General features: G+C 38.3%; 3 protein-coding genes across 4 annotated transcripts in view; all 3 read right to left on the bottom strand.

Annotated features, from left to right (window-relative positions):
• Window positions 1-32,479: 32,479 nt before the first annotated feature.
• Window positions 32,480-53,606, bottom strand: LOC139132499 (probable methyltransferase-like protein 24). The gene is made up of 6 exons (XM_070698822.1): window positions 53,504-53,606; window positions 53,293-53,348; window positions 41,382-41,721; window positions 41,004-41,075; window positions 34,028-34,193; window positions 32,480-33,716 (listed from the first exon to the last, which is right to left on the bottom strand). The coding sequence occupies exons 3-6, from the start codon at window positions 41,546-41,548 to the stop codon at window positions 33,414-33,416; spliced, it is 708 nt and encodes a 235-aa protein (XP_070554923.1). The 5' UTR covers window positions 41,549-41,721; window positions 53,293-53,348; window positions 53,504-53,606; the 3' UTR covers window positions 32,480-33,413.
• A 12,368-nt stretch (window positions 53,607-65,974) lies between these two features.
• Window positions 65,975-102,484, bottom strand: LOC139132500 (probable methyltransferase-like protein 24). Its single transcript, XM_070698823.1, has 6 exons — window positions 102,377-102,484; window positions 102,166-102,221; window positions 68,952-69,292; window positions 68,573-68,644; window positions 66,811-66,976; window positions 65,975-66,499 (listed from the first exon to the last, which is right to left on the bottom strand). The coding sequence occupies exons 1-6, from the start codon at window positions 102,453-102,455 to the stop codon at window positions 66,197-66,199; spliced, it is 1,017 nt and encodes a 338-aa protein (XP_070554924.1). The 5' UTR covers window positions 102,456-102,484; the 3' UTR covers window positions 65,975-66,196.
• A 21,880-nt stretch (window positions 102,485-124,364) lies between these two features.
• The window catches only part of LOC139133080 (probable methyltransferase-like protein 24), an 18,854-nt gene continuing 11,437 nt past the window's right edge, over window positions 124,365-131,781 (bottom strand). The window contains exons 3-6 of one of the 2 annotated variants that reach the window (XM_070699493.1): window positions 129,896-130,209; window positions 129,452-129,523; window positions 128,563-128,725; window positions 124,365-128,029 (exon numbers count right to left, since the gene is read on the bottom strand). In XM_070699493.1, coding sequence (XP_070555594.1) covers window positions 127,712-128,029; window positions 128,563-128,725; window positions 129,452-129,523; window positions 129,896-130,209 — 867 coding nt within the window. In that variant the 3' untranslated portion in view covers window positions 124,365-127,711. The remainder of the gene's footprint in view (window positions 128,030-128,562; window positions 128,726-129,451; window positions 129,524-129,895; window positions 130,210-131,781) is intronic. The other variant, XM_070699494.1, reaches the window with a different exon arrangement.

Raw genomic sequence — 131,781 nt, forward strand, 5'->3', positions numbered from 1 at the left:
TTCGGCTACATTGTTGCCATTTTCCTAAAGTACAACTTGAATAAGGTTTAAGATCACCCTTTCTTTATGCAATCTTGAGCTTTTCATACATGATTTTTACCTCGGACCCCCCCAATACTGTATAGCGTGTAAAATGGCCACCAAGAGAGAAGCGCACTACACATACTGCATACATTATGCTGACACTGAACTGTCAGGTCTCAATGCACAAAGCGAGTAAACACAGAGAAAGAAAGAAGACAGGTGCAGCCATTGATAAAGCTATTCCGGAAGCAATTTTTGAGGGTAGGGGACATATTTTTAGGTGGCAGGGGAGCAAATTTTTGGTTTTTTTGTCGGGCAGGGCAGATATTGGTTGATTGTCCTGGGGACAGGGCTTGGCGAAAAACGAGGAGAGGGGAAGCTACTTTTAAAACGGGGACAGGGGAATTTGAGCCATGGTGTTTCCGGGGATGGGGACACAGTGCAAGTACTTATACCTTTTACCCAGACTACTTAGCCTATCGATTGACCCCACATCTCACTCTATGTTCTGCGAGTAGGGTGGCCAAAGTTTAGCTAAACTGTTGCGACATTATACGCAACTCACGCACACTGAAAGTGAAATTTGATTTTCGTGAAATTTTAAACGCCATTTTTTCTGAAAATAAGTAGCTCAGTTACCGAAAAAATGGATATTTCCAATTGAAATCGATGTATGAGGCAGGTTTCATTAAAAAACTGAAGAAAAAACGATAGAAAAATAGTGTTTTTCCTCTCCAAAAATGCCACTTCGTACTGACCGGCCACAGCGCTCGAGTGGTCGCCGCTCATGGCACGTACCTCTGAATCCAGTCAATACCTATTTCGCAAAGGAACTGCTTTCGGGCCCTGTGCACGCTGTCATAGAACTGTGAAACTTGGCCAGGAAGTGGTAGACCATCCCATTAACATGTAGTGGTGAGTTTTTGTTATATTCTGGGAATTTTAGCCAGCAAACACGAGGTAAAGTGAGTACGGTAAATTCGGTGTAGATTTTTCCCATTTTGATACATATTTTTGCCATAAAACTTGTAGCATGCTCTTTTTAAACATCATTCCAACATTTCTGTGAAATATGACGAAAATCTGTCCACGAGCACAAGTACGAATCATAAAAACAAAATCGTGTTCATTCATAGACCTCAGTACAGTGTGACTCAAGATGGCGGCGGATGCAGTCACACTGACACACCATTGACAGCCTGCCTGAGGCTGAAGTTAGGGACAGCTATTTCTTACAATTTCATGGCTGAAAATGAACTGCATTAAAAGACAATTGGCAGTTTAAAATTGATTTGTTAGAATTGAGTGTTATTAAATAACATTGTGACAAAATTGCATTGTATTGTGAGCTCTAGTTTTTAAGTTATGTGAATTCAAAATTCATAAAAACATAAAAATCCATCCATTTTTCGATGGTACGGTGCTGCCGCAATTTTGACTAAGTCAGACAAATATTTTCAATTTTCAACACTCACAGTTTCAAAATCCAAGACTGTGCATCAGTCAAATCTTGATTTTTCCGTAATATCGGGTAAATCTGTGCACAAGACACATAGTTTAATGATTCTATGTGAAGTAAATAAAAATTATGGGTTGCCAAACTTGAAGGAATAGGCATACTTTGAAGTAATTTTAAAATTTGCCGAAAATTGTCCGCGAAAAAATGGCATTTTTATTGCTTTAAAAATTCATAACTTTTGATTGGATACAGCTATTTGCATAATTTTTTTTTTATTTTTCTTCTTTTACCCCATTCTTGCTAAAAATCCATTTAAACTGTGTGTATAAACAAGAGAAAAAATGGCTTGGCCACCCTACTGCGAGATGGAAACCAAATACAAGGCCACTGCAGTATGTGTATGCATGGGAATGTTAATTTTCAGGGGAAATTTTTTCTCAGGGCAGGGGAATATCGACAGTTTTTTTCATCACAGGGTTGGGTAGCTTCATGTCTGCAGGGGAAATGGAATGACAAAATTTTGAGGGGAATTTTTTCCACGGCAGGGGAAATCGGCAAGTTTTTTTCACTACAGGGCAGGGGAGCTTCAAGCATTCACATTGGGGAGGGAAAACAGGCAAAATATATAGGGAGCAGGTAAAAATGAAGTTTGAGTGCGGCAGGGTGAGTCGAAAACTTTTCAGTGGGAGGGCAAATTATGAACAACTAATTAATTACCCTCTTGACTTAAAATTAGTCAGTTCACATTACTTGTAATGTACAATATATCTTATCATAGTAAGGACCCCTTTAAAAGTGCATTGTTCGTTGGCTACACCTGAGAAGAGAACAAGGAAAAAAGGCTCGTTATTCTCATATTTTAACGGCCATTCATGTGCCCCTGTGATCTATATTCGTCGCTGTACTTGCGAAACTGTTTTCTTGAATTTAGAAGCTGTTTTGCAGAATTTGTTGCCACTGATTTGCATGGATATAATAACCAGAGTGCGAGTACCTGACCAGTGTCAAACCCAGGGTGAATGTAACAACCCGCAACCACAAATGTAATAAACAAATTAACCATAAATGTAATAAAACTCAACCATAAATGTAATAATGTTGAGCTTGTATATGTGATCATTTGTTTATCAATACCCTGAGTAAATAATAACTTTAATAAGACTAGTGTAATGTTATTGCATACTTTCCTGAAACTAGGTTTCCTTTCCGAAACACTGAATAGAATACTTTGAGAACACTATCAGAAGACGGTGAGGTACCGATCAAACCGTTAGATAAAGAAAGTGGAACGCAATTCAAGACACTGATAATTACATAATAAGGAAGCGTCAATATAACTCGTCAACCAGTGATACCACACAAAGTTTATGACAGACGACTCAGAACAAATAACAGAGAAATATACAACCTTATTACAGAAACTTACGACATAAAACATGTTGACGAGAGCATATGTTACATTTCAATCTAGTAAAAACAATACGAACACTACCTTGAACACAGTAGAACAACAAATTAGACATCATAACATCTCCAGTGAGGAACAAACTTCAAGTGGGACAACATAGGAATACAGACAATCTATGGATTATTCCACACAATTTATCCCCTGAAGACGAATTTGAGGCGACTGATAAAGAATTAAAGAATTACCGCAAAGTTTCGAAAAAACGGCGATAAAGGATCGTTGTAGTTATGCAGTCTCTTCCACTCTGGAGTAGAGACTGCACTGACATTCAGATTGCAGCTGTGTCTCGCTGTGGCCAATCAGTTCTATACAAAAAACAGCGAAACGTCAAATACACTTTCAAATATACAAACACACTAAAACGCAAACAATCAAGATATGAATAATGTGTGTAGTTGCTTTCCTTAGTACATAGATAAATATTTAAGGGATAATTCCTCAATTGCAACGACAAAATAGATTTATTACATTTATGGTTGACAAGTATTACATTTATGGGTAATTTTTTATTACATTTATGGTTACCATCTATTACAATTGTGGTTGGTGTTTTATTACATTTATGGTTGATTTTTGTTACATTTATGGGTGATATTACATTTATGGGTGCATTTTATCACAATTATGGTTGATATTACATTTATGGAGATTATTACATTTGTGGAGTTACAAGTATCCACCTGTCCGGACAAGAGACCTTGGCAAGCGAAGATTGTATACTGTAACATAGCGCACCCATTTGTATAATATGCAAATACCGGACGTGTTCAACACAAAGCGAGCACATGCGTAATGTTTCGTTTTGTCGATGATCTTTGTCGAATGTAAGAATTCCAAGTCTTCATGTCCAAATGATCGCATTTTGCATCTACTTATGTCATGTCGTACTTACGAAAGGCATGTCGTAATTACAAATGGCATAGCTTATTTTGGCAGGCATTCGACGACATAATACACAGTAGAACAATATATCTGGTACCTTGAGTGCACTACACTGATGTTGCGCGTATTTTCAGGGCCTTCGGCATTGTAGTTCTACTGGTGAGCGAGGTCGCAAAATCCAATAATCACCGACCGCCTCACCGTAGAGCTATAAGTTTTCCGCTAAGTCACTCATATACTAGTCGAGTACGTGCAATTAGGTGACTTATTGCGAGTTCATGCTGACAATTAGTCGCATATGTTGGCAATTTAATCTGTCAAATCTGTGATCGATTCAAGTCAGCTGTATTGAGTGCTCTACTTACCTGATGTAATATTTATTTACTGTAAGGTTTGACGCTAAGTGACCTTGCTGTATCTTATAGTTTTGATATATGATACACTTAAGCAATAAAGCACACCAAGCGATGGTATTCCATGAGATTTTGATCAGTTCACGACATATATGCACAAGCGATAGCCATTGGACATATGAAGTGAACTTGTCAAAATCGAGTTGTATACCATCGCTGGGTATTATATCATAACAGTATATTGAAATTCTGGCGTGGAACGTAATAAACGGATATTTGCTCGAGCTGCGAGCTCGCGCGTATGCCAGCCGTGGTATATCGGTTCTTTTCGTGTCTCGACCAATCAGATCGCAGTATTTGAACCATGAATATACTGGTATGATATAACCGATTTTAAGTATTACACTGCTTTGTTTTTGTTCTGTCCCCCCTACCTGATTCTAGACACCCGTAACTTTCATATGCCCAGTAGATATCAACAATTGAATTCTAGACTAGATTGCCAGGAGAGTGAACAAATTCTTTTCATAATTCATGCTTGTTTCAAGTTAGTCTGGCAAGAAATTAGTTACTGCTATCAATGCCTTATTAAGAAATGTTAGAAAAATTTGCAGACCTTTCGGTAGAAGCATGGAGCTAAAACATAAAAACCCGGTCGTTTTAGCCAAATCAGAAAGCTCAGGAGCAGGATTGTAGTCCTGCAACTGGAGAGACTGTTGTCGGAGATACCATTGTTTTATCAATGATTTTTTAATGCAGCTCAATTCACTACATTTGTTCATATCATTATAAATATTGTTTTTTTCATAAATGTACATTCTTTGGTGTTGTAGCCTTCTTGGTAACACCTGCTGGCAGAAGATCACTAATTAATTTCCCATAGCCCACCGCAGTAGCTTTGAGCTCGATTTTCCTATTTTAAAACATTCCGCCGCACGAATCCTCTTAACAGGTGTTAGGTCAATGTCAGCTTGACGACTGATAAATTTTTCGTGTGGGCAAGTCCACGGAAATTTTGAGATAGCGATGAAAATAGCGCCCTCAATTGTGTTTGTGACAAAATTCAGGCTTCTTGTTATGATTTCTATTAGCCCTAGAACTCCTCATATTACCACCAAATGCTTCAGCCATTATTCACAACAGTCTGAATTTTGATTCAGGCAGAAAAATATCATTACAAAAATTCTTGACGTTAAAGTTCAAACTAAACAAGCATCCATGCAGATATCGAAACTTCAAGGTCTGCACTATTTTTCTTCCGAACTATCTTCCAGGGTAACGAACCCGGAAGTGAATTAGTGGTCTTGTGCCTGCTGTTCATTTTATTTGACTTTGAGGCCGTCCTTAAAAATCTTTCATGTAATATTTCGTACAATACACTATTAAGTGCCCCTATTTAAATAGCTTAATCGTTATAATTTTGTTTTTGGATATTGTTTTGTTTGCTTCATTCATTACTAGTGGCATGTGTTCTTATGTAGAATGGTGATTGTTAACTTTGTTACGCTAAGGCTCTATATTATATCAATGTTCATGCCATTACTTGTAGGGTTAGTTTTAGTTTGAAGGGACTGTTTCTGGACTGTTTCTTGTTCGTAACGTATCTAAGTCTGATGTTCTGATTTATCCTTCAAAAGATGTAGTCTGTTTGGACGTGGTATTTTTCATACTTTAACATGAATAAGCAAGGTTATCGATAACACGATCGGAACTAATTTTGGAGAATAGGAAATTGTAGTAATGTTGATTTAATCAGCAAATTTAAGCTCATCTGTTTTTCCTTTATTTTGCAATCCGCTTGTTTTTATGGGTAATTTGCAATATTGCAACTTTCAGCTATACAGAACCAATTAAAAGATCGCTGGATCCTATTGTTCCAAATTAGTTCCAATCGTGTTCAATGGAAAATTTTAGTACTGTTGTGACTGGTTGTTGGAGATGTCATTGCAAAAGGAAATTTGATTGGCATCCTATTTTCTATGATTTTAACAAAGGAGTAACCTTAAAATATTCACAGAACCTTTATGTATGGTTCTTTGTAGCCACATATCAGAAACACAGTTGCAGTTTAATGAAAGTGTACAAACAAGCACGCCATTTGGTAAAACAAACCGTATTTCACACACCTCTTGTTCTACACCGAACCTTCACTTTAAATTTTGTCAGTAGTTTGGCACTTTGACCCCTGTAACAGACTACAAAAATGATCTTGGACTATCAATGCCATGCTACAGGAGAAGCAATCTGGTATCAGCTCTACATTGCAAAAAAACCAAACCAAACCAAAACAACAAAAATACACAACCTGAGTAAACTTTAAGTCCTCGTTTATTCTGCAGTTTTTATTTTGGGACCTGTATTTAGATACTTCATACATCCCAGCTGATAATCTCATATTGCATAAGTTATGATCGAATTTTAGCTCTAAATCCCTAAAATCGTATCGTTGCTTTCTTGCAAGTATATCCACTCATACATCATCTGAAGAATAATATTCTCGTTGCTCACGTATACAGATTTTTTACTCAAATGTTGTATTAAAAGGTATCAAAGATGTGTTCAAAATCTACCTGAGTGCTCAATGCAGATTCTTGTTACCATCGGATACAAAATGTATGCAAACATGTGGTCTAACAGCGAAAGCGCATATCATTGAGGAAATGGTACAACCGATTCATGGGCTTCCTATTTGTCTTAACAAACAGAAACTTAGATCACACCACTGTTTTGTCAATTCACTGTTGACTCGTTACATATTAGGGTGATCACAATGTTGCTAATAGAAATATTTAATTACAGATGAAATGATGCTATAAATATTGCAAAATTAAGTAAATAAACGGATCAACATTATCAAAAATATAGATTTAGTTGTAAAGATAGTTTGAATAATGGTACATTTTGTCTAAATGTGAAACAGTGCAATGTCACAGGAGGGTAATCGGTAGCCATCTTGGAAAATTACCGTCAGAATGGAGTTATACGTGGATAACTTTTTTTACTAAAACGTTATCAAAATGGAGCCTACATGCTAATTTTCATGCTTCTATCACCATTCAAAATATTTTGTCACTGATTTGCTCCACTAAATCATTCGTTGAAGGGTTTTGGAACAAGCGTGTGGAATGAACTTTTTTATCTGTTATAAAGTGCATCGAGCTCTTTTAATGCAGCTTTTTCAATGTCACACAAGTCGCAAGTTTTGTGATTTTACGACCATTAGTATTTCACTAGAGGGTCCTCATCAATTATTCAATATTAAGACGACATAAAGATATGCCATCTGACACTCGCTTTTATGTGTACGATCAAACAACCAACAAAAATCCAACGCATTAAATGAAGAACCCTCTTCCTTTGAGTGTGATCACAAAAGATGTTACAGCTGCAACTGACACTCGTTTCATGCGTACGATTAAACAACCAAAAAATCCAACGCAATAATAAAGAACCCTCTTCGGTTGAGTGCGTTCACAAGAGATGTTACAGCTGCAACATACGAATCTTTCATTTTGATAACAATCTGTCGTAAATTATGTTCCATCATTTTACAACAGACACATATGTCAAAACCAGGACAGTAAATGCGTGATGGTATTTTGTACTATAATACTGTAACATTAAATATTTAAACAATACCGGGAAATACTTTGAGACTTTATTTTGTTTGTGTTTTTACGGAAAACGGAAAACAATGACATCTCCATCACTAATCGTTACAACCTGATCTTCGTCTTAAGCTCAAATGTTAAGCTAATGAGCTAATGTCACCCCGATGTCTGTCTGTCTGTCTGTCTGTCTGTCTGTCTGTCTTTTTGTCTATCTGTCTGTCTGTCTGTCTATCTGTCTGTTGGCTTGACATAGAACGGCTTATAGTATTGGAATTATATCTGGTACATAGATTCTGTTAAGGAATGACAAGAACTGACATATGTTCTGTCGCTAGGGCTTGCATGTTTTTACTCATTTGTAAAATTAATGATTTTAGAAAAAACGGATATACATCGAGAGTGGCTGTACAGACTTTTATGAGATTTGCTAATAATTTTATCACACTAGGATATATCAGCCGCACAAGGTATTGAGGGGTGACATGAAGTTAATTGCTAATTTGCATGTTGGCGAACTTTCATAATTAGGGATATATATCTTGATTGATTCAACCAAAGTTGACGAAACTTGCTATATATTGAGTGTCATTTAGCATTTTCAGATCAGCTAACAAATAATTACTAATTTGCATATTTAATATTTAATATTTTGTCCTGATTTTGAGAGTGATTTTACTGTAGTGATACACAAGAAAGTCACGGTTTACAGCCTATATGTGGAGGTCTTTGATTGCTTTGGTTAGCGCTGGGCTTATTACTGGTAAACACATGGAATGGATGGTATGAAATATTATTCCCGCAATAGTAGAAAATGAAGGCACTTTGAGTGAAAAGAACAGAAACCTGGTTCGATTACTGCCGGGAAGAGGTTGGCAGGTAGCAATATTGATTGAAATTACAGAAATTGCAGGAGCAACTCACAGAAGTGGAGCTGCCGCTCATGTTTGGGAGACAGGCAAGGCTTGCAGAGACTGCTGCGATAGAGACACATGTTACAATAATTGTGACTAGTTTTGGTGTCATGGACGTCGATTTAAGGTTCCAAGACAAGAAATGGACCTCTTTATTCTAACAATTCTCTGGTGATTAATAATCTCAGAACCCCCGTACATTATACAATTTCTGAAAGCCTAGATATAGGGGAACATTTTGGTAATCACAGTGTCACCATTGTTAACATAACTATCACGTGACAGGTAATTTGCATAACCTTTGAAAAATCAGTTTTCCCTATGGTTTGTCTCAATACTTAAAAATATCTGACTCAAACTTGCTGGAATGCAAGCTGTCACATGGCTCTTCAAAAGAGTGTCTCAGATTTTTTATATCTTGCTTAGTTTTGATTTGAGCACAATTTTAAAGAAATCAACTAGGGTTAAATTCACCGCTCTGGAAGTTTTTCTTGCATAAAAATTGTTTAAGAAAAGTTAAAAAAATTCTGAGACACACTGTGGAACAGCTTTAGAACAGCTTGCACTCACACAAAGTTCAGCCAAATATCTCATAGCATTGAAATAGAACATAGGGAAAACTGATTTTTGAAAGGTTATGCAAATTACCTGTCACGTGATAGTTATGTAACGAATGGTCACACTATGGTAACCAAAATGTTTCCCTATATCTAGGCTTTCCGCAGATATATAATTTACAGGGGTTCTGAGCTTATTAACCACTAGAAAATTGTTGGCTTAAAAAGGTCAATTTTTTGTCTTGGAACCTTAACTGCCTTTGGTTACATTGTTTCACATTAGTGTCCTGGCCCTCAACGTAGAATTGTAAAATCGTCGGGGACTCTGCAAGGTGTGCAGCTCGCTCAGCCGAAGGGCTGCAGAACCGTAGACGTGAAAGGCAAGCACGATCATGCAATTTATAAAATGTAATGGAGTGATATTCTGAGACTCCACGGAGGAAGTCCATGGGGACTTATTGTTTTGGTTCCGTTCTATGGCATACATATTCACGTCAATTGTTTTGGGTGTGGCATGCATGATTAGTGCCCATTAGCATAATTAGGGATTTCTGAAAAAGAGCTGTGTGTCTGGAGAGAATGCGCCGAAGTTGATGAAGCTGAGCTCTTATAGCACACAATGAATAATATGCCAGTATTGTATCAATTCACTGCTAATTTGAATATTTAATGAATTTTCATATTGCCGGTAATATGGCTAAAAATACTGACTAAAATTTAATGAAACTTGGTACTGATATTCATATACCAGAGCTGTTACTGTGTGCAAAGACATTTGGCAGGATCATGTCAGTTCATTGTAATTTGCATATTTGATGAATTTTTGTAATTAGGTAATGTCTAGAAATACCGCAGCAAATTTGATGTAATTTAGTACAGATCTTTAGCACACAGTTCCTATAATAGCGTAGAAAGACATTTAGCAGTATCGTGTTAATTAATTGCTAATTTGCATATGTAATGAACTTTCTCAATAAGTGTACTATAAAATGCCATGTGCAGGTCGTTAGCATCCTCATTTCTTGTTTCATGCGCATCATATCAACTTCAATACAGTTATCCACTGACATATTCCCAATTACAAGTGGGTACTATGTCATTGTCAATGCCTTGTTTTATGTATCTTTCCTTTCATATAAGACGATTGAAACAACAACAGTTGAAAACACTCGTTTAAAAATTATATTCGTTAATAGCATTGCTAAACAGGTTTCTGAAACTATCAATTGGAATATGAGAGGCGTTGCCACGAGAAGTTTTTTAGAGTAGAAAAATATTATTCCTAATGTATATTCTAGAGTTATAGTGTAACGATGGCAACATAATTTCATATGAAAGTTTCAGGGGCAGTGTCCTGTTCAACAGCATTTACATCTGGACGCGATTCATGCTCGAAAATCCATCGAGTCTAAGTGAAAGATTTAAAACAGGCAGTGGAAGGCCTGACCAAGCTCTAGAAAAATATCAAAGAAGACATTTGTGCATCCCGTGCATAACTGTAAGTGATTAAATGATTGGGAAATTGAGAGCATGTAAATACTATAGCAGCTGTGAAGGGAATTACGCCTGCCAGATGACGAGTTGCAATTCTATGGGGGCCAAACCGAAATTTCTGTAAGTAGACAAACCCCTTCTCCGAATCAAAAGAAACGGGAACTCATTTATATGTTAGGCTGTATTGCTACGGCTATTAATTGTTACATGTAAATATGGTGGATTATTTAAATACAGAATGTTATTGATGGCAAAGGCTAAGAATAGCAAACAGACCCAGAGGCAAATCCAGGGCAGTAATGCGTTATGATAACTGTACTTTAATACTGTTGGAATATTAACGAATGCTAGAAAATATTTTAAAGACTTGATTTTGTTTGTTTTTGTTCAGAATGTGAAAAAAGGATTAAGACCTCCGTGACTATTCGGTGCGTCAATGCAGTTCCAACACTAAAAAAGATTATTTTTAAGACAGATGGAATTAGTATTCATGTTGAGGTAGTACGCACCGTTTATTGAGCAGATTGTCGGTATCTCGCATTTACAGTGATTACAGCTACATTTCTTCACCTTAAGGTAGTATGGGCCTCTACAGCAAAAGACTTAAACATTTGCTCAAACTTTCCGCAAGGGGCCTATCAACATTCGCTTCAAAACTAATAAAAGTCAGGTGCCACTGCAAATGTTGATACCAGAGAAGCAGTTTTCTGAAAGTTTAAATTCAAAATGGCCGCCATTGAGAAAAATGAAAAAAAATCAATCGATTTTCACAAAACATTAGCCGATAATAACTGTAGTTACTCAGTAAACTGTAAAATGGGCACCAGCAAGTGATAGACGAAAACATTTTCTGAAAGTTTGAGAGTCCAAATATCTCTTCCCGGGGCATTTGGCCTTAAACGCCGCAGTTATTAGGCTCTCCCTTTTTAAAAAACCTATGGACATACCAAACGACCACATTACCAAGATCCCATGCAACACCATTACCCGATGACATGGGAAGGAGTATGATACAAAGTTGTTGAAGTGCACCCAAATCCAGTGTATTCTGAAGGAGTTTGCGGCATCATAGCCATTTACATGTAAGTATGGGGAACCGACCTTGCGAAATGTTCGACAGCCTTGTCGATATACCTCCTGTACCATAGGGCTCCTTACGTTGGCACTTAGGAACGGAATCAAATCTTCCTACCAAATTTCTCCAAGTTTACGGACAATAAGCGTCTCTGCTTTCATCGTGGTAACTTCCAAATTTCTATCAATGTCACCGTATTTTTCTCGTTTCCGACTTTAAGGTTTCATTCGTCCATGGTCAGTGAAAAATACTATTCTTGCATGTGTATATTTAACATTTAACCTACTATCAGAAAGTCTACTTCCCCCATCTTACGGTACCATTTCTAAGTATAAAAGAATTGCAAATTGTCAATTTTTTATCTCCTGAGTCAGCCTAGATTCGCAACAATGAGACTTTGTTGTCATGTTGTTGGTGAGCTCAATAGTGTCACACCGGTTTTAAGATATTTGTTAGATTTACATGTACAGTTATAAGCTCAAAAATATCACACAGGTTTTAAGATATATATTCGTATTGCATGTACAGTTAATACCTAAAACAATAATAACACAGAAGGAAAAATTACATTGTCTTACCATTGTTTGTTTGAACCCCGATATCACTCCTTGTAGTCTCCTATATTTCTTATCATCTGAAAAGAATATTTGTCGTAGATCATGTTCATGTAAATATGAAAACTAGTTTAAAAAGTACCGAATCTTATAAAATCAAACCATAAAATAAAAGGGAATATATGTGAGTGTTACTCTAATCATTCTTAATATGTAGAATTAGTTAGTGACTCACTTAGATATAGCAGAATGCTGAAAACAGCGCTTATCACAACCAGAGTAATAACCACGTTCTTGCATCGTACGGCCATCATAACGCTTTAGCTATTCTGTTCAACTGTTGAGATTTTCAGTCGATTACAGCAATTTAGCATGGCAGGTGCGGATTATATGCGTGTAATATGTTTGAGGTGGCCCACTTACAGCAATCGCAACTGTTACCGCCTTCATATACTAAATCTGCGTATGGAAGATAATTGAGCCCCAAAACCTGTAGTCTTTTTGTCTCATTTTCGGTGTCATAAAAAGGCTATGGGTTTTTTCATATTTTCATTTAAGACTTTTCGTTTGCTTGTTTTTATGTTCTTTGAGCTTACCACATCCAATCAACCATCTCTAAATATCAAGACGGAAATATATACACAAAGAGGGATAGCTCCGACACGCAGCAAGATAACGCACAACGATATATTCATTATTCGAATTTCAAATCCTACGTATAAACTTTTTCTACATTGCGAAGTAATCCGTGATATTTCGCAGCGAAACGATATGTGTATTTTAAAAAGGTCCGCCGGTATATTCGGTATTTCGTCAATAACCTTAGCGAGAACCTAGGCTAGAGAAAATTTTTAATGTAATTGTTAACCGTTTTGTTGTTATGTTATGAATGTGCCAGTGCTGGGATATCATGTTTAGCCTTTCAATTCGGATGGTTTTATTGTAAGTCTTATACATATTATTTTAAATCTGTTTTTGGCACTGTACTAGATCTGTAAAGTTCGTTTTCTTTTCATGGACCACAGAGAAATTAGATAATGAATTTTTCACCTCACGACTGGACTGTTGTAATAGCCTTATACATGGGATTCCTAATTACCAGAGTTCAGCATGCGATTCAATCAGTTCAGCATGCTGCTGCACGTCTCGTAACACGCAATAGGAAACGTGAACACATCTTGCGTGTTTTATTCCGACTTCATTTGTTGCCAGTGAAAGAGAGAAGTTAAAAATTGGTTCTGTTGTTCGAATTTCTAGCAGCGAATGTCCACAAAATATGCAAGCATTGATAACTATAAATGTGCCTGGGCGTGCTTTTTGCTCACCTAACAAAGCACTTCTTTCTGGGCGTGACACCAGGGGCACTAAAATTAATTATGGTTATTGAGAATTTTCAGTTGCTGCTCAATTGTAATGGAATGGGTTTTTTAATTCTCACTGTCTTGGTTGGCCTTGTGAGTCCTATAAACGTCGTCTTGAACCCCATCGTTTTAAGCAGTGTTATTACTTATCTGGAAATTTATCTCCATTTTTATTGTAATGTCATAAGCACTGAGACGCAGTGTTGTGCGCTATTTCAGAAAAAACTCGTTATGTCAGGTATAAATGGTGGCAGGAAAAGGTAAAACATGTATGTGTAATCAGATTTAAATTGATGTTTACGAGTGTTGAATAACAACATCGCGCATTCCAAAATAAAATTTCTTGTATACATATGCACTTGTAACAACCTAATTCTATTGAAGTATATTTATGTCAATTTTCCATTTTCTATATATGCACAAGTATAGCAAGTCTTATATTCGGAAAAAATATTCACAGTTTTGTGATAGACATCTATGTATAGTGGATGGACATGTTCAGTGAAATTCCAAAATCTACTTTCTTGTACACATGTGCACTTGTAACCACCCTATTCCAATAAGTACATTACATTAATCATCAGACGTCTACAATTGCACAGATATTGCTAGTTTTATATTCGAATAAATTATTCAAAGTTTTGTTATAGACTCCCTTGTATAGTGAATCAACATTTTCGGTGAAGTTCCAAAATTAAATTTCTTGTACACATGTGCACTGGTATTCATCCTATGCTAATCAAGTAATTCATACAAATTATCAAACATCTATAAATGCACTGATATTGCTAGTTTTGTATAGGAAAAAATGTTTATATTTTTCTCCTAGACTACCATGTATAGTGAATCATTTATCAAAGAAATCCAAAAATCAATTTTTTGTACATATATGCACTTTTACCTGCCACTGTCAGCAAAGTACATTTACACGAATGATCAAGCATATAAAAATGTACATACAACTTGTTTTTATGGGAAAATGTTAATAGTTTGCCCAAGATACTCCCATGTATTATGATTTGATATTTTTGGACGAAGGAGAAGGGTATATCGACCTGATTTTGCCCTCTCATAGTTGCACGAAAAATGATGACCCTCCCTAAAGGCATGCAACCCACATCTGGTGACGACGAAGAATTCTACTAGCACAGTCGCAAAATATAAGTCGATTATCCTTTCAAAGATTGCTGTTTGACATTCAGCATTGATTTTGTCTATAGCCCATATCATCAGAAATTAAAATAAGACTGCAAAAGGGAAAACGTTTTGTTCCTCATTGCTAACCTTTTATCTTTCACTTTTAAAAAATCTACAGTTAAAAAATAAGAGTGCGCTACGAATGACAGAAAATGTTGAGCAATACCTGCATCTCGCATTTACGTAACTAGACTGTCCCAGCTGTGGCATATACTCCCGATTGCTGTGCTTCCACGCGAATACTTTTGCGTGTAATCTGATGTGGACGAAGCACCACACTCTGGTCTGAAGAACGCTAAGGGAACGAGCACAATTAACGGCGGGGGGGGGGGCCTTGAAAGAGAAAATATGTGGTGCATATAATTTTTACAGCCCCCCTAACACCAGCAAAAATTTTAGTGGCCCCCCCATCACCGGCAACAAAATTTTTGTGGCCCCCCCTCCCCAAAAAAGAAAGATTACATAGGTACAAAGTTGTACACATATATATAATCCTTATAACTTTTAATATATGCTTTAGTGAAAACAACATTCTTGCATTCTTGAAATAAATAATAAACAAATAAATATATAAATAATAAACAAATAAAATAACTTTACTTCAACTGAGTATCTGTATGATGTTTTCAGATGTTGGGGAAAAATGTATAACATGACCGTTGTGATTTCAATGCACTTTCCACAACCCAGTGTCTGCCTTTCTATGACTACCCAAGATATTCAATGTTACTCCACTGTAATGACAGGCTGCCATTGGAATAGTCCTTCATGGGCTAACTATAAAAGACCCATTAATGCCATTTTTTCCTCCCTTTTTTTCAATATTTTTTTCCTGTGTGTCCACTACGTATTCTAGTTCTGAACTGCCTATTAGCCAGTCCACATTCCTGTGTGGAACAGGTTGAATGGTTATTTGAGGAAAAATAGGCAGTCCATAGCAGTCCAACCTGCCACATGCCAGTATTGGAAATATGACATGTTAAAATTTGAACATTCATCACTGGCTATGAATGTGAAATCAGACTCAGCCATGTGAAGTAACCATTCATTAGCAGTCCTATTGAATTCATGATAGAAGGGAAGATTGTCAATGGATTGAATGGTAGCTTACACATGTGGCGGTAAAAATTTAGACATGCATTAATTAATAAACTCCAAGGACTGACTTGTTGTCAATTCTCATGTTTTCACATCCCTATTGTCTATTTAATTTAAATAAATTAGGCGGCACTCATGTGTAGAGTTGATTGTACTTGGGTTAAGTTTTTCAGGTGAAATTACTCATGTTTGCACTATAGAAATGCCACATGGGTCACATTTACCAGTTAAATTGTTCTCAGACTTAAATATTTAGTGGCTACAGAAGCAACGGTTTGCCATTTTAAAGTGACAGTATAAAGCTGTAAGTTTTTGATTTTGTTAATATTTTTGTTATGTATCAACTGCACTTACTTCATTGGTTTACAAATTTAAGTTGAATTAGCTCGTTGATATTATCAATACAACCAACATACACTTTGTGTGCATGTATATTATAAAAGTTCACTGTTATTGTGTTCAATTGAAGTTTAGTCCAGACCAAATGTGTTTACCAACAATAACAATGCTGACTGTACATAATACAGGTTGTGAAGACTGGATATTTGAACGTGTTTTAGAAAATAGAATAACATTAGCAATACTGGCTAACATGATTTTGAAAAGAGAGAAAAACCTGTAGTCGATGTACGAAGAACACAATTTCTGCCAAAATTATGAAGTTACAGCCTATCCCTTAAATATAATTAGCATTAGTTTCATTCATCTCCATTCAAAAAACGAGACCAGGGATTTTCAGTATAAACCAATGAATATGACAAGAGGGAAGTCATGCAGATGGCTACAAACGTCTGTGAGCAGCCTCTAAATTAAATCAGCACAGATAAATTTTAAACATCGTTATTTTTATTTTCAAAATGTGCAATAATAAACACATGTTCACCGCTAAATATTCCATATGATCGGAACCTGCATTCTATTGATAGGTACTCACATTTCCAGACGTAATATGGTTGGATCTGTCATTAATTTTTTCTCATACGGTCCATGTTTTCGCGTACGTCCGTCAGCAACTGGCTATGATGTGCAGTCATGTACATGTACGTCAGATCATCACACAACGACGAACACACTTGCGACGGTTCTGCATCTGCCATTGTAAAACTTACATAAAACTTAATGGAAACGCAGTACAGGTACTGTTCATCCCCAAACCGTTCAAAAGTCGAGCCGGATGGACTAGCGGTTCTGACGATGTATGATGTCGTGACTTTGGAAAGAGTTGTGTTGGAAGAGTGGACGGGACGCAACAGGGTATGAACGTAAAGGTCCCGTAAATGAGTACGCTTGGATTTAACGAGGCTGATCAGAATTGCAACAGGGTTCACTTAGTGTGTTGGACGTCCGTATTTTAACTGATCTCTTCATATAAAGTCAATTTTTGCTTATTGGAAAAATCTAAAGGAACAGTTTACGCGTACTTGAAATGTCAAAATTTTGCGACGATCACGACCCTTGACCTTTCGAATTTGACCAATGCTTTGTGTTCCCACACGATCGTTGTCGGATATCACATTGCATCTCTCAAATGAGATTGCGCAGATTTTTTTGAAGTAATGGCTGTTCAGACCAGTTGAATCTCACGAATTATGGCTGATTTCTCGGTCATTTCTTCCCCCAGTGACGACACATTTTGAGTCAAAAACAGCAAGTGAGTTAGGTCTAAGTGGTAATGTTTCAGTTGGCATGAAGGTAAAGTGTATTTCCCCGCGACAGTGTTGGATGCAGTGGCGAGATAGCAAGTCGTCGGGACGATAATTTTCCATTCATCCGGTAAGTATTTGAAATGCATATTTATAAAGGGCAATTACGAAATTAGTATGCCTTATAGAGAGGCTTTCCTCTGCACATTGATGTTTTCCTGGGAAGCTTGGTTTTGTATATGGCCCGACATTTTTAACCTGAGCTTTAGGGGTGAAAAGAAAGTACGTATCTGTATACCTGGACAGGGCGGAGGGAGGTGTACAGTGTGGCCATTAACGCAAAACAAACTGGGCTTGAACAACGCCTAAGCTTAGTTTGCGTCCATGGTCTCACTCAGTGCAAAAACACTGCTATAAAAAAATAGGCGAAATGAAAAAACCCAAACTACCGGTAGATCGTAGGATGAACATGGCTATGTAAACTTATGATTGTTTGTACCACCCGGTCTTACTTGCATTTTTTACTTCTTTTGTACATGGTTACTTTTTAAATCCATTGTTAATATGATATTGCCAGGTAAGAAGCCTTGTATTGAAAGACAAAAAAAATGTTTAGAAATGTGATACGTCTTAATTTTCAAGGACAGCAGCTGTAATTTTTATTGAGTTCAATAACTTGTTTGCCTCATGTATTAACATACTTTCTTGTATTGATTCAAATTATGAATTGTGATGGCCTCACTTTGTAAAGATGTACATAAATTAATCGGTATAGTGGCTGTGGCAACTAGTCAAGTCAATACAACGTACACAAGCACATTTCTAGACATATATGTTACATTTTCAATGTATTAATTTTGCACTCGCAAAGATGTATGTAAAAAATTCCTCTATGTGTATGTAACAAATCACACACATGTTCTGAAACTTTATTGTAAAGTTGTCGTCTTAATACATGTTGCTAAGTTCATTCTCTCCTTTCTGTTTCATTTCAGTGTGCATGTCAGCCAAGGCCCAAGAGAAATTTGGCAAGAATAATCATGACTTACGTAAAGAAGTCTTCAATGTCAAATTTCAAAACAAAATAGGACATGAAAGACGAGACTTGGCCAGAGTTAAATGAACTCTTTTAAAAACTAATCTTTGACTAAATCACTTTTCACTGTGTCTATGAAATTTGTTGAAGCCAAAAATTTATTAAATTGGTCATCAGACTTACAGATATGTTTTGTGCTTTTTATTTTGAACGTTTGGAAAGGTGAGTCTGCTTGTGTTTGCTGTGTTCAGGTGAGTCAGAGTTGCTTTTAACTCTGTTTGGCCTGTCTTAGTTTTAGGCCAAATATGGTTAAATTACATATCCAACCAATTGTATCTTATAATTCACCGTAAGAGGCTGTGTAAAAGTACTTGATTTTACTGGAATTTGATTTCACTTATTTGATGTTTGCTTACACCTTGCAAACATGCAAATGTAACAATGTTTACCAAATTCATAACGGCAACATCAAAATAAGTGAAATCGGGTGTCAAATCAGTACTTTTCATGGTGCTCTTTTTCTGCCAGGATGACCCTGTCATTCATATGTGCATTCAAAATAACCATTGGTTCACATACATGTGAGTGGATTCAGAATAACCATTCATTCACATGTGTGTGAATGGCTAGCTCATTTAAATATTTCGGCCTATACACATGTTACCAACGTGCTTCTGAAATGAATGTGGACTGCCTGACTGCCTATTCCCTATGCACATGCATTAAGCCATGCCAACTAGCCATGTGAATGCTAATTTCACATGGTACTGACAGGCATTCCTGTTCTATAAGGGATTCCTATAGCATGATGAAATAACCAGTTTCAACCGAGCCTCTGTATCATTACCAACCATTATTACTGTGACAAATGAAGTCAATTTTCAATAATAATATTGCTCATTTTACACATAACAACTGCATTGTGAGGTTTAAGACTTGGTATTTCATCATGCTACAAGAAGTTTAACAAGGAACTCCAGCTTCAACAGGGAACAAAAATGCTGAAAATATTCTCTGTCTGTCATGTTGTAAAAAATTTTGGTGGCCCACCCCTTACTTTCCCTTGAATTTTCATGGCCCACCCCAAGAACACTCATTTTTTTTTCGTGGCCCCCCCATTTTCTCTTCCGCCCCCCCTGCCGTTAATTGTGCTCGGTCCCTAATTCTTTTGGTATTAAATAGTCATGAAATTACCTTTTCATCGACGGCGTTTTTATGTTATTTTTTACCATCACGAACTATCAGTATACCCTTTGCGCCCATCCAGAGAATGACATTTTTATCAATTTATTCAATATGTGCAATGGAGTCGACATGGATGGATGCGTTTGCCCTAATTATACCACCGTTGTTTTCTAAGTATTTGCATTTAAAATGTCCCCGGAAAATCAGTAACATTTTTACAAATAAGACTATTACAGGTTTTTTTCCTAATATCGCCTGTTCATGTATCACCTGTTAATGTATCATCACGAGTGTCATTTTTGCCTCTGAAGCAGCACAAATGGTGATTTAATGTTGTACGACGCAAGGAACTGGCGATATTGGGTTATGACCAATTTATCTTAAATGCATGTCCATAATTTCACAAATGATAGCAAAAACCTAAACATTTTAGGCTTTATTTTATTCTGCCATGTGCATAAATATGAAAATATTTGTGACAACATGCTTCATTCATAAACTATGCGCAGTACAATACACTTGAAGATGACAAATCCTCCATGTCTCAATGAATACCATAAAAATGATGCCGAGACTCAAATACTACTCGTACGTGCAGAACTTTTTTATGGTGACATATGTTATTACGACCGTAACCTCTAAAAAACTTTGCTCCGCTTTAAATCTCTCCCGATTTCGATCGTTCTTGATCGTTATACGGAGCGGAGATAGGCGACCATTTTGTGGTTACAACTAGAGTTGCCATGTCAACAGGTGTTGCGCACGCGACTTCGCTGTCAAGCCAAGCGTTCACTTACCTGTTCAGAGGTAGACCGTGCCGTGCAAAAGATTGTATTGTTTGCTAGAGCTTGTCTATAAAATAACAAGAATTGAATGGAATAACCACGGGGAAACATTGCATCATTTAATTTCATAATCGTATTTACCTACCTTAAATATCCTTGTTCCTCAAAGCCCTTCAAATTTTTATGTCGGCAACATCGCATCGTAGACGGAGAGCGGTAGCCATTTTGTTTGTTTACGTTTGGTACTATTTAATTGCAAATGTAGTTCGGGGACACTCCAAAACTGATGATGTTTACATAGGCATATCTCGGCGTTGACCGTAAAATATCACATCTGATATTTTACGGTAAACGTCACCATGATGGAGCGATATTGGCATGAGTATATGATAAGGCTGTGATATTTTGGATTGCATGTTCAGTGGCACAGGAAACGGGGGTGGGAACAGGAGGTTAGTGTTTTCATCTGCGCAAAATTTAGGGCCTAATTGAACATTTACGTCTTGTGAGCAAATTTTTGAATTGTAACCACGACTGAAAGACAAACAAATCTTATTTATAATGTCGAAAAAATATATGAGACCATTACCGCCTACAGCCCAATTAAAAGACTTAACGCCACAAACGAATAACATTATACCTAGGCCTACCATATATAAATCATAAAGGCACCGTAGGGGCAACACTTACTGTTACACCCGTGGCCACTTTAATGTTGACCAAGGCTACTTGATACAGACAGAAATTCTGCTTGTATAAAGACAAAACAGGCCCTGCCAGGGGTTGTAAATGAGAGCTAACGGTTGGCACCCAGTGTTAAAAATTAAGACACAAGATACCACTGGATAATTAGTTATTGAGGCAACACACTTTTATGACCTCAGAAGCTTCTACTGTATACGGGAAACTTGCCAAATCAGGTCCACAGTTACAATAGATCAGCAACCAACGGTAAATATACCTCTTTATAGTGATCCCATGATAAATTTGTGGAACAGGCGCTTCATTTTTAACTTTCATATGAACACTGCAATACCTATAGCTCTGGGGACCGCATGACTACGTCACCGAGTGAACACGCTCGCAAGTGAGCTCTGCAAAGAACGTTTGTGTTATGGGCCTTCTACATCTATGTTGAGGTAATTTTTCAATTCGACGCTTTAGTTTAGGCTTGTGAACAGGTATCCTGAAGATGAGCGTTGATATTGAGCAATACAGGGCAAAAATTGGGATATTTGCCGGCGGTGACCCAGCCCGCCAACGGAAGTTACCAAAGATGGCCACCCTGCGAATTCCATTGTTCAACTGCAAGGTGTTACTCTATACAGTAAGCTATGCTTATTGAGTTTACTTGTGCTAGGCGGGAATGTTGAAAGGAATCCAGGCCCACCAAAGCTACGCTCAGAGACACAGGAGGCGGCAACGAAAGAAGACGTGGCAGGCATTCTGGAAAAATTGAATTTGCTGATCCGTGACACTCAAGCCATAATGTTAAACTCGACTCTGTGCAAACTAGAATGAACAATATGAGGACGAAATGCATGAACTCAAAGAGTTTGCAAACCAGAACAGGGACAAACTAAATTCATTGGAAAGAAACAGAAATGTCTCGGCGATATTCAAGATTCCATAGAACAGTTGAAACGAGCAAATTAGAAACTTCGCAGACATGAGGACGATTTAGAAAACAAGAGTCGGAGAAACAACCTTGCATCATACGGAGTGAAACAGGACAGTCCAGACGAGACATGGGAGGAGTCAGAAAAAAAGATAAAATCTCTTCTAGAAAATGAGCTGAATATGACAGAAGACATTGAATTTGAAAGATGCCACCGACTCAAGAATGCACGTGCTACCAGAGGATCCTTGCCAATTATTGCAATGCTGTCCAAATTCAAAGACAAAGGTAAAGTCCTGAAAAGTGCTCATAAACTACGTGGCACAGATATCAGTACGGTGAAGATTTTTCAAAGAGAATTAGAAATGTACGTTCAAAACTAATCGCCTACCGCAAATCTCTAACAGATAGCAATAAATCTTTGAAAACCTTCTTTTGCTACTATAAACTGATTTGTATCGATGAAAGTGGAAGAAGATCTGAGTTTATAGTAAACGAATCAACGGGCCAAGTATTACAAGCTCATAACCAACACACAGTACAATAAATTACCCACAATTCTCTTTGATTTGTATCCATGAAGGTTACTTTTCTAAAAACTTTTTCAGTTCTGCATGTAAGCACTAATGTTCAGCATCAGAATAATTGTTTAATAATATCCGGTAAAAGTACGTTTAGAAATTTCAGCAAAAGTTTCAAAATAACCATTAAACAACCATGGAAGTCATGTTCTGTAGGTACTACAAATGCCATACTTTTTAGGCAGCAAGTTATGACGAACTGAAGGGGTCATTCTCTGAGAAAACTTAGAATGCAAATTTCTTTTGTCATTCCCATTGGAAAATATCAATATCCTTTTGTTCAAAAAACAGGTGCAACTGGTCTCCTTACTTTCCATCACATTATTCTATATGGCTGAAGACACAATCAGTGGAAAATTTTACAAAAATGCTACGATCTCCTCTCTCAATCTTGCATAATTTTTCAAATCACTTAAAATGACAATTGAGAAGAATGGTGTTCTTAAAAGTACGTGTTCAGAATTTTTAAAACTAGTCTATGAATTTGTCTACACATGGGAGACCTGGTAGACTTCTCTGGGGAATCTCTGAGGATACAAATCGCAATGGATTATGGGAAATTTACAGTACTGTGCAACAATTCTCTCCATAGGAGTGTGGCCGAAGCCCTGAGCTCGAGGAAAAAGAACTTTCATTGCTATTCTGGAACATTAGAGGTCTAAAGGCTAAGAGAAATGACAAGGATTTTATTTCTATTTGCAAAACCTACGACATTGTTGGTTTGTTAGAAACGTTCTGTACAGAACGTGATAATATTGAGTTTTTAGAAAATTACAAAGTGTTAAGTTACCATGATTCCAGACATAGCCATAGAGGACGCCCAAGTGGTGGTGTTGCTCTTTATATCATAATGAACTTGTAACGAAGGTTAAAAAATTGCCTTGTATTTTCGTTCAACTTGACAAATATCTTTTCAAACACCAAAGGGATGTGATCCTTGGATGCTGCTATTTCAGACCCGACAGTTTGTTAGATAAATTTGATGCCTTAGAGTCGTTATTAATCAATTTTTGTAATTTGTATCCAGAATCACTATTTATGTTGGATGGAGATTTTAATGCGCGTACAGGAACAAAAGATGACTACATTGCTGATGATTCTACGTGCTATCTGCCCTTTGATAACTTGCAATACATTTCAGATGATTTTAAAATCGATCGGAATTCGAAAGATGATGAGGTCAATGCAGCTGGGAACGCTCTTTTGCAGTTGTGTAAATGTTTGATATGCATATTGCTAATGGTAGACTGTTCAATGACACAGCTGGCAAGATTACAATTGTAACTGCTAACGGTTGCAGTATTGTTGATTATGTTATTTTGTCATCTGAGTTATTCAAGCACATGACGTATTTCAATATCATTCCCAGAGCTAAATCGGACCACTTTCCACTCGCCTGCAAACTGGTTTCGTCTTCTTCTAATTTGCATAAGAATCCACGTCAAATTCCGCTAAAACTGAAAGCGCTGCGCGTTTCCACTGGACAGACAGCTGTAAAGATTCATTTCATCAGAATTTGCTGTCAAGAACTCCTCAGATATTGATCTCTGAGGCAAAGGATGCATTGCCGAATGTCAGTCTTGCCATTTCCAGATTAAATGATGCCTTGAAACTAGCTGGATCTGACGGAATACAATTAAAGAGGTAGCCAACCTCCATGGTATGGGCAACGATGCGTGGACTTAAAACGTTGTATGTATGAGAAACTCAAGTGTTTCAGAAATGTTGGTACAGATGTGGCGTTACAGGAATATAAACAGAACAAGAAAGAATTTAGAAATACCTGTAGAGAAAGTAAGCTAAAGTATCAAACAAGTATTAGAGCCCTATTGAATGAAGCATCGTCTAAAGGGCCTAACGATTTCTGGTCAGTTCTTAAAAGAATTGTCCATAAACGTGAAAGTGTGAGTAACGAAATAGATATCCAAGACTGGTACAACCATTTTCGTAACTTATTTAATAGGTCCTGTGATTGTGCTTCGAATAGCCATGATGCAAGCTCAAAAGATGAGGAGGAGATTAGCACTTTCCTTGCCAATACTGACAGGCAAGTAGAAGAAGAAATCGCCGTCAGTGATCACAGTACACATATTAATTCTCCAATTACAGAACCGGAAATATTGTACAGTCTAAAAACTTGAAAGAAGGGAAATCTCAGGGAACGGATGGGATCCCAAATGAATTTTACAAATACTCAGGACGTATAATACTCCCACTCTTGGTTGAGATCTTCAATTATATTTTTGATTAGGTTACATTTCCAACAGAATGGACCAGCGCCATCATAACACCACTTTTTAAAAAGGGTTTAAGAAGTGATGTAAACAAATACAGTGGGATTTCTCTCTTATATTCATTAGGCAAAATTTTCACCACTGTTTTAAACAATCGTCTTACAAATTGGTCAGAGTCAAATAATGTACTTTCAGACTGTCAAGCTGGTTTCCGTAAAGGACATAGTACTTTTGATAACATTTTCGTACTTCATGCCATGATTCAAAAATATCCAAGCTGCAGTCGGGGAATTTTATGCTTCGTTCGTCGATTTCTCAAAGGCTTTCGACAAGGTGGATCATTCACTTTTACTGTACAAATTAAAATCACTTGGTATTGATGGAAAAATGTATCGTGTTCTGTACTCTGTTTATGGGAATGTTAAAGTATGTGTAAGGGCAAAAAATGTTACATCAGATTATTTTAACTGCCCTACAGGTGTACGAAAAGGCTGTATTTTAAGTCCTTTATTGTTTTCTTTTTTCATTGAAGAACTGAATTGCATGTTTTCTCAAATCCAGTCGTATAGGCATTAAATTAACACAGGATATTTTTGACTTATTTGTTCTGTTATATGCAGACGACATTGTAATTTTTGCGGATTCCATTGGAAACTTACAATTTCTAATAAATATATTGAAAACGTTTTGTGAAAGGTGGAAAATGGAAGTGAACTTAGATAAGACCAAGATTATGATATTTCGTAAAGGTGGGAGAAGAGCAAAGGGAGAAAACTGGTATTTTGGGAGCACTATTATAGAAGTGGTAACATATCATAAGTATTTGGGGTTAGTATTCTTATCAAGAAACATATAGTCCAAAGCTGTCTGTACTTTAGCTGGGCAAGCTAGCAAAGCTATGTATAGCTTAATTACGGCAAGCAGAACAATTGGTAATTTTTCATTCAAATCCCATTTTAAAGTATTTGATTCTATGATTTTACCATTCTACGTTATGGAGCAGAAATTGACGAAATTGAAAAGGTACAAAGAAAACGGTGCAGACATTTGCTTTCTGTATCTTCAAGTACTTGTAATGAGGCTGTCATTGGAGAATGAGGGCGTGTACCAATATTTGTTACCACCTTACACAGATGTATTTCGTACTGACTCAAACTAGTAGAAATGCCACCTACCAGACTACCTCGACAAGCTTACAACATGCTCTTCAATTTAGACAACTCTGGTAGACACAATTGGGCGACATCCGTCAAAAATATTCTTCTTTCGTACGGGTTTGGTCACGCTTGGTAATTTCAAGAAGTTGGCAACAAGAAAGTGTTTCTGTCAAATTTTACCGTTAGAGTAACAGATGTTTGCAAACAAATTTGGTATACCAACGTAACAAATAAACCAAAGTTACGCACTTATAACTTTTAAGCTGCCACTGTAATATATTCAGTAATTTGCTAGACTTAGAAGTTAATGTCATTCTTTAGCAATTGAGGAAGGGCGACATCTGGGATTTGACCCCATTCATAGACGATGCAGTATTTGTAAAACACAAGATATTGAAGATGAATACCATTTTTAACTAATATGTCCACTTTACGCACGATTGAGGAATGAATATTTACCATCTGAGAGTTATGTTGTCCCGAACCTTTATAAATTCAAAAGACTTATGGATTCATCAGATACAGAAATTCTAACAAATCTGTGCAAATTTGTCCACAAAGCAATGGCACTGAGAAACGCAACTCTTGCGAATTTATCGTAAGAGATTGTTACTGTTATATTTTTGTAATCTTAGTATTTACGACTAAAAATTTAAGAATTCTCTGTATATATATGTTAGTGTGGTTCTCCACTTGCATATGGGCCGGAGGCCTTTAAACGCCATAAACGCATTATTATTATATTATATTATTATATAGCAATGCCTAGCTCTGCGTGGCAGAGCCCATATAACGCTGGTAACACAAAGCCCTGCCACGCATGCATGCATGCATGGCAGTTGTATTTCTTTTGGTATTTAACTTCGCCATTGAACATATACTTTTTGTACCGTGGACTGTTTGTCCCTCCCTGTCGTTGTTGATCATTTCGAATATATTGCCATTGGGCTGTGTATGGCTTATAAATATGATGATGCATGGGGGTAGAAACTTCTTCCGCCATCGCCATGGTGAACGTACGTTGATGCTCCTATGGACGACTGCAGAGGTACGTCCAAGGTGTTCCTAAATTGCAGTCATCGTCAAAAACCTAAGCTTCTGCAATGACCTGGGGGGAGGGGGCTATGTCTTCCGTAACTAACGTAGGTTTCTAAAACTATATATCATTTCCCTTCCCCTCAGTCTTTTGCTACAACACCAAAGACGCCAAAGGAGTCTCGCCATAAAGAGGTTGGGAGTATCCGGACTAATGGCAGGAAACCAATTAAAGAGGAATTTTTTTAAACCTACGACACCAGGAGGATTAAATTTGCTTCATTTGCATTATAAAGTTTATATAGTCAAGCTTATAGGCTGATTTTCAGGTTGCTTTGATTTTGTTCTGGTTTTTGGGCAAACTATTTCCTCCAAAAACTAGTTTGTAAGAGGGTTTTGTTTCGTTTTTGTTCTTGTTTTAGCATCATTATTATATTTTGTGCACAGTGCAATGAAAGCATTTGTTCTTAGGTTCATATCAAAGACACATGTCACCAGCATATCACTGATAGTTACTCAACAGGACTGTCAATGCAGCTCTATAAAGTACTACAAAAACAAGACAGAGAAACATTTATTTACTGCAAGAGTATTTATTTGAAAATTTTAATTCATATTGTTGTATATGTTCATGGTGTTGTGAAATATAATAAAGATACTGCAATATGACTTAGTGTTTTTTTAATTCAGATCCTCAGGCATGAAAATCAGTACAGATTTACTGGAATGACAATACTGACTAAATTCAAGGTATCTCTTTCAGAAATATCCAAACTGCAGACCTTCAAGATGCATCACCAAATTGACTAATCACAGGACCAGGTTACTTTCCCATGTGACCCAAAACATGTATCACCTTCAAAAACTTATTATACATTCTTGGCAACCCTAGCCTCAAAATTCTTTTTCTCTCTAGAACACATTTGTTATTGTACTCTACAATATCTGATACATGCAACATTTACTTTAAAATGGGATCAAAATCCTAAATATTTTCATGGCCTAATTGACAACAGATGTTGCACAACCTCACCCAGTGGCTGTACTCAGGGGAACTAGGCGGTGTCGCTATGATCGCCCGCTCCAATTTGCGTATTACAGAAAACAATCTGGTTCATTCAGTTCTTTTGAATCTCTGGACATCAAACTTCAATCATCAAGTCAGACAGTGCGTATCACCATCTACCGCCCGCCGAAATCAAAGAAAAACAGTTCGCCACAAATGATTTTCTCACCGAGTTCTCCACTCTACTGGAATCTGTTGTACCGTCACGGGCTATCTTGTCATTGCTGGTGACTTCAACTTTCATCTTGATGACGGCAACTTGCCCGATACAGTGAAGTTTACCACCCTACTGCACTCTATGGGATTGCGTCAACACATTCTCTCGCCTACACATAACAAGGGACACAGGATGTACATCCTGGACCTAGTTATTACACGTTCAGCAGACCAGATTCTCCACTCCGTCAATATCACTAATTCAATGAACTCTGATCACAGTCTTGTACGGTTCAGCGTCCGGCAAACAGTAAGGTGAGGATCTCGCGGCGAAATTTCCGTAACATGAGCACCGATGTCTTGCGAGACGAAATCGCTGCTAAGTTCTACACCTATCCACGTGATATCGACATTGAACGTCTATCAAAATTCTACATCGACTCAGTCACGGACATATTAGACACTCTCGCCCCCATCAAGCATAAAGTGGTGACTGATAAAGTAAGGGCCCCATGGTATTGTGAAGAGCTACTATTGCTACGGAAAACTGTGCGACGACTTGAGACAAAATATCGCGCCACAAACCTTGAGATTGATCGTCAGATTTTCCTGACAAGACGGAATGAATACTTTCGCCGCTGTGATGATTTGAAGGCTGACTACCATAGGACTCGCATTGAAGAGGCAGATAATAAGAGGCTGTTCAAGATCATCGCTGAGTTGACTGATGCGAAGGCAATTCACGCCAAAGAGCTACCTTGGCAAATTCCATCGAAGGAAATTCCATCTGAATTCATGAACTACTTCAACACAAAAGTCTCTAAACTTCGTGAAGGTTTACCCAGTGTCCGTGTTGACAGTGACTGCGTTTTACCGTCCCATACATTTCCAGCTTTCAGTGTTGTGTCTGCAGACCAGGTTTATACCCTAATTAAACGATCAGCGCCGAAATCATGTGATCTTGATGTACTGCCAGCGAACTACGTCAAGAAATTTGCCAGTGTTCTATCTCCATTCGTGGCTCATCTCTTCAATGAATCGCTGTCATCTGGTAGTGTGCCCAGTCACTTTAAATCTGCCGTCATCCGACCACTGCTCAAAAAACCGGACCTCAACCCAAATATCCTGAAGAGTTATCGACCGATATCAAATCTACCATTCTTATCTAAAGTTCTTGAGCGCATTGTTGCATCGCAGTTGAGCAGTTACCTCAGTGATCACTCTCTGTTTTCCAAGTTCCAGAGCGCTTATCGCGCTCATCACAGTACAGAGACTGCCCTTCTGCGTGTTCATAATGACATCATGCTTGCTCTCAACGACAAAAATGACGTTCTCCTCATCATGCTGGACTTGTCGGCGGCTTTTGACACAGTTGATCATGAGATAGACTTCAATTTCGGTTTGGTGTCACTGGTACAGCTCCATCGTGGTTCAAGTCTTATCTCAGCCATCGCAATCAGTGCGTCAAAGTTGGCTCTGCAGCATCAGCTAGTACACATATGAAGTATGGTGTTCCTCAAGGCTCAGTTCTGGGTCCGATTCTTTTTACTCTCTACACATCACCACTTGAAGACATCATCGTCCAGCATGGTTTTAATCCTATGATGTATGCGGATGATACACAGATTTATGTTGTGTGTAGCAGACCTGATGAAGTTCGAGTTTCTGTCGAGGTATGCGCCAACGAAATCCGCTGCTGGATGAAATCCAATATGCTTATACTCAATGATGAGTAGACAGAGGTTGTTCAGTTTTCGTCTCGCCTCAGATCCGATGCAGTGAAACTCTCAAGTCTTAGGATTGGTGAGTCAGATATTGCCTCTTCTGCAACAGTTCGCAATCTCGGTGTGAAACTCACCCATGACGGCTCGATGTCAGACCATATCAGCCACATCTGTAGGAATGGATTTTATGCATTGCGTAGAATTGGCAAGATCCGTCAATTGTTGGACAAACCCACAACAGAAAAGATGGTCCATGCATTTGTCACTTCTCAGCTGGATTACTGCAACAGTCTTTTGTATGGTGTTGGGAAATTTCAGCTCGGACGCCTTCAGTCACTTCAGAATGCTGCAGCTCGCCTTGTCTCGCGTACTCGAAAATTTGATAATATCACACCTGTATTCATCGATCTACACTGGCTGCCGGTTGAAGCTAGAATTAAATTCAAAATCTTGTTGACAACCTTTAAAATAGTTCATCGTGTTGCTCCACTTTATCTCATGGATCTGATTGAGATATACACTCCTGCCAGAGATCTCAGATCGAGTGATTCGTTACGGTAGTGCCACCGCGGGGAATGTTCAACAAGGCATATGGGCAGAGAGCTTTCTCTGTCTGTGCACCGTCTCTGTGGAACTCATTGCCTCCAGAAATCCGTAATGCTAGTTCCATTGACTGTTTTAAGCGCATTTTAAAGACCCATCTTTTGTAAAGCACTATTACTAATGTTTCGGAAGGGTCACCAGTTTTTACCGTAACCGCTGATGCTTGTTTTTATTTTATTTATTTTATTTTAACGTTTTCTGCTACTTACTCAGTAGAATTTTTAATAATTTTCTTTTTTTTGTATTTTGACTGTTTTTTACTCTGCAGAAATTTTCATTATTTTTAACCATGTACGTTTTTAGCATAATTTTTTTAGCATAATTTGATTGTTTTTACATTTTAAGTTTGTCATGTTTTGCTGGTATTTTTATCAATTTTAAATGTGTAAAGCGCACTGAGACGTATGTGTAGTGCGCTTTAAAGAAATAAATATTATTATTATTACATCGGAAGTTGCATGTAAATTGGAAAGGAAAAGAGAACCCTAGTCATTCACAAACAACACTGTATAGTTGAATCACTGGAACTGTCTCTCGAATCCACAGACAATACAAGAATTAATCATACCACACTTGACTTGGCCTGTGCGACTACGATGTCATGATACGACTTGTAATAAGCATAATCTTTATTTCCCCTCATATCACTTAAAATCGAACCCAGTTTATAAATTAAGTTTGAACCCATCTAAAGTGCAATACGTACCCACTGACTGTTGATTTAATTCGTATACTGGCACTTGACTGAGTCATGCGTACGACGCTATGTGTTCCTGGCGTTATACAGATGGGAGGCTATATAACGCCGGGAACACACACCATCGTACGCGGGGCTACCACTTGACGCAGCTGAACGCTGTGATGAAACTGCGGAAAATTAAAGGCTGTATTTTTTTTTAACTGTAAGAATTCCTTCGCGGGCTGTTCTAAAAGTCGCCATGCATAAGCTCGTTATGTTCTTGGTGCGTATACAAAGCTAAGAAGTCGGAATTCCCCAATAGAAGTAGGCCGTCACGCATGTAAGGAAATGTCGAGTGTCCCCCAATGTCCCCATGGCGCATCGGCCATAAAATGTTGGCCTTTGTGTCCATCAATTATTCATCGACAGTGTTGTTCACGGAGAAAAAATCATTTTGGTGTTAAATGGGTCGCTTATGCAAATATGAATATGTGCATGCGCAGTGCTCCAAAACACATATCTAAATTAAGAGGGAACACGATGGATGGCAATCGTATAGTCTCATTTATAACCCCAGACAGAGCTAGTTTTGCCTTAAATTCTGTCTGTATCAAGTAGCCTTGATCAACACTAAAGTGGCTATGGGTGTATTTATTACCGTACCACTTCGTAAACACATCGCCAGTCTTTTAGAGGGAAGCCAAAATGAATTCCTTCTTCGGAATATTTAGGACAAACAAATCCAGTGAATTGCAGCATCTTCAAGCTTAACTGCATAAATTGCAACTGAGTGATGCTGGTCAACATTGCTACTGCTACAAGCAACAAAATAGTCTGAGACATACAAAAAGTTAATATTATTGTTAAATTTATTAAATCAGCCTGTAGGCTGTTTTGCACAAGAGCTCTTATTAGCTCAGGTTTAGCATGTGCTGGATACGCCGTCCGCTACTAAAATCAGATTAGCTGATTTGCTACCAATCCCGTTTCGACTAATAACCGCAATGTAATAACCAAACTTCAAGAACCGATTCCTGCGACAAAAGAGATAAAATCTTCAAAGAAAATTTTAAAAAGGCATCAAATCAGTTATTTGGACGACCTCCTGAGGACAACTCATTGCCTCACTTTTAGGGAATGAAAATCACAAACAAATGACGAAACATGTGATACTTGTACTTGTCTTCGCTTTTGTACAGACCCAACTCTCTTCCAAATATTGTATTTAATGCAAAACTGATTGTGTGCAATGATGTACCCCGTCCCGGCCCATAATGGACGAAAGCCAACTTTGCACAACATTATGTATGAAGCAAAGCCGAGTACATTATGTCCTGCAAAGATTGTTTGAGTAAATTATTAGCTGGGAGAGGGTATATTGTTGCTATTATTTTGTAGTTTTGGCAATGCAATTGAATTTGTAGACGTCGAAAACGTCTGGCCCACAACGCTAGATAATCGGATACATTATCAGTAGTAATCTTAGGGTATGAAGCCACGAAATTCACTTGTATTGACAAACTATAATTTCATGTTATCCATTTGAAAATGAAGGGCACATTAACACGGTAATGTCTTTTAGAGTGCAGGTGTTTTAACGATGCATTTGATCTGAACTTTGCAGTGAAGGAGAAATGTCTAGGATTTGTTTATAGAGATCAACCAAATATTGGCTTCGGTTGATTTATTTACGATTTCTTTTCATAAAATCAAGCTTAAACAGTATTTGCAATTGCATGCACAAAGCCATCACACGACCGTTTATAAAACAAGAATTGCTTTTGTTCTAGGATTGTTATGACGTTTCTTCCATAATTTCCATGCGACACTATCTTATATTTACAAAATACTAATCTTGATAATGTTGCTATTTTTTGTTTAGAAACTTTGTGTTGACCAATGCAAGTTCAAGTAGCTGGTGGTGGACACCAGCGCTCGGTCCATAGTCTTGCAACGGTGTGTATTTGTTTTCATCTACAAACCACAATTTAAACCCAAACTCTTGCTTTAGAGTCTTGAACATTTCAGAAATCGGTAAGTATGCCTTCCCGGGGGGATGGACTTCTAAATCCAGTTGTTTGATATTGCCGAGTACACCATTCTTCAGTAATTGGGGTACAACCTTCAGTTCGTCACCTTCGATATCCATTTTTAAAACGTCAATGTTTTTCTGTAAGTATATGACGGGGAAATTGTTCTTAAATTATTGCATTTTCCAATGTGGTAGTAGAATTACTTAATTTTCTAACCCCGTTAATAACTCTTATTGTAAAAAACATTTTTCCTGAGGCTGTCTGAAGTTCAGTTTAGGGACGTGTACGTTGCTTTGATTGACCTTTCGCGAGTTTCATTGCGTGTAGGCATGAGGGCGTCCTTCATTGCACTGGAGCTACACGAATAGGTAATAAAGAACCCATGACTTCACAAATTTGCTTAGCGACCTCAGTTCTTATAAGAAAAAATCGTTGCAGAAATTCTCACCTCTTCATGATGTAACATCTTCTTGATCGATGACAATGTTCTACATTTTACCGTCTTGTTCCCTCCTTTACGAAACTTTGGGGCCACGTGATCATCATCCTTGTCGAGAAGTCCAATGTCATAAAACCAGATGCGTGCTGAACGCTTATGCTTTTGAAGTCCATTACTGGCGAACATAAGAATAAGATTATTCTACGAAAGAGATCGTTTTGCTTACGAGTCACTATATATTGCACAGACCGATTTGATTGCGCAAAGTCAAGGCAGTATGACTCTACTAGCAGAAAGTTTCAGACTTTTTGCTCACAGTTTCCTCAAAGAATATTGAACCTTGCTCTTTCATAACCGAGAATAAAGGAGGGTTCACCGAGCAAGGGTTTGGATTAAGAGTTACAGGTTACCAACAAATTTACGGAATTTTAAAAATAGAAACAGCTGTGAGTGATATTTTTCCCTCATTCTCATACGTATTTTCATCATGAATGGTTGGAGAATGGACGGCAACTCGTTCTGTGTATTTTGGTGTTCCTGGCTCTGTTGGTACACTTTCATCGATGTGGCGGAGTTTAGACACAGAACAGCCATGGTCATGGTGCATTTCCCTTTGTTTACAGCCGGGAAATCTTGCTGAGCTTGCCTGACCAACAGGTGTCTGCTTATCTTTTGAATGCTAACTTTCCAGTTGATATTTTACATTCGATACACTCAGACGGGAACGACAATTTTACTGCAGGAACTCACAAGCGAAGGAAAAGAGGTAGGAAGGGTGGTGTAAGACAAAAACTGAGACAGCGAAAATCCAGACTGCCATTACCAACTGTACTTCTAGCAAACGTTCGTTCGTTACGTGCAAAGGTCGATGAACTGCAAGCTAATGTAAACTACATGAATGAATATAAAAATTCATGTCTGTTTGCTTTCACGGAAACTTGGTTGGATGAACAGGTTTGTGATCAAGATTTATTTGTTGATTGTTTTGGTACACCAATCCGTTTGGATAGAGACAAAGAGAAGACAGGAAAAGATCATGGCAACGGAGTGTGTTTTTATGTAAATGAGCGATGGTGTAAAACCGTAACTGTCCGTGATGTACGGTGGCCCAAAACTACCTGTTCTCCGCATTTAAAGTCTGCGTCGCAATCAAATGTTTTTCTCTCACATATGTCTCCGCATTCAAAGTCTGCGTCGCAATCAAATGTTTTTCTCTCACATATGTCTCCGCATTCAAAGTCTGCGTCGCAATCAAATGTTTTTCTCTCACATATGTCTCCGCATTCAAAGTCTGCGTCGCATTCAATTGTTTTTCTCTCACATATGTCTCCGCATTCAAAGTCTGCGTCGCATTCAATTTTTTTTCTCTCACATAAGCTTATGTCTCCGCATTCAAAGTCTGCGTCGCAATCAAATGTTTTTCTCTTACATATGTCTCCGCATTCAAAGTCTGCGTCGCAATCAATTGTTTTTCTCTCACATATGTCTCCGCATTCAAAGTCTGCGTCGCAATCAAATGTTTTTCTCTCACATATGTCTCCGCATTCAAAGTCTGCGTCGCAATCAATGTTTTTCTCTCACATATGTCTCCGCATTCAAAGTCTGCGTCGCAATCAAATGTTTTTCTCTCACATATGTCTCCGCATTCAAAGTCTGCGTCGCAATCAAATGTTTTTCTCTCACATATGTCTCCGCATTCAAAGTCTGCGTCGCAATCAAATGTTTTTCTCTCACATATGTCTCCGCATTCAAAGTCTGCGTCGCAATCAAATGTTTTTCTCTCACATATGTCTCCGCATTCAAAGTCTGCGTCGCAATCAAATGTTTTTCTCTCACATATGTCTCCGCATTCAAAGTCTGCATCGCATTCAATTGTTTCTCTCCTAGATGGCGTCGCAGTCAGTGATTTAGTCACCAACAAATGAGGGCGCTGGCAAGTTTCTGTGAGCGTGACCCTCGCTCCATGACCCATGAATTGCATCCGGAAAAAGTATAACTCTTTCAGTGTTTTTGATCGGGAAAAGCTCATTGATTTCGAAGGTAAGTGACAAAGTTATTCATTGTATTGTAAGCTTATGGGGTTAATGATCTAGCCACCGTCTAGCCCTGGATGTATTGGCAGTTGTGGGACGGGCTGCCGTTTTACATTCAGACGCTCACGTGGGACCAATTATGATGCGCCCATACTGGTGAGCAGCGTACCCCCTTGGCTAGATCATTAACCCCATAAGCTTACAATACAATAAATTACTTTGTCACTTACCTTCAAAAATGAGCTTTTCGCGATCACGAACACTAAAAGAGTGATACTTTTTCGGGATGCAATCATGGGTCATGGAGCGAGGGTCACGCTCACCAAAACTTGCCAACGCCTTCATGTGTTGGTGACAAAATCATTGACTGCGACGACATCCACAGGCGGCCCAATCACTATTAATAAAGCTTATTATTGAGTTTTTCTCAGTTTTCTCTGTCACTATCAGTCCCTCTCCTTTTCTTCATGCTCTGACTGATCGTAGTAAATAAAATAAATGACTATATAGCCTAACCTAGCCTCTTGACTCTTTATTTATTTTACACCCCATTACAAGGATGTTTATCTCTCATATACACATCTTGTAATTAATTAGTCAACACAACTAATTATGCTAATCCGTGGACTTATCAAGGGTTGGTCAACATTGGAAAGATAGAGATGGAAATGAAAAAGGAGTTTTAGTAACCTTTCCTATCTTTCGCGATGTTGACTAACCTATAAAATCCCTGATAAGTCCACGGATTAGCATAATTAGTCATGTTGACTAATTAATTACAAGATGTGTGTATATGAGAGATAAACGTCCTTGTAATGGGGTGTAATATAAATAAAGAGTCAAGAGGCTAGGTTAGGCTATAAAGTAATTTCCTTTTATTTCCTACGACCAGTCAGAGCGTGAAGAAAGGGAGAAGAACTGATAGAGAAAACTGAGAAAAACTCAATAATAAGCTTATCAATAGTGTTTGGGCCGCCTGTGGCCCATCTAGGAGAGGAACAATTAACTGCGACGCAGACTTTGAATGCGGACACATATGTGAGAGAGAAACAATTGAATGCGACGCAGACTTTGAATGCGGAGACATATGTGAGAGAAAAACATTTGATTGCGACGCAGACTTTGAATGCGGAGACATATGTGAGAGAAAAACATTTGATTGCGACGCAGACTTTGAATGCGGAGACATATGTGAGAGAAAAACATTTGATTGCGACGCAGACTTTGAATGCGGAGACATAAGCTTATTTGAGAGAAAACATTTGATTGCCACGCAGACTTTGAATGCGGAGACATATGTGAGAGAAAAACAATTGAATGCGACGCAGACTTTGAATGCGGAGAACAGGTAGTTTTGGGCCACCGTAGTGATGGAATGTGCACACCTGATATTGAGCTATTGTCCATTTCTCTTCGTCCGTTCTACATTCCCAGAGAATTTTCTCAATCGTTTTTTCACTTTAGTCTACGTACACCCACGAGCGAATGTTTCTACAGCAGTTGAACACATATCAAATAATTTACAGAAATTGGAATCAATTGCCCCGGATGCTCCGAAGTTTGTACTTTGTGACTTCAATCATTGCGAATTTAGTAAGAGTGCAAACAATATCCACCAATATGTTTCGTGTCCTACCCGTTTTGATAAAATACTTGATAGGTTTTATGGTACAGTTCCTTATGCATACAAATCTTTTGCGTTGCCTCCTCTTGGATCTTCAATCACAATGTTGTAATGCTTGCCCCTATCTATAACCAGTCATTAAGCGGATTCGTAGAGTAACAAAAACTGTGAAGAACTGGTCAGTAGACAGTATTTCTAGCTTACAGGCGTGTTTCGAATGTACTGACTGGGAGATGTTTTATCATTCTTGTATCGATTTAATCAACTTGCCGATGTCATTTCTTCCTATATTTCATTTTGTGCGGATTCTGTTATTTCCTACGAAAAATTTTAAATTTTCCCCAATATCAAGCCATGGGTGACTAAAACATTAAAAGTCTATTCTCAACCAGAAGAAGAGAATCTTTTTTCGGGGTACATCAGGCGAGAAGCAGTTGATAAACAAAGAAGTCAAAAGAGCGATTAGGCAGGCAAAGTTAGATTATAAAAATAAAATTCAATCAAAGTTTCTTTCTGGTAACTTTCGATCTACTTGGCAAGGTATCAAGCATATGGCAGCAGTAAATAAGGTTACTCCTTCAGAGTCAAAAGTTACACTAAATAACTTAGACTCAGCGGCGCTGCCAAAGGTCCTGAACACATTCTTCACTCGTTTTTAAACAAAGGATTTTGCATCTCAAATCTCAGATCTAAAACAGTCATTATCTTCTGAGTTAGGGATGTCTATTAGGACAGAGAAGTAGCTAAAACTTTAAAATCATTAAATGTGAACAAAAGTCCAGGTCCTGATTGTATTTGTGGTCGCACCCTGAAGTTCTGTGCTGATCAGCTTAGTGTAGTCTTACAACACCTTTTCCAAGTTTCTCTTGATACAGTTAGTATTCCTGCCATATGGAAAAATTCTATAGTAGTACCAGTCCAAAAGAAAGCTAGCCCTAAAGAACCCATGATTTTCGACCTGTTGCTCTTACTTCCCTGGTTATGAACACATTTGAGAAAATAATTAAGTCCATTATTCTGACAAAGGTTGGCAACAAACTAGACCACTCTACAATTTGCATATCTACCGGGAAAAGGTGTTGAAGATGCTAAGCTTTTCATTCTCAATACACTGTACAAACACTTAGAAAAAACAGGTGCTCATGCAAGAATCCTTTTCGCAGATTTCTCCAGTGCTTTCAACACAATCCAATCCCACATCCTTGCAGAAAACTCTTAAAATTTAATTTTAGCAATCAACTTGTTCTTTGGATTATTGACTTTCTTTCAAATAGATCACAAAGGGTGTTTGTCAATGGTCTTTTGTCAAGTTTCATTCAAACAAATACAGGTTCTCCTCAGGGTTGAGTTCTATCTCCTCTGTTGTACATTCTTTATACTGACGATTGTAAAAGTACACATGGAGGTAGCCATCTTGTTAAGTTTGCTGACGATAGTGCTCTGCTTTCACTTCTACAGGGATCAGAATGTCATCATGGTCCCGCTCTTAGCCAGTTTGTTGAGTGGTGTGATAATTCGTATCTAAACTTTAATGTTAAGAAAACTAAGGAAATGATAATTGATTTTAGGAGGCAAGAACGCAACCCTCCTACGTCCATTGTTCACGATCAAGAAGTCGAGATTGTTTCGAAGTATACATACCTTGGTTCAATATTTGACGACAAATTGAAATGGGATCATAACACCGATGCTATCTTGAAGAAGGGGCAGCTAAGATTGTACTTTTTAAGGAAACTGCGTTCATTCATTGTTGATAGACAAATTTTATCTGTTTTTTTATAAATCTTACATTGAAAGCGTTATTTCATTTTCATTCATTTGTTGGTATCAAAATCTGTCTGTAAAAAACAAAACTTCACTTGATAGAATTGTTTCACTTAGCTCAAAACTACTTGGTATACCCCAGAGAAGTCTTTCTACGTTTCATAATCAGCAAGTACTCAGGAGAGCCCGCTCAATTCTTTTGTCTAGTGATCATATTTTATCAGCAGAGTTCGACACACTTCCCCTTGGTCGGCGTTTTAGATACCCGGCTTGCAGGTCAAACCGGCGCAAGTTGTCATTTATTCCAACCGCTGTGCGGCTTTTAAATGATTCCTAAACTGTTTTTTATATAGTCCTGCGTCTCCTACCATTTTGTAAATGTTTATTATATATTTTTGATGTTGTATTTTAGCCACGCTTTTAATTCCCCGTGTTTGGGATAAATAAAGTTCTATTGAATTGAATTGAATTGATATACCGACAGGGCCAAAATAACTGCGAATCTCAGGCATTATTTTCATGAGTTTATTTTCAAATAAAAGTTGGTTCATGTAAATGTTCTAACTGAAGGCCATGTATAGAAGTATCAATGCTCACTAAGCCGGATTATGCGTACACGTTTTAACAGTATAAATAGTAAACGGGCGCTGCAACCATAAAATTGCGTTCCATAGAAAAGTACAAAAAATGTAGTATTTCCTGCAGATACACATCGTGATCATACAAGAAACAAGCATGATGTCATGAACTTGAATGTTCAACACACGATGGCCAACATTCTTTTGTACAATCTTTATTTTCTCTGTCACATGATTAGTTTTTGATAATGGCGGCAAATCTAAAATTATGTTGTTAAAACGTTTGAATTTACATGCCGCTTTCGACACTGTTATACTGTGTTATACACTTGGAAAACTGAGGATATTTTGAGACCGCATTATTACTCATTTGCAGGTCTGTGGCTCTAACTAGTAAAAAACCCTTCATTATCGATTTTCACAATTCAATAAGACAATAAACACTTCATTCACTTCAAACATCAACCGATTCAACTATGTATGTATGTATGTATGTATGTATGTATGTATGTATGTATGTATGTATGTATGTATGTATGTATGTATGTATGTATGTATGTATGTATGTATGTATGTATGTATGTTTGTATGTATGTATGTATGTATGTATGTATGTATGTGTGTATGTGTGTGTGTATGTATGTATGTATGTATGTATGTATGTATGTATGTATGTATGAATGTATGTATGTATGTATGTTTGTATGTGTGCATGCGTACTTATAGGATGGGAGGGTGGGTGGATGGATGGATTATTAAGTAGGTAGGTAGGAAGATGGGAGGTAGGTATGTAGGCAAGTATATACGTATGAATCTGTGTATATGTATGTACTTAGGCATGACGTACGTGCTCACTTACGTTGCCAACGTATGTTCGAAGGCATAATGTTTGATTCTATGCAAACATAAAAAGGATGCAAGCCTAATCCTTGGTGTTGACTTGTTACAAACCTTATATTGCCTATTTATAGTAAATACATACTTACAAAGGGTCAAAGCTGTACACATCGCATCCATACTCAGCCATGTCATCATCAAAAGACCAGTCGCCGGCAATGCTTAAAGTTCAAAATAAGCCAGTAAAGGATAAGTCCCAGCATTAATACGGCCTACATTGGTACATGCAATAGATCTCATACGTTGATTTTGCAACAATGGAGCTTCTTGATGCTAACGTATGCCATGGTTTCACCTGACACTTATTGTATCAACACATTAAAATGAACTATATAACTTCGACTCTTCAGAGCGTAACGAGTGAATTTATGAAATATTGTTTCCACTGCAATATTACACTTTCAATGTTACTTGATGTTTAAAACGTTGGAAGCCATTCATATTTATAAAGTATACGAATGACTTACCCGAAAGAATACACGATGCATGCATTTGGTTTCACCCCGACATCAAGACAGACATTCCAACCACCGTCTAATGGTATAGGATGGCCCATCCGTCGACCCTCCTGACATTGATACGTTATATTTGTCATGGAGTTAAAGTAAAGGGCAGATATTTCTTCACGAGTCATTGTTCTGTTGCTCTTCCCATTTGCCTCGTTCTCGTCTTTTCCTTTTCCTTTCCTTGAATTTTCTGGTCGTCAGACTTCATTTGATCATACTCATGTTTGTCATGGTTGCTGGAGTTAGTAATCTCTGGCTCTAGCATTTGATGAGACAGTTTGTATTCTTGCCTTTGGCGTTCCTAGTACGAGAGAGAGAGAGAGAGAGAGAGAGAGAGAGAGAGAGAGAGAGAGAGAGAGAGAGAGAGAGAGAGAGAGTCGGTCATACACATAGACACTTGTTCATTCAAATTTATACAGCCAGACTTCTGAAAGGCAGTCAGAGAGATAGAATGACAGAAGAGAGAGGGATAGAAAGACATCTTTAGATGGTATCGGAAAAACAGGCAGACAGATAAGTCGAGGGCGAAAATAGAGATAGACAGAGAAATACTATAGACACAAACAGATAGCCCCATATATTGACGAACACACCAAAAGATGAAAATAACATAGAGATAGACAGTCCCAGACAGACACGCAGGTAGATAGACCGAGAGATGGGGCATGTGTATTTGACAATAATCGAATATCTCATACACCGATACTGTACCATCCTAGAAACGTTTATTGTAAAGTTTGAATATGCATGTCAAACTTCATCAGTTTCAGGTTGTTCCCGAACTATACTTGCAAGTTCTACGGCAAACTCGTAGAATGGCAGCTGCTTTTCGGCTACATTGTTGCCATTTTCCTAAAGTACAGCTTTTAATGGTTTAGGATCACCCTTTTTTATGCAATCTTGAGCTTTTCATACATGATTTCTACCTCGACCCCCAATACTGTATAGCGTGGCAAATGGTCACTAAGTGAGGGCGCACTAGACATACTGCATACATTATGCTGACACTGAACTGTCAGGTCTCAATGCACAAAGCGAGGAAACACAGAGAAAGAAAGAAGACAAGTGCAGCCAACGGAGCTATTCATTGATAAAGCTATTCCGGAAGCAATTTTTGAGGGCAGGGGACATATTTTTAGGTGGCAGGGGAGCAAATTTTCAGTTTTTTTGTCGGGCAGGGCAGATATTGGTTGATTGTCCTGGGGACAGGGCTTGGCGAAAAACGAGGAGAGGGGAAGCTACTTTTAAAACGGGGACAGGGGAATTTGAGCCATGGTGTTTCCGGGGATGGGGACACAGTGCAAGTACTTATACCTTTTAAAGCTTACCCAGACTACTTAGCCTATCGATTGACCCCACATCTCACTCTATGTTCTGCGAGATGGAAACCAAATACAAGGCCACTGCAGTATGTGTATGCATGGGAATGTTAATTTTCAGGGGAAATTTTTTCTCAGGGCAGGGGAATATCGACAGTTTTTTTCATCACAGGGTTGGGTAGCTTCATGTCTGCAGGGGAAATGGAATGACAAAATTTTGAGGGGAATTTTTTCCACGGCAGGGGAAATCGGCAAGTTTTTTTCACTACAGGGCAGGGGAGCTTCAAGCATTCACATTGGGGAGGGAAAACAGGCAAAATATATGGGGAGCAGGTAAAAATGAAGTTTGAGTGCGGCAGGGTGAGTCGAAAACTTTTCAGTGGGAGGGCAAATTATGAACAACTAATTAATTACCCTCTTGACTTAAAATTAGTCAGTTCACATTACTTGTAATGTACAATATATCTTATCATAGTAAGGACCCCTTTAAAAGTGCATTGTTCGTTGGCTACACCTGAGAAGAGAACAAGGAAAAAAGGCTCGTTATTCTCATATTTTAACGGCCATTCATGTGCCCCTGTGATCTATATTCGTCGCTGTACTTGCGAAACTGTTTTCTTGAATTTAGAAGCTGTTTTGCAGAATTTGTTGCCACTGATTTGCATGGATATAATAACCAGAGTGCGAGTACCTGACCAGTGTCAAACCCAGGGTGAATGTAACAACCCGCAACCACAAATGTAATAAACAAATTAACCATAAATGTAATAAAACTCAACCATAAATGTAATAATGTTGAACTTGTATATGTGATCATTTGTTTATCAATACCCTGAGTAAATAATAACTTTAATAAGACTAGTGTAATGTTATTGCATACTTTCCTGAAACTAGGTTTCCTTTCCGAAACACTGAATAGAATACTTTGAGAACACTATCAGAAGACGGCGAGGTACCGATCAAACCGTTAGATAAAGAAAGTGGAACGCAATTCAAGACACTGATAATTACATAATAAGGAAGCGTCAATATAACTCGTCAACCAGTGATACCACACAAAGTTTATGACAGACGACTCAGAACAAATAACAGAGAAATATACAACCTTATTACAGAAACTTACGACATAAAACATGTTGACGAGAACATATGTTACATTTCAATCTAGTAAAAACAATACGAACACTACCTTGAACACAGTAGAACAACAAATTAGACATCATAACATCTCCAGTGAGGAACAAACTTCAAGTGGGACAACATAGGAATACAGACAATCTATGGATTATTCCACACAATTTATCCCCTGAAGACGAATTTGAGGCGACTGATAAAGAAATTACCGCAAAGTTTCGAAAAAACGGCGATAAAGGATCGTTGTGTTATGCAGTCTCTTCCACTCTGGAGTAGAGACTGCACTGACATTCAGATTGCAGCTGTGTCTCGCTGTGGCCAATCAGTTCTATACAAAAAACAGCGAAACGTAAATACACTTTCAAATATACAAACACACTAAAACGCAAACAATCAAGATATGAATAATGTGTGTAGTTGCTTTCCTTAGTACATAGATAAATATTTAAGGGATAATTCCTCAATTGCAACGACAAAATAGATTTATTACATTTATGGTTGACAAGTATTACATTTATGGGTAATTTTTTATTACATTTATGGTTACCATCTATTACAATTGTGGTTGGTGTTTTATTACATTTATGGTTGATTTTTGTTACATTTATGGGTGATATTACATTTATGGGTGCATTTTATCACAATTATGGTTGATATTACATTTATGGAGATTATTACATTTGTGGAGGTTACAAGTATCCACCTGTCCGGACAAGAGACCTTGGCAAGCGAAGATTTGTATACTGTAACATAGCGCACCCATTTGTATAATATGCAAATACCGGACGTGTTCAACACAAAGCGAGCACATGCGTAATGTTTCGTTTTGTCGATGATCTTTGTCGAATGTAAGAATTCCAAGTCTTCATGTCCAAATGATCGCATTTTGCACCTACTTATGTCATGTCGTACTTACGAAAGGCATGTCGTAATTACAAATGGCATAGCTTAATTTTGGCAGGCATTCGACGACATAATACACAGTAGAACGAATATATCTGGTACCTTGAGTGCACTACACTGATGTTGCGCGTATTTTCAGGGCCTTCGGCATTGTAGTTCTACCGGTGAGCGAGGTCGCAAAATCCAATAATCACCGACCGCCTCACCGTAGAGCTATAAGTTTTCCGCTAAGTCACTCATATACTAGTCGAGTACGTGCAATTAGGTGACTTATTGCGAGTTCATGCTGACAATTAGTCGCATATGTTGGCAATTTAATCTGTCAAATCTGTGTTCGATTCAAGTCAGCTGTATTGAGTGCTCTACTTACCTGATGTAATATTTATTTACTGTAAGGTTTGACGCTAAGTGACCTTGCTGTATCTTATAGTTTTGATATATGATACACTTAAGCAATAAAGCACACCAAGCGATGGTATTCCAGGAGATTTTGATCAGTTCACGACATATATGCACAAGCGATAGCCATTGGATATATGAAGTGAACTTGTCAAAATCGAGTTGTATACCATCGCTGGGTATTATATCATAACAGTATATTGAAATTCTGGCGTGGAACGTAATAAACGGATATTTGCTCGAGCTGCGAGCTCGCGCGTATGCCAGCCGTGGTATATCGGTTCTTTTCGTGTCTCGACCAATCAGATCGCAGTATTTGAACCATCAATATACTGGTATGAGATAACCGATTTTAAGTATTACACTGCTTTGTTTTTGTTCTGTCTCCCCTACCTGATTCTAGACACCCGTAACTTTCATATGCCCAGTACATATCAACAATTGAATACTAGACTAGATTGCCAGGAGAGTGAACAAATTCTTTTCATAATTCATGCTTGTTTCAAGTTAGTCTGGCAAGAAATTAGTTACTGCTATCAATGCCTTATTAAGAAATGTTAGAAAAATTTGCAGACCTTTCGGTAGAAGCATGGAGCTAAAACATAAAAACCCGGTCGTTTTAGCCAAATCAGAAAGCTCAGGAGCAGGATTGTAGTCCTGCAACTGGAGAGACTGTTGTCGGAGATACCATTGTTTTATCAATGCTTTTTTAATGCAGCTCAATTCACTACATTTGTTCATATCATTATAAATGTTATTTCTTTCATAAATGTACATTCTTTGGTGTTGTAGCCTTATTGGTAACACCTGCTGGCAGAAGATCACTAATTAATTTCCCATAGCCCACCACAGTAGCGTTGAGCTCGAATTTCCTATTTTAAAACATTCAGCGGCACAAATCCTCTTAACAGGTGTTAGGTCAATGTCAGCTTGACGACTGATAAATTTTTCGTGTGGGCAAGTCCACGGAAATTTTGAGATAGCGATGAAAATAGCGCCCTCAATTGTGTTTGTGACAAAATTCAGGCTTCTTGTTATGATTTCTATTAGCCCTAGAACTCATCATATTACCACCAAATGCTTCAGCCATTATTCACTACAGTCTGAATTTTGATTCAGGCAGAAAAATATCATTACAAAAATTCTTGACGTTAAAGTTCAAACTAAACAAGCATCCATGCAGATATCGAAACTTCAAGGTCTGCACTATTTTTCTTCCGAACTATCTTCCAGGGTAACGAACCCGGAAGTGAATTAGTGGTCTTGTGCCTGCTGTTCATTTTATTTGACTTTGAGGCCGTCCTTCAAACTCTTTCATGTAATATTTCGTACAATACACTATTAATTGCCCCTATTTAAATAGCTTAATCGTTATTAATTTGTTTTTGGATAATGTTTTCTTTGCTACACTCATTGCTATTGGCATGTGTTCTTATGTAGAATGGTGATTTTTAACTTTGTTATGCTAAGGTTCTATATTTTATCAATGTTCATGCCATTACTTGTAGGGTTGGTTTTAGTTTGAAGTGATTGTTTCTGGACTGTTTCTTGTTCGTAACGTATCTAAGTCTGATGTTCTGATTTATCCTTCAAAAGATGTAGTCTGTTTGGACGTGGTATTTTTCATACTTTAACATGAATAAGCAAGGTTATCGATAACACGATCGGAACTAATTTTGGAGAATAGGAAATTGTAGTAATGTTGATTTAATCAGCAAATTTAAGCTCATCTGTTTTTCCTTTATTTTGCAATCCGCTTGTTTTTATAGGTAATTTGCAATATTGCAACTTTCAGCTATACAGAACCTATTAAAAGATTGCTGGATCCTATTGTTCCAAATTAGTTCCAATCGTGTTCAATCGACAATTTTAGTACTGTTGTGACTGGTTGTTGGAGATGTCATTGCAAAAGGAAATTTGATTGGCATTCTATTTTCTATGATTTTAACAAAGGAGTAACCTTAAAATATTCACAGAACCTTTATGTATGGTTCTTTGTAGCCACATATCAGAAACACAGTTGCAGTTTAATGAAAGTGTACAAAACAAGCACGCCATTTGGTAAAACAAACCGTATTTCACACACCTCTTGTTCTACACCGAACCTTCACTTTAAATTTTGTCAGTAGTTTGGCACTTTGACCCCTGTAACAGACTACAAAAATGATCTTGGACTATCAATGCCATGCTACAGGAGAATTAATCTGGTATCAGCTCTACATTGCAAAAAAACCAAACCAAACCAAAACAACAAAAATACACAACCTGAGTAAACTTTAAGTCCTCGTTTATTCTGTAGTTTTTATTTTGGGACCTGTATTTAGATACTTCATACATCCCAGCTGATAATCTCATATTGCATAAGTTATGATCGAATTTTAGCTCTAAATCCCTAAAATCGTATCGTTGCTTTCTTGCAAGTATATCCACTCATGCATCATCTGAAGAATAATATTCTCGTTGCTCACATATACAGATTTTTTACTCAAATGTTGTATTAAAAGGTATCAAAGATGTGTTCAAAATCTACCTGAGTGCTCAATGCAGATTCTTGTTACCATCGGATACAAAATGTATGCAAATATGTGGTCTAAGAGCGAAAGCGCATATCACTGAGGAAATGGTGCAACAGATTCATGGCTTCCTATTTGTCTTAACAAACAGAAACTGAGATCACACCACTGTGTTGTCACTTTAGGTGTTGACTCATTACATATTACGATGGTCACATTATTGCTATCGAAATATTTAATTACAGATGAAATGATGCTATAAATATTGCAAAATTAAGTAAATAAATGGGATCAACATTATCAAAAACATAGATTTAGTTGTAAAGATAGTTTGAATAATGGTACATTTTGTCTAAATGTGAAACAGTGCAATTTCATAGGAGGGTAATCGGTAGCCATCTTGGAAAATTACCGTTATAATGGAGTTATACGTGGATAACTTTTTTTACTAAAACGTTATCAAAATGGAGTCTACGTGCTAATTTTCATGCGTGTATCACCATTCAAAATATTTTGTCACCAATCTGCACCACTAAATCAATCGTTGAAGGGTTTTGGAACAGGCGTGCGGAATGAACTTTTTTATCCGTTATAAAGTGCATCGAGCTCTTTTAATGCAGCTTTTTCATACAAGTCGCAAGTTTTGTGATTTTACGACCATTAGTATTTCACGAGAGGGTCCTCAATTATTCGATATTAAGACGACATAAAGATATGCCATCTGAGACTCGCTTTTATGTGTACGATCAAACAACCAACAAAAATCCAACGCGTTAAATGAAGAACCATCTTCCGTTGAGGGTGATCACAAGAGATGTTACAGCTGCAACTGACACTCGTTTCATGCGTACGATTAAACAACCAAACATATCCAACGCAATAAATAAAGAACCCTCTTCGGCTTGAGTGCGTTCACAAGATTTTTACAGCTGCAACATACGAATCTTTCATTTTGATAATAATCTGTCATAAATTATGTTCCATCATTTTACAACAGATACATATGTCAAAACCAGGACAGTAAATGCGTGATGGTATTTTTGTACTATAATACTGTAACATTAAATATTTAAACAATGCCGGAAATACTTTGAGACTTTATTTTGTTTGTGTTTTTTCGGAAAACGGAACACAGCGACATCTCCATCACTTATCGTTGCAACCTGATCTTCGTCTTAAATTCAAATGTTAAGCTAATGAGCTAATGTCACCCCGATGTCTGTCTGTCTGTCTGTCTGTCTTTCTGTCTTTCTGTCTTTCTGTCTATCTGTCTGTCTGTATGTCTGTCTGTCTGTCTGTCTGTTGGCTTGACATAGAACGGCTGATGGTATTTGAATTAAATCTGGTACATAGATTCTGTTAAAGAATGACAAGAGCTGACATATGTTCTGTCGGTAAGGCTAGCATAATTTTACTCATTTGTGAAATTAATGATTTAGAAAAAAACGGATATACATCGAGAGTGGCTGTACAAACTTTCATGAGATTTGCTTATAATTTCATCATACTAGGATATATCAGTCGCGCAAGGCATTGAGGGGTGACATGAAAGTTAATTGCTAATTTGCATATTTTATGAACTTTCATAATTAGGGATTAATATCTTGATTGATTCAACCACAGTTGACGAAACTTGCTATATTGAGTGTCATTTAGCATTTTCAGATCAGCTAACTACTAATTACTAATTTGCATATTTAATATTTAATATTTTGTCCTGATTTTGAGAGTGATTTTACTGTAGTGATACACGAGAAAGTCACGGTTTACAGCCTATATGTGGAGGTCTTTGATTGCTTTGGTTAGCGCTGGGCTTATTACTGGTAAACACATAGAATGGATGGTATGAAATATTATTCCCGCAATAGTAGAAAATGAAGGCACTTTGAGTGAAAAGAACAGAACCCTGGCCTGATTACTGCTCGGAAGAGGTTGGCAGGTAGCACTATTGATTAGAAATTACAAAAATTGCAGGACGAACTCACAAAAGTGGAGCTTCCGCTCCTGTTTGGGAGACAGGCACGGCTTGCAGAGACTGCTGCGATAGAGACACATGTTACAATAATTGTGACTAGTTTTGGTGTTATGGACGTCGATTTAAGGTTCTAAGACAAGAAATGAACCTCTTTATTCTAACAATTCTCTGGTGGTTAATAAGCTCAGAACCCCCGTACATGACCTTTCAAAAATCAGTTTTCCCTATGTTTGTCTCAATACTTAAAAATATCTTACCCAAACTTGCTGGAATGCAAGCTGTCACATTGCTCTTTAAAAGTGTGTCTCAGATTTTTATATCTTGCTGACTATAGTTTTTATTTGAGCACAATTTTAAAGAAATCAACTAGGGTTAAATTCACCGCTCTGGAAGTTTTTCTGGCATAAAAATTGTTTAAGAAAGTTTTAAAAAATTCTGAGACACACTGTGGAACAACTTTAGAACAGCTTGCACTCACACAAATTTCAGCCAAATATCTCATAGCATTGAAACAGAACATAGGGAAAACTGATTTTTGAAAGGTTATGCAAATTACCTGTCACGTGATAGATATGTAAACAATGGTCACACTATGGTAACCAAAATGTTTCCTATATCTAGGCTTTCCGAAAATATGTAATTTACAGGGGTTTTGAGCTTATTAACCACTAGAAAATTATCGGCTTAAAAAGGTCAATTTTTTGTCTTGGAACCTTAACTGCCTTTGGTTACATTGTTCCACATCAGTGTTCTGGCCCTCAACGTAGAATTGTAAAGTCGCCGGGGACTCTGCAAGGTGTGCAGCTTGCTTAGCAGAAGGGCTGCAGAACCGTAGACGTGAAAGCCAAGCCCGATCATGCAATTTATAAAATGGAATGGAGTGATATTCTGAGACTCCACGGAGGAAGACCATGGGGACTTATTGTTTGGGTTCCATTATATGGCATACATATGCACGTCAATTGTTTTGGATGTGGCATGTATGATTAGTGCCCATTCGTATAATTAGGGATTTCTGAAAAAGAGCTGTGTCTGGAGAGAATGCGCCGAAGTTGATAAAACATTGTCAACATATGTTGGTCAAACTGAGCTCTTATAGCACACAATGAATAATATTACAGTATTGTATCAATTCACTGCTAATTTGAATATTTAATGAATTTTCATATTGCCGGTAATATGGCTAAAATACTGACTCAAATTTTATGAAACTTAGTACTGATATTCATATACCAGAGCTGTTACTGTGTGCAAAGACATTCGGCAGGATCATGTCAGTTCATTGTAATTTGCATATTTGATGAATTTTTGTAATTAGGTAATGTCTAGAAAGACCGCAGCAAATTTGATGTAATTTAGTACAGATCTTTAGCACACAGTCCTACAATAGCGTAGAAAGACATTTAGCAGTATCGTGTTAATTAATTTCTAATTTGCATATCTAATGAACTTTTTTAATAAGTGTACTATGCCCTGTCCAGGTCGTTAGCACTCTCATTTCTTGTTTCATTCGCATCATATCGACTTCAATACAGTTACTTCCACTGACATATTCCCGATTACAAGTGGGGACAATGTCATTGTCAATGCCTAGTTTTAAGTATTTTTCCTTTCATATAAAACGATTGAAACAACAACGGTTGAAAACACTCGTTTAGAAATTATATTCGTAAATAGCATTGCTAAACAGGTCTCTTTAAACTATCAATTGTAATATAAGAGGTGTTGCTACAGGAGATTTTCTAATGTAGAAAAGTATTATTCCAAAATATATTCCAGAGTAATGGTGTGACTATGGCAACATCATTTGGTATGACAGTTTCAGGGGCAATACCCTGTTCAACAGCATTTACATCCTGGCGCGATTCATGCTCAAAATCCATCGAGTCAACGTGAAAATTTTAAAACAGGCAGTGGAAGGCCTGACCGAGCTCTAGAAAAATATTAAAGAAGACACTTTGGCATCCCATGCATAACTGAAAGTGATTAAATGATTGGGAAATGGGGCATGTCAATACTAGCATCTGAAAGGGGATTTACGCCTGCCAGATGATAGGCTCCAATTCTATGTTGGTCAAACCGAAATTTACAGCTGTAAGTACACACACCTCTTCTCCGAATCAAAAGAAACGGGGACTCATTTATATGTTAGGAGGGATTGCCATGGGCATTAATTGTTATATGTAAATTTGGATAAATAAATTTATAAATATGTAAATTTGGATAAATTTGGATAAATTTAACTTTTAGTGTAATGAATGGCAAATGCTTAGAATAGCAAACAGACCAAGAGGCAAATCCAGGGCAGTAATGCGTTATGATAACTGTACTTTAATACTGTTAGAATGTTAACGAATGCTAGAAAATATTTTACAGACTTGATTTTGTTCGTTTTTGTTCAGAATGTGAACAAAAGTTGAGACCTACGTCAGTATTCGGTGCTTCGATTCAGTTTCAACACTAAAAGAAGTTTATTTTCAAGACAGAGGGCATAATTATTCATGGTAAGGTAGTAGGCACTGTTTAATGAGGAGATTGTCGGTATCTCGTATTTACAGGGATTAGAGCTACATTTCTTTACCTTAAGGTAGTATGGGCCTCTAAAGCGAAAGTCTTAAACTTTTGCTCAAACTTCCCGCAGGGGGCCTATCAACATTCTCTTCAAAAGGAATAAAAATCAGGTGCCACTGCAAATGTTGATACAAGAGAAGCAGTTTACTGAAATTTTACAATTCAAAATGGCCGCCATTCCTGTGGTAACTCTATGAGAAAAATTTGTAAAAACAATCGATTTTCACAAAAAAATAGCCGATGACAACAGCAGTTATTCAGTGAGCTCTAAATGGGCACCAGCAAGTGAGAGAAGAATAAAATATTCTGAAAGTTTGATAGTGCAATACCTCTTCCTGGGGCATTTTGCCTTAAACGCCGCTGTTATCAGCCCCCACTCTTTGTAGAATATATGCACATACCAAACGACCACATTACCAAGATCCCATGCAACACCATTACCCGATGACACGGGAAGGAGTGTGATACAAAGTCGTTGAAGTGCATCTACATCGGGTGTATTCTGAAGTAGTTTGCGGCAACATAGCCATTAAGTATGGGAAACTGACGTGCGAAATGTTAACTGAAGAACAGAACCAAATCTTCCTACTGAATTTTTCCAAGTTTACGGACAGTAAGCGTCTCTGCTTGCATCGTTATAACATCCAAATTTCTAACAATGTCACCGTATTTTCCTCGTTTCACAATTTTAATGTTTAATTCGTCCTGGATTAGTGAAAAAATACTATTGTTGCATGTGTATATCGAACATTACTATCGAACTTACTATCTTAAAGTCTACTACCCCCAATTTACGGTACCATTTCTAAGTATAATAGAATTGCATATTGTCAAGTTTTTATCTCAAGAGTTAGCTTAGATTCACAACATTGAGACTTTGTCGTCATGTTGTTAGTGAGCTCAATAGTGTCACACCGGTTTTAAGATATTTGTTAGATTTAAATGTACAGTTATAAGCTCAAAAATATCACACAGGTTTTAAGATATATATTCGTATTGCATGTACAGTTAATACCTAAAACAATAATAACACAGAAGGAAAAATTACATTGTCTTACCATTGTTTGTTTGAACCCCGATATCACTCCTTGTAGTCTTCTATATTGCTTATCATCTAAAAAGAATATTTGTCGTAGATCATGTTGATGTAAATATGAAAACTAGTTTAAAAAGTACCGAATCTTATAAAATCAAACCATAAAATAAAAGGGAATATATGTGAATGTTACTCTAATCATTCTTAATATGTAGAATTAGTTAGTGACTCACTTAGATATAGCAGAATGCTGAAAACAGCGCTTATCACAACCAGAGTAATAACCACGTTCTTGCATCGTACGGCCATTATAACGATTTAGCTATTCTGTTCAACTGTTCAGATTTTCAGTCGATTACAGCAATTTAGCATGGCAGGTGCGGATTATATGCGCGTAATATGTTTGAGGTGGCCCACTTACAGCAATCGCAACTGTTACCGCCTCCATATACTAAATCTGCGTATGGAAGATAATTGAGCCCCAAAAGCTGTAGTCTTTTTGTCTCATTTTCGGTATCATAAAAAGGCTATGAGTTTTTTTCATTTTCATTTCAGACTTTTCGTTTACTTGTTATTATGTTCTTTGAGCTCACCATATCCAATCAGCCATCTCAAAATATCAAGACGGAAATATATACACGAGGAGGGGTAGCTCCGACACGCAGCAAGATAACGCACAACGATGTATTCATTATTCGAATTTCAAATCCTATGTATAAACTTTTTCTACATTGCGAAGTAATCCGTGATATTTCGCAGCGATACGATATGTGTATTTTAAAAAGGTCCGCCGGTATATTCGGTATTTCGTCAATAACCTTAACGAGAACCTAGGCTAGAGAAAATTTTAATGTAATTGTTAACCGTTTTGTTGTTATGTTATGAATGTGCCAGTGCTGGGATATCATGTTTAGCCTTTCGATTCGGATGGTTTTATTGTAAGTATTATACATATTAAATTTAAATCTTTTTTGGCACTGTACTAGATCTGTAAAGTTCGTTATATTTTCATGGACCACAGAGAAATTAGATAACGAATTTTTCATCTTACGACTGGACTGTTGTAATAGCCTTATACATGGGATTCCTAATTACCAGAGTTCAGCATGCGGTTCAATCAGTTAATCATGCGGCTGCACGTCTCGTAACACGCAATAGGAAACGTGAACACATCTTGCGTGTTTTATTCTGACTTCATTTGTTGCCAGTGAAAGAGAGAAGTTAAAAATTGGTTCTGTTGTTCGAATTTCTAGCAGCGAATGTCCACAAAATATGCAAGCATTGATAACTATAAATATGCCTGGGCGTGCTTTTTGCTCGCCTAACAAAACACTTCTTTCTGGGCGTGACACCAGGGAACTAAAATTAATTATGGTTATTGAGAATTTTCAGTTGCTGCTCAATTGTAATGGAATGGGGTTTTTAATTCTCACTGTCTTGGTTGGCCTTGAGAGTCCTATAAACGTCGTCTTGAACCCCATCGTTTTAAGCAGTGTTATTACCAATCTGGAAATTTATCTCCATTTTTATTGTAATGTCATAAGCACTGAGACGCAGTATTGTGCGCTATCAGGTATAAATGGTGGCACGAAAAGGTAAAACATGTATGTGTAATCAGGTTTAAATTGATGTTTACGAGTGTTGAATAACAATATCACGCATTCCAAAATAAAATTTCTTGTTTACATATGCACTTGTAACAACCTAATACTATTGAAGTATATTATTTCAATTTTCCAACTTCTATATATGCACAAGTATTCACAGTTTTGTAATAAACATCCACGTATAGTGGATAGACATGTTCAGTGAAATTCCAAAATCTACCTTCTTGTACACATGTGCACTTGTAACCACCCTATTCCAATATATACATTACATTAATCATCAGACGTCTACAATTGCACAGATATTGCTAGTTTTATATTCGAATAAATTATTCAAAGTTTTGTTATAGACTCCCTTACTCCCTTGTATAGTGAATCAACATTTTCGGTGAAGTTCCAAAATTAAGTTTATTGTACACATGTGCACTGTAGTCATCCTATGCTAATCAAGCAATTCATACAAATTGCCAAACATCTATAAATGCACTGATATTGCTAGTTTTGTATAGGAAATAATTGTTTATATTTTTCTCCTAGACTACCATGTATAGTGAATCATTTATCAAAGAAATCCAAAAATCAATTTTTTGTACATATATGCACTTTTACCTGCCACTGTCAGCAAAGTACATTTACACGAATTATCAAGCATATAGAAATGTACATACAACTTGTTTTTATGGGAAAATGTTAATAGTTTGCCCACTAGACTCCCATGTATTATGATTTGATATTTTTGGACGAAGGAGGGGGTATGTCGGCCTCATTTTGCCCTCTAATAGTTGCACGAAAATTGGTGACCCTCCTTAAAGGCATGCAACCCACATCTGGTGACGACGAAGAATTCTACGAGCACAGTCGCAAAATATAAGTCGATTATCCTTTCAAAGATTGCTGTTTGACATTCAGCATTGACTTTGTCTGTAGCTAATCAGAAATTAAAATAAGACTGCAAAAGGGAAAACGTTTTGTTCCTCATTGCTAACCTTTTATCTTTCACTTTTAAAAAATCTCTACAGTAAAAAATAACAGTGCGCTACGAATGACAGAAAATGTTGAGCAATACCTGCATCTCGCATTTACGTAACTAGACTGTCCCAGCTGTGGCATTTACTCCCGATTGCTGTGCTTCCACGCGAATACTTTTGCGTGTAATCTGATGTGGACGAAGCACCACACTCTGGTCTGAAGAACGCTAATTCTTTTAGATTAAATAGTCATGAAATTACCTTTTCATCGACGGCGTTTTATGTAATTTTTTACCATCACGAACTATCAGTATACCTTTGCGCCCATCCAGAGAATGACATCTTTATCAATTTATTCAATATGTGCAATGGAGTCGACATGGATGGATGCGTTTGCCCTAATTATACCACCATTGTTTTCTACGCATTTGCATTTAAAGTGTCTCCGGAAAAACAGTAACATTTATATAAATAAGACTATTACAGGTTATTTCCAAATATCGCCTGTCCATGTATCACCTGTTAATGTATCATCACGAGTGTCATTTTTGCCTCAGAAGCAGCACAAATGGTGATTTAATGTTGTACGACGCAAGGAACTGGCGATATTGGGTAATGACCAATATATCTTAAATGCATGCCCATAATTTCACAAACGATAGCAAAAACATAAACATTTTAGGCTTTATTTTATTCTGCAATGTGCATAAATATGAAAATATTTGTGACAACATGCTTTATTCGTAAACTATGCGCAGATAAAATACACTTGAAGATGACAAATCCTCCATGTCTCAATGAATACCATAAAAATGATGCCGAGACTCAAATACTACTCGTACGTGCAGAACTTTATGGTGACATATGTTATTACGACCGTAACCTCGAAAAAAATTTGCTTCGCTTTAAATCTCTCCTGATTTCGATCGTTCTTGATGGTTATACGGAGCGGAGAGAGGCGACCATTTTGTGGTTACACCTAGAGTTGCCATGTCAACAGGTGTTGCGCACGCGACTTCGCTGTCAAGCCAAGCGTTCACTACCTGTTCAGAGTTAGACCGTGCCGTGCAAAAGGTAGTATCGTTTGCTAGAGCTTGTCTAAAAACTAACAAGAATTTGAATGGAATAACCACGGGGAAACATTGCATCATTCAATGTCATTACCGTATTTAGTTACCTTAAATATCCTTGTTCCTCAAAGCTCTTCAATTTTTTTATGTCGGCAACATCGCATCGTAGACGGAGAGCGGTAGCCATTTTGTTTGTTTACGTTTGGTACTTTTGAATTGAAAATGTAGTTCGGAGACACTCCAAAACTGATGAAGTTTACATAGGCATATCCCGGTGTTTACTGTAAAATATCACGGCTGATGTTTTACGGTAAACGTCACCATGATGGAGCGATATTGGCATGAGTATATGATAAGGCTGTGATATTTTGGATTGCATGTTCAGTGGCGCAGGAAACGGGGGTGGGAACAGGAGGTTAATGTGCGAAACCAACTCGAAATCACTACTGGTGGAGCAGGAAAGTACCTTTAAAAGTCACTGGCCCGAAAGGAACAGACTCGCTGAAATCTATTCGACTCGCTGAAAAAGTTTAGGGCCTTGTGATCAAATTTCTGAATTGTTACCACAACTGAAAGACAAACAAATCTTATTTTTAATGTCGAAAAAATATATGAGACCCATTACCGCCTTCAGCCCAATTGAAAGAGTTAACTTATTCAAGTTGCAACACAGTCACTCCAAAATACGTTTTTACAAGGTTGCAAGAGGTAGCGCTTCTTGGCCTTATTAAAAATTGGTACGGCCACAAACGAATAACATTATACCTACCATATAAAAATCATAAAGGCCCCGTAGGGGCAACACTTTCTGTTACACCCGTGGCCACTTTAGTGTTGAGCAAGGCTACTTGATACAGACAGAAATTCTGCTTGTATAAAGACAAAACAGGCCCTGCCAAGGGTTGTAAATGAGAGCTAACGGTTGGCACCAAGTGTTAAAAATTAGGACACAAGATACCACTCGATAATTAGTTTATTGTGGCAACACACTTTTATGACCTCACTGCTATAGCATAAAGTAAAATTGTATGTCCCATGCACAGTTCGTATTCTCTCCTAATTTAGAGATATATTGTGCGCACTCGCAGTATCGTTTGACCCGTTGACCCTTTTTTGCGCATGCGTACAGCAGCAAGTTGATCGTACCTAAATGTCAGAGGTCAGAGCTAACTACGATCGCCCAAAGTTTTCTGCCTGACTGTCTACACCGTGTGTACTCCTTCAGAAGCTTCTACTGTATACGGGAAACTTGACGAATCAGGTCCACAGTTACAATAGATCAGCAACCAACGGTAAATATACCTCTTTACAGCGATCCCATGATAAATTTGTGGAACAAGCGCTTCATTTTAAACTTTGCAATGAACACTGCAATGCCTAGCTCTGCGTGGCAGGGCTGTGTGTTACCAGCGTTGAGGCCATATAACGCCGGTAACACAAAACCCTGCCACTCATGCATGCATGCATGGTAGCTGCAGTACAGTAGCTCGAGGTTTTGCCTGGGTAATTGGGTGTGGAATCTGGCCTTCTTCTCCCTACCGGTTGACCTTCTAATACTATTTTGCACCTACCCGCTCAACGATGTCTCGCTATTAATCCAAACTACTGCCGTTCACCAGGTTTTTGTGTGCCAATCATGGGTTACTCACTGAATGGGACGCCATGTTTGAAAGGGAGACGTCACATTCTCGCACATCCACGTTCCTACTATTAGCATAACAATGCACACATTTACGTTGTACGTGAATATTGCGCTGGTTCTTTCAGTTTTTCTAACTACTGACCTGCTAAACTTCGAAATAATTGAGGTGTAAAATGAAGACGATTGACATAATATGATTTTTTTTATGAAAAAAATTACAGAGAAATGTTATGATGTGTAAATACGTATTTGAATGTTATTAAAGTGATTGTAAATGATTACTCTATCAAGTTATCAAAGCTACAATACAAACGTCAGCATCGACGAAACAGCCAAAGCAGGCGGAAAACGGAAAGCAAACAAGGTTTTTTTAAAAGTGAGAGAAGTTGCCAAGATCAAGGTAAGCTACCTTTCAAAGGCAAGAAAAAATAAAGCCTCTGTTGTTTCATAAGTGGTGTTGTGGTGTGATATTTCTTATCGATGTTAGGAGGCAAGAACGCAACCCTCCATTAAACTTTGTACGCGATCAAGAAATCGAAATTGTCTCTAAGTGTACCCACTTTGGTTCAATAATTTATAAACACTGATGCTATCTTGAAGAAAAGGCGACAGCCATTGTATTTTTAAGGAAACTGCTTTCCTTCAGGTTTGATAGATAATTTTAAGCTGATATTTGGTTTTATAAATAAATACCAAAAAGAGCTTATATGATGAGTCGGTGGCGTCTGTATGTCTGTATGTATGTATGTGGGTATGTATGTGCGGATGTATGTCCGTCACACACAAAGGCTCCCATGCCGCCAAAGCTACCGTCACAGTATTTGGTGTACAGGTAGATGTAGGGGTTGAGATGTGAATTTGCTCAAATGAACACGTCAGTGTCAAAAAATATGCAAATGAAGTAAGAAAAAGGTAAATCCTGCAAATGTGCAGGAGTGGTGGCAGTAACTGAATCAGCCCACACATCTGAATAAGAGGATTTTGACCTTTAACCTATTTGTATGCAGGGTACCTATTATGTTTGGGAGTGGTAGCAGTAACTGAAACAGCTAATTGGTCATTTCCTGTCATTGCTTATGAACTGTGACATATGAACAGACCTGCTGAAAGATTCTCTGCTATGCACGTTGCTAAAGTTGACCTTCAGTACCTAAAGTTTCAGACCTTATTTACTTTTTTTATCATTCTTGTTATTCTGGTTTAAATATTTCTTGTTGTTTTTCTGGTTGTACTGTGCAGAAATTGTCATAACATCAACGTATAATTTTCCTGCATTGAACAGATAGAAATAACACTTATTGTTGATCTTTGGTATGTACCAATTCTGATCAAATTTGAGCGACACCGTATAATTGCGGTATTTTTATGAAACTTACAGTGAAAGCGTTGTTTCATTCTCGCTCATCTGTTGACTTCATCTGACAATCAATTAGTAAACTGTTTCCTGTGTCACCGTTCTGTATCTATCTACATTTTGTATATTTAATATTTTGATGTATTGTGTTTTAACCACACTTTTTAATTGCCCATGTTTAGGATGAATAAAGCTGTAATGAGTTGAATTGACTGAATAAAACCCAAACCGACGGCCTTTTTCGAAGGCCACCACATCATCCATTAAGCGAACTACGGTTGAACAAAACCATTGTCCATCACCGCACACACGGCGACATAAAGAACAACACAAAAAGAAAATTTCAAGAAACGAAAAAAAGTTTCTCAAACGAAGAAATCAAATAAACTAAGCAACGTATAAAACGACAAGGAACGCGTAAAAGCTAATGGAAGATTAAACAAAAACAAGAAAAAACAATAAACCCCTTTAGTATAGGAAGAGGCATAGCAATTATAATTACGAAAGATTACATTCTAAGAAAATAATAGACCGCTGAAAATTCAAACTATTACTGTAAAGCAATGCAGCGCGACATTAAATACACGATGGGTATGGAGACAAAATTATAGACGTAACTTACAGTTTTCCAAATCCCGTAACGGAAATAATACGTCCATGCGCTTGTATAAAAATAATGGAATGAACAATCTTTATCGGACACCCTATTATCAAAAAGTTACTGGTTGTTCCAGTCAAACAAATAAACTCCTAGGATTTGCGGACTATTTTTTTTAATCCAACGGCGTATACAGTATAAACAATTCAATGGATGGAACATCGGCTCACCAGCCTCAACAAAAATAGCTGACAGAACATTCCATGAAATGATGAATATAATGTTAAATCTCCACTCCGGTTAAATATTCCGATGGAAACGTTTCAGACTCGACATTTCCATGGTTTACTCTGGAATGGACCTTGTACCTTCCTTCAAATTCACATTTATACGTTCTATCGACAAAATCTCGTACCCTGACTCAGTGGTCAGAGATACAACCGAGACAGAAGGCCGACATTAATTTTCGCTTTTTTAATTGAATTTTGCCTCAGTGTATTTCATTTGTTTAACTTCGTTTTATTGATACGCGTACACGCAGTTTTATTTCCCGAAAATGAAGTCAATCTCGCGTAACTTTCCTTGGCACAAAATAAATGCTTGTCCGCATTTTCCGCAAAATCGACGAAAATAAAATCTACAGTGTTACAATGGATACTACGAAAAGTTACACGAATTTATAGCCGAGACTACAAACTGCAACAGCAGCCACGCGAGCAAGCATCAATAAAAATTGTAATAATTTCAGGCAGCAGGGTCCGATATCGCGTGTGCAGCTATAGTTAGTAAACATTAAGTTGCATTTATTTCCTTTCTGTTATGTACATAAAAGCAACTATGTAAGAGACGCACTACCAATCCGTCCAGTCTTTTATTTCGCTTTATTTTTACTTTAATTTTGTTTAATTGTATTTTATTCGTTTAGCTTCGTTTTACTTATACACGTACGAAGATTTTTAATTCCCGAACATGAAGTCAATCTGGCGTAACTTTTTTACGTAGCCCAGTAAATATCCGATATCCACTGGCGTTTTGTTGACATCGCTACAATTATGTAAGTAGTAGGAACGTGGATGTGCGAGAATGTGACGTCATCCCTTTCAAACATGGCGTCCAATTTAGTGAGTAACCCGACTCCCGAGATCGGCACACAAAAACCTGCCAAACGGCAGTAGTTTGGATAAATTGCGGGACATCCTTGAGCGGGTAGGTGCAAAATAGTATATTATTTTAGAAGGTAAACCGGTTGGAGAAGAAGGACAGATTCACCGAATAACGTTCCTATTGTTGTCGTGCCGATTTGCGTCGTGGGACCACAGTGGACCACAGTGGAAATAAGTTTTTAACTTATATGTGTTATCCAAGCACTTTAGTCTTTGTTATTTTGCTTGTTTGTATTGTATGGTTATATTTTTAAGTGCTAAATAAATCTAAATCTAAATCTACTCTAAATCTAGGCGCGCCGAACCGTCTGCCGTTCGGCACCTGCCCACTTTCACGACGGTTGGATCTGTAGCTCTGGTTTTGCCGTCCGACCCAAATACCAAGGCAAAACCTCGAGTTACTGTACTGCAGCTAGCATGCATGGCAGTTGTATTTCTTTTGGTCTTAAACTTTGTCATTAAACATATACCTTTTGTACCGTGAACTGTTTGTCCCTCCATGTCGTTGTTGATCATTTCGAATATATTGCCATGGGGCTGTGTATGGCTTATAAATATGATGATGCATGGAGGTAGAAACGTCTTCCGCCATCGCCATAGTGAACGTACGTTGATGCTCACATAGACGACTGCAGAGGTACGTCCAAGATGTTCCTAAATTGCCGTCATCGTCAAAAACCTAAGCTTCCGTAATGACCCTCGGGGGCCTATGTCTTCAGTAAGTGACGTCGGTTTCTAAAACTATATATCATTTCCCTTCCCCTCAGTCTTTTGCTACACAACAAAGACGCCAAATGAGTCTCGCCATAAAGAGGTTGGGAGTATCTCTATAAAGTGCTAAAAAAACAAGAAAGAGAAACATTTACTGCAAGAGTATTTATTTGAAAATGTTAATACATATTGTTGTACATGTTCATGGTGTTGTGAAATACAATAAAAATACTGCAATATGACTTAGTAGTGTTTTTTAATTCAGATCCTCAGTCATGAAAATCAATACAGAATTACTGGAATAACAATACTGACTAAATTCAAGGTATCTCTTTTAGAAATATCCAAACTGCAGACCTTCAAGATGCATCACCAAATTGAGTAATCACAGGACCAGGTTACTTCCTCATGTGACCCAAAACATGTATCATCTAAAAAAGAAATTTTTTTTATAAATGCTTGGCAACCCCTAACCTCAAAAGTCTTTTTCTCTCTAGAACACATTTGTTATTGTACTCTACAATATTTGATACATGCAACATTTATTTTAAAATGGGATCAAAATCCTTAATATTTTCATGACCTAATTGACAACAGATGTTGCACAACCTCACCCAGTGGCTGTACTCAGGGGAACTACATCGGAAGTTGCATGTAATTTGTAAAGGAAAAGAGAAACCCTAGTCATTCACAAACAACACTGTATAGTTGAATCACTGGAACTCTCTCTTGAATCCACAGACAATACAAGAATTAATCATACCACACTTGACTTGGCCTGGGCAACTACAATGTCATAATACGACTTATAGTTAGCATCGTCTTTATTCCCCTCTTATCACTGAACATCGAACCCAGTTTAAGTTTGAACCCATCTAAAGTGCGGTACGTACCCACTGACTGTTGATTTAATTCGTATACTGCCACTTGACGTAGCCGGCCCTGCGTACGACGCTGTGTGTTCCTGGCGTTACACGGATGGGAGGCCGTATAACGCCGGGAACACACACCATCGTACGCAGGGCTACCACTTGACGCAGCTGAACACTGTGATGAAACTGTGGAAAATTAAAGGCTGTTTTTTTTCACTATAAGAATTCCTTCGCGGGCTGTTCTAAAAGTCGCCATGCATAAGATCGTTATATTCTTGGTACGTATACAAAGCTAAAACGTCGGAATTTCCCAAAATAGAAGTAGGCCGTCATGCATGTAAGAAATTGTCGAGTGTCCCCCGATGTCCCCATGGCGCAACGGCCATAAAATGCTGGCCTTTGTGTCCACCAATTGTTCATCGAGAGTGTTGTTCACGTTGGATGCAAAAAATCGGCCAAAAAGACACTGCACGATGGATTTGAATATAGCTGAATGAAATCATGTATATTCTGACAGAAACAGTATGGCGGAAACCGTGAGAGGACCGCTGAAAGTATTGCGTAAAATCTACCGGAATTTCGAACTTTGCACCCTCGCTGGTAGCCATGACGTTGACTGAAAGTCCAAGCTATTTCTGCTTCCAAGCTTTACCCGAAAATGACTCGCCATCGCCTTTATACAAGAGCCTAAAGCACCCGGTGTGGGACGCGTGGCCTGAGAAAAATCCATTTTCGTATGCAAATATGAATATGCGCATACGCAGTGCTCCACAATACATATCTAAATTAGGAGAGAACACGAACTGATGCAGACAGAGTGTCTCGGTAAATTGAAATAAACAAGACATGTACATGAACCAGTGCATGGTAATGTTACATTGTATCTCAATGTTGAACACAGGGTGCCAATCGTAAACTCTCATTTATAACCAGACAGAGCTAGTTTTGCCTTTGTACAAGCAGAAATTCTGTCTGTATCAAGTAGCCTTGATCAACACTAAAGTGGCTATGCGTGTATTTATTACCGTACCACTTCGTAAACACATCGCCAGTTTCTTAGAGGGTAGCTAAAATGAATTCTTTCTTCGGAATATTTAGGACAGAAGCAAATCCATTGAATTGCACATCTTGAAGCTTAACAATATGAATTACAACTGAATGATGCTGGTCAACATTGCTACTGCTACAAGCAACAAAATAGTCTGAGACATACAAAAAGTTAATATTATTGTTAAATTTATTAAATCAGCCTGTAGGCTGTTTTGCACAAGAGCTCTTATTCATATCTGTATTTAGCTCAGGTTTAGCATGTGCTGGATACGCCGTTCACCACTGAAAATCAGATTAGCTGATTTGTTACCAAACACGTTCCGACTAATAACCGCAATGTAATAACCAACCTTCTAACAATTCCTGCGACAAAAGAGATAAAATCTTCAAAGAATATTTTAAAAAGGGATCAAATCAGTTATTTGGACGACCTCCTGAGACAACTCATTGCCTCACTTTTAGGGAATGAAAGTCACAAACAAATGACGAAACATGTGATACTTGTACTTGTCTTCGCTTTTGTACAGACCCAACTCTCTTCCAAATATTGTATTTAATGCAAAACTGATTGTGTGCAATGATGTACCCCGTCCCGGCCCATAATGGACGAAAGCCAACTTTGCACGACATTATGTATGAAGCAAAGCCGAGTACATTATGTCCTGCAAGGATTGTTTGAGTAAATTATTAGCTGGGAGAGGGTTTATTGTTGCTATTATTTTATAGTTTTGGCGATGCAATTGAATTTGTAGACGTCGAAAACGTCTGGCCCACAACGCTGGATAATCGGAACACGATTGGAACTATTTTGGGAAAATTGGATGAGAGTAATTATTAGGAAAATGTAACGAAATCGAAATTTTTACAGCCGAAATTTTACAAAATGATAGAATAGTGTAAAATTTGAAATATTGTTCTCATCTAAAAAAACAACGAAAACACAATGATTATTGCATACCTCTTTCATCGGATTCATTTTTATGAAAACATGTTGATTTTTGTGTAAATGTACCGAAGAAACGAGGCAAAATGCTTAAAATTTCTCTAATTGACGACTTTTGAGTCAGGGCACTTTTGAAATGCCCCTGACTTTTTCGTGAATTTAAGGCTTCATAAACATTAAATTGAGTCAGGGCACATTTTAAATGACCCTGACTGACTTAACTGTAAAGCAATCAAAAGACTTCACTTTGGTCGAGGCAAAGTGACAAACTGAGATTAGTACTAGTATTTCAGTAATGAAGAAACCATAGACTAGCTCGCACATTTTCATTCAAATATAAATATTGTTCCTATGTTTTGAACAATATTGCATTAGATACTATCATGCGCTGATTCTTACCCATAACATTTCAACAGCATCATAAATTTTGAATAAAATTTTAAAGATGATAAGCAAATATGGGGTAATATTAGACAAATTTCTAAAATTCTTGAGAAATTGCGCCTATCCAATTATCCCAAATTAGTTCCAATCGTGTTTCGGATACTTTATGAGTGGTAGTCTTAGGGTATGAAGCCACAAAATTCACTTGTATTGACAGAACTATAATTTCATGTTGTTTAATTGAAAATGAAGGGAACATTAACACGGTAATGTATTTTAGAGTGCAGGTGTTTCAACGATGCATTTGATCTGAACTTTGTAGTGAAGGAGAAATGTCTATGATTTGTTTATAGAGATCAACCAAAAATTGGCTTCGGTTGATTTATTTACGATTTCTTTTCATAAAATCAAGCTTAAAAAGTATTGCAATTGCATGCACAAAGCCTTCTCACGACCATATATAAAACAAGATTTGTTTTTGTACTAGGATTGTTATGACGTTTCTTCCATAATTTCCATGCGACACTATCTTATATAAACGAAATACTAATCTTGATAATGTTGCTATTTTTTGTTCAGAAACTTTGTGTTGACCAGTGCAAGTTCAAGTAGCTGGTGGTGGATACCAGCGCTCGGTCCATAGTCTTGCAACGGTGAGTATTTATTTTCATTTACAAACCACAATTTAAACCCAAACTCTTGCTTAAGTGTCTTGAACATTTCATTAATCCGTAAGTATGCCTTCCCGGGGGGATGGACTTCTAAATCCAGTTGTTTGATATTGCCGAGTACACCATTCTTCAGTAATTGGGGTAAAACCTTCAGTTCGTCACTCTCGATATCCATTTTTAAAACGTCAATGTTTTTCTGTAAGTATATAACGGGGAAATTGTTCTTAAATTATTGCATTTTCCAATGTGGTAGTAGAATTACTTAATTTTCTAACCCCGTTAATAACTCTGATTGTTAAAAGCATTGTTTCTGAGGCTGTCTGAAGTTCAGTTTAGGGACGTATACGTTGCTTTGATTGACCTTTTGCGAGTTTCATAGCGTGTAGGCATGAGGGCGTCCTTCATTGAACTGGAGCTGCACGAATAGGTAATAGGGAACCCATGACTTCACAAATTTGCTCAGCGACGACAGTTCTTTTAACAAAAAATCGTTGCAGAATTTCTCACCTCTTCATGATGTAACATCTTCTTGATCGATGACAATGTTCTACATTTTACCGTCTTGTTCCCTTCTCTACGAAACTTTGGGGCCACGTGATCATCATCCTTGTCGAGAAGTCCAATGTCATAAAACCAGATGCGTGCTGAACGCTTATGCTTTTGAAGTCCATTACTGGCGAACATAAGAATAAGATAATTCTTCGACAGAGATCGTTTTGCTTACGAAGTCACTATATATTGCACAGTCCGATTTGATTGCGCTAAGTCAAGGCAGTATGACTCTACTAGCAGAAAGGTTCAGACTTTTTGCTCACAGTTTCCTCAAAGAATATTGAACCTTGCTCTTTCATAACCAAGAATAAAGGAGGGTTCACCAAGCAAGGTTACCAGTTACCAACAAATTTACGGATTTTTCAAAATAGAAAAAGCTGATATACCTACAGGGCCACAATAACTGCGAATCTTAGGCATTATTTTCATGATTATATTTTTAAACAAAAGTTGGTTCATGTAAATGTGCTAACTGAAGACAGTGTATATACGTATCACTGCTCACTAAGCCGGATTATGCCTACACGTTTAAACAGTATAAATAGTAAACGCGCGCTGCACTCATAAAATGGCGTTCCATAGAGAATTACAAAAAATGCAGTATTTCCTGCACATACATATAGTGATCATACGAGAAAGAAGCATGATGTCATGAACTTGAATGCACAACACACGTTGGCCAACATTTTAATAATAATAATAATAATCATTTATTCTTTTAAAGCGTAAAACATAGAAATACACCATCGCTATACGCTGTACAGTTAAAATCTGAATAAATAGTTACACAACACAATAAAATACATACAATGCATTGGTTCACTAGTCTAAAAATATACACAAAGGTAAAACAATTTAAAATTTTAAAAAACATTTTGTCAATAAAAGGTCTAAAAAGTTGTTTTAAAAAGGTAAGTTTTGACCTGCGATTTAAAATTATTAAAAATATTGGTTCATCGAATGGCCTCTGGTAGCTTATTCCACAGCTTAGGAGCACACACTGAGAAAGCTCTATCGCCATAACTCTTATTCGTCTTAATTTTCGGCTGAACTACTGATACACTGGAATTGCTCCTCATGTTGTTGTACAATCTTTATTTTCTCTGTTACATGATTAGTTTTTGATAATGGCGGGAAATCTAAAATGATGTTGTTAAAACGTTTGAATTTACATGCCGCTTTCGACACTATTATACACTTGGAAAACTGAGGATATTTTGAGACCTTATATACTCATTTGCAGCTCTGTGGCTTTAACCTTTCATTATCGATTTTCACAATTCGATAAGACAATAAACACTTCATTCACTTCAAACATCAACCGAGCCAACTATGTATGTATGTATGTATGTATGTATGTATGTATGTATGTATGTATGTATGTATGTATGTATGTATGTATGTATGTATGTATGTATGTATGTATGTATGTATGTATGTATGTATGTATGCGTGCGTATGGATGGGTGGGTGGATGGATGGATGGATTATTTAGGTAGGTAGGAAGGAAGGTGGGAGGTAGGTATGTAGGCAAGTACATACGTACGAATCTGTGTGTATGTATGTACTTAAGCATGACGTACGTGCTCACGTTGTCAACGTATGTTCGAAGGCATAATGTTTGATTGTATGCAAAATAAAAATGATGCAAGCGTAATCCTTTGTGTTGACTTGTTACAAAACTTATATTGCCTATTTACAGTAAATACATACTTACAAAGGGTCAAAGCTGTACACATCACATCCATACTCAGCCATGTCATCATCAAAAGACCAGTCGCCGGCAATGCTTAAAGTTAAAAGTATAAATAAGCCAGTAAAGTGTAAGTCCCAGCATTGATTCGGACTACATTAATACATGCAAGAGATTTCATACGTTGATTTTTCAACAATGGGGCTTCGTGATGATAACGTATGCCATGGTTTCACTTGACACTTATTGTATCAACACGATAAAATAACTTCGACTCTTCAGAGCGTTACGAGTGAATTTATGAAATATTGTTTCCACTGCAATATTACACAGTCTATCATTGTTACTTTATGTTTAAAACTTTGGAAGCCATTCATATTTGTAAAATATACGAATGACTTACCCGAAAGAATACACGATGCATGCATTGGGTTTGACCCCGACATCAAGACAGATATTCCAACCACCGTCAAATGGTAAAGGATTGCCCATCCGTCGACCTTCCATACATTGATACGTTATATTTGTCATGGAGTTGAAGTAAAGAGCAGATATTTCTTCAGGAGTCATTGTTCTGTTGCTCTTCCCATTTGCCTCGTTATCGTCTTTTCCTTTTCCTTTCCCGTGTACTTTCTTGTGGTTAGACTTCATTTGATCCGACTCATGTTTGTCATTGTTGTTGGAGTTAGTAATCTCTTGCTCTAGCATTCGATGAGACAGTTTGTATTCTTGCCTTTTGCGTTCCTAGTACATGAGAGCGAGAGAGAGAGAGAGAGAGAGAGAGAGAGAGAGAGAGAGAGAGTCGGTCATACATATTAGACACTTGTTCATTCAAATTTATACAGCCAGACTTCTGAAAGGCAGTCAGAGAGATAGAGTGACAGTAGAGAGAGGGATAGAAAGACATAGAAAGATGGTATCGGAAAAACAGGCAGACAGATAAGTCGAGGGCGAAAAATGGAGACAGACAGAGAAATACTATAGACACAAACAGATAGCCCCATATATTGACGGACACACCGAAAGATGAAAATAACATAGAACTAGACAGTCCCAGACAGACACGCAGGTTGATAGACCGAGATGTGCGGCATGTGTACTTGACAATAATCGAATATCTCATACACCGATATTGTACCATCCTAGAAACGTTAACTGTAAAGTTTGAATATGCGTGTCAAATGGCCCCCAAGAGAGAGCGCAATACATACTGCATACATTGTGCTGACACTGAACTCTCAGGTTTCAATGCACAAAGCAAGGAAACACAGGACAAGAAAGAAGAGAACAAGGAAAAAAGGCTCGTCAACAAAACAAGGTTTATAATAGCAGTTTTCTTTATTTATTCTCATATTTTAATTGCCATTCATGTGCCCCTGTGATCCAGATTTGTCGCTGTACTTGAGAAGCTGTTTTCGTGAATTTAGAAGCCATTTTGCAGAATATGTTGCCATTGATTTATGTATGCTGGAGAACTCTGAACAGTGAGTACTGTTGCAGTTACTGTTCAAGACAAATAAACAACATGCTGTATGGATGTTATAACCAATGTGTGAGTACCTGACCAGCGTCAAACCGAGGGTAAATAGTCTGTGTTTAAAATCTGTGTATTATGAGTTACCTGACAGCAGAGTGATTCAGTCACTCATTAGCTGCAAACTTGTCGCTCTACGATGAGGTGGTCGGTGATTTTTGGTTTTTGCTACAAGGCCCTGCAGATTGCATCGTCCGCTTGCACGGGTCCGTTACTTACTACCCCGTGCGGGATGCATCTACTACATCGTTTGAGTGAAGTGGGTTGCAACTTCGAAATTCGCGAGTCACAGATGTTACAAACACAGACGGCACTAAGTGGGCGCCGGCAAAATGCCGAATGTGCAACTGCGAAAATAGGTCCAAGCACAGTTACTTATTTGCTGAAAAATTCATACCTGATACTTCAGGCCAAAAAAAAATCGTGCTGTTCCGGATAACATGGTTTTCAAAATTAGGGTAGGTAGGTCGGCAGGATTGTTTCCAAAATACTTTTAGTTTTAAATATACATTTTTCAGGGGTTCAGGGCGGTCAAACACTGGCCACAGCATTTCCAGAAAAATGTATCATACATATAAAAGGAAAACAAACATAAAAGAAATCCTTGTTCAAGCAAAAATCAAATGCTAAGTAACAAACGCGTATTTTTAAGGGTTTTATAGTTTCTTTTTTTTTATTCCGTGTTTACGTAGCTCTAAAAAGTTAAGGGTCGGCAGGTAAAAAATAGGGTAGGTCGGGTTGTCAGAACAGCACAATTTTTTGCTCGGCCTCATCTGTTCATATCGTGTGATTTTCGACCTAGTTCGAAAGACTCGTCACCAAAATATAGGGTGAACAACATTCCAGTCACCCGCATGGATAAGCTGCGCCCAACGTTCAGTGTGAGGTGACTGGAAAATTGCTTACCGTGATGCTTATCATGGTTTTGGCGAGGTATATAATAGCAATTTGGGAGTTTCACATGCATATACAAAGCCGCGTTTGGCGCAGAGCAGTCAGTAAGTAACTTTTGGTGCAAGAGGTCGATGAGCTCATCGTCTTCGAGACTCTTTCCGATGTACGTTGCTGACAAGGAAACGCGATGTATTTGGGCAACTTGTTCCTGCATAATGTTAGCAAGTAGGGATAGCACTATGCACTATGAGACTGCATTGTTTCCATGTTTGGATTGGTACGGTAACGCGAAGTGTTTGTTAGTACAAAGATCTGGCACTTCCAGTCGTACTTGTTACAAAGACGTCGTTGCCATTTGAAATTCAGCTTACTACTTTCTTTTGACTGTCAGTCAACTCTTACATTTAACAGATAAGACGCTTATGATGTGTTCTCCGAGGTCACTCATGAACCTCGTGTGTCCATAAGAGCTGAAGTACATGTTCTGAGCGATTACATGATAGGCTATTCACCGGTCACATAAAACCGCGTGGTGGCGTTAACGTTTTTAATCAAACGATCTAACGACTCGTTCGGCCAAGGTCTGATTTCGGAGAGTATCAAGCTATCCGGACAAGAGACCTTGGCTAGCGAAGATTTGTAGACTGCAGCGCAGCGCACCCATTCGAATTGTAACGCCTTCCTTTTCGCTTCCTTTTCCCTTTCCAGGATTTCATACTTTTAAACTTGTAGTAATTAACTTGACCTATAGTAACCTCACAGTGATCTCCAAGACTACACTGAGTTTATATGCTTATTCACTTGACGATTGTAGTTTCCTATTACTCACTAAGACTGTTTACGTTCACAACCTTAAAGTAACCGTCATTGTCTTGTGTTGAGTGGTGTACTGTTTTAACAGATGCTAAACTCATGAGAAATGACCGGAGGTTGACGTTGACTCAAACTTCGGGTTGAAAGAACACTTCATCCTGTTTTGACAATATTTCCTGTCCTTTAATATTTTCCGACATGATCTGTATTTAATTAAATTTGTAGATTAAGTCATTCATTATAATATGTAGATTTGGAAACTATTTAAGTTGTACACTTTCTAGAAGTAGATATGAACGGACAACGGGGCTGAGAACGAAGCTGGGCTTAGAGAACGTAGCTGAGAGCGGAGCTGTGCTGTTTAGTAAGGGAGCCTTCAGTAATTACAGGGGGGTGGGCCGGGGAATTTCGGGAACACCTGTACCGTAAAATGTGACCCTCCCCCAATCCTCCCGTCTAAAATGTGACCCTCCCCCTTGTCCGACATTCTAAAACTTGACCCTCCCCCCCCCCCAACCACTGCGGTATTCTCCCGGGAATAACTAAAACAGTATCAGCTAATTTACATAACAATTGGTTCAATTGTTATGTTAGGGACAAATTACAGAGGGGAGGGCTGGTGTTTTTTGGAGGGACAGTCGCAATTTATCACGCAAGAATTTTTGAAGAGATATGGTATTTCATACATTTTAGGGAGGGTCAGCATATTTTGTGCAACTATAAGAAGGCAAGATGTAGCTGATTTAGTGCTTCATCCAAAAATATCAAATCATAATACATGGAGTCTATCAGGCAAATTATTGACAATTTACCTCCACAAAACATGCTATATCTGTATTTTATATATGTTTGATAATGTATTTAAATGTACTTTGCTTGAATAGGGAAGTAAAATGAACATTTGTGTACAAGAAATTGATTTCTGAATTTCATCTAAAAAGTTGGTTCACTATCCATGGTGTTTATGATGAAATTATGAAGTTTTTTCCAATAAAAGAATAGGTAAATCTTTGCATTTGTGTACTCTTGATTATTGATATTAATTTTCTTGATTAGACTAGAGTGGTTACAAGTCCATGGTTGTGCAAGAAATTTGATTTTGGAATTTGACCAAAATGTCAATTCACTATGCATTGGGGTCTATGATGAAACTATGAATAATTTTTTTTCAGTACAAAATTAGATAAATCTGTGCATTTATGTATGCTTGATTATTCACATTATTGTTCTTGATAAGACTAGAATGGTTACAAGTCCATGGTTGTGCAAGAAATTTGATTTTGGAATTTCACCAAAATGTCGATTCACTATGCATTGGAGTCTATGATGAAACTATGAATAATTTTTTTTCAGTACAAAATTAGATAAATCTGTGCATTTATGTATGCTTGATTATTCACATTATTGTTCTTGATAAGACTAGAATGGTTACAAGTCCATGGTTGTGCAAGAAATTTGATTTTGGAATTTCACCAAAATGTCGATTCACTATGCATTGGAGTCTATGATGAAACTATGAATAATTTTTTTTCAGTACAAAATTAGATAAATCTGTGCATTTATGTATGCTTGATTATTCACATTATTGTTCTTGATAAGACTAAAATGGTTACAAGTCCATGGTTGTGCAAGAAATTTGATTTTGGAATTTCACCAAAATGTCGATTCACTATGCATTGGGGTCTATGATGAAACTATGAATAATTTTTTTGTTACAAAATTAGATAAATCTGTGCATTTATTTATGCTTGATTATCACATTATTGTTCTTGATTAGACTAGAGTGGTTACAAGTCCATGGTTGTGTAAGAAATTTGATTTTGGAATCTCACCAAATGTCAATTCACTATGCATGGCGGTCTATAAGTGTGTGCGTATTTTGTTGGTGATTTCCTATTTAGGAAATATCACACGGACAATCAAAGTTTTGGCCATAAAATCAGCTTCTGTCCAAAGTGACCCTCCCCCCAAGATAGGTTTATAAAAAGTGACCCTCCCCCTTGAACTGTTTTCTAAAAAGTGACCCTCCCCCAATTCCCCGGCCCACCCCACCCTGTAATTACTGAAGGCTAGTAATACGGATTGAAGTTGTGCTTACAACCGACAACTTCGGTGTCAGCTTCAGTTACTGAAAGCATTACGATCCCAGACGGTACCTCAACCCAGAGATAGTGAAAGTACAGCCGTGACAAATTGGTGTGAGAATCCGGAGTAAACTGAAGTAGCTTTATGATACTGAGATCTGGTAGCAGAATCAATCGAACACAAAAACAAGAGATGAACGAACCAACAGAAGAACCATTGAACCAGCAGCACGATCAACTCCATGTTGACATGTAGCCGCGCTTCGAAGATGAACTTGAACGGATGGAGGTGAACCATGACCGAGAGAGACGAGGGCGGGTTGCAGACATGGACGTCCGAGGTAGGCAATTTGACATTATTAGAGTTTGGTGCGAATATCATGCCTCGAAGACACACTGGACGGGAGTGTGGCCTGATTAGAAATGGCTGAAGAAGTTGAAATGTGTGTAACCCTAGAACAAATACACTCAGTCAACGTCAACGATGCTTGTGGTTTACCTTCCAACTGGCTTGATAATACACGGAATAATGACGAATGGACTTACAATGAAACTAATCAGTATTTCGGAATCGAGAAAATCGAAAAATGTCGATATCGAAATGGAAAGCGTGAATTTTTGATAAAATGGCATGGGTATGATGCAAAACATAATACATGGGAACCGGAAGAAAATCTTAATGAAGGAGCTTTCCAAAGTTTGAAGACAAATCCAGTACCGATCATAGGTTCACCCACGCATAGAATCAGACCCGGACAGAAACGCAAGTAAGAATGTATAATTTTCTGTTTTGGTGGATTTATTTTCTGGTACTTCGAAATCGCCCATTTTTATAGGCTAATACTTTGGACTTGTATGCAAACGAGGCATCTCTCTCTTTGAAGTTTTGTCTTGATGATGTGTTGTATTTTGTTGTTATTATGAAGACGTACGCGTACAGAAGTGAGGATTGTTTGTTGTTTCTCTCCTCAGTTGGCTAATTATACCAGAGCTAGTGATCCGTGTGTGATACAATGGTCCTGTTTGACCGAATGTAATTACCTCTTTAAGGTGAAGTACTACGAATTACGAATTACGAATTAGGTTGTGGTGTCATTTTCTTGAAACTTTGCACAAATATTCTTGGAAGTTGTGCAAGTGCAAAAATGAAAAAAAAAACGGGGTTACCACGCTCGTTTCCATGGAAACGGACGTTAAAATGGCGTCGTTAGAAATAAATAAAAATGATATAATTCACTTAAACTAAAGAAAGCAATTATAAAACGCATAGTAAATGAGATAATTTTAATAAATACCAATAATTAAGATCCATATCTATCGAATGTATAGTTTTCATGATGTTTGTAAAGAAATTTTAACATAAGTATCGATTACAAAATGACGATATCGAAATTATATCACTACATAATTTTCGAACTTTCTTCCTGTCGCTTTGAATGGTGTCATTTTGACCAAACTTGGCGAATAAAATCCTGACATAATACCATTTAGTTTACACTTTTAATAAAAGGGTGTCACCACGCTACTTTTTACAATATCTCCAGGTGAATGGGTAATATGCGCCATGTAAATGGGAGAGAAATGTTAATTTTGCGCTAATATTGAATATAAACAAGCTTCCTAGGGGGTTAAAATATGACAAGGTTAAACGTCACATGTATTTCTAAGAGACTGGGTCAAAAAATTAGGTAAAAGCGCAGTTTTAACAATGCCAGGTGATGTTAAATACATGCGCTACAAAATAACCCATTTGCGGCAGGCTGGAGTTAAATCTGCGCAGAAATGTTCTAAAGCGTGTGCGCGTCCGAATTCGTCGCCCTTTACCTTAAACAGCGTTCTCTTCTATAAAAATTGATAAAAGCGATAATGATCGTAATTATCTAAACTTCAGCTAATTTATAAATTTAGAACGCCATTTAAAAAGTGATAATTATTGTAAATACCCGATATATCGTTGGAAACCTTTTTCACCCTCAGCCCGACTGTCTGAACTTCAGCTAATCTATAAATTTAGGACAATATTTAGAAAGCGATAATTATTGTAACTATCCGTTATATCCTTGGAAAAACTTTTTTATTTCAAGCCCAACTTTCTTAAATTCAGATAATTTATAAATTTAGAAAGCCACAATTATTGGGTTTTGTCGTGTTTATCGTTGTTAGCAACTTTAACTCCCATACACGGGAACACACGTGGTTCAGAAAAGGTTTTAGGGGAAAGACACAATTCCACACCTTACTCTGTAACTTTAAATTGCGCCAGCAAAGATACTAGTGCATTTTGTTGAAATCGTTTTACTACACGTAGAACGTGAATGTGTGAAAGTGTAATGTCATCCCGTCAAACATGGCGTCGCTTGTGGTGACTCAAAAACTCATTAAACAGTAGTAATTTAGATAAATAGCAAATCATCCCTGAATGGTTAGGTGCCAAATGGTATTTGAAAGTAAACCGGCAAGGGAAGGAATGTCAGATTCGCCGAATAACCTTCTCAGACGCCCGAACGGAATCCCGTTCGGCCACCATGTGCACATTCTGTACGGTTGGACCTTTAGCTCTGATTTTGTCGTCCGACCCAAATACCCAGGCAAAACCTCGAGCTACAGTACTGCAGCTAAGTCCCGGATTACTCTCATTCGAGGCCGTATTTGCAAATACACCGGTGCATTGTGGATATAAGGCACTCCCTAGTTTGCTGGAAAAGGTAGCCTAATTCAAAGCTTTGACGACTATCCTGCACCGCTTAACCTAATGTCCGCATTCTGCATGGCATAATGGCATGTCCACATGTTGCGTATGATCAAACAGAATTTCGCATTGATTCTTCTTATAGTCAAATTCTCGCATTCTTCATGTAAGAATGCCAAGTCTTCATGTCAAAATGATCGCACTTTGCATCTCATTATGTTATGTCATAATTACGAAAGGCCTGTCGTAATTACACATGGTATAGCTTAATTTTGGCAGGCATTCAACGCCATAATACACAGTAGAACGGTTATATCTGGTACCTTGAGTGCGCAACACTGATGTTGCGCGTATTTTCCAGTCTACAGGGCCTTCGGCTTTGTAGCTCTACGTCTGAGCGAGGCCGCAAAAACAAAAATCACCGACCGCCTAGCTATTAGTTTGCAGCTAAGTCACTGATTTACTAGTCGAGTACATGCAATTAGGTGACTTATTGCGAGTTCATGCTGAAAGTCAGTTGCGTATGTTGGTAATTGAATCTGTAAAATACATGTAAGCTTATGTGTACGATTCAAGTCAGCTTATTAAGTGCTTAAATATTTATTTACTGGAAGGTTTAACTTGAAGTGACTTTGCTGTATTTTATAGTTTTGATATATGATATATTTAAGCAATGAAGCACACCATGCATTTGCAGACCTTTCGATATAAGCATGGAGCTAAAACACAAAAACCCGGTCGTTTCAGCCAAGTCAGAAAGCTCAGGAGCAGGATTGTAGTCCTGCAACTGGAGAGACTGTCGTTAGAGATACCATTGTTTTATCAATGCTTTTTATGTGCGGCTCAATTCACAACATTTGTTCATATCATTATAAATGTACTTCTTTCGTAAATGTACATTCTTTGGTGTTGTAGCATTCTTGGTAACGCCTGCTGTTCATTTTATTTGACTTTGAGGCCGTCCTTCAAACTCATTCATGTAATAATTCGTATTGAAGACACTATTTATTGCCACTATTTAAATAGCTTAATCGTTATTAATTTGTTTTTGGATAATGTTTTGTTTGCTTCACTCATTGCTAGTGGCATGTGTTCTTATGTAGAATGGTGATTTTTAACTTTGTTACGCTAAGGTTCTATAATTTATCAATGTTCATGCCATTACTTGTAGGGTTGGTTTTAGTTTGAAGGGATTGTTTCTGGACTGTTTCTTGTTAGTAACATATCTAGGTCTGATTTTCTGATTTATCCTTCAAAAGATGTAGTCTGTTTCGACGTCGTATTTTCCATACTTTTACATGTATAAGTCAAGGTTAACAATAACATGAGTGGAACTAATTTTGGAGAATAGGACGTTGTAGTAATGTTTATTTAATCAGCAAATTTAAGCTCACCTGAGTAAACTTGGAGTCCTCGTTTATTATTACGATTACATTTTTCCTAGCTATGTAACCAGTGTTAATGAAGGAAGAGACGCTGTACACTTGCCATGTTTCTGTAGCTTCACCAGCATCTTTTTCCCGTGTTTCTGTTTGCGCTTTGCATTTTTACAGTGAACATTCATAGTCGCTAATCCCTTGCATTTAATACATGCGAATGTATTCAACCGTGACCTTTACCGAGTTTTCCTGTTGCTGTTCATTCAAAAATTGAGCATTCACTTGCTAGCTGCCGCACTGAGCTTTGCTTTGTGAGCTCGCTCCAAGTCCCGCACTACCAGTGTCTTTGTTTTGCTGCATTCCTCACCTTCAAAGGAAGCATGGGCAAAACTAAACCCGTTCGCCGTCCGTCCTCATGCGCTAGGCGTGCACCCGCTTTGATACAACCCCGAAGGCTAAGAAGAATCAGTCTTTACGACAGTCTCAACGTCGATCAACTCCGAATAAGAACGATGGTGCAACCCTTCCCGAAAACATCAGTCAACTCATCCAGTCTGAAATCGCCGCCGCGGTAGTGTCACTACAGGCTGCAAAGGGGTCAACTGACCAGGACGTCATCTGCGTCGGATCTGGTAACACCGCTTCAGCTCAAAGTATTATCACCAGCACTAATCGGCACATCTGACCAGCTTGACGTAACCAATCACTTTCGGCAGCATATCCAACCAATGATGACTCCTCGCCGCCGGATTAATTACGACGTCATTGCTGCACACTACCAGGCTACAGCCGATTCAACTTCTGCCATGTTTCATCGACAGGAAGTACCCCGGCGAAAGTGTCAGTGGTCTAACATGGACTACCATGTTAGTTCATGGTCATATGACCATGGTCAACCTTGGTAGTTCATGGTCGCCATGTTTGTTAAATGGCACAAATTACCATGGTTGTCCATAGTCACCAACCATGGTCAACCATGGTAAGCCAAGGTAGTTAACCATGGTTAACAACCATGGGCATCAAACGTGGTTGACCATGTTATTAACCTTGGTCAACCATGATCACCGACCAATGGTATTTGATGGTTTTTGAATCAAAACCTTGGGTTGAAAATTGTCAGAACGGAAAAAATCTTGGTATAAACCTCACCAAAACTCTGCAAAACACCAGTGATCCCTGACTGGTGTCATTATAACTTGACAGACTCGCTTAAGGATCAGCAAACTTAGCCTCCATTATAGTGTCCACTGCAATGACAGCCAAGCCCTTCAGATTCCATCAAAGATCATCCTCCAACATCTTCTGAGTGTTTCCCTGAATGTTCGATGAGCAAAAATATCCAAAAATTCTCCCAAAATCGATGTTAAAGACACAGCTACTTTTCCAGTTGTTCACTGAACAGACAATCCGTTTGAAGTGAATTTTGAAGATGGCTGCTTCAAATGAGCCAATCAAATGCATTGCTTTATGACATGTGACATCATGGTAAAGGGTCAAAGGTCCAATGACAATGGACCTATGACCTTGTCTATGTTGATATCATGTTTCGAGGCAAACATTGAGTGAGACTGAGATAGTCTTAACTTCCTGCCATTGCAGCAGTGCTTTCATGCCCTCCATGTCATTAATTCCAAGAAATTCAGCTCGATATTTGTCCACAGTCTTCTGACATGAACAAGAATACAGCACATTGGTCTAACCTTCCCGGGCAACGACATTAATTCTCTTTAACAACTGTGAATGATGTCAAGAGACTCAACTATGTAAATATAGGAGTGTATATACATACAGCCTATTATCAATATGATCATCAAGAAAATTTGGCATCAAAATTAAACTACCATGAGTCATCAAATATCATGGTCAACCATACTTGACCATCGGTAACCACGGTCATAAATACAATCAGTCATCAAATACCATGGTCAACCATGGTAGCCGATATCCATAAACAGGTCAGCCATGATTGACCGTGGTTAACTGTGGTAGACCATAATATCGGAATGCTTCTGTGGTCTCATATCATGGCCAACCATGGTAGTTCATGGTCAAACATCAAAAACCATCAAATACCTTGTTGACCATGGTACACCACAGTTGACATTTTGCCGGGGTAAGCCACCAGGCGTTCGCGGCGCCAGCACAAACATGGCGGCCCCCATGGTCAACAACGTTCCAAGAGAGCTCAAAGTCGTCACCGCCAATGTACAACCATTGCCAGTTCAAAAGTCACACCAATTCCCCCATTACACTTGAACCTTCCGTACGTCGACAAGTCAATGCTATCAGCACTCGCTAACCCTGGTAAGTTTATCGAACTAGCTGATTTACACCCAGACACCCTCCTCCCATCCTCTGCTTAGTCTCCTTCGACCCGGACACTCCTGGTGTGGTCAACTTCACAACTCATATAAAATGGAAGAATATCTACAGTTGTGAGACATGGTCACAGTGCTTTGCGACATTCCTAGCCTACCGTCCATACTTCTTCCCCCACGAAGCAGTCCACCTAATATGCAGTTACTACAAATTCATACAATCCAAGGCTGAGATCTATAAGCCAAAGGCATGGTTAGGGTACGACAAAGCCTTCCGTCTTAACAATTCCAGATATCCCGAACAGCACATTTGGAGTGTACCAGACCATAAACTTGACTTTACATGCTTCCAGCAGCATCCATATCTGCTGATTCCAGAATGCTTCGCGGCCAAAGAGGTCATTTAAAATCTGAATGTCACACCCATGCTGCCCTTACGCAACCCATATTACTTGGACCACTCCATGCCAAGCCTACAGTTACACAACAGCGTCGAACTAACAGCAAGCACCAAGGTATGTTGATAGGTCAACCGAGGGAACTGCAAAAGTCCATTTGCACATGGTCGCATTCACACATATTCCATCTGCTCTGCCTCTGGCCATGGAGCATCATTCCACCAAAACTCTGGTTCAAAACAACAGCAAGACCAGCCCTTTTGCACCACAGGCCTTTCGAGGGCATAATATGCAAGCCAGAGCTGACCATGTCACTCCAACCAACAACCCCACTGCAGCTTCATGTATTTGCAGCAGGACCTCCTCACACTGATAAATGCCAGCAATGGTATCAGTCTGTCACGACCTTGGCGTCCCAACCGCCCGCGAGAAGATTAAAGGCCCATCACCATTCATCATTTTCCTCGGCATCGAACTCGACACAATCAAAATGGTCATGTGACTCCCAAATGACAAGCTCAGAGATCTGATGCAAGCCTTGCCAACATGAATACAGGAACAAAGCTGCACGAAACGCCAACTTCTATCTTTAATAGCAACTCTCTCCTTTGCTTGCAAATGTATTCAAGGTGACAGAATCTTCTTACGCCCTATGATCGATCTCAGCACAACCGTCAGATGCACCAATGACATCATCACCCTGTCAGAAGACTTTCGCCTCGACGTCCAATGGTGGCTCGATTTTCTTCCCACTTTGAACGGCTCAGCATCCTTCCTTGATACAGAGTGGTCTGCATTCTCCGACCTTGAACTGTTTACAGATGCCGCTGGGTCAATCGGCTGTGGTGCATACTACAAAGGTTATTGGTTTCATCTCACCTGGCCGAACGACGTGCATGCTTCAATCGAGTGGCAAGAGATGTACCCAATCATGCTGGCCTGTTCAATTTGGGCACTCGTGGCATGGACCGAGAATTCTCTTCCATTGCGATAATACATCGGTGGTCAGCATCTGGAAAAAATGGTCATCGCGCTGTCCACGAATAATGCGTTTGGTCAGAGCTATTTTCTTAGCAGCTGCCAAAGGGAAATTTCATGTCATGCTTGCTCACATACGAGGCACAGATAACACAATAGCTGATTCACTTTCTCATTTGCAGATGACGAAATTCAGGCAGCTTGCACCGATGGCAGACCAAGACCCATGCAGCATTCAAAGTCGCCTCCAACCGGAAATCCTGCTGTCCTCCAACTAGAGTCACATGCTTAGGCTTTTATATACAACAGCATAGCAGACTCCACAAGGAAAACATACCAGGTCTGTCAGTCAAACTATTTCGCGTTCTGCCACACACACGGTCTAACGTGTCCCACCCCAGTGACACTGCAGTCGGCAACTCTCCTCATCGCGAACCTGGCACGCAATGGTCTCAAGTTTACCTCAATCAAGGTCTACCTCGCAGCTATAATTCGCCTGCACACGGAAATGGGCTTCGAAGATGAAATCAGCAACCACATACAGCTACAACGTACAATGCAAGGCATACACCGAAGCTAGGAGGCCAAAAACGCACGAGACTACCCATTACCATTGACATACTTATGAGACTTAAGGAAGCCATGCGAGCGCAAATGTCTTTATGTAACCATGACAAGCTAATGCTGTGGTCAGCCTTTACCATGCCTTTCTTCGGCTTCCTCCGTGTCAGTGAATTCACAGCACCAGGGAGCCACGACTTCGATAAAGCACGCACACTACTGGCTCGCGATGAGACAATATCTGAAGACCTAGAAATCTCACTCCAGGCATCAAAAACTGACCCATACAGTCGGGGCAGCATATCAGGATTGCGCCCACAAACACAGGAATTTGTGCCGTGTGGACTTATACTAAATATAGACGTTTTCATGCCGCTGAAGCGGAGACGCCAGTCTTCCAATTTAACAATGGAGCGTGGCTCACACAACACGCCCTGACTATCCATCTTCGTGACCTGCTCAGCATAGCTGAGATAGACAACGCTCATCACTTTGCCACCCACAGCTTCAGGAGTGGTGCTGGAAGCCAAACTACCAGAGTGGCTCATCAAGACACTAGGAAGATGGAGAAGCGGTGCCTACCAGGTTTACATCTCAACGCCAACTGCATACCTACGAGCTGTCCCTTCAATATTGGTCGCATTGCCAATGCGTCAGGACATTGACATTAATGTACCCTTCGATCGCAGCGCACTATTGGCACTCAATTGTTCCCCATTTGCCCTGCACTATTCATGTGCTGCATTCTGTTAGAGTTACTTTTGACCACAGTCCATAGAGGGACTGTGTTTTGACATTTGTGTGTTTTGGCCATTCTTTTCACTTATTCAGCTCCCTCGGATTGCGTAGTTTTTCCTTCATGCACACTACAGTTCACATATTTGCTGCTCCGCGTTGGACCGTAGTCAGGGACGTGAAGTCAGGGCATGAACATTGACCTCGTGAACACTTCTTGTGCATTAGGGACATCAGAGCATTAATGTCATAAAGTTTACTTGCATTGGCTACTTGCATAGTTAACATAGTTCATGCTGTTTATTTCCATTCATTCTTGTTGTTTAACAGCTCGTCTCTCTCATCGTTTATGGGTCCATGCATAGAATGCCCAGACCGCCTGTTGCTACGCCAATTTGGGGGTTGCCATCACAGAGCCTGTAGGGTTTGTCATGGTACAACGCGGTCTGTCACGTGACTTGAGCCAGTGAATTTCAGGCCCTCCTCATGTGCCAGGCTGGTAGCGACGCCGGACAAACTCACTGTGTTGGCAGGCTTCACTCCGACACCACGTCAGCCCCCCCCCCCCCTCGATGCCACTCAAATCTGCGATTGCCACCGCAGGGGAGGTGCACTACGACGTCTGTGTGGAGTCCATCCCCAGATTTCAGCAACGCCACTCTTGTGTCACTGAGTCTTCTTTCATTAATATTACGATTACATTTTTCCTAGCTATGTAATCTGTGTTAATGAAGGAAGGGACGCTGTACACGTGTCATGTTTCTGTAGCTTCACCAGCGTCTTTTTGCCGTGTTTATGTTTGCGCTTTGCATTTTTACAGTGGACATTCATAGTCGCTAATCCTTTGCATTTTATTACATGCAAATGTATTCAACTGTGAGCTTTGCCGAGGTTTCCTGTCGCTGTTCATTCAAAAATTGAGCATTCACTTGCTAGCTGCCGCACTTAGCTTTGAGCACTGAGCATGTGGTGTGTTATAAAACACCTATAGCCTGGACTTTATTCGGGCTATAGCGCCCGTCTTTTACCCCTCGTAGGCGTGTGTTACCAGAAACACATCGTGAATAGCCATGTGTTTCTGGTAACACACGGCCCCTCGGGGTAATAGACGGGCGCTATAGCCCTCATGACCAGGCAATAGGTGTTTATTAATTACAGATGAAATATTGCAAAATTAAGTAGATAAACGGGATCAACATTATCAAAAACATAGATTTAGTTTGTTATATGTACATTTAGTCTAAATGTGAAACAGTGCAATTTCACAGGAGGGTAATCGGTAGCCATCTTGGAAAATTACCGTCATGATGGAGTTATGCGTGGATAACTTTTTTCACTAAAATGTTATCAAAAGGAGCTTACATACTAATTTTCATGCTTGTATCACCATTCAAAATATTTTGTCACTAATCTGCACCATTAAGGTAGAGACACACGTTAGATAATACTTATTTTAAACTCACTTTAACTCAATAAATTTCACTTTTGGACCCTACACATATATTTTCTGTTAGCCCTATATCTCAACATTATGAAAAATATGTTTATTTTCCAAAATCATTGTGTCTGTGTCCATTTCTGTCAAAAATCTGCGTTTTTGAGTTTTTTTACCTAAAAAAATTTAGGTGTTCAAGGACTATGGCGACTTGAGATCTTTTAACAGAAATCAGCAATTGAGTACTCTGGGGGAAAAAAGGTGTCCCAGAGTTTTTCTATTCCCTTTTGTTTCAGCACAATAAGGTGTGAAAGTAACAACTCTGGGTTTTGAATAAATTACCGGGTTTCGTTCACTTCAGCAAGACTTTCTCTTGTTCCATGAATTTTACCGAAAATCTGAGACACCTTTTTTCAGATATGTATTGCTACTGTGACCCAGTAAAAAATCAGACCGATCTGTGCACCCTACTCCAACCTAAAGTTACGCTTGTCAGGCCAAAATCGGAAGACAGATAATCAAAGAATTGTGTAAACACCCCTATACGTACAAAAATCGATCGTTAATATAACTTTCCGGGCGATTTTTATTCATGTTCACGAACTTGCATCAAGCAGGACACTAGATTTTTTGTATTTTACATCAAATACCCTTCGGGAGATCATAAATGGCGAGAAAATCGGGAGAAACACACAAAAATTGCTGAGATGTACGAGTACTGTAATGAGGGCGGTTTATTTACATAACAAACACTGCCACGGCTAATCTGTTTTTGCTCAAATTAGAGTCTAAGCTTGTTACCGTAATTGTAAACGGTTGTCAAGATCTATCAATCCGTTTCTCTTCAGTTTAGAAGTGTCTTTACGCCCGTCGGAGGCGAATTACGATATTTTACTTTTGCGAGAGCCTCAGTGGACCACATCACATCGGGGCGTCACAGAAGCCATGGCGGTGACTATTCAAGTTCGTCATTCGGCCCATGCGCTTGTTGAACTTCCCCTGGAAGATGAAAATTTATGCATATCGCTTGACACGTCCACCAGTTTCATTCACAAATTTGTTCACTTATCGCCGACCTTCGCATCGCCATCGGAATGAGCATACTGTGGTAGACAGACTCTGTCGCTGACTTTCACGTTGGAGAACTTACTTTGATGGAGAGAATCTGATAATCAACCAGCTTCCTCGTCGGAAGAAAGACTCGTGTCCGACATCTCATCATCTGCCACGTTGCTATAGTACGACCCTAAGTCAGACAATCTGAGTTTTGTTCTGGTCGCCTGGTCCATGATCTTACTTACTCTCTTCTTACGACCACGCTTACGTTTTACGTGTCTCTGCCTTCCGCTTGTCAGCGCGCCGGACAAGATCAGAAAAATTAACATAATCTGTTGACCTTGCGTCCCTATCCTAACTAATCCCTACACAGTTAAGACAACCGAATATAACAGTACGCGTAGTTCGCAAAAAGTCTATTTTTATTAGTATTTTAAGCATTTCTTTATACAGTATTGTCTCGACATTTTTCCTCATGTAAAGGTCAAACAGTGCGGACTCCAATTTTGAAATAAAACTAAAATCTCTGTAAAAATGCATTAAACGTGTGTCTATACCTTAAATCATTCAATGAAGGGTTTTGGAACAAGTGTGCGGAATGAAATTTTTTTATCCGTTATAAAGTGCATCGAGCTCTTTTAATGCAACTTTTTCAATATCACACAAGTCGCAAGTTTTGTGATTTTACGACTATTAGTATTTCACGAGAGGGTCCTCAATTATTCGATATTAAGACGACATAAAGATATGCCATCTCACACTTGTTTTCATGTGTACGATAAAACAACCAAAAATCCAACGCAATAAATAAAGAACCCTCTTCGGTTGAGTGCGTTCACAAGAGATGTTACAGCTGCAACATACAAATCTTGATAAATTATGTTCCATTATTTCCGTTATGTCCCGTTATAAAGTGCATCAAGCTCTTTTAATGCAACTTTTTCAATATCACACAAGTCGCAATTTTTGTGATTTTACGACTTTCAGTATTTCACGAGAGGGTCATCAATTATTCGATATTAAGATGGGGCACCGGTATCTTTGTTTTTGTGTTTGCTATGGGTGTGTTTACGATCTTTCTCTTGACTTTTGAGGAAAACGCTCGGCACGCATTTCCCAAATGGGGAGAGACGTCAAAAACAAGTCGCGCTATCAGCGCGCGCCCGGATGACGATATGCAAATTAGGTAGCCGAAAGTTCAAAACCCTAAGACTTTTTAACTCGTTACATTTGAACCAAAATATTTACCCAGGGTGTTATTTAGTGAATACGGCTAGGGCTTGACTCATTCCTTTTTCGATCGGAATGATTTGATGTTTGTTTTTCACTGGGGGTACTACACCCCTGCAAAAATCACTGATTTTGTGCGTTTCGGGACCTACATTTTTCTTGTTTATCCTCGTTAGAGAAGTGCTAGTCCAAAATACGATCCGTCAACATGTAGATAAATCGACCGACCGTCTTTACTGCTCGTAAAATGCAGTAACATTCGTTGGCTATGCGAAAAGTCTTAGGGATTTTACTGTCGACCACCTAATGTCGGTGAACGAAATCACCAAATATCTGGCGTTCGGTAGAGTTTCCTTGGTTATTGAGCGCGATGGACGTCGTGGAATCGCAGAAGGACAAGCCGAACATACGGACGACGCCATCTTGATAGAAGTACTCGAAGCCGGGCGACGTTGGACACGCTGACATTGACTACAAGTCAAATATTGAACGACATTATTCAGTTTCACTTGTCAAGGCAAGGAAAGTTTGATGATGTTGCTACTTTAGAGGGACAAAGTCGGCCATTTTTCGTAAATTTTGTTTGATATAAGATCTACTACTTATTGTTTGACATGTTGACAGATACTGACTAAATTGGTGACCATGCGTATATTTGACCCCGGTTTTAGACACGATACATGAAACTATGGTGAAATGATCATTTAGCGATCGTTTCATTGATCGTGTATAAAACCGAGGTCAAATATATGCATGGTCACCCATTCTTTCAGTATCTTTCAACATGTCGAATAATTTAAGTAGTATCTTGTATCAAACAAATTCATGAAAAATGGCCGACTTCATCCCTTTAAATTAATAAATGAGTGTTTTCGATGTGCCTACTAGAAGTCCGGAACACGTACGAATTTCATATCCGAAGTTGTCCAGTGTTTTTACTTCATTTTACTATAGACATAGAATTGCTCCAAGTCTGTGGGCATATAAATATAAAAACAGAATAAATTTGGAATGAACCTCAGCAGACTGAAAGGCTATGTGCAAGACTGGTGCTTAGATCGTGGAGTGAACACCTTGGCCGGACAGTAACTGTTATGGGGAGACAAGCCGAGCGACTGGGGGCCAGTGTACCACAGACAGTCTTCCCCCTCTACTGTCTTTGATTTTACTTGTGTGCTGTTGTGTGGTATGATATAACTCCGTTGCCGCGTTGAGGTCAACTCGGTGACCAGACTCAATATCTGATGATAATCCGAATCACCTGGGGATGGCTGATATTGTGCCATGGCTGTGACACGTTATGCTGATGAGCATTGCTATGAGGATGTCTTGGTCGTAAGCGGGGATAAATTGCCGTATATAACCAAATCTGACAGAATATATATGTACTTTTCGATATCGAATTGTAAAGTAAAACATTTGAATCAACCTCAGTTTAGATTTTAATTTGCACTACTACACACATGTTGATATGGAAACACAAATGAGTACACAAGTCAAAGTTTGGATGCATCATTGTCCCAATTTGCAATTACTTTTCCTATGCAGATAAAACTGTGCAGAAGGAATCAATTTCTTGCTTTAGACTCTTTATATCAAAATGTTAATGTAATGGATGATGTGTTTTCCAAGTCATATTCAGCAATATTGTTGTTTTTTTACAAATTTCAGATGCAGCTGGCTTATTATAATTATTTCTGATGATCAAGATCATTTCATCACAGCTGCAGAAGAAAATGATACCAGTAAGTTGCACACATTTTATATTTCTTGCTATAAACATGAAATTTATTTTCTACACTATACAAATGATTGCTGGCTTTTCTTCTTTTATGCTCTAAGCTTATTATAATATGATATAATGATTTGATTGTATTCAACATGTTCTAGATCCTAAAGTTCCCACTTTAAATTGAATCAACCACAAAAAGACAAAATTTTAAAATTCAAGTCTAGATATTCTGAGTTATCTGATCTAAAATTACTTTTTCACAGACACTAATACTACAATGGATTATGAAGTATATAATTATGTGAATATCTACTCATGGAGAGAGATGTACATAAATTTGTAAGTATTTGAAGTTGTTCAGACAAGGATAGCATATATTACTATAAAACTGTAAGGAGTCAGTAAAATACGGAAACATGGACAAAGGATGTGGATGTTGTCCTCATTTTCTGATCAACAAAATCAAGAATTTCTGTCATTATTTTGCAGATATATGATGCATAGTGGAGTTAACCTTGAAATCTACAGGAGTATCAAAATTATCTGCCTTATCAGGAAGCTTCAGATCTTGTTCAAACCGGACAGCCTACCAAATGCCCCATAAGATATTTATGTCATTGATGCTTTGAAACATAGACCCTAGGGTCTATGTTTGAAATTATAATTTTGTTTTATTTTGTAATTACAAAAGAACACACTATCTGAATGTATGAGAGGCATGTGAATAAACAAGTAAGGTATTATTTACAAAAGAGCAATATATATTGTGACAGAGCCTTTTGTTGCCATAAGCTTACAATGTAGATTTCACTCATTGCTACTACACTACACACAGGTAAACTTGTTTGAAGTCTGCTAGTATTATGATGTGAATAAAGCATTCTCAATTCAAAATATTCACTTTTCTCAGTTCTATACAATCTGAAGTAATATGTAGAAGTGAGTTTTGTTAATCTTCATTCTGAAACATGCCACTCTTTTTCTGAAGATAGAATTCTACAGAATGAAAGGTTTTGTAGATAGTTATGATATAAAACACGAATGATAAGACTAGGTGACCAGCAAACACATTAGTAAATACTATCACCAAAAAAAACAACAAAGAAAATGTTTTCACCTTTATTGCGTTTTACTAAGATAGTTGACTCGTTCATAGGTATAGACTGAATTTCAGGATTCATAAAAATTGAAATAGAGGGAAAGAAAAAAATTGAATGTGAAAGTAACTTTGAATGGCTATTAGAGGGAGAAAGGACATCTCATGAAATAAAGTGTGAAATGAATCTGAAAATTGACCTCTGGATCATAAAACATGTAAGTTTTAGAGAGAGAGAGAGAGAGAGAGAGAGAGAGAGAGAGAGAGAGAGAGAGAGATTTCAAACAATTCTTGTATGCCAGCATGTCAGATAATGTGCTGCATAGCTGTTGTTTTCTGGTTTCGAAGAAAACCTCACCCCTGTCAAAAAGCTGCTACAATGTCTATATGTTACAAAAGATCAGTTTATTTTTAGGTGCCCTGGTATGTGACCATGATCAGGGGAGCTGAAACAAATGCTACTGCCTGTGTACAGGCCGAGGTCTCTGTGTTCCCGGCGTTATAGTACGGCCTCCACCACAGACCGTACGCAGGGCTACAACCAAAGTCGGGAAATACTAGTAAAAATGTGTCACAGCCGCGGTGATGAGGGAAATGTGGTAGGTAAATTGACTCCATGTTCATCTCAAATTTTCGTAAATGAAACATCAAAATACATTTTACATTGTGGCAAAAAAAGAGAAAAAATACCATGGTATAATCACGAAACTACAGTCGACACTCGCTGGACGGTCCTCTCACCGTGCATGCACTACCAAGTGTAATGGCAGGGTGATGATCCACTGATCGCGAAGCTGGGCCTGTAAACTTCACTGTGAATTAACCAATGTAAGTACCAAAAAAGGGCATGCCATAAAATTTTCACTAAAGTCCCATAGCAACGGGGAGGCTTCGATGAAGGCGATTTGTAGAGTTATGTACTGTACAGTTTGTCGTATCTCGTAAGTAATTGCGTATCTCGCTGTGGGTCCATAGCAGTGGTGTTTTAAGACGGGATTCCCGTCTGAAAACACCACAGCTACGGACCCACAGGTATTGCATATCCTGCTCTCCACCGCCGACGTATACGACCAGAATAGGGGAGTACTCAAAATAAGCCTTCTGTTTAAAGTCAGGTTTCGAGGAAAATCTGTACCGACATCACTCTTTCTAACTCTCTAGTCGACTCTGGATCCATGCATTTATCGCTAACCTGTACTATACGGCATAGATTTCCACACGCGTTCGCGGTCCCGTTTGGAATGTTTACAGTGGTGCGCGCCGGGCATGCACATGTTGTTTGGGAGCATTCGTTTTTTACAGGGAGGGGGGGGGGGTCGGTGGAAATCAAGGGGGGTTGACTTTTACAAAACCGCTTTTTAAGGGGGGGTCAAATGTTACAATCAATGATTGAAGGGGGGGGGGTCCAATTCTTAAAAAGTTTGTATTGAGTTATGGAAATTTGGAATTTCAACGAAATGTTGCTTGTGTAACCGAAATAATGTTCTCATGATAATCTCAGACATCTGACTGAACTCATAAACGGAATAAAGTTCGCAGTTAAAACACAATTTGCTGCAGAAAGATCAGCTTTCAACTTGTGGTGATACCATCTCAGCGTGCAGTGCGCATATTGCATATATACGGCACGGCTTTCAAAGTTTCACTTGAGTGAGCAATGTTCGTTCGATCGACTAAAGTAGAGGATGGCGTAGGGTTTAAATAAGCAGTCCGATCCGCATAAAGTTCGATCTCTGCCACTCACCGGTTTCTTTACATATCTGCTGATTTGAGTAAAACTCAAAATAGAGAAATATCTGACTTAAAAAGCACACGCTGACACTCAAACCTTCCAGTGCAGCATGCAACGGAAAACACTCTCTGGAAAGTTCCCGTCTTGGACTCCCTAGGTATACAGTGATAACACACAAGAACTCCCAGGCAAAATAGAAAATACACAGGTCCTCCATACATAATCTATGAGAAGCTATGCATTATTTCTTTTAAATACAAAACTAGCTAAATCTGTGTATTTATAGACTCTTGATTATTGATATTAATGTACTTGATAAGACTAGGGTAGTTACCACTGCATGTGTGAGCAAGAAATTTGATTTTGGAATTTCACCGAATTGTTAATTCACTATCTTGTCAGAGGAAACTATGAATAATTTTTTTCCAATACAAAAGTAGTTAAATCTGTGTATTTATGTTCGCTTGATTATTGATATTAGGGTGGTTACAAGTGGATGTTTGTGCAAGAAATTTGATTTTGGAATTTCACCGAAATGTTGATTCACTATCTTGTCTATGAGGAAACTATGAATAAGTTTTTTCCAATATAAAACTGGGTAAATCTGTGTATTTATGTACTCTTAATTATTGATATTAGTGTACTTGATTAGACTAGAGTAGAGATTGTGTACAAAAAATTTGATTTTGGAATTTCACCAAAAATGTTGATGATTCTCTAGTATGTGAGGAAACTTTTTCAGCTCGGGGCCACAGGGTGCGAAGGGTTGATGAATCAAATCTGATGATTTTTTTTTTTATGGGGGGGGGGGGGGTCACATTTTACAATTGATGAATTGAGGGGGGTTAAATTTAGAAATTTCATTTGGAGGGGGGTCGCTTTTTACATTTCATTTGTCGCTCAAATTCCACCGACCCCCCGTAAAAAAACGAATGCTCCCTTAGAACGCCTTTCTCGCGAATGACGTGATATTTTAGTTCACGTTGCAAACGTGATTATGCAAATTTTATGCTAATATCACTGATGCAGAGATACCGGTGCCCAGTCTGGTTCCCTGACCCATTTCCCCGGTAGAGGGCGTGGGGAAATATAGGGTCAGGTACCGGCTAATGTAAACATGGACGCTATTGGGTTAAAATAAAACAAGCTGTGATTGGATGAAAGTAACACTTTTAACTTTTTCTCATCTTTCTTGGGTTTCGCACTTTCAGGCTCACTTGACACCAACTTCTTGTTTGTACCACAAAGATTGGAGGTAGAAAGAAAGACTTCTACCTCCATGATTTAGCCACTGTGATTTAGCACACCTAGTCTTAATACTTTTAGAACGTCGACATGATGCCTGGAATTTTTCACGAAATTCGGACACCATTCTATCCATCGAAATCAATCGTCGTTCACAGTTCCAACAAAGTTTGCTTTCAATTAGCTGTGATATCGCAGCAGTACTTGCGGCGTGTATCGAACGTGCTAGGGTCATTGGGGTCACGCCACAGTCTGCGATGACCTCAATGACCCTAGCGCGTTCGATACACGCAACAAGTACTGCTGCGATATAACAGCCAGCCCTCAATCACCTCTATTTCCCCGTACTTCTGGATTAATCCTTTCAGTTTATGTTTCCCGTCTCGTGTGCCAATGTTTTTGGTTCGGATACCAGTGTTCGAACACAATTCTGATCCAGTCGAATTTTGACCGGCGTTTTCATGGTAGCAGCCATATTTGTTGTAGCATGTTCTGTCAGGTGACTAACCTCCGCCATCTTGAACAAAATTCTGTTCAAGATGGCTACCCGGTACCTGACCCTATATTTCCCCTCGCCCTCTACCGGGAAATGGGTCAGGGAACCAGACTAAGATACCGGTGCCCAATCTTAAGCGATAATAAGATATTATTGCGTTCACAAGAGATGTTAAAGCTGCAACATACAAATCTTTCTTTTTGATAATAATCTGTGATAAAGTATGTTCCATCATTTTACAACAGACACATATGGCAAAACAAGAACAGTAAATGCGTGATGGTATTTTGTACTATAATACTGTTAAATATTTAAAGAATACCGGGAAATTCTTTGAGACTTTATTTTGTTTGTGTTTTGGTTTTTTTTGGATGCGGAAAACGACGACATCTCCATCACTAATCGTTCCGACCTCATTTTCGTCTTTAGCTCACGTGTTAAGCTAATGAGCTAATGTCGCCCCTCTGTCTGTCTGTCTGTCTGTTGGCTTGACATAGAACGGCTGATAGTGTTGGAATTAAATCTGGTGCATAGATTCTGTTGAGGAATGACAGGAACTGACATATGTTCTGTCGGTAAGGCTTGCATGTTTTTACTCATCTGTAAAATTAATGATTTCAGAAAAAAACGGATATACATCGAGAGTGGCTGTACAGAATTTGATGAGATTTGCTAATAATTTTGATCACACTAGCATATGTCAGCCTCGCAAGGTATTGAGGGGTGACATGAAAGTTAATTGCTAATTTGCATATTTGATGAACTGTCATAATTAGGGATTTATATCTTGATTGATTAAACCAATGTTGACGAAACTTGCTATATTGAGTGTCATTTTGCATTTTCAGATCAGCTAACTACTAATTCATAATTTGCATATTTAATATTTAATATTTTGTCCTGATTTTGTGGGGCAGGATGCGCTTACTATTTCGAAACACCTGACATCACTTCTTGGTCTTTTGGCCAGAGGTCCATATATCTTTCTTTCATGAATTTGACTTTGTTTGTACCGTCTATTTACTGTCTGTTCTGTGCTGTTTTGTGTGTATGTTTACAACTATTGTCTTACAAATTTGACCTAGTGTTATTGGATTATGGATTGGTATGATTGCGATTATTTGAGAGTAATTTTACTGTAATAATACACAAGAAAGTCAACGTTTACAGCCTATATGTGGTCTTTGATTGCTTTGGTTAGCGCTGGTCTTATTACTGGTAAACACATGGAATGGATGGTATGAAATATTGTTCCTGCAATAGTAGAAAATGAAGGCTCTTTGAGTGAAAAGAACAGAGCCCTGGTCCGATTACTGCTGGAAAGAGGTTGGCAGGTAGCACAATTGTCAAAAGAAATATAAGAAATTGCAGGAGCAACTCATGGAAGTGGAGCTGCCGCTCGTGCTTGGGAGACAGGCACGGCTTACAGAGACTGCTGTGATAGAGACACATGTTACAATAATTGTGACTAGTTTTGGTGTTATGGACGTCGATTTAATTGCTTTTCGTTTACATTATTCCACATCAGTGTCTTGGTCCTAAACGTAGAATTGAAAAGTCGCCGGGGACTCTGCAAGGGGTGCAGCTCGCTTGGCAAAAGGGCTGCAGAACCGTGGACGTGAAAGCCAAGCCCGATCGTGCAATTTATAAAATGGAATGGATGAATATTCTGAGACTCCACGGAGGAAGTCCATGGGAACTGATTTTTTAGGTTCCGTTCTTTGGCATACATATTTACGTCAATTGTTTTGGTTGTGGCATTCATGATTAGTGCTAATTCGCATAATTAGGTGATTTCTGTAAAAGAGCTGTGTGTCTGGAGGGAATGCGCCAAATTTGATGAAAGTGTATCAAGTAGTATATGAATTGACTGCTAATTTGAATATTTAATGAATTTTCATATTGCCGGTGATATGGTCAAATATTGACTCAAATTCAATGAAACTTGGTACAGATATTCATATACCAGAGCTGTTACTGTGCGCAAAGACATTCGACATGATCATGTCAGTTCATTGTAATTTGCATATAGTAATATAAATTATACTATAACCCAAACGGGATTCGAACCCCCACACACTGTAATAATACTGCAGCAAATTTGATGTCATTTAGTACAGATCTTTAGCACACAGTCCTAACATTGCGTAGAAAGACATTTAGCAGTATCATGTTAATAAATTGCTAATTTGCATATCTAATGAACTTTCCTAGTAAGTATACTATGCCCTGTCCAGGCCGTTAGCAACCTCATTTCTTGTTTCATGCGCATCATATCAACTTCAATACAGTTACTTCAACTGACTTATTCCCGATTACAAGTGGGGACCATGTCATTGTTTAAGTATTTTTCCTTTCATATAAAACGATTGAAACAACAACAGTTGAAAACACTCGTTTAGAAATTATATTCGTAAATATCATTGCTAAACAGGTTTCTTTAAACTATCAATTGTAATATAAGAGGTTCTACAGTAGAAAAGTATTATTCCAAAATATATTCTAGAGTAATGGTGTAACTATGGTAACATAATTTAATATGACAGTTTCAGGGGCAATGCCCTGTTCAATAGCATTTACATTCGTGCGCGATTCATGCTCAAAGTCTATCGAGTCAAAATGAAGAGTTTAAAACAGGCAGCGGAAGGCCTGATCGAGCTCTAGAAAAGTATCAAAGAAGACACTTTGCCATCAGGTCCATAACTGAAATGATTAAATGAGTGGAAATGGAGGGCATGTAAATACTAGCAGCTGAAAGAGGATTTACGCCTGCGAGATGACGAGCTCCAATTCTATGTTGGCCAAACCGAAATTTACAGCTGTAAGTAGACAAACCCCTTCTCCGGATCAACAGAAACGGGAACTCATTTATATGTTAGGCGGGATTGGCATAGGCATTTTTTGTTATGTGTCAATTTGGATTATTCAAATACAGAATGTTATTGATGGCAAAGGCAGGCTAAGAATAGCAAGAGGACTCAGAGGCAAATCCAGGGCAGTAATGCGTTATGATAACTGTACTATAATACTGTTGGAATATTAACGAATGCTAGAAAATATTTTAAAGACTTGATTTTGTTTGTTTTTCTTCAGAATGTGCAAAAGGGATTAACACCTCTGTCACTATTCGGTGCTTCAACACTAAAAACAGTTTATTTTCAAGACAGATGGCATGAATATTCATTTTAAGGTAGTACACACCGTTTAAATGAGCAGATTGTCGGTATCTCGTATTTACAGGGATTACAGCTACATTTCTTCACCTTAAAGTAGTATGGAAATCGATCCCAGGGCCTAGGAGTGGCACATGTAAAACAGTGTGTATCTTTGCGTCAGAGGCGGAATAAATCTATTTATCCAGGAAATCTTAATCCCGACTGCTATGTTTGTACGCACATAGAGCCAGTCGACGTTAGGGACACAAAAAACAATACGAGGAACAAACAGGCAGTGGTTTTGAACAAAATCAATGTACCCGGTACTTCACCGATGTCTGTAACTCAGTACATGAAAATATTCGTAGCTTGACGCACTTTGAACATAGCTCATAACAAGGGACAGTGGAAAGCCCACAGAACTACGTGTACAACTATAACAGCCACTCATGTAGTTTGTGAACAGTGAAGATTTTTCCGATCAACAACTTTGACGGATGATGGACTGACCTTTTCTACCGCAATTGTTATCTCTCTCGATTCAGCACAAAATTTTCGTATGGACTGTTGATGCGGTGTTTACAGTTGTTACGTGGTGGTAAATCCTAGTCGTATTTACGACTGCTGCGTAAACAGTCACTGAATAAATTTTGCACGCATTTACGAGCACTGGATATTACTACATACCGTTTTTAATCGAAAACCGTCCGTATACGCGTATGACGGTTGTGACAAAACAACACAAAGAATCTGGAGTACATTGTTACTGCATTACTTTGACCAAAAAATCATCCAAATGCCGAACGGTGATCATACAGAACTCTGCTGCAGGTTTCTGGACTAAACGACCCCAAACCGACCGGGTCCCAGTCAACTGTGCCGGGCTCGACGTCTACTCTATCAGCGTCAACTCAAACTTTCACTCCAGAAAACTTTACCCCACAAACTGGGAATATACTAAATTTACCTTGAAAAAATTTCAAACTGTGTATCGTATTGAAAAAATCTTACCGGGGCCACGGAGCAAATTAAAAAACCAACAAACCCCAATAGAAACAGTGGAATGATCATTAGTGTGCAAGGTCGCTGTATTATATGTCAGGGTGAAAAAATCTAGCTTTGAAATTTCTGGACGGTACAAACGGCAGGGCAGAATTAGACAAGATTACGACCAATGTGTTACCGCCGATGGTACATAACGTACTGTTGATAGCAGATAGTTCGGTGTCCAGTGAGAACACGATTCCGAATATATCACGGCTGTTGATTTGAGCTGCCTCCGATCGAAAATTTTTTAACACAAAGACATGATATCAATAATTTTGCGAGAATATAAGTACCCGCTGTCTTCTCGCCAAATAGCTGCGATCAAGATCATTATGATAGAAGCAATAGACCGCCGAACACCTGCTTGCTGTTCTTATACACACTTGTAAAAATGCAAATATTGCAATGTGAATTTCTTACTATCTTCCTCGCAATGGTTTTGCATCTGTGTTTATTTTATCACGGTCACTGGACCATTTCTGACGATTTTTACTACCAAAGAATCAGTTCACACTCATCGTGGGAACACATTGCAAAGACGTTCACAAAATTTTCATCACATTCATCACATTACCGTAATCCCCGTTTCAAAGACGTAGGAAATGTATAATGATTTGTTTATCTTGAAAAATCCCGAACTGAAGCCTCTAAATACAAAATGATTTTTCTTCTGAACAACTTCCCGACAACTTTACAATCACACTCTGGTCATCACATGGCGGTTGTAACCGTACATGTGCTGCTGCCAATGGAGAATCAAAAGACTTCAAATCAACAGTCAAAACGTACGGAAAAATATCAATATCCAAGCAATGTAAAACAGAGTAATTTTGATAAGGTCAATTTATTGTATATTATAAAAAATCTCCAGACCACTCGGAACAGCGTAAGATTATGATCTCACTCATTCGAATATACTACACTCGCACGGTAGGGTAAAAATATGGGAACTCAGATCGTTATATACTGTTTCCGTCAAACGAGTCCGCTTATCTAAAGACGGCAAAAATGGTAAAAAAGACGGTAAAATGACCATAATTATTATTGCTTGTCTCTGTAAATTTTGCCGACTATTCGTTAGTAGTTGTCGAATTTCTTGAGTTTGTCCGAAAACTATTTCAGTGAATGACGTAAGTTTCAAGACACCCGAGTGCGAACGCAATATCGATATTGGGATAGCAAAATCAGTCACAGACAATCGAGGAAGAACATAAGAGTCTATTAATCTGCGATTTAATTCATCATAGGTTACCATGAAAGTAAAAAAGGTAATGTTGTGCCCTGGTTAGGAAAGAAAAGTTGATTAAGTTTTCAAAAAAACGTCAGCTAATACTCGAACAATTTAGTAAAAAACTAGCTCAGAAAAACGTATAGAGAAGAACGACATCACCGATCACGGCGATCTTCAGACCTTTTATCATGTTTCAGTCTGAACGGTCAACATTTGATGCTATAATCTATGATAAGAGTCTCTTTTTGGTCAAATCCGACAGAGATGAATCAATCACGATTTAGTTTCATCGCCCCGACCCGACAGGAAATAATGAAGCTCATGGGCACCTGTATACATGTAATCGTGACATGAACGTATCCAATGCATATTCCCGTCCACTGCATGAGCCATTGACCGTGCATCGCGAGCAAACAACGGTTTTGGACGTCACGAGAGCATTTTTTCGCAGTCTGTGAGCGGTTGAGTGGTTTGGGTAGGCTGCATACATGTAGATCGGAATCGAGTTGATTTCGGCCGAATACAGTTAGAAAATAGTTTTTCGTGCTCCGTCCAAATTGGATCCGCATGTTGCCGGTTTTGTCCATGGTAATCAGCAGAGCTGTGGTGGGGGGCCGTATAACGCCGGGAACACACGGCATCGTACGCAGGTCTAGGCCACAACATACTTCCAAAAGCGATCTATCGTAAAATATCGTACTGCAGGTCAACACACACATCACCCATTCATAGGCCTACAGGTACACATATCAACGAACAAAAAGGGAGAGGCAATCTGCTTGAAACCATGAAGTAGTCCGTTTGTGTCTGAATTCATTGAGGCGCGTGTTCAGTAACCGTTGGTCAAGCTTTTTCGTTCAGTAGTAAGAATCGTTTATTCATTGTTGACATCGTAATCGATCCGATGTACACACAAATGTTTGATCGTTTGCACCTTTGCGCGTCCCCTCGTGATTGGCAGCTGTTTGAATGCTTTCATCTATTGTTTGTTGGACGCTTCGAACACAGCATCGAAGCAGTTTTGGCATAAAAAATCAACTTAAAATGGAAAAAATGAGAGAATTTCGCCAACAGGGTGATGCCACAAGTATTCACAAAACGTAATATGTTGGAACAGTGCTTTAATTTACACCATGGTTGTTGAAAGATCCAGATTTTCGGGAGCATTCGTTGACGTTGTTACAATGTGCCACTCATGTTGGATTATGAATCCCCAGGGAGATAGGGGGTATTTATAGGCTCCCCCTGCCTTTAAGGTAGTATGGGCCTCTAGAGCGAAAAACTTAAAGCGCAGTGGTCGTCGCGCTGCGCATGCTCCTAAAGGGGTCCCCCTTGTTGACAACATTTCCGAGAATGCCGCATTAAGTTATGGGTTGATTATTATGTTTGCGATATTGCCGCTAATCTAACACGCAATAAAAGGTCAATTAATCTAAGTTAAATATCTGCTGAATATTGAACAGTAATTACACGCTGGATTGAGATCACATTTGATCATGATTTTCTTGAATCAGTTGAATGGGCTCGCTCGAGCCATGGAGCTAAACACTTACCCGTACGCGTGTATATGCCAACAGAATATCAATGACCGGGCTCTGGTCTACGACATCGCTAGCAAGGACGAGAACTTTCATTTCAAGAGGCCCAACAGGAGTACAATTGACAAAAATGCAAGCTACAGAAATCTACAGCTCGCAGAGCAATGCCCGCTGCAGCAAGAAGCATCTGTTCCGTGGTCTGCATGAACGTCGGTGTCAAGAGAACCGGGTATATGGCGCGCTACACTCGGCTGTGGAGAATCCAACTCCACTACGAAGTTTACCCCGTTGGGGGGTGCAAACGAGAATTCCGAGTACAGGTATCACGTCAAGCGAAGGACCTTTCATAGGTCTTCTTGTTATGTGGGATTATCTCATTTGAAAGAGGATTCAGGCCTACCCGGCAAAGGGAGGTACAACAACAAAGTTTGCGTAGCACCGGTAGGCCTACACTAGCTAGCCGTTGGATCTCTGCCATGACCACAGGCGACCCAAGTATTACTGAGTTTTTCACACTGTTTTCTCTATCATTTTCTCTTCTTTCTTCATGCTCTGAATGATCGAATAAATAAAGTAAATGGTTTATATAACCTAACCTAACCTAACCTGTGACTCTTTATTTATTTTACACTCCATTACAAGGACGTATATATCTCTCATACACACATGCTGTAATTAATAAGTCAACACAACTAATTATGCTAATCCGTGGACTTATCAGGGATTTTACGGGTTGGTCAACATCGCGAAAGATAGGAATGCATCACTATCTTTCCGATGTTGACCAACCTCTGATAAGTCCACGGATTAGCATAATTAGTTGTGTTGACTAATTAATTACAGCATGTGTGTATGAGAGATATACGTCCTTGTAATGGAGTGTAAAATAAATAAAGAGTCACAGGTTAGGTTAGGTTAGGTTATATAAACCATTTATTTTATTTATTCCGATCATTCAGAGCATGAAGAAAGAAGAGAAAACAGTGTGAAAAACTCAGTAATACTTGGGTCGCCTGTGGCCTTACATGAGTTTACAGACAGAAATACACCACTGAAGTTCGTTTCCGATCTTAATATTTAACTATTGCGTGATGTTGAGTCTTACAAAGGCGTTAGCAAAGTGAGGGACCGCTCCCATCTCACTCCGATTGAAGTTGAAGAGAGTTATGTTTACAAACATTTATGTTTATCAACAAAAAAATCGCGCACGCGCAGCGCGACGACCACTGCGCTTTAAGCTTTTGCTTAAACTTTCCGCAAGTTGCCTATCAACATTCTCTTAAAAAGGAATAAAAATCATGTGCCACTGTAAATGTTGATACCAGAGAAGCAGTTTACTGAAATATTCAATTCAAAATGGCCGCCATTCCTGTGGTAACTCTATTAGAAAAATTCGAGAAAACAATCGATTTTCACAAAAAATTAGCCGATGACAACTGTAGTTATTCAGTGAGCTCTAAATAAATTGGCACCAGCAAGTGATAGACGAATAAAATATTCCGAAAGTTTGATAGTGCAATATCTCTTCCTGAGGCATTTTGCCTTAAACGCCGCTGTTTTCAGCCCCTTCTTTCTAGAGTCTATGCACATACCAAACGACCACATTATCAAGATCCCATGCAACACCATTACCCGATTACATAGGAAGGAGTTTGATACAAAATTGTTGAAGTGCATCTACAACGGGTGTATTCTGAAGGAGTTTGCGGCAACATAGCCATTAAGTACGGGGGAACCGACCTTGCAAAATGTTCTACAACCTTGTCGATATATCTCCCGTACCAAATTTTTACAAGTTTACGGACAATAAGCGTCTCTGCTTTCATCGCGGTAACTTCAAAACTTCTATCAATGTCACCGTATTTTCCTCGTTTCACAATTTTAATGTTTCATTCGTCCTGGGTTAGTATAAAATACTATTGTTGCATGTGTATATCGAACATTTAACTTACTATCAGAAAGTCTACTTCCCCAAATTTACGGTACCATTTCTAAGTATAATAGAAGTGCAAATTGTCAAGTTTTTAATCTCAAGAGTTACCTTAGATTCGCAACATTGAGACTTTGTTGTCATGTTGCTGGTTAGCTCAATAGTGTCACTGCTTTTAAGATATTTGTTAGACTTACATTTACAGTTATAAGCTCAAAAATATCACACAGGTTTTTAGATAAAAGTCCGTATTGCATGTACAGTTAATACAAAAAAATAATGACACAGAAGGAAAATTTACATTGTCTTACCATTGCTTGTTTGAACCCCGATATCACACCTTGTAGTCTCCTATATTCCTTATCATCTGAAAAGAATATTTGTCGTAGATCATGTTGATGCAAATATGAAAACTAGTTTAAAAAGTACCGAATCTTATAAAATCAAACCATAAAATAAAAAGGAATATATGGGAATGTTATACTAATCATTCTAAATATGTAGAATTAGTTAGTTACTCACTTAGATATAGCAGAATGCTGAAAACAGCGCTTATCACAACCAGAGTAATAACCACGTTCTTGCATCGTCCGACCATCATAATGATTTAGCTATTCTGTTCAACTGTTGAGGTTTTCAGTCGATTACAACAATTTGGCATTGCACGTGCGGATTATATGTGTGTAATATGTTTGGGTTGGCCCACTTGCAGCAATCGCATCTGTTACCGCCTTTGAATATTAAATCTGCTTATGGAAGATCATTGAGACCCCAAACCTGTAGGCTTTTTGTCTCATTTTCTGACTCATTAAAAAGCTATAGGTTTTTATTTCATCTTTTTATTTTAGGCCTTTCGTTTGCTTGTTTTTATGTTCTTTGGACTCACCACATCCAATCAACCATCTCTAAATATCAAGACGGAAATATATACACGAGTAGCGAGAGCTCCGACACATAGCAAGATAACGCACAACGATGTATTCATTATTCGAATTTCAAATCCTACATACATAAACATTTTCTACATTTCGTAGTAATCCGTGACATTTGGCAGCCAAAAGATATGTCTACGTTAAAAAGATCCGTCGATATATCGGTATTTCGTCAGTAAGGTTGGCGAAAACCTAGGCTAGCGAAAGTTTTTTTAATGTAATTGTTAACTGTTCTGTTGTTATGTTATAAATGCGCCAGTGCTGGAATATCATGTTCAGCCTTACAGTGGTTTTGTTTGTATGTGACAGGCCTCGTATATTCAATAACATCGCAAGATGCTGCTGTATGATTTAGTGCCCCACAAGGTTCTGTCCCAGGACATATACTTTCCACTCTTTACACACCTTTTCTTGATGAAATTATTTCTTCCCAAAGCCTTGCTTATGCTATATGCCGACGATTCTCAGAATTGTAATAGTCAAGACGATGGCAAGTTGGAACATGAACTATACATACATAATCTTCGTCAGTGGATTAGGTCAAACATGCTCATCCCGAATGATGAAAAGGCTGATTCGAGGTAGTTCACCTTTTCATTGTGTTTCAAAAGACATGTGACTTAACTTGACAGTCACAAGATTGGTAGGTTCGATTTCAGCCCGTCCACAAAAGTAAAAGATCTTCAAGTTGGTGTTCTGCTCAATTTGGATGGTTTTATTGTAACTCTTATACATATTATTTGTCAATCTGTATTTTTTCAAACTGTACGAGATCTGTAATGTTCGTTTTATTTTCATGGACCACAGAAAATTTAGCAAATGCCTTTTTTCACCTAACGGCTGGACTGTTGTAATAGCCTTATGCATAGGATTCCTCGTTACCAGCCAGTTTTATTCCGACTTCATTTGTTACCAGTGAAAGAGAGAAGTAAATTAAAATTTGGTTCTGTTTTTTTTGCAGCGAATGTCCACAAAATATGCAATCATTAATAACTACAAATATTCTTGGGCGTGCTTTCCGCTCACCTAACAAAGCTTTTCTTACTACGTGTGACACCAGGGGTACTAAAATTAACAATGGTTATTGAGAATTTTCAGTTGCTGCTAAATTGTGTAGTGGAATGACTTTTTAAATTCTCACTGTCTTGCCTGGCCTTATGAGTCTTATAAGGGCCGTCTTAATCCCCAACTTTTTAAGCAGTGTTATAGTACTTATCTGGAATTTTATCACTATAATTGAAATGTCAAGAGCACTGAGACGCAGTGTGGTGGGCTATTTCAGAAAATAAATATCTTTATGTCAGGAATAGATGATGGTGACTGGGAAAAGGAAAACATTTGTGTGTAATCCAGTTGCTTTCTAATGCAACTGTAGTGTCGATGCTGAGACACTGTTTACACGGCCACAGGCTGATCTGAAAGTCTGCACAAGGACAGATATGGATCTAGAATGGCTATCAGTCGACGATAGTTACATCACTCCATCATGGTGACGTTTACCGTAAAATATCAGCGGGGATATTTTACGGCAGATGCCGAGATAAGCGATAACAGTCATCCGTTTTAGAGTGTTTTCGAACTACATTTGATAGTACAAAAAGTATACAAACAAAATATCTATCACTCACTGCCTACGATGCGATTCTGCCTCTCGCACGGTACGATCTACCTCCTTACAAGTAGTGGGCGCGTGGCTTGACAGCGATGTCGCCTGCGCAACACCTACATGACAACTCAGTGTAAACAAACAAAATGGCTGCCTCTGTCCGCTCCGTACGACGATCAAGCGCAAAGAAATCGGGAGAAATTTAAAGCAGACCAAAGTTTTTAAGAGGTTACTATCGTAAAAACAAATTTCGCCATAAAAAGTTCTTCGCGTGCGATTTTTTTTAGTCTCGGTATCATTTTTATGGCATTCATTGAGATGTGGAGGATTTATCATCTTCAGGTGTGTAAAGTTGACTTTTGCGTATAGTTTATGAATGAAGCCTGTTTACACAAAAGTTTTCATATTCATGCACATGTAAGGCTTTTGCTATATTATAGACATTGGGTTTGAAATTAATCTGTTATTTAAGCAATAATGCCAGTTCCTTGCGTCGCATATAATCACTTATACTGCTTCAGACGTACAAATGACACTCATGCTGATACCACACTGGAACAGGCGATATTGCGTAATAACCTTATATGTACAAATTTCACTGATTCTCCGGGGACACTTTAAATGCAAATACGTACTATACAATGGTGGTATAGCTAAAGCAAACGCCTCCATCCGTGTCGACCCTATCGCACGTATTGAATAAATTGAAAAATGTCTCGCTCTCTGGATGTCCTCAAAGATATACTGATAGTTCGTGATAGTAAAAAAATAAGATAAAACGCCATCGACGGAAAGGTAATTTCACGACTACATAATATCAAAAGAATTCGTGTTCTTCAGACTAGAGTGTGGTGCTTCGCCCACATCACATTACAGGCAAGAGTACATCCATGGAAGCACAACAACCGGGAGTAAATACCACAGCTGTGACAGTCTTGCTACGTACATGAGAGATGCAGGTATTTGTGAAATATTTTTTGTCATTCGTAGTGCATTGTTAGCTTTTACATTTCAGAATTTTAAAAATTGAAACATAAAAGGTTAGGAATGAGGAAAAAACGGTTTCCCTTATGTAGTCTTATCTTATTTAATTTTTGAAGAGACAAATCGAAGTCAAAGCTGCATTTCAAGCGGTTGTTTGAAGGGCTGATGGACTTAAATTTAGCAACCATACTTACAGAACTCTTCCTCATCACCATCAGTATACCAGATGTGCTCACTATTGACTCTAAAAATGTTAATGAGTATAGCACAAATATATCACCGGGTACTAAGCTGACAAAACGACCGCTGTAAGAGACTTAGTCAAAATTTATTAAGATGAAATGAGCATCAGTGACAGATATAGAGATTATCAATTTTTTACCATTCGTTTTTGATTGACCACTTGTAGGAGCCTATTTTGAAGTTCTTGGAGTGAGAAAAAATATTTTTCGTTTTAGGTTTTCGAAAATCCAAAATTTTTACTTTCTCCTTAGAGTGAATACAGGGATGGGGCCTTTTGAATTTCAAATATCGGTAGTTATATTATAGCTTTGTCAATACCAGTGAATTTTGTGACGTCATATCCATACATTATTACTGATAATGTATTCCATTATTCAGCATTGCGGTCCCACAGCGAGCAAGTTTTTTTTTTGGAAAACGAAAATAGGACTGCGCATTTAAAAGGAGGGAAAATATCGGACACACAATAATAATACACAGAACTATAAATCTTGATAATGGTGCACAATATTGATAATAATGTCTTACTGTACGATTTATCACATTTTTTTGAGTCCTCATGCACGCACTTGCCATCTGTCTGGCTGCTGGCGCTCAGCATGCAGTCCCCGTCCGATACGCTGGTTGTACTACTACGTTTGTTTACAACATGGTTCGCTTCGTTGCCGTATAGGTGAAACAGAACTCAGTACGTTTGCAAACTCCTAGACGATACTGGGTTTGACACATGGCATATTATGTATGTCGGTGGCCATGTAAACGATTCAAGCGTGAAAGGCTACTCGAACCAGCCGTAAACGGGCCAACAACGGCAGCGTGCTGTCATCAACCTTGACCGGAAGTGTCTACGGATATACTACGGAGCCATTCAAAGTCTCGGGCCAAGGTCAGCTACTACCAACAATCATGACGACCGTGAACTCTCCGTTGATCTAACATCTCGGCCACCTAATTCTGATGCACTGACTGTAATCGGAGACAATTTTCATTCATCGTTTTTTTTCTCCATGTCTGTGATTTTACATTGCCTTGTTCTCGATATCGCGAAGGTACCGAAACCCTTCAGTATGTTTATCAACTGTACCTTTCAAGCACCCGTTTACGTCAAGTTCTGTCGTTTGCCGAAATAAAATAGCTCTTCTCAAGAAGCCATCAAAAATTAAATTTATAGACACAATTATTATTGAAATATAAACATTTGAATAACAATGTTGAACTCTGCTGATATCGTTTGCAATGAATGCTGTACTACTAGCGACGTAATAATGATCGTATTGATCAGCTGATACTATGGCATGCAGCTCGCTGATCATACTGATGTCGATGCATGAACATTCTGTTTTCTTCATCTCTGGCATTTCACCGTGTCGACATTTTGAATGGCATGATATTTAAAGGTAATGTTTCAAGCTTGATATAGACGGTAGAGATGCATTTACTTTTCATTTCCTTCGAAAATACATCGTTTTTCAAGTCATAACAAACGGTGAAAGTGCTGGTCATTTTTTGTCCTGAACGTGCGTGTTCAGTGCAGTGCACTGTGCAGTGTGGAGTGCATGTAATGTGCACAGAGTTAGGGCCGATCATGCTGGACGACGCTCACTGGCTTCAAACTCAGTTTAAATTTCCTTTTTTATTCGTTTTATACAACTACAAATTCACTGGCATTGCCAAAACTACAAAATAATAGCAATAATGCACCCCCTCCCGGCCCATAATGGACTCAAGCAAACTTTGCACTCCATAATGTACTCGGCTTCGCCTCGTACATTATGTCGTGCAAAGTTTGCTTTCGTCTATTATGGGCGGGAGGGGTGCATTATTGCTTAAATATTATGTTTTCTGTTTTTCTACAATGAAACGTTGCACAGCACTGTGACCCCTTAGAATTTTATCTTGATTTGGTGAGAGAATCGTTGAAAGTTTCAATAAACATTTATTTGACTTTCGAAGCGCACACTACCTTAAATTAAGCGTACAACCTAAATATACTTTTACAAGACAAATTACAGAGAACAAAATTGCCCTTCTATCTAAACGCAACAGTCCCGGAGATGTGGATTCTGCCTATTCCCATCCATTCTGCCGGATCGTAAAATTAAACCTGTAGCAATCGGTCGCTTTTGAAGAGTAATTAGAATTAAAAACACGAGTTGTTCAAATCAATTTCAAAAGATTTCAAAAGACTATATGATGAATGGGAAACACATTTTTTTCACCATTTTATCCTACCCTGCGGATTGGATGCACAGATGGCTAGCAACTAAATTTTAATTTTGGGTGTGTGAAAAAATACTCACCATTCCCCGAATCAATAGCCCAAATGTTTAAACTTTCCTGACTATAATGGTGAGCGTAAAATAAAATGTCCCTTTATATGACAAACTGATGAAAATAAAATTCTCCAAGCTTCTATCTGAACGCCCCAGTTATAGGTCTATCGGTTATGCCCCTTAAATGTTCATTCGGCTTGATCGTAAAATGAACCTGTTGCGACATGAAGCTTTTGAAGATTACATAAGCAGATAAAGACGGGACATTCAAATCTACTTAGAAAAACGTGCTGCCAGACGCTACCCAAATGTAGGAAACAATGATATACGTTTGATGTAGGAACACTATTTTAATTTAATTTTCTGATTCTGCTTTTACTTGAATTACGGATGAAATGCACAAGCGACCAGCACCTATGATAAAACAAATACCTAAAAACGACAAAGTAAACGGCATAATGCTAAAATAATCAATGCCACCTCAAAACACCAAATAGGGGATAGGGGTAAAGTGATATTATGTAATTGTTTGACAAGCTCTAGCAAACATTCTGCCGTTCGCACGGTACGGTCTACCCCCGAACAGGTAGTGAGTGCCTGGCTTGACAGCGATGTCACGAGCGCGACATCTGTTGATATGGCACCTCCCAGTTTAAGAAAACAAAATGGCCGCCGCTCTCCACTCCATACGACGATCGAGCGCTATCGAAATAGGGAGATTAAGGTAGTTTGAAGAGGTTCCTATCGTAATAACATATGGCACCATAATTTATTCTTCCCGAGCGACTACTTTTGAGTCTCGGTATCATTTTTATGGTGTTCACTGAGATACGGAGGATATTTGTCAACTTCAAGTGTATTGTTGACTTTTGCGCAGGCCTATAGTTTATGAATGAAGCCTGTTTACACATGTTTCCGTATTTACTAGGAATAAAGTGAAGCGTAAAAATAAGATTTTTGCTATCATTTGTTAAATTATTGGCATGGGTATAAGATAAATCGTGTCACTTTTGGTGCGTTTGACATTAGACGAAGTCGAGTGTCTGACGCAGTGTTGCCGTCGCTTCTTTAAATGTACGGTTGACAACTTAACCATATTGTTGACACAATTTATTGTTTTTTCTTTAGTGTCAATTTGAATACCGGCCGGGTATCATTGTCAATTTCAGTAAACATATTGTCCTTACTTAATAAAAGGTAAAGTTATTGGTAGTTTTCAAGTCTCCTTTAATCGATCAACCTGCATTTGTATGTTAATGAACACATTGGCGATAATACTTGAGTTAATAAAAGAAACACCAGTGATGAAACTTTAGTTGATCAAAGGAAGAGCTTCCACGTTTAACCGACTATAATTGTTTGTATTCCCGCCCATCTGGTAGAATTTTCATTATGGAATTAATATTATTATATACCTTTAAAGACTTTTACCTGAAACTTACAATTATCGTAACAGCAGCACTAATGACACTTATGTTGATAAGATTCAGGAACAGGCGATATTTGGTATATCATACCAGTATATTGATGGCGCAAAAACAAAGATCTGATCGGTCGAGACGTGAAAAGAACCGTAGTATATTCGAGATATACCACAACTAGCACACGCGAACTGATAGTAATAAAATTACCCAAGCCTCTATCTAAACGCCCCAGTTATATGGCTCTGTCGATTCCGCCCTTTCCCTCATAAATTCATTCTGTCGGATCGTAAAATGAACCAATTGCAACCTGCCACTATTGAAGATTTAACAGAATTAACGAAGACGAGACATTCCAATCTACTTAGAAAAAAACGTCCTGCCCAGACGCTACCAACGTGTAGGAATCGATAATATTATGTTAGATGTAGGGACACTTTTTAATTTTATTTTGTTTGATTCGGCTTTTACTTAAGTTATAGATAAAATGCACAAGTAGCAAGCACCTGTAATAAAATAAGCATATAAAAACGACAAAATAAAAGGTATTTTGGTGAAATTAATGCAGCCGTAAAACACACACAAAAAGAGATAAAGTGATATCAAGAAATGAAATATAAACAGCTAAAATACAGACAAAACAAGCATATTAAGCAGGCTAACGTTGGTACAGTTCATATTCTCTAGATACATTGTCCAACGAGTTGTTATTTTCATGATATTACTTTCAAGCTGAATAAGTTTGTGAGAATGCACTAATTGAGATGTGTGATACACTTATTATTAACTACCCGCTGGGACTGTATATGCAATTTTGAACCACATAAAGAGTACAATGCGATTAAATGTTTGCTCAAATATTAAATCGCAGCCCCATGCGGAAAAGCATAAAAATGTTGATACAGTGCATATTTTCACTAAAATGTTCAAATAAACTGTCCAATGAATTGAACGCATAGGGGTGAATGTTTTCAACTGTGAAGTTGTCTGTTCTGTTACCTATGTGATATTACCAATTTTTTAAAATGGCGGGAAATCAAAACGACCGTTAAAATTTAAATTTACTTATCAAATGTTCCTCAAAGGAACTTTTTCCTACTGAAGAGAAAGCTCATATCCCTTCGTAGGCTAGAATTCCGAGATAACCAGGAGAGAATCGGAAGATATTTTATGGTTAGAATCTTAACGCTGGCATGTATTACACGAGTTGACGTTTGTCGACAAATTGTATAACATTAACTGGGTTAACCACATAATGTAAAGTGAATGAGGACGCTAATCACCAGTGAGCTCACACGTACACCGCGCATAGAACAATATCTAGAGTAACGCATCTTGCTCACAACTGTAGTTTACGTCATATTAACATATTTTCCCTCTTTGATACGTCTTTCTTAAAGCTGTTACCGTCCAGAACACGTTACTGCCGAAAATCCAAGTACTGCGTTTTTTCTGATGTCTTTCATGTTTGTCGACACCCAATAAAGTCCCGCAATCAAAATTATTACGGCCGAAAACCAAAATGTATTACCATGTCTGATAATATCTAACTTGTGAACCCATGCCAATCAAATTACAACCGAAAAACCAAAAATATTGTCTTTTTGATAACGTTTTAGATGTTTGTCAACACCTAACGAAGCCCGACATTCAAAATTGTTCCCGCTCCGAACTAACCGCAACCCAAACTTATAATTAAAGCCCCAGTATTTGTAACTTTTAACCTTTTTTTATGTTCGAAATTACATGTTATTCTCTTACATCCATCGTGAAATGTTGTTCAGTAAAGAAATAAGCCAAACTTGTGCTCCTGTAGCGACATACAAACGCTAAATATTGTCCGATCGAGTTGGATTGCCGCGCGGGTTTGTTGACAACTTGTAGGCTGTGCACGTGACCGAGAACGCCGATACTGATGACATCAACGAGCCTGCAACATTCCTGGGGCCTTGCCATATATGCCACGCCACACTGCCTGTAATCGCCCATGGTCGTCGGCTGAATTACCTGCGAATGGTTTTATTTTGTTCTTCTCTGTTCAAATACGTACTGCTACTGCAGTGTTTCAGAGGATACAGAACTTTGGCAGAGGAGGCTGATATTCTATTCTGGTATTGTGTGCGTCATATATGGATTATTCAAACTGCAGTCGGCAGTGCATCGATGCGCAACCTGCAGTTGGTCACTCAGAACTCCGGGTACCGATGTAAACTCAAAACGACACTTGGCTCACTTCTATCGGCAAATAACTATCGAAATTGAATAACTTGAAGTAATAAATTCAGCTGGTTGTTGCTTTAGCGGCAAGGTGATTGCAAAATCGATGCAACATATTTTGGCAATGTATAGCAGGCTATTGAATGCAGTGAACGCGATGGCCTTGGCAGCAAGTAAGGGAATCCTCAGTATTTACGTTATGGGTGTCATCCAAAATTTGAAAGCTATAAGGGGGTGCTCAAAATGTTTTTTCTTTGTCTTACTCTGTCCTCAATGACATAATGATTAGTTGATAATATATATTTTACTCTGATACATATTAAATAAAAAGAAAATAAATACTTTAACAGAACAAATAAATATCAACTAGATGAAGCAAGGCAAAAAACTACAAGTAGCTGCTACTACTAGCAATACTTATTATGAAAGAGAAGATAGTGACGATGAGAATGATACCGTTGTTCATGTACTCAATGGCACCAGCGACAGTAAAGATGAGGATCGACAGTGGTGATGATGATGTCACACAGTAGTTTTCTGCAGTCGTTACCAGAGGTGGAAGGAGAGGCTGGGTCATGGAGAAATGTTCTCGACAGATATCATTATAAGTGCACAGGATCTAGGACAAAACTGAACTGTTGTGAATTCATCCTTTGTATTATCATAGAAATGTATATTTTAATTGACTTGAGTTCAACAACCATTTGGACATTTAACCATACCATAATGACATGCTACCCATCCAAATTTAACAATACTATATGATCGGAGACTGCTTATTAGGTGAGCTTTTATATCTACATATTGTTACATGGGCTCAGGTAAACCAAAATTTCTGTTAGAGAGGGGGTTACGCAAAGTCATCATGGTTAAGTGGGGTGTGACTCAAAATTTCGGAGTTTCTAATGTAATTCCTCCGACCCCAGGTCGTAAATAATGACGGCTCCCTAAACAGCTGTGAACGCCTGAGTCAGAACAATCGGGACCAGTATAAGCACGGCTGTATCTCAGCGTAAATTTAAAAAAAAACAATGCAGCTACTGCTAAGAAATTTACGGACTCTTGGCTTTTGATGCATCATTTCTGAGCTTTTATACTGGTAAAAAGGCATTCTGAATACAACGGTAAATTTCCTCCCAAACGTGAAAGGCAAACATGCGGGCATTCTGCAATGGACGCTGTCAACTTTACCTTGCTGCAGGCCCCACGCCAATCTCGGCCCGGCCCCGCTGCACTTGTACAGCCTTACAGGACTAGTAGCGGCCAAACACAAAAAACAACGCCGCAGTGTAAAATCCGTAGGTCAGAACCATTGATCATAAATTTTCAGAACCAGTGATGTTTAAAAGTTTTGTATTGATCACTTCATTTAGGTTTATGTGAATGACTTTCTCATCGAGCTGCGTCTATAATTGTCCCGGGCACTGTCCATGCAAATTTGGGGCCTGCCTTAGCTCCCTCCGATCGTCTGTAGACTACAGCAAAATCACAGTCCTAAGCAAATTGTACAGTTGTGAAAGTCAGATATGCATGAGTATCATGAATTTTATACAAAAATATGTAAACAACAGAATCAAACAAGTGCTTATTTGCTGTCGGCCGGGTGCGCAGGGGACGACTTTGCAGCGAGGCCGGAATCTCACTTGTTCGAACTTGTACCTGGAGCTCCATCGATCGCAGCAAGCCGGTAATTGGACTACGGTAGTCCTTGTGAGGATTAGATACCTGTTACGTTCGATATTATTTGGAAATACTTTTAAATTTACTAAGTAAGACTCTTTGTACTGCATTCAAGAATATAATTTGTTCCTTTCTGAGCGTTTTCAATAACGACAACAATATGCTAAGTTGATGGGCTGTGTTGCCTATCCAGTGTGCAGCGTAGCCTGGCCGTACACAAAACTTTATTTGAGTAGACGGAGCAGAATCAGTCCCGTCATTTATTTCCAACAAAATTTTTATTATACTCCATAATGGAAGAAACGACTAGTTCAATGATTACAATGGTGAAGTGTTGAATTTTTATTCATATATGTTTTTCTCTCTCAATTCATTCAGCAAACTTGATCTCTGTACCGTCGCTCACAACGTGCAATGCCTTGCATGAAGCTTACAATCGACTGCCTCCGTCGTTAGTTTAGCTGTTCAAGACGTTTGTTTGCACGGCTCATTATAGTCGGAACAATCTGTAAACACTTACATATTTATATCTTTCCGGTATTTCACCCAACTTTCGCGCGTTTTTAGCTGAGTCTCCAGTTTTGATGGACCAGACCTTTTCGAAGAGCGTATAGTTTCTACGGACGCCACAGTAAAACTTGCGTAGATGTGGTTGAGCATGCGCGGTGGTGTGATTACGTTTCGTTTCGTGTGTCAACAAAGCTGACTTCTGGTCCGGACAAGAAGTCATTTTTCACTCCTTTTACTGTTAATCGTGAGGCGGGCTGGGCATGTAAACCATGTGATTCAGTATTAATTATGGTCTACTTTCACATACTGAGGATGTCATTTTAATCAAAAATATGAAAAAAATTGTTAAAGTTACAAATACTGGGGCTTTAAGCAATAATGTACCCCCTCCCGGCCCATAATGGACGAAAGCAAATTTACTTTGCATGACATAATGTACGAGGCGAAGCCGAGTACATTATGGAGTGCAAAGTTTGCTTGAGTCCATTATGGGCCAGGAGGGTGTGCATTATTGCTATTATTTTATAGTTTTGGCAATGCCTGTGAATTTGTAGTTGTAGAAAACGAATAAAAAAGAAATTTAAACCGAGTTTGAAGCCAGTGAGCGTCCTGACTCTGTACACATCACATGCACGCCACACTGCACTGCACTGAACACGCACGTTCAGCACAAAAAATGACCAACACTTTCACGGTTCAATTTTGAATTCAAAAACGATGTATTTTCGAAGGAAATGAAAAGGAACTGCATCCCTACCGTCTATATCAAACTTGAAACATCGCCTTTAAATATAATGCCGTTCAAAAAGCCGACACGGTGAAATGCCAGAGATGAAGAAAACGGAATGTTCATGCATTGACATCAGCATGATCAGCGAGCTGCATGCCATGGTATCAGCTGATCAATACGATCATTATTATGTCGCTAGTAGTACAGCATTCATTGCAAACGATATCAACAGAGTTCAACATTGATATTCTAATGTTTATATTTCAATAATAATGGTGTCTATAAATTTAATTTTCGATGGCTTCTTGAGAAGAGCTATTTTATTTCGGCGAACGAGAAAACTTGACGTAAACGGGTGCTTGAAAGGTACAGTTGACAAACATACTGGAGGGTTTCCGTACCGTCGCGATATTGAGAACAAGGTAAGGTAAAACCACAGACAAGGAGGAAAAAACGATGAATGAAAGTTGTCTCTGATTACAGTCAGTGCATCAGAATTAGGTGGCCGAGATGTTAGATCAACGGAGAGTCCACGGTCGTCATGATTGTTGGTAGTAGCTGGCCTTGGACCGAGACGTTGAATGGCTCCGTAGTAATTTCCGTAGACATTTCCGGTCAAGGTTGATGACAGCAAGCTGCCGTTGTTGGCCCGTTTACGGCTGGTTCGAGTAGCCTTTCACGCTTGCATAGTTTACACGGCCACTGACATACATAATATGCCATGTGTCAAACCCAGTATCGTCTAGGAGTTTGCAAACGTACTGAGTTCTGTTTCACCTATACGGCAACGAAGCGAACCATGTTGTAAACAAACGTACAGCAGTACAACCAGCGTATCGGACGGGGACTGCATGCTGAGCGCCAGCCAGCCAGACGACCAGTGCATGCGTGAGGACTCACAAAAATGTGATAAATCGTACAGTAAGACATTATTATCAATATTGTGCACCATTATCAAGATTTATAGTTTTGTGTATTAGATGGTTTATCCGATACTTTCCCTCCTTTGAAATGCGCAGTCCTTTTTTTTCGTTTTCAAAAGAAAAACTTGCTCGCTGTGGGGCCGCAATTTTGAATAATGGAATAAGCTTACATTATCAGTAATAATGTATGGATATGACGTCACAAAATTCACTGGTATTGACAAAGCTATAATATAATGTCTGACAATGTTTCATATGTCTGGCAATAGCCAATGAAGTCCGGCATCCAAACTGTTCCCGTTTGAAACGTTATGGCTTACAGTAAGTATGCAATAAAGATTACGTTCCAGGACGTCGTCATAAGTTTTCTGTATCTTTTTATTGAAAATGGTTGCCACGTCTTTTCATTTCGACAGATTGTCGAGCGACATATCAGAGCACGCGATTTTCAAGTGTTTTGCTGAAATACATTTATTTAATTACTTGTACAAAACTCGAACGTAGCTGGTTTTGAATAAGTCAATCTGTTATCAGCTGCAATCAGCTTAAATTTTACGTACGCGTGAAGCTAAAACAATTCGACCTCATAATCGTCGGATTCATGTCAGAAGCACTTTATTTCAGCTTTTCACCAACTGCTACTCATTATCTTTGGTCACGTCGGCAAATTGTGGCGATACAAGCTATTTTATTGATTCCCATGTATTTAGTTAAGTCTATAACTGGGCACTTACGTTGCGCAACAAAGTTCGTTTGCGCTACACTTTTAACCTTTACAAATAATCATTTGGGTAAAATTCCAGTATCATGTTTGTTGTTCAGCTCAGCTCTTTCAAACACACCATTTCATCAGGTATATTTATCAATTATTAATTGTAAAACATTTATAAAAGCACAGATTTAGCTAATTTTCTATTGGAACAAATCATTCATAGTTTCCTCAGAGAGTACAATATTGCGATGAAATTCCAAATCAAATTTCTTGCTCACACATGCACTTATAGCCAATCTAGTCTAATCAAGTACATTAATATCAATAATCAAGTGTCTATAAATACACAAGTTTAGCTATTTTGTATTAGAAAAAAGTATTCACAGTTTCCTCATAGACTACATAGTGAATCAACATTTTGGTGAAATTCCAAAATCAAATTTCTTGCACACACATGCACTTTTAAGGACCCTTGTATAAACAATTATAAACAAATATATTAATATCAATATGAGACTTCCATAAGTGTATAGATTTAGGTAGCTTTTATTGAAAATAAATATTCGTAGTTTCTCATTGGCTTACATGTATAATTTTATCAACAGTTTTGGTAAAATTACAAATTCAAATTTCTTGTATCCCTATGTACTTGTAACCATCCTATTCTTACCAAGAACATTTATATTAATTAACAAACATCTATCAATGAACAGATATTGCTATAATTTTATTGATAAAGATGTTCACAGGTTTCTCAAACTCTACCATTTACATTGCATCAACATTTTGATGGAATGCAAAAATCAAATTTGAATTCGTGTATACATGTGCTTTTTACCTTCCACTTCAAGCAAAGTACATTAACAAATTATCAAGCGTATGTAAATGTACGAATATAGGTTTTTTTGTAAGGGGAACTCTTTAATAGTTTGCTCAATAGATTCCAATGTATCATGATTCGACATTTTTGGAGAAGCACTGTATCGGGGACATCTTGCCTTCTTCAATTACAGTTACGATAATTGCGCAAAAAATGATGACCCTCCCCATAGGCGTGCGTGAAATCCCCCCGAAAAAAACCCGGCCCACTCCCCTGTAATTTCCCTCCAGTCCCATATTGACTGTTTCACCAAACTGTATCCCAAAATACGATAAACAAAAGATATCGTGACATACATGAGCAAAAGCCATTAATTATTTTTAGAATCCACTACATCACTTTCAAGGCTAATTGTCCTAAAACAAAGTGCAGTGTCAAAAATCCCAGACGCTGTTTTTTTTAAACACTTTACCCTGCCCACCATAGCCATTCTCCCTCGTACTTATATTTTTGTTGAAGGGATACTCCTCCAAAAATTTTATCAGCTGAATAAAGGTTTATACTTATGCCAGAAAAGCGTTTACTTTTTACACAAAAAGAACGATTTGTTGAAGCTATACACGAAAATATATATTAAAATCAGGCAATATGGAGCCTTTTGGCACAAGACCACTAATTTAAGCAGGTCAAAACTAATGCCAATCTCTCCGTTTGAAGAGCTTAGGTAAATGTTTTAAAGGTTAGACCATGGGGTTAATGTGTTTTAATGAGAGCAGCATGAGCTTCATTCAAAAATCACAGTAGCTTTACCGACGGTGGTATGACTGAGCTGAAATCTGTTGAGTGATGAGGCCCACCTCATGTGTATCAATGGGCCTTGAATATTGCAAAATCACCACTATGGGGCGCTATTTGGACCTCTCGCTCAAAATTTCCGTGGACTTGCCCAGGCGAAATTTTGACCAGTGTACTAAGCCTGATTACACACCCGTAAACGGAATTTTGGTCGCTTGTCGCTGAATGTTCTAAAGTAGGAAAATTTAGCTCAACGCTACCATGGTCGCCTATGGAAAATGAATTAGTGGTCTTGTGCCTAATTGACGGCCCTGGGTAAGTCACATGTTTTGATACGGTGTATCTTTTAGGGTCTAGTTTGGCGGGTAAAATGAGATATTTCCCACACATTAAAATGGACGTGGAAATGAGGGAGAAATGCGTACCAAAGCTAACCGAAATTCAGCTTTGGCTGGCAATGGGGAGTGAGAGATATAGTGTGGTACAATGAAAACACCCATGAAATTACCCATTTGTCATCTCATTGGCAGTGTATTGTGGTTCACTGTGTATCATACATGGTGAATCACAATACAGTAAGCCTGTCAAAAGACCTGGATGTTTCACATTTACGCGATAATTCCCTGTACATCAAAGAAATGAAAGTTCAACGTCTTTCCTTGGAGTTACACCATATCAACAACAACAGACAGTTTTATAAAGTTAAGCAGCAGTGCCTTTGTCTTGGAAATTATGCTTCCTGCAGATTGATAATGACACTCCCAAAAAGGTACTTCTTCTTGTTTTGATTGTCATGGTCTTCCACATTTTCTCTGTTATATTGTTTATTGATACACTTGGATCTTATCGGGTCAGGTTTTGTCTTGTTGTCTCCTCTCATCAGGTCTGGCTAGGTCAGGTTAGGTCAGGTAAATCTTATTCATAACCGAATCCGCACATTTCTCTGTTCTTCAATTAAGCAACATTTTATTGATATTTCTCCTCATTTTTAGGGGAGAGACACACAGCATATTCCAATTATTTCAAATTACAGAAATTACAGATATTGCCATAAAACTTCCTGAACTTTGATTCACTCCACTCTAAAAACCGGTGGAAAACCTCTATAAGCCAATTGTACAAGGAAAGGATTCTCTGGAAAAGCGCAAATGAACAGTCTGTGTATGATTTCGTTTTTACATTTGTGTTTGTAAATTTTTCATACTCATATGTTTGCACTACTAACCCTAACCTCGAAACTCTAACCTCTGAACTCCTAACCCTAAGCCCCTAAACCTTAGCTCCTATACTTAACACTAACCTGCTAACCCTAACTGTACAAGTTAACTCTAACTCTACATTTCCAGACCCTAACCTATAACCCTAACACAAAAATAAAATTCCAAATTAATTATATTGCTGATTGCCGAATTATTTAAATGTTGCTTTATCTTTGATTGCACATAAATTGTTGACATTTGGTTTGTTATTCTATAAATTAATGTAGATCTCTATGGCACTGACATTGCATGTGTGTGGTCATCCAGTAATTTAATGGCAGTCTCCCTGGACAGTGATTGATCAAGTTGCCCTCGCTTATACAAATGCTTTATTTTGACTACTGCCTCCCTTATGTTGATGATAAATTTTTGCTTTCACAAATCTTGATTTCAATTGCCTCTGTTTACATTTGCGTGCATTTTATACCTCTTAACATATTCTTTTTCTTTTTGCATGGCCTGGGGACGATTTTTTTATTACCTGGAATTTATACATGTATATTTAAGTCAGCAATATTTCATATAAGCGCTAAATTATGGAATGCATTAACTGAATATAAACGAAGCATATGCTATAGGGCAAAGATTTATGAACGCACAGAAGCTTACATTTCTAGCAATTTGATTTGAATTAAACTTCAAAAATCCTCACATTTCATAGAAAAGTACCTTTCCTGCAAATCCTCACAGTAGTAGGATGTCACTTTTACTAGAAACCTCTACATTCCCAACAGTAGTGGGAAAGTACCTTCCAAACTCTGTCCACCCGCCTTACTCTTTTGCTGGTCCTACCTTCCATTTCACGGGAGCCTGTCAAGCCCCTAGGAAAAGCCCAGGCCCATGGATCCACTTACTCTGGGATACAATAAATTCCTGACCGCATGTGCACAGCTCCATCCTCATCACTGATCAATCCATTCCATTAACGTCATAATTATTAGTGCATGAAATTTATGAGTCTGCACAAAGTACTTGCTTAAAGCTGGTCTCTTTTAGCAGATGAGAGTAAATGGCGGCAAGTTTTTTAAATCCCCCAAGCCTGCGCTTGCTGTATTTTCAGTGTGGTCACAAGTTTCTTATGTAAGTAATTCACTAATCTCTTTCCAAAACATCGATTATCGATCGTCGCACAAGACCTGCCGACATAAATTGTGCAGAAAGAATATCATGAATTTTACAGTCCATTGCTGAAGGTATTTGTCGGGCGGCTCGAACCAACTGTCCCAAGGATTTACGCAGCTCTTTTGCGGACTTGAGCTGACTTATACAGGTATATCTAGATGTATGTGGGACTTATACAGGTGTTCATGAGGGACTTATACAATGATTATTCAAGTGCTAAGGCAACTTCGTACTTTAACTTATCAAAGTACCTGTGCAATTGCTTATTCAAGTTCTTTATGTAGATTTATGAAGTTCTTCAGGAACTTCATAAATCTGCATAAAGAACTTGAATAAGCAATTGCACAGGTACTTTCATAAGTGTAAGTACGAAGTTGCCTTAGCAGTCATAGTATGATGCAATTTAAAGCTCGTCGAAGGGACTAATCAATGGCGGGAACGTATAGCCGTGGATATATGGTCAGGAAGCAGATCGGTTTGGTTTGGGTTACCGCAGCAAGTGATGAACCTCAATGGTAAGAAAAAGGATTGTGTACGTAGTGTGGAAAGTACGTTTTTACTAGTGTGGGGAATATATGACAAGTTTCTGGCCCATTTCTATCACTAAAAGAATCGCAAGGTTTCTTGAAACGGTGCTTACATGTAAAATATGGGGTTAATATCTGAACATAGAACCGGGGAATTTGCAAGGTTTCTCGTGATGGTACTCTGAGTAGTTTTTGGTTTGATGATGGTACCTTTCGTATAGCTCTAAACAGTACTTTACCACTAACCTTAGGGAGGCCGTCTACTCTTACACATTACTCAGTGCTAATCATAATAATGGTTGTTTATAGTGCAAAAAAACTTAATCGTTCGCACAGACACCATACCTTACCCTTCTGAATTCTCAAAATTAATTTTTGTGCACTTTGCATAAAAGTAGTTTACGACTGCTACAGCTTTACTCGATAATAGCAACAGTATTTGCATATTCCGACACAACGCGCAAGGTCAGTTCTTCAACATACTTTTATTCTTATTATCAAAGCGTTTCTAAGGATGCGCGCATTTAGAACGTAAATATGAGGCAATACACACACACACACACACATACACACACACACACACACACACACACACACACATATATATATATATATATATATATATATATATATATATATATATATATATATATATATATATATATATACGGAAGATGTTCCTGGCCAAGACGTTTCGCCCAGTCTTTGCTGGGCTGCTTCAATGATTGCATGGAAAAAAGGACAAAACCTCGAATCGATACTGATCCACAAGAAACACGCCAGACTATTCAACAAACAAAAGCCAGGATCATACCAATGCCAAGCTACAAGATGCGCCATCTGCAAACACATGAAAACAACATCTACTTTCCGAGGACCAAATGACACCAGCTTCAAAATTACATGACACATAAATTGCAAATCAACAAGCGCGATATATGGAATCTATTGTGAACAATGCAGACACATAGTGTACGTGGGCGAAACTGGAGACACAATATACACTCGCATGCAAAATCACCTATCTACAATACGCGCAAAAAACAAACAAGATCCGGTACCAGTTCATTTCAATTCACCAAATCACCAAATAGCCGACTTCAAAATAATTGGACTTGAAAAAACATGGAACAATAAGTCATATAGACTAACACGTGAAACATTCTGGATAAAAAAACTAAACACCCATGGAAATAATGGTATCAACCGAAGACAATAGACCATTTGGATCATGTGACATCACATGACAGGACAGCAGAGGAATGAAATGGACAGGGCCTACTGAAGCAGCCAGCAAAGACTGGGCGAAACGTCTTGGCCAGGAACATCTTCCGATTTACTACCATAGACAAAAAACTGCCAAATATATATATACATATAATATATATACTCTACATCGGTAAGAAACAGTTTCCTGTTACTATGTTATACTTTAGTAAAGGGAAAGCAACTCCACACATCGTTCATATATTGGTGGTTTTGCGTTTAATGTATAGTAGTGTGTATTTTCTGTTGCACTGTCTTGTGTATAGAGCCGATTAGGCATGGAGAGACACAGCGGCTGTAATCTGCGTGTCAGTGCAGTCTGTACTCCAGAGTGGAGAGACTGTGTAAAACGCACGTCTCCAGGAGCCGAGTGAGCGGTAGCATATTCACACCATGATGATACCAATACGTGTAAGTGTGTCTGCTCTAAGGACAGAAACATCACATCACAGAGCGACTTTTGAACAGTAGTAATACAATTGTACGTACATGTGACTTATTGTACTTCAAGTCTGATATAGTTAAGGTTTGGAATAAGCTTCTTTTTGTTTGACTGATTGTTTTTCTTTTCAACCAGTATGCAAGAGAACAATTAATTCTTCAAAGAGTCTGTAATAACATTTCACAACATTTATATGGACTTTTAAGTCCGAAATAAAGTTTATAATAATAATAATAATAATAATAATAATAATAATAATAATAATAAATATACTCGTACGTGTCAATGACAAAGAAAACTAACGTTGGCCTTTTTATTTTTCTAAGCTGTCGAACAGCTGAGAAAGTGAGAAAAAAATTGCTTTTTCTTGATACAAGCGGTAAGGAAACCTTGATCACGGTGATACGGAGATGGACACCTTGCGTGCAGAAGAACTGTTTCCGATTTTTCATTTTTGTGCCAAAACTTTTCAAGGCAGTTCCTAAATAAAATTAAATACTGACCTCTTGATAAGGGTTCCCCTATCTTCCCCTTTTTTTGGTAACGCACGTCTCCAGGAGCCAAGTGGGCAGTAGCATATCCATACCATGATGATACCAATACGTGTAAGTGTGTCTGCTCTAAGGACAGAAACATCAAATACAGAAGCCAACTTTGTCATCGCTTGACAAAAAGTACGGGATTTATTCTGTAGTCGTTCTACGTCATGAAAACTCTTGTGTTTGTCATCAATATTGATGAGTCGCAACTATTTTGAGTCGATCTTCGATGTACTCGTTAATGTAAACAAACACATGCATTGCGGCAGGTCTTTCGCCCGAGGTGGAAATTTCTCTCACGAGAAATCTTCGTAAAATTCAGTTCTATTTTAGTTTTGTCGCCAACATGGACGTTCGTTTTCGCATATTTGGAATGCCGCCTTCATACGGCAGACGGTACTAGTTCAACTATAACAACCTGGACCAATTGCTGCATCTGGGGTGCACGCTGAGCCTCTCGAAGTCATATCGAGAAATCAATATTTTGATAGACGGCGACAATGATTATCCGAACAACGAAAACACCAAAGTGTAACGCCCGTATGTTCCACAGACTTGCTTAAATTATTATTGGAAACAATGAACTCGAAGCTGTTCGCATTATCGTGAGTTCCGTAAGCATTACAATGAGGGTCGGTTGCGGCCGGCTAGATCGACCTCACAGTGTCCTTGCCGCATGCTGTTGAGTTTGTGTTCTCAAAAATAGCATAATTTGGACCGAGGTAAATTTCTTAGCCTATGCTATATTTCAAATTGTCTTATGCATGTTGAACCTAGCCATTACGTTGCTCATAGTTTCCTTCGCTAAGCGAAGAAAAGTATTAGGGATAATATCTAATCGTCTGCTTGTCCACAGCCCACGCGTGCACTGAGGGAGAGTGAATTGCGCCACCAACGTTAGTTGTGGTTTTTGTCTAACCTTACACCATACATAAATAGAGATTCATCAGTCTGATTCACTGCCCTGTCACTGCCGCTGGCTACGAAAAGGGTCTGGTATGCGCCGTTCTCGAGCAATCTGATCTGTGATTTGGGATTTCACACCGTCACATCATTTTGCCTCTACATTTACATGACGTATTGACACCTCTCTCTAGATTAAGTCACCAACTTGTCAAAAGTTATAATGTTTGCTACAAAAAAAAATATCCTGTGATACACGTTCCCTTTTACTTGCTCAACAAAAAACAAAAACAGTCAGTTTTAGTTTACTTCCGGTGTTGTTGTGTCGAAGGTAGCCGTTTTTGATATTGCCATATGATTCTAGGACTGTGCGACGTCTGAAAACCAGAATCTTGGCAAAATATCAGCCATATATCAGACCCTTTTCATGAGCAAACTGATGAGAACTCAACAAATTCCTAAGCGAAAGTCCTTTCTGCAGATTTAAAACGTGACGTGGTCAAAAACCTTATATGTGCCAGGGATATCGTTGTTATATCTTACAGTATTGATTCATTGAATATTTCTAATGAGCATATCAAAAAGTTAATATGATTTCTTAGCCCCTTCAGTCCAGTTAAGTTTATTCAAGTTGCAACACAGTCCCTATAAACGGACGGTGCAATAAGGTTGAAATAACTGGCAAAAAGTTCATATGGTGTGAGTTTGGCAACACTCATGAAGTATACCGGCAACGCCACAAACTTATGACGTCGTATCTGCCATAGGCAAAACACGCCCCGAATGAACGACACTTACTGCAGTTTGTTGCCGTACCACTTCTTTAATTTTGTCAGTTTTTGTTGTTGGTGATAGTTAAGACAGAACACAATCAAGTGGCTTTAAAACAGAAACATCGTGGAAATACGTGACAAATATAATTTGCCAATGCACAAAAGACAAATGCTGCAGCGAAACCGATAAAATGGGCCCAAGGCTTCAGTTCCTTGAAATAAAACTTGACATTAATATCGAATTTGTTGAGTCAACTACATGCAGGCACCTGTATTTTCAATCGTTTGATGTATAGGATGTGTTTTTCAGGGTGCTGTTATTTATATAAGTAACTAGTTCATTTTTCAAACACTACCTTGCTTTCATTTAAAACGTACTTTGCCTTATAATCAGCACAAATTACCAAAGTTAAAAAACAAATTTCCCGCAGTGAAAAAAGAGTGTGAAATTGCCAACTTCCCCCACATAACACGATTGGAACCAATTTGGGATAATTGGATGGGGAACTAATGGTCCATGGCTAATGACGGCCAAGTAAAATTCTGCTTTTTCCTGAAATCGACGAATTCGTTTTTTGGCGTAATTCAATTTTTGGGGGTTAGTTTTAATTCAGATATTGCATGTTTTTGTACTCACTATTTAGAATTCGACGCAATTTTCGAATCCGGTTTCGTCGTTATGATTTCGAATTTAAAATTCGTTTTTGAAATTTAGAAATCAAAATCGGAAAAACAGAAACGAACAACGTTAACTTTTATATGGTTGCTAGGGAGTCTCGCAATAGATTGTCACATTTGGATATCAACATTGTAGCGAAGATCACAGAAAAGCGATCCTAATTAATTAATGTCGTATACTAGGCCTTTCTGTCTTTTTAATGGCGATAATCTTCATAATATCGACACTAGTCCACATTAGTGACCAGCTGTACATGTTTTAATCTGTAGGCACCACACATGCTGAGTGAGCAATTCCAAAAGTTTTTGACAAAGCAATTTGAAAGACGGCACATTGCTGATTTGTTATGTGGCGCACTTGGCATATGATTTTATATGATTCAATAAAACACTCATCGTAATGCCATCAGTCAGTGACGATACTACTCTACACTGCGCCACAATCGAGAAAAAAACAGCGATTAAGGCTAGGAAAAATAAAAAGTTTGTTTCTCATCCTAGACATATCGCAAAAATGATGCAATGACGCGGTGTTTTTTTCTTCTAAATTTTTTATTCTTCAACCAACGAGAACGAGCAAAAATTATGGAAACATAGGAATGAACGTAGAGATAAATGTACAGCAGTGTTGCTTTAGTATCTTTGTATCGCAACAGTTCTGAGGTTTGACTTTTAGTGAAGCAATGCACATTGTCAGTTTTGAAAGTTTAATATAACAGTGACAGTTCTGAATGAAATGTTAGTGTCAGTTATTTTGTTTACAGTTCTGTTTTATACAGCTCTGTGTTATGCACTATCATCACGTGTTTTTGCGGGTTACTTTTTCGTATTTCCTCATGAGAAGAAAAAATTTTGACGCGGAGGGTCTGAATTGACGTGTGGGAGGATGAGAAACAAACATTTTTATTTTTCTTGGCGTAAAACTGGTTCATTTGAACATAGACTTTAAAGTCTATGATTTGAAGGCTGATGAAAGTCTGTCGACAAACACCTCTAGAGGGCGGGAGAATTGACCGAGGGAGATTTGCAAGAAAGTTGAGGGTATGACGGAACGGTTCCGAAAAAATACTGAGATTGTAAGTTTTAATTTGACATTGTACTGGCGTCTTCTCAGAATGCATAAAAAGCACCATTTTGTCTGAAAAATTTTAAAAAATTCTACAGAAGCAGCTGGACGGGACAGTTCCTCCAACATCCACCCCTACTCACACGCTATGTGTACCCCTTTCACCCATAATGAGAGGTGCCGGATAATCAAACTCCCCTACCTACTCATACCACGTTTATCGCATATATTTGTAGTAGACCAACGAAACAGAAAGAAGCCCGTCCATGTTGTCTATAATATTGTGCAGGAGATAGGAATTAAGTCACTCTATTTTAAGGGACAATTGCTTTAACTTTTGGCATTTTTTCAGTATTTCAAAGTTTGGGAGAGAGAGGATGTCGTGATAGCTCACGATTTCTGAAATTCTCCGCATAGTTGGATGTCGAGCTGCCAATTGGTCCAGTCAATCTACATATGAGATTTTGGCATATTATTATAGACAGCTGATCTCGGCGTGAGGCGTACGTTGTATCGTCGACTACCTTTAGAAATCTGTATAACCAGCAACGTTGTAGTCGACTGCAAACCTTTCCATTGCAATGACGAGTTACAAGAGAAGGTCACAAGGGAATGAGAAGTTGTCTGAAAATAGAACGTGAAAGAGACCAGTTCCTGTTGCCATGACAACTCGGCAGACAGACCCTGTAACATTTGTAATGTTTGCCTTTAATCTTCGCTACACTGTGGATACCAAATGTGACATTTTATCGAGAGACTCCCTAGCATTCAAATAAAAGTTAAGATTGTTCGTTTCTGTTTTCTCGATTTTGGTTTCTGGATTTTCAAAAACGACTTTTGAGACCGATACTGCAGAACCAGATTCGAAAATCGTTCTACATTCTTAAAAACGCAATATTTGAATGAAACTAGCCTCCAACATTAAAATTACGCCTAATTCCTCGATTTCAGGAAATATTACAATTTTACTTGATTGCCATTAGCCACGGGCTAGTAATTTCGATTTAATCTGCAAATGTCATCTCATCTGCTTTTCTTTTTAAGTTACACACTTGTTTTCATGAGTAATTTGTGACATTGCAACATTTAGCTGCAGGGCACCTAACACATTTGAGAAATTTGAAAAATATGAAGATACAATCATCCCAAATCAATTCATGCTAAGTGTAGCCGGTACATTATGTTCGGGCGGATTCACAAAATTTGTATAGTGAAAGGATCATTCGTATACAATAATGAAAATAGCGCACTTCTGTTAAACAACTTGTTTGGGTTCTTTTCAAACTAGTTATTTTGCCCCCTGAGAAACTCTCTAAGCAATAAATAGCTTTTTTAGTTGCTTACATCCAGCATAGACCGAGCAAAATCAGTTATTCTCATAAAATCCGATTTTCATGCGACAATATTTTGAATCTGTGGTAAACACTCCTGTTCATCTAGAATGGTCCTAAGTATGCTGTGTTGAGGAAATTTGTATTGACCCAAGCAAGTTCGAGTAACCTACGATGAGCACCAGCGTACGGGCTATAGTCTATTAATGATGAAAAGCTATTTTCGTTTACAGACCATAATTCAAACCCAAAATCTTGCTGTAGTGTCTTGAACATATTATAAACTGTGAGGATGTCCTTAGTATAGGGATGTATCTCTAAATCCAGTTGTTTGATATCGCTGAGAATACCACTTTCCAGCAATTGGGGCAAAACCTTCAACTCGTCACCTTCGATATCCATTTTGTAAACATCAATGGTTTTCTGGAAGTGCAAAAAGAAAGACTTTGAGTTTTTTTCTCTTTGCGATTTTTGCTCTGTAAATTCAATTACTTCCATCACGTCAAATGTTAATTTATTTTTGTTTGATACTGTTTGTTTGAAAACTGCTGGCGCACGCGGTAAATTGACACGGTTCTACTCCGGAATAAAAAGGACGCGATGCGTTCCACAGACTCAGTACGCCCAAATAATCACGTGATGCTGGTACAAACAACCCACATGTGTACTAGCGCCTATGGAAATACACGTACGTTTATGCGCGTTTGCGCACATGGCTTTGTTTGTACCGTGGTCGATTCGAATTCCGGGTTTGGCCTATTGACACGATCCTTACGAAGATATCTTAATTTTTTGGGAAAAAAATGAAACCTAGAATAAACACAGACACAGCAAATAAAACTAAGGAAAGGTGTAGGTAGTCCGAGTTTAGTAATAAACTTGACGTCACTCATTTGTCGCTTTCACCATTCATTTGGTGACAGCCTATAGAAAAATGTGGGTTCGGAAAATTTTACCTGTTGATGATGTAACATCTTCTTAATCGATCTTAACGTTCTGCATTTTATAGTTCTATTCCCATTATGATACTTGTGGACTACGTGATCATCATCCGTGTCACAGAGTCCAATGTCGTAAAACCAATTATGCTCCGAGCGCTTATGCTCCTTGTATCCGTTACTGAGGGACATAAAGACAAGATATTCACTTGACAGAGATGGCGTTCTCATGAAGCCACAAAGACATACACCTTTCGTTTGGGCTAAGTAACATTGGAAGTTGTCATTGTGTTTGGCTCATATTTTCCTCAATGAACTTTTTCCTCCAGAACTTTATGCCATTCTCTTTTATGATTGAGAACAAAAAACAGAGTCACTGGGCAAATTTTTTGAGAGGAGAAACCAGATGCCTGACATTTACCGATATTCGAGATTTAAAGTGGCATCTATATCCCATTTCAATATTTGGGAGAATTTGAATTTTCATTTTCACAAAAGTAGACGATGAAGATCCATTTGCTTGCATGGATGAATGGATGGCTGGATGGATGGATTGATGGATGGGTGGGTGGATGGGTGGGTTCGTGCGTACGTGTGTGTGAGTGTGTGTGTGGGTAAGTGTGTGTGTGTGAGATAATGGAAGTGTGGATGAATGGATGGGTGGGTGGATTTTATATATGCATGGATGCACGCATGTATGCATATTGTATAACTAAAAATGTTTGTATACGTATTTACTAGCATCAATCACCATCGTTCAAATGTATTTTGTTTGTTTGTGTGATGTAGTTTGTAATCGTGTATGAATGCATGCATTCATTTGTGTGTGTGTGGACATGTATTTATGCACGCATTCATACTTGAACCTGTGTAATACATGGGGAGAAACGTTTAGTTTTATACTCACAAAGGGTCAAAGCTGTACACGCTGCATCCATACTCAGCCATGTCGTCATCAAAAGACCAGTCGTTTGATATTCTTGAAAATTAATTTAAAAGTACAAATAAGACATTCGAAGAATAAAGCGAAAGACTGAATTTGTCTGCATAGTCGTGTGTGGTCACTTCTTTTATTGCCATAGGGAAACCAGCTCTCTCGACAATCACATAGCGGCATGTGATATGTCTACCTCATGGTTATAGTATCATTACTCTCTTCATGGACCGTTGTAATTTCCCCAGGCTTAACATTCACTTCTTTCCTGATTTCAATTTTTCAAAATTACAACTTTTGAAAGTATTACAAGTCGATGTATGACATTGTAATTTCACTTCAGTATTAGCTTCGTTACTTTATGTTCAAAATTTGGGAAGAAATTTGTATTTACAGAGGCGTCTGTGGATGACTCACCCAAATGAATACACGATGCATGCATTTGGTTTGATACCAACATCAAGGCAGATATTCCAACCACCGTCAATTGGTAGAGGGTGGCCCATCCGTCTATCTCGCTGACATTTGTAGGTTACATTTGTGACAATGTTAACGTAAAGACCCCATTTTTCTGCATAGGTCATCGTTATGTTGATGTCACCGTTTTTCTCATTCTCGTCTTTTCTCTTTCCAGGAATTGCCGTGCCGTCAAACTTGACCTCTACAAACTTACGTTTGCTGGTGTTTATGACCTGTGACTCGGGTATCTCGAGTTCTTGCCTTTTGCGCTCCTAGAGAGAGAGAGAGAGAGAGAGAGAGAGAGAGAGAGAGAGAGAGAGAGACACAGAGAGAGAGAGAGAGAGAGAGAGAGAGATTTCATAATGTGCGACTACTCATTGCATGCGACATACACACTACACTTGCGTATGCAAATTTACATGTCCACGCTTCTGAGCGGTGGACAGAGGCACAGTATGGCAAACAGACAGACAGGTAGAAAGACAGAAGGAGATGACGAAACAGACAGAAAAAGTACGGAGATGGAAGGTAGAAACAATGTAAATTAATTATATTTTATGGGAATGCATGAAATCCAGTGTCGCAGTGATGGACTTTCTTTTGTAGCGAGAATGATCATTTCAATAGTTGCTGTGTTATTCATAGTTTGGCGAATACATTAATGTGTATATCTGTGGAATGACCGTAACTATACGCCTTTAAAGTCTAGTCCGTAAGCCCACTTTGACAATACACAAGACAAGCTCCATGACATACACAACGTCAAAGACTTTTACCAAGACGCTTGACGATATGCAGTAAGCTGTATCTTAGGTGGTGGTGTCTGTAAGCTTATCCCTTTGAAGAACAGAAACTATGTAATTGAAACGGACCTTACACGTCTTTTCATGGCATGCAACACTTTGAAGATCGTGGTGTTCACGAGAGCCAACCGAACATACACAAATAAAAGAACAACCTTTTCGCGTATGCGTAAGAGTGCTGTCGAACATATACAGTAAACACTACACTACAAAAGTTAACCATGTGAAATTGCTTGCTTTAATACATTTTACCAATATGTTTACTTTCTAATCGGAATCTAAAAAATGTTTTTTAATTGATCGTTTTGACAGAAATGTGTAAATGACGGGCTCCATGTGATTAATTCACATAAGAGTCCGATTCCAAATTGATGTATTAGGTGGGTAGGTAGCGGAAGCTCATTTGGCGATGATGATTTCAAATCTCATGGATTACTTAGTTGCTCTTCATATTTTACCTGCAAAAGCAGCGCAGTATACTTTTACAAAAAAGAATGGACAGTGAGTCTTACCCAATGTTGTCCTCAGAAACCGGGTGCCGGGTAAATAACCCGCCTGTTTGCGTTTTTTCCTGGTTACTCTTAATGCAATTAAATTATTTTTATTGACCTATTAATTTCGAGATCGCACTACCAGCTGTTACACGGCACACATACGATTAGCAGTTTCGCGACCCCTTTCCCCACTTTGAACTGCACAAACATAAAACAGTTTCTAAATACCCATTTGTGGCTCTTTGATCCCGACACAGTCACTCGTGATCTATTCAGCTCCAGGACTATTCGCCTGTAGACGTGTGTACATAAGCGAGAAAAACCCCTTTTTCTCGCTTATGTACACACGTCTATGGGGCGGATAGTCCCAGAGCTGAATAGATCACGAGTGACTGTTGTCCCGATGGCGGTGGCGACTGGAAACTGGACACCCAATTCGCAAATTACCAAGCTGTATTGCTGGCCATATAGTGAATTCACTTGGTAATTAGCGAGTGACTTTGTTAACTTGTCAGCGATATCGTTTTTCATTTCAGTACAGAGTCGC

This window comes from Ptychodera flava, chromosome 5 (assembly GCF_041260155.1).
Source record: "Ptychodera flava strain L36383 chromosome 5, AS_Pfla_20210202, whole genome shotgun sequence".
Lineage (NCBI taxonomy): Eukaryota > Metazoa > Hemichordata > Enteropneusta > Ptychoderidae > Ptychodera > Ptychodera flava.

What these genes read in the sequence shown, in the direction of transcription:
- LOC139132499 (XM_070698822.1), bottom strand. Translation starts at nt 41,548, where the DNA reads ATGACTCGTGAAGAAATATCTGCCCTTTACTTTAACTCCATGACAAAT. An exon ending in TGCATCGTGTATTCTTTCGG is followed by an intron (nt 41,076 to 41,381) that starts GTAAGTCATTCG and finishes TTGAACTTTAAG; the next exon opens with CATTGCCGGCGACTGGTCTT. An exon ending in AGATGTTACATCATGAAGAG is followed by an intron (nt 33,717 to 34,027) that starts GTGAGAATTTCT and finishes ATATACTTACAG; the next exon opens with AAAAACATTGACGTTTTAAA.
- LOC139132500 (XM_070698823.1), bottom strand. Translation starts at nt 102,455, where the DNA reads ATGATGGTCGGACGATGCAAGAACGTGGTTATTACTCTGGTTGTGATA. An exon ending in CGGGGTTCAAACAAGCAATG is followed by an intron (nt 69,293 to 102,165) that starts GTAAGACAATGT and finishes CTCATGTACTAG; the next exon opens with GAACGCAAAAGGCAAGAATA. An exon ending in AGATGTTACATCATGAAGAG is followed by an intron (nt 66,500 to 66,810) that starts GTGAGAAATTCT and finishes ATATACTTACAG; the next exon opens with AAAAACATTGACGTTTTAAA.